The 144,179-nt window shown below is 31.9% G+C and overlaps 1 protein-coding gene and 1 long non-coding RNA gene across 4 annotated transcripts; one reads left to right on the forward strand and one right to left on the reverse strand.

Moving 5' to 3' along the window:
* Nucleotides 1-783: 783 nt before the first annotated feature.
* Nucleotides 784-68,071, forward strand: LOC127719472 (uncharacterized). 2 transcript variants are annotated; one of them, XM_052225621.1, is made up of 4 exons: nt 784-1,048; nt 9,375-9,502; nt 10,499-10,640; nt 66,636-68,071. In XM_052225621.1, the coding sequence occupies exons 1-4, from the start codon at nt 964-966 to the stop codon at nt 67,298-67,300; spliced, it is 1,020 nt and encodes a 339-aa protein (XP_052081581.1). In that variant the 5' UTR covers nt 784-963; the 3' UTR covers nt 67,301-68,071. The 2 variants fall into 2 exon arrangements, with proteins under 2 accessions (XP_052081581.1, XP_052081582.1); XM_052225622.1 differs by lacking the exon at nt 66,636-68,071 and adding an exon at nt 19,731-22,151.
* A 38,008-nt stretch (nt 68,072-106,079) lies between these two features.
* LOC127720945 (uncharacterized) lies at nt 106,080-110,125 on the reverse strand. Of its 2 annotated transcripts, XR_007990998.1 has the most exons (3): nt 109,752-110,125; nt 108,219-108,298; nt 106,080-106,602 (listed from the first exon to the last, which is right to left on the reverse strand). It is a non-coding gene; the product is annotated as an uncharacterized LOC127720945 (long non-coding RNA). The 2 variants fall into 2 exon arrangements; XR_007990997.1 differs by lacking the exon at nt 109,752-110,125 and having other exon boundaries at nt 108,219-108,527.
* Nucleotides 110,126-144,179: the final 34,054 nt, after the last annotated feature.

The raw sequence follows: 144,179 nt of genomic DNA on the forward strand, positions 1-144,179 counted from the left end.
TCTGATTTTAAAAATATGCTTTAAATTGTAAAAATATTTGAATTAGCTCTCGCCGCGATCAAGCCTTTTTGCAGTGGTGTAACAGTACAACATATGAAGAAACTATAAAAATCTGTTGAAAATATGGCTTAACTCATCAGATTGATACAAAACAGAAAAAAAAGTAACAAAAACTCAAACCGGACGTGGCAGGATATTTATACTTCCCTTCAACTAAAAAGACTAAAAATAACAGATATGAGAGTACTCGCAATTACTCACAGCCAGTTCAAAGCCAATAACAACTAATAAACAATCATGTATGTAAGACAAAAGAATTAATCGGTACACATCCAACATACAATGGATTTAGAATAAAGACATCATTAACACAGAGAAAAAACATGACTTTCTGCAATGCCAAAATACAGGTATCGACATATTGATTGTAGAACAGTGAATGAGCATATTTAAATGTATCTAACATTTATGTTAGTTTGGTGTTACAGACCTAATTACAGCATTGCATTGGTAACATTTTACACTTGAATCATTGTTGTATTATATTGTTTCAATAAAGATATGATTTCACTATAAATAGTTAAAGAGATTTAAGTATTGAACTCACTTTAATTATATCTGAGAGTGTCCTTTTATTCAGAATGGAATATTGCATTACATTAATATTGTAAACAAGGAAGCCATTGTTTTGTATTTATCTCGTTTTGCTATACGATATAAAAACTAAATTGACGAAAAATTGCACTATATTAATATTGCAAACAAGGAAGTCATTGTATTTATATCAAATTTAGCCTTAATCCCTTTTGGAACTATAATAAAAGCGATTAACTGTACCCTATCGATACAGCAGATATAGTTTGCCGTTTAACAAATCAAATATAGTATGTTTTGCTAACATGAACGGCATTATGTTATGGTGAAAAGCTTGTTTATTTATTAGACAAATTCGTTTTCTGAAACATGATAGATATGTTACTCTATGTAAGAATAACGTTGGAAGCTTTTATTTGGATTCTTTACAGGACACAATTAATATATTCGTTTGGTAAGTATGATTAGTAATGAATAAATTTTCAAAATTATTTTTTCCCCAAAATTTACCAGTTCTTATGTAATTTTCATTCTGTAAGATACAAGCAAAATCAGTATTGAGAGTTCCTTGCAGAAACAAATGAATTATATGATACAATTGCTCCTGTACGTCGATAATATAATCACTGCTTAAAATTCAATCAGGTATCTCAGTTGGTAGAGTTTATTTATCTCGTAGTACCGTATGATATTTTGTTTAATGTTACAGATTTATAGCAAAGTCGATATAGACAAGTTCGTGATATATCATCTATTTATCACATATCTAAAAAATACATAAAAAATTGAAAAATAATATTAAATTAGTTGCAAATTTCTTCTACTGAAATATTTACATTTTTAGCAAGCTATATCGAATTTTAACATTATAATTGCTATGTCAGTTCACTTTATAATGTCAGTGATTTGTTCAACTTTCGCTGCGTTATCGGTTGCTGCTGACTAAACCTATTCTCTGCATCCACCATTGTTGTTAAGCACGCTTATGCTATCATTGAAAAATAGTTAGTGCGTCGGTACTGGCATTAAAATACAGATATTGTTTTGATTGAAATTCGCTGTTAAAATGATGGAAATAATTATAAATTAAGAAATAAATCTCCCTCATGTAAAACTCTGATTCCATGTCTATATTTGGCTATATCTTTATTCCTTTTTGTTTCTGATCAGCTCATCAACGTTTGTATAAGTCCAGGATTTACAAATATTTGGACTGGAGCATCACGGTAGTGATGCTAGAGACATACATAGTCGAAATGCGCATCTGGTGCAGTAAGGTAAATTGGTACCGTTTATGTTATAAATACAAAGAGACATATGACTAGGTTAATTATGCTGTATGTACATATACAAAACCCAATTACTTCATATCAAATATGTGAAGTAACTGTTAATACATCTATATCCAGACATAATGAATCAAACCCGGTTAGCATCCAATTAATACTTATATGTTTGGCGCACTATTTTTCATAAATATTAAATGATTAGCTTATCTTAAATGCTTTATGTATATCTCTATACTATTATTGATAAGATACGTTATATACTAATACCAATTTGAAGTGATTGGTTTGACCCGGCCTTTGTTCGAACCCATGACCACACTCAAAAATGTCATGAGATCACCGAGGTTAACACTTGTATAAGTTTAAGATAAAAGCGATTTGATCTTTATCTTGTTAATCACATTCTGCTATAAAATGTATAATGTCATAAATATAATAATGGGTAACCAAAAAAACGACGATTGTAAAAGAAGGCCTATGTACGAGGTAATTTTACAAAGGGATCGAAGTTTTTCAGACAAAACAGACCAAAATTGACAATTTCGTAGGCTTTTCAGCTTTTTACGTCATTTTATCACGATTATATATTGAATCATTCATTTGTAAAACCCTTCCACCTAGACTTGGATTATCTGTGACCCCTTAAACATATGATTTATCGACCATAGACCGCTAATCTACTATCTAAAATACTTTGCTCAATAGGTGTGTTGTTCAATAATCAATTAAAAGAAACTATTTCTATCTCTTTTTTTATGTTTCGTACGTCTATTAATGTAAATTGAATTTTAGAACGGAACGAAATAGAAAATTTCTTAGGCTTTTTCGATTGGGTGTTCTTAATTCATCTTCAGTATAATAGATAAGATCAGTATTCAATTCAAAATTTGACTTATTCAATAAAGGGATATTGTAAATATAGCGGAAAGTGAAATATGTCTATAAGGCACACTTCTTTCATGTTTCTGTACAATCCCTCGTATGTGATATTCTTCATAAAATATATATTACCATGTCGACGAAAAGGGTACACAGAAATGTCACCTAGATTGACATCAATTGCAATAGCCAACAAACATAAAAAATGTTATTTTTAATAAACAAAAAAGGATTATGATTTAAATTTTTTGAGAAGTTTTTTACTTTGATGAATTTTTCTTCAAATTTTTGGAGATCATTGTTAAAGCTTAGAATAAGCTATTCTTGTGTCAAAACTCCTCATAGACACATGATGCTTACAATTTGGTTCGCCGATATGAAATTAAAATGTGATGCTAGAATCGAAGTAGGTGAAAGCACAAATCAAATGCGATGTTAAGAACACTGAAAACACAAATAAAATCAAAATGATATGCCAAATATTGGTAAGACTATCCGTGCCATGGTATACTTAGATTTTTGAATACCTTTGCAGATATTTGAATACTTTGTTCCTATCTTCGAAATTAAGTGCCGACTTTTGTCATAATTTTCCGCAAAATGAATTTTACCCCTATGTTCAATAACACAGTATTTTCTCACTTTCCAATTTGGTCAGATTCTTTTAATCATATGCATTTGCTTTGCAAATGAATGTTTTTCATTGGATAGCTTAACAGTTTTTCATATTTATTATATTTTATGATAAATTGGAGTTTAAACTTGTGTTTCGTTTCTTTTGTTGACTAGTATAGAATGTAATGTGCAAAAGTAGATAAGGCTAGCCTGGAGTGAAGTGAAGTGAGAGAAATAAATAAGGGTATCTAGTTTAAGGAATGTGTGCGATGATGTCGCCTGCCAAACAACATGGCCGACATGGTTTAACATGGAACATAAGGGTAAAATACAAATTTGTCTTGATAGAGAATTGTTTAGAATGACGAAATCTACCTACTGTCTATTTACATCAAAGTTTTTAGACTCCTTGTAGTAGTAATTTTCTTTTATTGACATTTTTTTTAATTTATGTTTTGTCTATTATCTTTAAAATTATAATAGATAGAGAAAAACTCTCAATGAATTATTATAGCGAATATGATCAGAAAACAAGTATGTTATTGGCTCTACATGGATAAAACTTGAGGATTCCGAATTTCTGACAAAGTGTCAAAAACAATAGTAGCGAACATCCTTTAGCCTTTGTCAGGTGAGCTAAAAATCTGTGATGCCTAATTTAATCCGAAATCACGAATTATAAAAAAAACTGTGATAACTAATTCAACAAATTCGTTATCACGAATGAAATCCGTTATAACCAATTATACAATTCGTTAAAACGATTTTAATATGTTATTACAAATTACAAAAAAATGTGATAACGAATTTAATTCGTAATTACAAATTACGAAAACTGTAATAACGAATTCCACAAATTAAATCTGTGATAACGAATTATACAATTCGTGATAACGGATTAAATTTGTGATATAGAATTCAAATTATATCTTTGGTATGTCCTAAATGGGCTTCCGTATGGCGTAGAAAACTTTAATGTTTCGAAAATATAAACAGTTCATAAAAAGTGCTGAACTAGATTCACATTAGCCAAAATGTGGCCTTGAATTTCATCTTCATCTTAAACATGTTAAATTATCAAAAAGATCGAAATGTGGTCCTGGATCTATTTCAAAAGCCTAAATGACGAGCAAATCAAATCTCTTCAGAAAATACATTATAGGCTCCAAAGTCAGCATATTTTGAACAGATTGTCAAATAACGAAGATTTTGTTCATTTTCATTTCTCGGACCTTATATATATGTTAAAGCTCCAGAAAAAGCTTGGCTGATCCAAAATATTCTGTAACCGAAAGGTGCGCATATTAAATCATTGGACACAACACTTTTCTTGATCGGAAGTTGCGGTTAAAGTTTACTCTAAAAAAGCACAGCGGAAAAAATTATGAAAAAAAATTGGACCAAAATTGACGTAACAGTACAAGTAATACATAATTAAGGGTTCATAACTGCGTATGTTAAAATGTATGTGATGTGGCAATATGAACTTGTATTAATTGTTATATCACAAGTTTATCTTTGTAAAATGTGCAATATTCTAGCCAGACTGAACAAAAAAAAAATAAAAAGTCGTGAACCTTCACTGAAAATAATGGTATCAATGACATATCATGTCAAAAGTGCCGATTACTGGGCTAACGATAAACTATTTAGAATTTCCGATTACATGAATAATGACCCACTCTAAATCTTCATAGGAGATTCCAAAAGAATGCAGGACTGACGTCTGATTGTAAGGTTTTCCGTTTGTGTTAAGAATTATTTACTCTGTATGTGTTGTGATATTTGATGGATAATGTCAATTGGAAATTTTTTAAAACATGTACTAAAATTTATTCAAAATATTATTCTCTACTTAACTTAGTCTACAGTTGAATTAAAGCTGTACTGACACACTTTACAAAAAATAGTTGTGTCAATAGCATTTTAACCTGTGGCCAAATCTCTACATGTCTTAACTGAACATGGTGCACACATTCGTTTACTGCGAAAAGTCGCTTGTTGGATACTTGATATTTTTTTAGCTCTCTCAATGACATTCACTCTACATACCCCTTTTAATTTCAATTTAACAAGTGTTATCAACCCTAAATTACATTCAAAAAGTAATATGCTTCTTAAACAATAAACTATTTAAGTAGATTACAACCAAAAAAACTAAAGACGATTTTGTAGAGACTTATGGTCAACATCACTACTGATGCGGTGCATTTTTGATGTATTACATTTCAAAACAAATACAGTCCTGTGATCGAAAATATACCACATGTACTCTTTACTAATCTTTATATTTTTATTTAACTCTGAATTGGATTGTTGGTGTAATAGAGGCATGACGTAGAAAACGTCCTCGATCTATTCAGATTTCATACTCATACGCTTTAAACATGACTAATATGGGTCAACAATAGGCAGTGCCATTCTGGCCTCCGCACAATCATTTACTGCTAACTTTGCTTACGACTTGGATTTTTAATCAATCGTTAGGGTTATTGGTTGTCTTAGTAAAACTCATCAAAGATTTAAGGCTTACCATTTGTTTCACCAGACGCGTGTTTAAGTAAAATCATTTAAAAATAATGTTTATGCTTGATAGTTTGTATCATATATTTTTTATCAGCATTGATTACCGATGTCAATAAATTGCTACAATGCTAAACAATCATGTGGGACATATTTGATCGTCATTTCAAATAATTAGTGATAGAAGGGCTAAAATGTATTAATTCATGGCATTTTCCCTAGACGAAATTCACAAAGCTTTAAGCAAAACAATCAAATGTTTTGTTGCGTACATATAAATATTATACTTTAACAACGGTTGTAAGCTTCCACGATTAAAACGAATCATTTAAATTAACTTTTTATACATAATGAGTCAATGCTTGGAAACGGACATAATGTAAATTGTAGAGACAAAGTTGCATTTGGCATCATGCTTATTATTCAATTTAAAAGTTTTAGAACTTTGTATTACTTTCTAAATTGGACATTTTTCATGATACAGATAGTTAATTCATTTGGTAAGTCATATAGTAAAAACGTAGCTTTTTATCATCTATTTTTGAGGGGATAAAGGTTGAGCGTGCATAGTTGATACTTATACATAGTTTGTATCTACGTTTCGGTTTCATGTAATAATAAACAATACACTCTCTTTGTAACCGTAACAGTAATTAAATAACAATAAACCGTCGAGATATTTTCTGACAAATATCAGTCTTTTGTATATTAATCCAAACTTAAATTGAGGCTCGGAAGTTCTTTCTGGATTTAACTATACTATGAATGTTAAAAAAAGTTAAAACTAATAATTTATAAGTATTTAGCTCCATAATGTACTATACGATAGCTAATGTGCAAGTTCTATGATGTAATATACGACCAAAAAGAAACTAAAAGTTTTAAGCTTTGTCAAAAGCATTCCTCTTCGTCTCTTTTAAATTGGCGCAACTTATTCACTGCCGGTTTATTAATAGTTTTCTATGTATTATTTTGTAGACTTTAGTTAGTTTTTTTGGTCGTTTTTTCTTTCTTTGTCATTGTATTAGGGTATATCTTCGTTTTATGATTTTTTAATGTCCGATGGCTATCTACTGACTTTTTTTTATCTAACGACACTATTACTAACGCTTCAACAAGAATATAATTACAAGCGTCCTGTAAACATGCCAACGGTGCAGTATTTACCATGCGTAGAAAAATGTAACGTTATATACAACTTTTGTTGTAGTTCAGTGTTTCTGTTGTTCCGTTGTTTTCCTCTTATAGTTGATGTGTTTCCCTCGGTGTTAGTTTGTTATCCGGCTTTGTTTTTGTTTAATCGAATTTTGACTTTTGAACAGCGGTATACTACTTTTGGCTTTTTTTAATATATGACTTTGCAACCTCCCATTTGAAGCAGGATCTACTCACCCTTCCGGGGCGCCTGCGATAACCCCCGGTGTTTGCTGGGGTTAGTACTGCTCAGTCTTTAGTTTTACATGTTTTGTTTTGAGTTCTCTTGCTTATCATTTGGTCGTTTTTTTCGGTTTTTTTTTGCCATGACGTTGTCAGTTTGCTAGCCCCTTAATTATCTTTTTCCACCCTTTTACTGTAAAAATGTCTTCCTCGCTGTAAGTATACTGTGAATGATCTCAAGACTTGACAAATTTAAGCTTGAACAACGGTACAGGCTTTCCGATTTGTGACTTTAATTACACTTTTTTTTATTTTGATGAAAGTTTTTCGTAAGCATACCATATTTTGACAGATCTCTTAAAAACTTTTGAATGCATCCAAGAACAACTTCGGTCATCAGAGAAAAACATTGATTAACATCATATCAAAAAGGTGTTTGATTGCCCGTTGACGTATTTGTCTAATATAATGTAGTTATTTGCGCTCTCGTTTACAAAAAAATTTACTTTAATTTACATATTTATATTGAATCTCCCCCAAAGATACTGGGCATATTATGAATTACCCCTGACACGCTCTTTATCTACAAAAAAAATCCCTACTGTGTGAAAAAAATTGAAACAGTTGACAGTCCACTATCAAGTATGAAATTTAAAACAAAAGCTGTTCCAAATCTGGGTAGAAAAGTCATAATGTTAAATGCGTTTAACGTTCTTATGAATAGTAAATTTTCAAGTAATGACCAAATCAATAATATTGTTTGTAACCTGAAGAGCATTTGACTTGAACAGGAAAGACCAAGGTCAGAAGTGATGAGACAATGCTATGAACAGACAGAATAAAATGAATGTTGAGAAACATTAAGTATATCCAAAGCCATCTAAAAATACACATGGAATGTCAGCCTATCTATAAAATAATAAAAACAGCTCGATTTTATTCCAAATGTATAAATTTGATCTTAGTACAATGTTATGAACCAACGAATGAAGCTTTAGAGAAAGTTAGAGAGGAGAATTTTGAAAAATGTAACAGCAGAAATTTCTAAACATGAACTTATGATAGTCATTATTGATATAAATACAAAGATAGAAACAGACAATGATGTATATGAAGATGCGATGGAGAATACTATGTATAAATTTAATCATGAGCATTATTTAGAACTGTTGTCAAAATATTAACCGTGTTATTGACTCAAACATATTGTCCAATACAAAGAAATTCTTACAATAACATAGCTTCATCAAACGGAAACATTACGAACCAGATTGACCACAACCAGACATAACAACTAGAATCAAGACGGCAAGAGCAGCATCTATGAGAAACGCAAAATATGGACATCTAACCAATTCAGTAGCTATATAGGAAACTAATTATATGAAAGGTTTATGATGCAGAATGTTAGATGATAATCAAGACAGATAGAGACAAATTAAACACCATACACACTAGAATTTTGCAAGAAATCGCCAGATATGTTGGCCAACCACCATTACAAACAAAGTGATGTTGAAAGGAGCCGGCATGTGCAGCATCATTAACATTATTAAAACCAGATCCAGTAAATGGCGTCAGATATTTAATGTCTGCATAGCAGCACTATCTATTCCAATGGTAATGCCCTCATGGACGAAGCGTCCTTAAACAAAGTTCACCACCGAGTCGCTATAGGATCAAAACTCACCAAAAATGTTAATTCGTAAATTTGATCACTAGAATTTTGACGGTCAAAAGACATAAAACTTGCCATAACAACCCGTCTTCATTTATGAATATATGACAATGTTTGTTATCATTATCCCCAATGTCTTATTGTGGTTGATTCTTATTTCTGAATTTTCTTTTAATCAAAAACTCACCAAAGATACCAGGTATAAGATGATAGTTTAAACATGTTTTTGTTGTCATAATTTCTTATTTAACATTTTATATGTGATATATTATAACACAGCTTGAAAAAAGATTAAATTGTAATATGATTATATTTTTATTCGACGGTAACAGTTGGGACTTCAACACGCTAAACTGTATACGGATATTGCATGTTAGCTTTATATAAATGGTATTTATGCGATACAGTTTTTTCTTCAGAAATTAAATACCTTGGTTGCTACTTAGATGACTCCAATAGAATGTTAGATGATGACCATCATGATGACAAAATGAGACTTGAAATGTGCAAACAATCATGTAATGGACACCGGTACCTGGGATTACAAGTAAGTTGTAACCAATGACATGCTATGGAAAATCTACGCAACTGATTTTACAGGAGTTGGGTCATGGACCCATAATTTTTTCTCTTCCTTTCTCCTTCTCTTTGTTTTTGCTTGTTTTCTATATTACGTATTTGTTTAATATTTTATTTTATTTCACTTGATTAATGTGTTCCTGCACACATCTACACGAGATTCCTCAAGCATTAGTTCATATATGCTACCTCTCCATTCTTATTTTTGACAAGGCAGGAAAGACAGAAAATTAGCTTTCGAACATCTTACATAATACAAATAAGACCATATATCAACGCCAAAAAGACTTAACTTTTGGTTTACGGTCTTGGTTTTTATGTACCCTTCATCTTTCCAGATATTTGAAAACTCCTTTGTACCTTCAAGTCTTTTATTGATGATTAAAGTAGATGTTGAACTGAACTGGCACTTGAAGAATCCAAATGCAATGCATGAAATCATGAAAACCGAAATGTTTGAAAGGTTCCTGTTGCTCTTATTCAAATATGGGTGTCTGTTAACAACTGGAAAAACGTTCCCGATTTGTCGGACTTCATGATTTCACACTTTGCATTTGTAGTCTGCTAGCACGTGCGTTTGACACTTTCCGTCATCATCAATGATCTGGACTTTACGAAATTTAAGCTTTCCAGTAGTGAAAATGTGAAATTTCTGGAAAGCTGAAATACAAAGCAAGAAAATAACGAAAAGGTAAGTCTTTTTGTGGTCTTATTTGTATGACTTAGTGGAAGTACTGTTCATAAAATGTACCAGATTGGAGTTGATGTGTCTGTCTGAAGTCAAGAGCCTATTTGTCAGTGGTTGGTGACAGTCTCATATCTACCATTATTAATTTACATTTCGTTTATTGTTGTTTTTAACATATATTCGGATACATCAACGATCTCTTGTCTATGGTCATTCATTTCTTATTGGCATTCATAGCACATTTCGTAACTTTCTAAGTTACTTATTATTTTACAGAATTCCAATCAGTGTTTTTGTGGTGATTCTTTGGGCGATCCAAATGTTTACAAAAAGAAAAATGTAAACGAATGTAATAAACCATGTCGAGGGAATTTGGCTCAAATATGTGGTGATTCCTGGCGGAATTCTGTTTATGAATGTAAGTAGGTTTTAATTCGCTTTGAATTGAACAATTACAGAAGAGAATTAAACGTTGAAGCTTATTTTCAAACAAAGTTTGCAACATGTGTTTCTTTTGTTTTTTGTTTTAGAAAACAAGACAATCATAGTTTAGATAAATCTATTCTAAACTATGTTATCGCACATAATGTAATGCAATAAATATTTAATTATTAGATATTCTCTTTCAAACGACACGCGCGTCTGGTGTACAAAATATGAATCCCAGTATCTATAATGAGTTTATCATCAAGTAAACTGGATGTAATAATATTTATCTAAAATTCCCCTTTTCAGCAATGAAGATGAGCTTGCAATTTAGTTTTCAGTTAAGTCTTTATACAACAACAACAACAACAATTTTTATTTGTCAATCAAGACGCCCCAAGGAGCCGAACAATTACAGTTTAAATTAATGTGTACAAATAATTGTGGTGATTTTTTTTATTGAACTATTTCAATACATGACAATAAAACTTTATCGGAAAAGGGAGACAACAAACACAGTGTATTCCCAAAGATAATGAGCGAGTGAACACAATCAGTACCGTTTTATTATTGAAGGAAGAGCTGGGGGCTACTCATGTTTTATTACTTAATTTTGCTCTACTAGTCTTTATTAAACTATCTATTAATTTTATCATTATGTTATTAATCATTGGATCTTCATTTGACATCAATCATATAAGTTTTGATTGGTCATTTAGAAATTTAAAATTAGTAAATTTAGAGGATAAATCTAAATTGAAACTGGACCTTTCAGATTTAAGTGATGGACATTGAAGAAGAAAATGAATTTCATCTTCAACAATGTCATTATTACATAATTTACAAAATCTTTTGTCTGGGGGTATTCCTTTGTGTCTTCCCTTTTCTTTTTCAAGTTCTTGGGCACTGATCTAAATTGGGATAACTCATTTATTTTTTTACAATTAATTAACACTAAATATTTTTTAAGGTCGTATTTAATTCTGAGTCTTTTATTGATAATTGACTTTATATTAGATTTGTGATTTAACAAATATTCTGGTGTTAAACTAAGATATTTAAATAATGAATAAATGCTACCCAACCAATTGTTGTTACATTTTTTAGATAAAATTTTAGACTCTTCACATGCTTCTTTAATGAGGGAGTTATTTTGTTCTGATAGTCTGACCCAAAATGTAGACATATTAAGAATAACCTCAAGAGATAGGCTGTATCGCCGCAACTCTCTCATCATTGCTAGGTTAGTTGATCTTCTAGGTACCTGTAGAGAATATTTACAAACATTTAACATGTAATTTTTCAATAACTAAATCTTTACACATTTGGAAAAAATAGTTATCCCCTTTTGATTTGGAGAGAATTGGTCCCAAATTTCTGAGCCATATAATAAAATTGGCTTCAGTATGTGGTCAAAAAGATGTAAAAGTGTTTTAATATTAGGTTTAAAATGTATAAAATATCTTTTTAATTTAAAAAAAAAAGGCTTTTAGTGCTTTATTATATAGATTGATCTTAGCATCTGTAAATCTGCCCGAGACAGTGAATATTATGCCAAGATAATTATATTTATTCTTATTATTAATAAGCTGGCCATTAAATGTGAATTTTGCCTTTGATATCCTTCCTGTGTTATTAACGATTAACACTTTGTTTTTTTTCATGTTAATTTCTAGTCCCCATTTATTACAATAATCCATTAAATTGTCCAAACAATTTTGTAATCCAGATGAAGTTTCAGAAATCATATTGAGGTCATCTGTATACATGAAACAGTTAAGGGTACTGTTGTTTAACAAAACTGGGCAACAGTTAGAATAAAAAATCTCTGGTAAATCATTTATAAAAAGTTTAAACAATGTAGGGCTCAGATTATTCCCTTGACGGACACGAACATCTGATGGGAAGTTTTCAGTTAGTGTGTTACTTTTAGTTTTTACACACAAATATGTTTTTTGATACATATCTTTAATTACATTATAAAATAAATCACTCAATCCGAGCGTCCTAAATTTAAAAAAATAAGGCTAAGTGCCAGACCTTGTCGAAGGCTTTTTAAAAATCAACAAAACAGGTATAGAGGCGTTTTTGTCCCTGCTTAGTATATTTATCAATCAACGTTTTAAGTACAAACATGTGGTCACTAGTTCTTTTTTCTTTACAAAATCTTATCTGCATTGGACCAACTATATTTTTTGGAGTTATAAACTTTTCTAATCTATTACTAAGTATTTTAAAAAGAGTTTTTCTATACAACTACCTATTGTGATGCCTCTAAAATTTGAGGGGTCATCTTTTGACCAACTTTTATGTATTGGGACAATACATCCGTTAGCCCATATTTCAGGAAATTTTCCTGTTGTTAACACTTTGTTAAAAATTCTTTACAAAACATTTAAGCACATATGATTGGCTGCACTTGAGCATATCATTTATTATGGAGTCAAAACTGCTTGATTTATTGTATTTTAGTAATTTGACCTCTTCATTTATCTGTTTTTTCTGTAATTTTATAATCCAATTCTGTGTAAATTTTATGCTTTTCTAGGTCATTAAGTGAATCAATTAGTTCTTTATTTACAGATAAAAAATTTGAATTAAGCTTTTCAAAATAGTGAAACCGATCTGAGTTTGGTATATTAGATGTATCTCCTTTCGGAGAGGATTCATTACTGCGAGACTGTAGTAAGGCCTAATATAGGGATGGATTGTTATCTCTCATATTGTCTAATTGTACAATAACATCTTTACCAAACTGTTTATATCTATTTTTTCTAGTTTTTCTATAAAGTTTTAAAAAAACTAAAGAAATTCCCTCTCATATAGGGTCATTATTATATTTTTTAAATGGTTTTTCCTTGTCCTCTAATTGTTTACGCATTTTCATTAAAGAAAAATCAAACCACTTTGGTTGTTTCTTTTTATTTTTAGTATTTGAATTAAAGGAGGTAATTAAAGGGAATATATATATATATATATATAGTACTTTAATTCCAACTTTAATATTAGCAACCAGTATATGACCAGGTTAGCAATTGTCCGATTCATACTTATTGTCCCCTTTTTATAAGAGGTTATTCATTGACTGACATACATTGCAATTCCCAGTGACAGTAAAAAGACTCCCTACAACAAAAATCGGTATGCAGAAAATGTATGCAGATATTCTTTTTCTACATATACAATTGATATTCATACGCCTCATCTCAAAATCTTACCAAACACAACGTTTATATCATGTTTTCATTTCATAATATTGTACTCCGGACACAAATTAGAGAAATGTACATCTGGTGCAGTAAATTTTGATCAGCTAATGTCATTTCTTTCATTGGGTTGATACCTCGATTGTAGTCTTTTAATTCCCGATGATATTACAAGCCCAGTAGCTAGTACTTCGGTACTTGTATGAAAATGCGGATATGGTTAGATCGAAATCATTTTAGATGAAGAAATGTTTTTTTCTCGTTCAAGGCTCTGATTCCATGTATGGATTTGGCTATACTTTTGGTTCTTTTTTGGTTTGAACAGCTCTTCAACGTTTTTATTAAATTGTGGTTTTTCTAACATTTTGGCATCTAGCATCACCGAAGAGACATTAATCGTCGAAATTCACATCTGATGCAATTAAATTGATACTGCAAATGTTATTATAGCCGTATAGATTTTAGAAACCTTGATTTAAAAGTTTCTATTGTAAATTTCAAACAATTATATATGTAAAACATTTATAAAGCAATGAAAGCTAGGAATTGTTCATAATTGCTTAATCGACTAATTGATAAAGATTGTAATAAGTCTATTGGTCATTCATCGCTAATGGTATTATATTTTTGTGAATGATAAAATTGAGAATGGAAATGGGGAATGTGTCAAAGAGACAACAACCCGACCAAAGCAGAAAACAGCCTAAGGCCACCAATGGGTCTTCACACAGCGAGAAAATCCCGCACACGGAGGCGGCCTTCAGCTGGCCCCTAAACAAAAATGTTTACTAGTTTAGTGAAAATAAACGTCATACTAAACTCAACAACATATAAATGAACTATCCCCATTTCCATTCTCAATTTTAAAATTGAAAAACATACAAGATTAACATTGGTCAGAGGCTCATGACTTGGGACAGGCGAAAAAATGCGGCGGGGTAAAACATGTTTTGTGAGATCTCAACCCTCCTCCTATACCTCTAGCTAATGTAGAATAAACAAACACACAGCAATACGCACATTAAAACTCAGTTTAAAAGAAGTCCCAGTCCGATGTCAGAATAAGTAACAGAAGAAACTAAGCAAAATGACAATGATACATAAATTAAAAAAGGACTGCTAGCAGTTACTGACATGCCAGCTCCAGACCTCAGTTTAACTGATTGAAAGATTATTTCTTCATCCTATGAAAATCCTATGAAAATCAAGCACAATCTCTCCCGTTAGAATATATGAGAAGAAAATAACCCGTATCATGCCAACAACTGGTTTTAGAATAAATGTGTTTATTTCCGATGAAAAGACCCTATGAGTGAATCAATATTTATACCAAAATATGCCATGTTTTCGATTATTTATAGTTTGAATTAAGACCGAAATGATTTTTTCCCCTTGTAATGCAATTCAGCTTAGTTTGATATAGACCTGGAATAATATCAGGTTTGTATGTACATTTATGATTTCGCTGTATAAAACCTACTCAGAATGGCAGGTACTGATATTGGATTTTAGCAAGACAGGATTTTATACATACAATAATAGTTTTAATTTTTCGCTTGCTTTCAGTAAATGTTGAAACCTTTGGCGTTTACATATAGATTCTTACTTTTTGCATGTACCAGTGGATTATCGGATTTATCAAAACGAGATAGATAAATTCGAAAATTCAACTATCGATATTTGATAAATCCGATAATCCACGAGTAATTATGTAAGAATCTGTTTCTCAAATGATTATTAGATGAATTTTCAATTTTAATAAACGCCTTCTAGTGCCTTCAATATTTCTGAATTCTGATTTCTATGTCGTTCACTAACGACATTGATGCGCAAAAAATTTATTTATGCATCTCAAGATCAAATGGAAGGATACATTAATAAAAGCCCACTTTTAATAAAAAAAACATTGCATTTTATTAAATACATGTTTATATGTAATACATGTAGCGAACAACTTGAACAAGAATTTCTGAAGGTCAGACTACAATGTTTCTCCGCATAGTAAACGTTTTTATAAAGTTGTCAATTTCTCTAACACCTGTTAGCACATTTTGATTCATCCAGTGAGCTGATTAAGGTAATGACCTTTTAACTTAGCCAACCATCTACGAGATAATCGACAACCACACGTTGATTACATTTTTTTAAACAATGTGTGCAGAAAGGGTTAAATTACCAAAGAATTAGAGGAAATTATCTATTCTTAACCTCTGTAATTGTCCTATAATACTTTTTTGGTATCATTGTCATTATTCCACATGAAATCATCATATACGTCAACCCTAGTATATCGCATCAACTGTAAGAGAGATACGCAATTTGCAGGCGATATTGAAATGTCAACTGAAAATTAAATATAAACTGCACAATGAAAACATTTTAATCATCTCTTGCCGTAAAATTAAGTTTTCAACCTCAAAATGTCAAGAATAGATATTTTCACACATCTTTAACATAAAGTTTCTGAGAATATAATTAACAAGGATGTTGTTATAACGTTGACAATACTCGACGTTTAAAACAATTTGCACACGTTTGAAAAGCTATGTTTTAAATGTCCATTTCAACTATATATGAACTATTACATTGCCTATTACAGACCCATCAGGCTGGTTGGTAAAGTGATATATGTAAAGATAAAATCCATATAAAATCCAACTGGCCCCGATTTAACTAATGACCTAAAGACAACAAAATAAAATGTTTTACTGTAGATCCAACAATCTTTAATCAGCATACTGAAAAAAACATATTTAAAATACTTATGCATGATGTTGTAGAGTTTGCAGACAATTGGCGGCAAAATGTGACAAAACAAGACGTAAATACTCTTTCTGATTTGGGACAAGTTGTTATGTCATTGAATCAAATCAAATGAAATTAAACTAATTGGTCTATGAACCCTCATATTAAATCTATCTTCATGCCCCTCATGCTTAATCTATGCTAGTCAGGATTATGACATTTTTTTCCCACTCGTTCTGTTGGTCGATAATGTTTGATTATGTCATTTTTTACAGACTTCTCCTCTGAATTTGAACTGGAGTTTTTATGTTTTTGTTATACTTGTTTTTCAAAGGTACTGATGTTTCTGTCTTTGGTTAGTTCAATGGTGTGTGACTATGTTTATCGAAACTATCACTTTACACTTGCAATAGAATATATCACGCATATCATGTATATTACAAGTAGATGATATCAAGTCTCAAATTTATAAATTAAGAAGAAGAGCTATTGAAAAAAAAAGGATTTAAGAAAACAAAATATCAATTAGGCTGTTGTGTACATTTTTATTTTTTTATCTAGTTACAGCAGCGCCTAAATATTTAAAAAAAATATCATAAATACCAGGATTAACATATTGTACGCCAGACGCGCTCGTCTACAAAAGACACACCAGTGACGCTCGAATCAAAAAAGGAAAAAAAAGGCCAATAAAGTACGAAGTTGAAAAGCATTGAGAAATATATATATCACAGTTGATACCGGCTTATACATCAAAGAAGATATGGTATGATTGACAACGATATTACACAATCAAAAGATTTCAGTGAAATGGATTGCTGTTGGGTTTTTTTCTGTTTTTTTACGGCAAAATATATTTTACATCAGGCTTTAAACCCGCACCGTTGGTATTGTATTATGCATTTGCAATTGTGTTGGTCTCATCGATTTCTAAATCATTCCCCATCAGTTGTTAGAGGTCTTCTTTGGGGGGTTGTCTTATTGGCAATCATACCACATTTTCTTATGTTTATATTGTTACGGCCAGACATCACCTTTAAATTGTAGCCAACAAAAGACACAAATCAATAATAAAATTTAACAAGATTTATTATACACAAGTTTACATGAAGTATTACACAAATAGAAATGTCAACTTAACTGTCGAAATATAGGTCCGATCCTTTGTCTTTTCTTTATCCGGAATCCTTCTCGTAACTGTACGGAAATCTAAACAGAATATTACGTCCAATAAGTCACAATCTAGTATGATGTTGTTCGTAAATAAAAGTGTCAATTCAACTGAGAGAACTTCTGAGAATATTAATGTCTAATGTCTCAAAGTTTAACTTTAGTGTCAGTATATATATAGTTGTCACGGAAATCTCTAGAACACTGTAGAAGGGAAACTCCTAGAAAACTTTAGAACGAAAACTTCTAGAATACGTTAGAAGTTTGAATTACACATCGTAGATTATGATCATTCCAGAATTATTATGTAAGTCAAATAGAGAGTTCTAATCATTCCATCAGTATCTATGATTGTTCCAGTGATTTCTAAACTACACAGTTACAATATTATTTTGTAAACCACTATAAATATGTAAACATATTGTAAGGCCACACAAAACAAATTAGGCCAACTAAATAAACATGATAGTTACAATATCACAACAAAATTCACGCAGCAACCATACTTCTTTCACCTGCTGAAACACATTATCGAATGTAAGATTTCAAATCAGATAAGACTGAACATAATGATATGGTTAATATATGTAGCACTGAAACGAAAGTAGCAAATACAATTCAATTTCTTTTCAAACATTTTCTTGATAGTAAATAAAAAGGATTATTAAAGAGGCAGAAAAAAATGGGGATAATTGCACTTAAATTTAAGTAGTTCAGCAAATAAAATAAAATTTTACTTTTAACATTGCCATTGAGGGTAAATAAAAATGAGTAGATAACAGGCAGTGCCTGTATCAATGACCCCCTATACCATCCGGAACTGTAGACAAGCATGCATTAGATGGCGTACGAATAATGAATTCAAGATTAAAGAAATTAACATAGGGACCATATTATTAGATTGATACTTGAAATACGACATTGGTATAATAAGTGACATTTGCAACAAAAGACTAGACACCTTCAATTTTCGCAAAACTGTCGGTTTGTACATGCCTGAGACGGAATGACATTGAAGGTTGCAAGCCATTAGATTTGGAGCAGGTGTAGAATGTGTAAGAGAGGCGAAAAATACTAAGGGCATTCAAATTCATTAGTCGAAAATAAACTGACAACGCCATGACTAACTGGTTTATTAAGAAACTTGCAAATGAAAATACTGCACATATCAGTAAAATGCACTTGTTTCAGGACTGTAAGCTTTTTATTGGGTATTTATTTGAGAACTGAAATTGACATTGCCATATCGTGTTTGGTATTTTTTGTATTATCTGTCAATATTTAATCGTTCAAATGTAAATAAACTCATCATAGATACCAGAATTAAATTTTTTACTTTTCGACTTACTTTTCTTTTGTATCCATTTGTCATTACCTTAAACTGAAATGCTAATATCATGGTTTTTAGAGGTGAGAAAACATTATTGTTTTGGTTTTTTTTCGGTTGTTCTTTCGCATGGATAAAACTATGAAATACATATAAATTCTTGGATAATCTATACACATCGTCGCGATACCTAAGCGTAAAAATAGAGGCATATGTTTCGATATATTTTTTATTGATTTAATACTAATTTTTATTAGCTTACATTCTTTTTCGCAATAACATTTTATTAAGGATACATTCTACACTTTGTCATATTATGTAATTTAGATCATCCGTGTTTCAATACTTATATATCCTTGGCTTTTAACTTTTTGGCAAAAGAAAAGCACTTCGGACGCATACAATTTATAAAGAGTTATGTTCATTTTTTGAAATAAAAGTAACATGTTGTGTTTCTGCCAAATCTTTGATTCTATATATAAAGTATCCACCATTATTTCAGTGTTATGATTTTAGTGATAAATGGACATAAATCAAAACCAACAACAAGAGTTTAACACCATAATAATCCATTTAAAAAATATATACAGAGTAATTTGAAATTTGTAATATTGGATTGTTTATATTTTCGTAGTCATAACAGCAACAGTGTCAACTACTAGAATCAAACCCAAACCCGTAAATTCTACTGTGAAAACTACAGAGAAGACAACCCCTAGACAATCTATAGTGACGACTGCAGAACAAACAACACTTGATCAATCAGAAGTGACAACTACAGACATGACAATACTTGGAAAGTCGCCAGTGACCACCTTACAAATAACAAAACCTGGAGTATCTAAAGTGACAACTATGAAAACGACAACAATTTTGGGAAAGTCTGAGGTCACTTCTGTTCAACCAATCAGTCAACTTGAATGCCTATGTCCCTGTTCTCAGGTTGGGAAAGGCAAATGGGATTTCTTACGTGGAATGAATCTTAATCTTGATCAATTAAGGGAAATACTAAAGCCAGAATTAGACTTGATAAAAAAAGAACTAAGCATCAACAAATCTAATACAACCCGGATGCTCCGTGCCAAGACATCAGCTCCAGATGATCGTGTATCGGCTACGTCCGTAGGATATGTTGGAGTCGTCTTCATTTGTCTAATTACAGTTATAATTGTTTTCATTGACATGCTCGGCTGCATTGTCGTTAAGTCTAAAAAACGTTCTTGATTACAGCTTTACTGAAATGGTTCCTGTTGTATTTCTTTTTTTTTCTTCTTTCTATCACACACATATATAACTTAATCAACTGTTATCTTTGTTTATGAATTTGCACGTAAAGCAAACAATGAAATACGTATGAAGATAATAGTTTATCTTGATACGAATGGGTTTCTTAGACTAAACGTTTTTTTTTTTTTTTTTGACATTTGTTACACAGGCTTATATTCCTCGAATCAGTAGTGAAGTCCATAATTCTACCATTTCCAGATCCGATCTGATACAAAAGGTGCATACCTATGTTGATCTACTCCTCACATCGCTGTCTGGTCAATTGAAAACATATGTTAGCTTTTTCTAACTTTGTTTACGATTCGCTAGCTTATCAAAGTATATTTCTCGCAAATACAATTTATAGCACGGTGACCATACTATTGCAGATGTACACCAGAGACATATAGAGGAACATAAACATTTGTCTTGACCATATTTATAGAGGAACATAAACATTTGTCTTGACCATATTTTAATAACATACAGTACTCTGCATTTTCATTTCATCACTGTTTTTATCACTGCATTTGTTGAATATACAATCTATCTTCTTTTGAAATTGTTTATACTTTTGTTAGGTCTTAGTATAACACTGCATTAAGGGCACACAAATCGGCAATACAGCATATACATCATTTGTTTGCTTTTTAGTGCAATTTGTGTTTGTTTGATAGACATAAAATTATAAAAGAAGGTCAAAGGAAAGGTGGTAAGATATTCGAATGTTGTGTATTTTTGGAGAATTTGTTCTGCAGTCATACTTATTGTTTGATGTTAATTAAAGAATTTGCTTCGTCGAATTTTCTTTGCATGGTAACTAAACATTATGTCTCTCTTGCAAGATTAGAGTAAATACCATTGACAAAATATCTTTCTAACAACATGGCTGTAGAAAAAGTACAATTTTAGTTACATGCACCATACACATGATATATATTTATTTGATTTTGTGAATACATTCTTGGTGTTATAAAAAGTTGTACAAATATTGATGTTTTATCTGAACTTGGAAGATTCTCTTTTTATATTCATACTCTTAACAACATGTGTATGTATTGGCACCGCTTTGTTAACTCACCTACACAGCTATTGACATTAGCTTTCAGTGAATATCAAACAAGAGAGGTAGTTACAACCAATACCTAATATAATACAAGTAAATTCTTTGGCGAGAAATTGAATTTTGATCTCTTTATTTGCAAAAATTATAACGAATACAAATTTAAGAGGTTGCTAAAAAAAATGCTTCAAAATAGATTTAATTAAACATCGGAAAAGCATGTCTCATGGGGAGCACAGCAAATTAAAAGCCGATTTTAATTGCATACTCAACTTTGAATTTGAAAATTTTGTTAATATCAAACCCCCCCCCCCCCCCCCCCCCCAAAAAAAAAGATTCACATTGTGTAAATTTAGACTAAGATACCATAGTCTTAAGTTTCATAACTTGATAAAATTACATAAAGATGATCTTTTAATCTGGATAATATCAAATGATGACATATAATTTATATCAGAATAGATTATCTTAATCCTTTATTTGAAACAAGACGGGCAAAAGATCTCAGAATAAACATTCTATCTTGACCAAAAAAACGTATATGCAATTAACAATTGTTTATGAATATTTGAAGTGGACCAGGAGTTATCCTCCTTTGTATACTGTATGAACTGCCTCTCCCCTTTTTATTATTGAACAATTATTGTTTGTTATTGTATTTATAATCATACTTATATTGTAATGTTTGTATTTGTTAAGAAAAATAAAGGTACCTTGTTCACAGCATGCACCGCGATGGAAAACATTTACTTGTCTAAGACCAGATATGACCTTGCTAGAGAACATTTATGACTTAAATCGTGCCATGCAATAAAAAAAAAAGAAAATTTCTACCTTTTTCAGACTATTCAAATAACAAATTTACTTTAACAAATAAAACATAATGCTCCAATAGTTTCGTTTAAAATGAAAACATATGTGTATGACTTAAATGTAATTATAACTTAAGACCATGGCATTGTAGACAATGAACAGCCTAGAGAGTTGTCTCCCAACGTCAGAAATATCGGTTTCCCAGCCCATCAACTAGATTAATAACTTCATGCTACTAATGGATTCAGTTGCTGAATTTGCCAAAACATGGATACATTGCGAGCAGATGAACCCAAACAGGACACTTTATCAGTTAGATCAAAGATGTTCGGTCATGCATTTAGAAGCGCATTTATAAACTTACGATGTACAATGATCACATGTGTTTCTTGTACTTTCTTGAAGACAGAGATTGTAAATGCTTTATCCTCTCTTTAATTTACTACACATATGTTGTTGTCCCAACAGAACAAGCGTCAAAAACCATATATGCAAAAATCATTATTTGGATCATCAAGCTAAAGGATTTTTATTCATAAGATTGTATCTTGATCGCTAATTAACTTTCAGTCTTTTTGTTTTTTTTTGTTTTTTGTTGTTGTATTATTGTCGTATACAAGACATTCAGCTGTTTTCAAATTCCACTAGACTTATGGCTGTTTTCTTAACAAAAAAAAAGGTAGAAATGTATTATTATGGTCTAATCAAGGGGTATTTTTCTAAAGAATCATTTTGCGTTAAAATGAGAATTGACGGAAACTTTGTTTATTTCAGCCATAGTATTTTCCGTTATTTTGTTTATTTATGGTGTTACGGCAAGAAATCACCTCTAAATTGTAGCCAACAAAAGACACAAATCAATAATAAGATTTAACAAGATTTATTATACACAAGTTTACAAGAAGTATTACACAAATAGAAACGTCAACTTTACTGTTAAAGTATATAGTCCGATCCTTTCGTCTTTTCTTTATCCATAATTCTTCTCTTCACTGTTGCGGCCATAAATCACCTTTTAATTGTAGCCAACAAAAGACACAAATCAATAACAAAATTTAACAAGATTTATTAAACACAAGTTTACAAGAAATATTATACAAGTTGAAATGTCAACTTAACTGTTAAAATAGATGTCCGATCCCATGTCTTTTCTTTATCCATAATTCTTCTCTTAACTGTACGGAATATGTCCAATAGGTTCACAATCTAGTATGATGTAGTTAACGTAAATAAAAATGTTAATTCAACAACTCGAGAGAACTTCTGAGAATACTAGTAAATTAATGTCTGATCGGTCTAATTTCGGTATCTGTATATATAGTTGTCATGGAAACTTCTAGAACACTGTAGCAGAAAACTCCTAGAAAACTGTAGAACGGAAACTTCTACAATACTGTAGAAGTTTAAAATACACATCGTAGATTATGATAATTCCGGAATTATTATGCAAGTCAAAAAGAAAGTTATAATCGTTCCATCAGTATCTATGATTATTCCAGTGATTTCTAAACTGCACAATTATAACATTATTTTGTAAACAACTATAACCCAATAAAATAAATATTATAAGGACACACAAAACAAATTAGGCCAAGATAAATAAACATGATAATTACAATATCATAACAATGGTTACATCCATGTAAATCATATAGATATAGTTCTGAATAAAAAGAATTCAACATAGTATATGGAAAACCTTTTTTCATATATTATTTAGAAATCTTCGACAAGTTTTTTCCCCCCACTTACCTTATTCAAATAGCATCGTAGCAGAATACAATTAGATCAACTGCTTAGCTATAATTACTGACAAAAGAGAATTATCTTTAAAGATGACAGAAAAGGAAATTCTAAATTGTAAACACTTTGAATTATGAATAAATGTGTTATAAAAATGAGGAAATATGGTATGATTGTCAATGAGACAATAATACACCAGAGTTAAAATGAAGTGGTAGTAGGCAAGTACATGCCACCGTATGGCCCTCAACAATGAGAAAAAAACCCATACCAATTAGTCGGCTAAAAAAGCCCCGACATGAAAAATGTGAAACAAGAAAACAAGAAAAGTAACTGTCTCATTTATAACTAAGCAATTTACAAAAAACAAATATAACAGATAAGAACCAACGCCAACCACTGTACTACAGGCTCCTGACTCGGGACAGACACACGAAGAATGGGAATAGATTATGATAATAAATCAAGGCAATGCTGAGTTATCGATTTTTTTTCAAATTTTATTGTCTGATAATATATGTTTGATAATGAATCATCAAAATTGTATTATTATAAATTGTGTGTTATGATCAATTAATATCCATGTACCTTGAATTTATACAAGCAAATAAAATGTAAGTCAATAATGTTGTCCAAAATATTTATTGAAATCAAATAACGACTTTTTTCTAATCAAATTTTAATTGTTCATCGTTTGAAAATAGTTTGTGTCGATATCCGTACTTTGAATTTTATTGTTCAGGTCAAATTGAACATTCATGTATATTATCTTTTCAAAAGATACTTTGGTGATTAGAAATATACAAACAAAACTGGCTGGGTCTATACTTTGGAATGGTCGATTTCAATAAACAAAATAAATTCAAATGTAATATACATGCATAATGTAACTTCCATTACTTATATGTGAAATATGGAAATAAGAAAAGTGGAGACGATGCCAAAAGGGAATAAAAACAAGAAATTCAAAGGAAAATACCACTGTGGCGTTACGAAAAACAGGTGACAGACAACCAACAGTTCAACAATAGAACACATAGAAAATTAAAGTTTTCATACCACAAACTCGACCCAAATTTCGAACTGAGTTATTCTGTACGAGCGATAAGATCTTGCTCCTCAATTAAAAACCGAAGTTTTGCTTATATAATTGTCACATAAATGACATAACCTAAAACGTCTTTATGATCACAACTAATTGTTTGTACAATTAATATATCGACGTCTATACTTACATAATATGACCACTTTGAAAATGTTGATATACTTTGGTAGTATCCTGGAGGTATCGATACGGACTTCAAAAACAAATTCTTGTTTCTTTCATTCAATACGATAAAACAATTACATGATTTTGAGGAATGACGGTATATGTATTCCAATAATCATTAATTGTACATCTTAATGTTAATAATTAAGATCTCTGACGAAATAAGATACACTTTTTATCAATTGGTAAATTAACAATAGCCAACAATGACAAATTTATATCAGAAGTGTCTTTTTTATCGTTCGTTTGGAAAACTACAAACAAATGTAAGACTTGATAAACACTGGAAGTCTAGTATTAAACATTTACCCCCCCCCCCCCCCCCCCCCCCCAGAAAATACTGGAATCAAAAAACTTTGCAATATGAGGACGTTCTCCACAAAGATTTAAAAGTTCACTGGAAAACGTTTGGTAAATAGTAAAATGAAAATAAACAACAAAATTAAAGAATCATTGAATAATGTTATTATCTCCCTCTTGATAAAACAATAGGTTGGTTGATCAGCAGATTAAACATGTTAAAGGAGTTTTGTGTTCAATTTGTTTCAATAGTTGCTACTGACTGTATAAGAGAGACGAAAGATACCAAGGGGACATTCAAACTCATAAGTCGAAAATAAAATGACAACGCTATGGCTGAGAAAGTAAACGATAAAAATACAAACAGTCAAACAAAACATAGAAAACTTAGACTGAGCAACGCGAATATTATGTACAGTCACTGGAAAACATAAATTCTCCGTTTAAAAAAGGGGCTTATCTATATCTATATATATATATTACAGTACAATTAGGAATTCAGTAGGATCCATAATCCCCCTAGTACCATTGCAATTCCAACATCTACAAGTAGAAATTAGAATTCTGATTTATACTGATTAAAATCCTCACAAATCAGAATTTCAATACCTACTGGTAGAATTTGTGATATCCAGATTTGCACTAAGAGGATTCTGGAGTATGCTACATTTCAAGAAGAATCTAGGACACCAATCAAAACAATAACTAGTATCTATGAATTGATCAAAGGTTCTGAAATACATGTACATTTAAGTGTTGTTAAAACCTCAAGTTAACTTATGAAACTGTAAATTTCAGTAAAGATTGAAAAGATTTTGAAAAAGGGATCTGCTGTGAAAGAAATTCATATAAATTTGAACTACCCCTTTTTTCTTTGATTCAAACAAGTTTTATAATATCTTTTTTTTTTTAATTTTAACATAGATAAACCATTTTATTCTTTGAATTGTCTTTATTGAAAAAGCATTCATCTAGTACATCTAGGATCCTGGACATTGGTTGTTTTCCACGAGTACATAATCAGGTACCACAATTGATGATAAATCAACAGACACCTTATTTAAAGGACAACGCCAGTAATCTAATTTTGCGACCATCAAATCACCAATTGATGCTGTCGGAGCTTAGAATACAATACAGATATCTTCTAAGTGACATACATCTTACTTATTATGACAGCTGAACAAGAGGACAACACCGCCTCTTCGAATAAAGATCTAACGATAAGGCATAGAGAGTCTCCTTGTTCTACAGTACAGTCTAGGATGGGAATGTCCTACCTATCAACACAGTTGCAGCAGTCACCATAGAGGACTTGAGGGATTACTTTAGAGTTTGCCTAACTAGATACTAGACAAGGACCAAAGTTTTTTTTAGGAACATATCAACTTGGAGACTATATCTAGTGTGTCTGGTATATATAGCCCAACAGAACTTAAAAAGTTAGGGAGGTGATTCCTGTTTTTCAACTGGAAGAATGGATTAGAGGCGAAAGATACCAAAGGGATTTTTAAACTCATAACTTGAAAATAAAGTGACAATGCCATGGAAAAAAGAGAAAAACGGTCAAAAGACAAACAAGAGTATCCAAAAAAAAAAAACCATAGAAAACTCTTGGTTTATTAGCTTCCTTGTAAGCAGAAACCCTCTATCAAGGACATCATGATAGGAAATGCAAACTCTGGAATACCGTATATACTGGGAGATATATACTTCGTATGCAGACGCTGTTGGAATGTTGCCACATGGAAATGGAAAATTCACATTTGGGAAGCTTAAATCATCTCTTTTGTCGTAAAGATTTGTTCTCAACCAACTCTCATTGTCATTTTAAAGATGCATTTTTAGATATTAAGCTGAACTACTGTTTCTTTTTTTTTTAATTCGATGGGATAGATGCGTTCAACATAGTCATCAAACCTTTATTATTTATTGAGATGACAGCATTTATATAGACAAATTTATAGAGTAGCAAGACATTAATGCTGATGTTCCTCGTGGATCAATCGTTGGTCCTTTCTTCTTTTGTATCTTCATAAATGATATTGTAACTAATATTCTGTATAAAACGATACTTTAAGCACATGATACAAGTTATGTAGCAAATTAAATAATGCAGCAGTAAAGTGCAATGAGGATTTTAGAAAATTCGATCATTGTTGTGTGAGAAATTTTTGGCTTATTATAATGCTAACAAAACTGAACGTATAATCAAATTCCGTAAAATTAAACTATGTCATCTACAGCTTACATAAATAATTTCACTTTAAACTCGATATAGTAAAAAAGAAAGAAGTTTGAAACACTTCTCTGAAATTTTTCGTTCCGATAAATTAGGAAATTATTAAGATGGAAAGATATCAACTCCCTCAGGCAAAGTTAACCGAGATGAATAGGATAGTTTTGTGTCTCTTTTAATCACATAGCTCCAAATGTGGTTTAGGTCTTATACAACCTTTGCCTTCGGATGTTTGGGTTTGATTGTTTCTGCTTAAGATAAATCCAGATATACTAATAACATCTAATTTTCAAATATGATTAAAAACATGAAAATTACTAATTTATTTGTGTAAAGTTCATGTCAAATTCACGTGAAATGCATATGAAAATTTTTACGTTTTTTTCACGTATAAACTCGTTGAGGTGAATTTCACGTGTGATTCATGTAAAATTCACGTGAGCAAACGTTGCCAGTGCAATCATTATGAGAGCACTCTCCTGTCTCCGTAAAATTTAAATTTTTTTAACCTGTGAAAAGCTACAAGTATGAAACTCACCAATGAAAATTATTCCTGAAAAAAAAATATATAATAATTCATGACACAAATCCCTAGACAGGCTTAAAGACCCATTAAATAAGAAACAGCCGTTTAATTGTATCAACTTCATATTTCACAATTATATTTTAATAATCATTTTTTCTATAAATGAATATACTATTTATAAAATATCAACTCTAGCATCTTTCAAGAATTAATTGATATATGCTGAAATACTTACATATTTCTTATTTTGGGAAAAACTGCAAACTGCACCATGGTTGCTTTTCGAGTTCTACATTTTTAAATTGTATTTAACTTTCTGCATTGGTACAGATAATGTATTCTATCATTAAGTCTAAGAAGTATTATTTTTTATTTCATTTTTTTCAATAAGCCTAACATTACTGTTTTAGCTTTATTTTTAATTGTCAGAAATTTTGTGCAAACACAAATTTACAAATTTGCAATAGCATATAAACGTCTTGATATTGAACAACTTAAAGGGGCACTAGCTACGAGATATATAAAAAATCAAATATATGATTTTTTTTGTTCAATCATTAATGAAAGTGAAATAGTGAAATAGTTATTCGCTTTGTATTTCCTGTTGTTTATGTTTTGGTCGTATTTCATTTTTCGCCATGGCGTTATCAGTTTGTTTTCGACCTATGAGTTTTTTATGTCACTTTGGTGTGTTTTGCCTTTTTTTATGCTGTTTAGTTTTGTGGAATACATAATTCATTTTTTTCAAGATTACGAAATTGCAACTTAGGTGGTGTGATATTATCTAAATAATACACGAATAATATGCATGTTATAAATTTGACGTGTCAAATACATTTAAAGTTTAATGGCTATGCTAACTTTTTGATAAATGTTTAAACTTTTTTAGCAATACTTTGTTAATCAAAATCACATGATTTAAATTTTTTAGTAATCAAAAGAAAAAGCATCATGTTTAAAATCTCACAGTTTCTGCACATTCCAAATTATTATATTGTTCTCAGACACAGATTTTGACCCAACCAGGGTTTAGTTTCGTGATTTTGTTAGATGCTTTAAAGAATAACATATATTTTTTTTCTAACTTGGATCTCAATATATAACTCGAGTCTGTCTTAACAAAGCCCCCACCTGAAATAAAATTCCGAGGAAGGTTGCATCAATCTTTTAAATCTGAGCACTAATTTTACATGCTTTGTTAGTAAATGGAGGTATAATTTGGTACCTGTATGAGGAAAAATGTTTAAAATCTTGCCAAATAAACTTACCGGTAATTTTTTTATCTGTTTTTGACGTAAACAATACATTTTATCCGAACATGCCACGATAAGTTACATGTAAGTTAAGCTAAAGAGCAATATAAGCGTAATTCCAACTTTGCAATTCATATATTTTATCTTTTATTTTATCGAACTTTTTTTATCTGAGCGTCACTGGTTAGTCTTGTGTGGCCGAAACGCGCGTCTTGCGTATTAAATTTTAAACCTGGTACCTTTTGTTAGCTATTATTCGTATGTTTCTCTGTCCTATATGTTCTCCCATTTATTTGTAATGTAGTCCTGTCATGTAATGTTGTCATTTTAATGTTATATTTAACATTGCCATAAAAGCGGGAGGTTTGGCTAGCCACAAAACCAGATTCAACCCACCATTTTTTTCTTAAAAAGTCCTGTACCAATTCAGGAAAATGTCCATTGTTATATCATAGTTCGTTTCTGTGTGTGATACATTTTAATGTTGTGTTTCTGTTGTGTCGTAGTTCTCCTCTTATATTTGATGTGTTTCCCTCAGTTTCAGTTTGTAACCCGGATTTGTTTTTTTCTCAATCGATTTATGAATTTAGAACAGCGATATACTACTGTTGCCTTTATTTATCCATCTAACTTTGTATTTTGAATTCCAACTTCGCATTTCTTATTTTGTAACATTGCAACTCGAACTATGTAACTGTGCGATTCAAAATTCTGAATTAGATTTCCGTAATTGCTACATGGTAACGTAACAGTACCCAAATTGCAGCGAGTACACATATTGCGCCTATTTATCAAAAATAGCAGCGGGAATCTTACAAGTTTTCTTTGAGACTAAACACTTTGCATTTTTATGATTTGACATTATACACATCTTTTAACATAGGTAGATATATTTAAAAATACACAAAACGTTCAAAGTATATATCAACAGATGGTGTAATCACTGGAAAAAGTAAAATCTACGGAACGTCGCCATGCGAAGTCCACAAAAAGTCGTCTGTTAAAAATGTAGAAATAAAATATGTTTCTTAAAAATTGAAGAGTAATTATGGACTTATGTCAAATTGTTCTAACTATTTGAAGAAATAAGACAAAACATCTGTTCTTCAATTTTTAAGGATGTGAATTTAAGCATGGGTGCAATTTGGGTTCTCCTCGTTACAGAATCACGGATCGTTCCCACCTTTTTTCTATGATTCAAAATGGATTCAATATCAAATTGGTGTAACTATAAAGTAAATAAGGATACATCTAAAAAATAAACACAGAATTGAAACTTTTGTCTTGATCATAAATGAAAGGTGAAAAACCGGCAAAATAGGTGCAATTTAGGAACCCTCACGTTACATCGTATTTTTTTATTTGTAAGATGTATATTTGTAATTCGAAGTTTGTTATATGTCAATTTGTCTATTGGAATTTCAATTTCATATTTGAAAAATGTATTCTTCATTTGCATACTTGTAAATCAACATTTAGTTACCATCAATAATCTGGCAACATTTGTTACAACGATGGTTGTAATATTACTTTTATATTTCATTCTTTATATTACAGCAAATGGTGCTATGTATGATGTACATAAAAACATACATTTATTACGCAATTGTAGAACGTTTCAAAGATCTTGCGTAAAAATGTGAATATATTTTGTTAAGAATCATGCCAGACACGTATAAACGTGTCTACTCTGTTCTGAATGGATAAAGATGTTTATCTTACCTCCTATACATTTCTAGTAATATGATTGGTTAAAAGCAACCGCGTGGAAACCGTGTATATTCCATATTGGGTTAGAAGGGTTCCATATTGGGTTAGAAGCAGGGCTTATTTCAATACACGGTTAGTAGTTGTTTTACATCCCTTTATAAAAACAACACGATGTTGAGGAAAAATCTTAAAGGTTTCAACAAACGAAGAAATTGATGATGAACGATTGAAATAAGTTGTTATTGTATAGACCAATGGAAGTAGGTTCTTAATACTAACGGTATCGAAGACATGATCACTTTGATAGACCATTAGTTTAAATACCACATGTTAAGATAGTCGCTAAGATAAATTCGTTACATAGTGTGCTAGCGACCTAATACGATATATATGGTGTCAGTAAATTCCAAATGGGGATTCGAGCTTCGTTCTCACTACATTGGAATTTACTGACCCCATTTATATCGTATTAGGTCACTAGCACACTTTGTAACTAATAATATCGATACTTAACCGTTACTTATTGTTTTTTCTTTTCTTAATTTCTTTTGGGGGTGGGGGTTAAAAAAATATCCTCTTTTCATATTCAATACGCATGTTGTCATCGATTAAAGTATTATTATTGCCAAATGAAAGAAACTGATGTAAAACTACTCTTTAGTCTAAATGTTCATTAAGTGTGACGTTTCATAAATTAACTATGGTCGGATAATACAGAACAATTGTTTTACCTTTTTGTTTGTCAAACATTTTATATATCCTTCAAGCTGTATTTGCCTTTGGAATCCAAGTATTACAACTCACTTTATTCTTAACTTATGACTTCAGATAATTTAGAGCTTGCATATTAATTAGAAACCCGTCTCCTTTTGCAAACAGTATTTTGACTTAATTCGAAATATATCTGGGTGTTTTGTTTTGTTTGGTTTTTGTCTCGTTTACACCCTAGTTCATTTTATTTCCTATCTAAGATATTGTGACAAAATAATTTGTTTTCATTTTTGATATTTCTGGGAGGGCAATGGATTTTCGTTGAAGTGCAAACCATTTAATATATATTTTTCAAATATAAGGTTAAAAAAATGAAGAGGAACGTATAAATAGCAGAACCATATATACCTCAGTGTTATTATAAAACACAGTTGGTTCGTAATTTTGCTTTTATCTTTGGTTGACGTGAAGATGAAGCTAACGAGACGGGTACATTTAGGTATAAAGAAATAAAACGTGACAGTTATTCAAACGACAAAAAAAGCCACAAAACATTAAGAGGGCTACCTTTAGGCTTCATAAACAGACGAGTTACTATTCAATATATCATTTTTCTTGAGTCTAAAACAGTTAACAGTGGAATTAATTAAACAGAAACTATCGAAGAGCATTTTCTTTACATTGGTTTTGTTATCTTCCAAGAAAATATACGAACAGGTGTGATTGTACTATTTGTTTGTTTAAGTGAATAAACATGTCGTAATAAAGTGTTAAACTTTTTTCTTATCTACAGGCGCATCGGATACACTTATCCTATCGCAGGAGCCGATCTAGATCTTTTTTTTCAGTTTCATGCAATTGCGCTTGATCTTTATATTCGAAATGGATCAACCATTCATGAATATTTGTAAAATAATGTTGCATCTCATTTGGTCAAGAAAAAAAATAAAATGTTAGTAACTCGCATTAAGGATTTACACCTCTTCTTTGCCTGATTTTTGGGTTTATATGATTGTAAAAAAATAATTGGTGAGAAAAAAGTCTTAGGGTGGTGCACTTCTTTTTTGCTACGGCCCTTTTGAAAGTACCCAATTTTGATGATTTTCCCATTTTTCATCAACTTTTACCTATTTTGGGGTTATTATCGTGAAAAAAATCACAGTTCCACAATTAAACTTTTTTTCATACTTTCAATAAAGATGAAGTGGACCAATCTGAATACATTTAACTAAACAAAACTATAGGTAGGTGTTAATTTAAGAAAGTTTTATCATATTTTAATGCTTTTTTGTGTCAAATTTACCATGCTGTCAATTTTGTAAATTTGTGATTTTTCTCAGTTTTAAGAAGAAAATGCATATTATTTCATTTTTTTTTTGTTATAAATGATTGTAAAAATACATATCTAAGAAATTTGAAAAGAAAAAAATTATATGGTATGTACAGGATTCTGGTACAATCATTTTTTGTACCCCTCACCCATTTTCTCAAAATTTTGGCTAAACAAACTGACTTGATTGGTCGTAAAATTTGAAAAATTGATTACTCAAAAACTACTCATTGTAAATACACAATTTTTTCACAGAGTTAAGTTTAAATATAACATTTTAAAATTCATTGATATTTTCCACTTGTATTACATATTTTGGAAATAATTCCAGAACGAGATTTCAACGAGACAGAAACGTTAGAAGAATACATCCTTAACACTAGGCAGTGACATTCTGGTCACAGCACAAGGTTCGATTGCTTACTTTAACTTCGACATTTGGATTATTGGTAGTCAAGTGAGACTCATCAAATATTCCAGCCTGATCATTTGTTTCGCCAGACACGCGTTTTAGTATAATTATTAAAAAAACCAATATTCATGCTTTACGGTTTGTATGCTATAGTTTTTATAAACAGTGAGTACCGATATCAATGGATTGCTACAGTGTTTAACAATCACTGGGGACATATTTGATCTTCACATCAAATCATTACTTATAGAAGAGCTTTATTTATCAATTCATGCACTTGTCCCTAGATGAAATTCACAGAGCTTAAAGTATTAAAAACAACAGTTTAGTATCTACCATTCGGTTTTCCATATGTATATATTATATTTTAACAATGATTTTACGCATCGACGATTCTACCTTTATAACAAATCATTCAAATTAAATTTTCATAAATACTGAGTCAATGCTTTAGGACGGACAAAATGTAAATGTAAAACACTGAAGCGATGGTGGGTATGCCGTATGTGTGGCTGTTCTATCTTACTCCCTGTTAGATAAAGCTAAAACATTCTAATAAATCTGTAGCTTGCATGAATTATTTCCTAAATAAGCGCTAGAAACAATTATTTAATTCTTTAAATTCTCAAACCCAACATTTGCAATTTTTAATTCACTTTTTTTTCTCGTAAGCTACCGTCAAATCCACAGTTGACATTTCGTAACTAAGGAGCCGCCATGTTGACTTGCTGAAATCAGTAAAAAATGCAAATATTGCAAAAGAATAGAAAAAATAACAACACCTACCTCAAACATCCATTTTAATGCAATATTATACGAATTTCGATGGTTCACGTAACGGGAAAACCTTCAGCTTTAGCGTTTTCATTTGTATAACGTCATGTTTTGAAATGACTTAAATGCGCCAAAAGCATTAATGGACTTTCGCGGAATTTTATTTTTATTTTTATTTTGTAGATTTCTCCGACCTCTTGTGCATTTATTCTTTTTGTTATTCATAAGAATAAGAATAAAAGTTCTGTAGTCTTTTTTCAATTGCAATTTTTAAAACAATAAAATCGGAATAGCGTTTGCAAACAGGTTACGTGGGAGGTAAACTGTAACATTCATTATTATGTATATTTCCGAGTCTGCGCTAAGTATAGATATATCGAGAATTTTATCAAGTTGATGTTTGCAAAGCGAAAGAAGCACGTCATATTAGAATCTAGTTTTTGGTTTCATGTAAAAATAAATGATACAATATCTTTGTTACCCTAAAAGTAATTGTAGGTCACAATATACCGTCGGGAAGTTTTCTCACTGATGATAGCCCTTAGTAAATGATATCACGAACTTAGAATTGAGGCTACGAAGTTTTTCTTGATTTAACTTCACCATGAATGCTTTGAAAAATAGTCAAGAATGTATAAGTACTCTACGATAGCTAATGTACAAGTACTTAGCTACATAAGGTAATATACGACCAAAAGGAAACTAAAAGTTTTGAGCTTTGTCAAAAGTATTCTTCATTGTCTCTTTTTGAAACTGTGGAAACTTATTTACTGCTAGTTTTTTAATCGTTTTCTATGGATTATTGTGTAGACCTTAGGTAGTGTTTTTTGTCGTTTTTTCGTTCTTTGTCATGATATCGTCGGCACATCTTCGACTTATGATTACTTATTGTCCGTTTGGTTTCTTTTGACCCTTTTTCTTTTTATCTAACGACACTATTTATCACGTTTCAACAAGAATAAAATTACTAGTATCCTATTAACAAGCCAATGTTGCAGTATTTACCTTGCGTAGGAAAATATAACGTAATATGACTTTTCGACTTCCCGTCCACTCTTCCTAGCATGTTACCTACCGAATTAGACTTTTCATCGGGTTTGTACTTAATATATCAACACGACGGGTGCCACATGTGAAGCCTTTCACCTTTCCGGAGTACCACACTTGTGGTGTTCATGTGCTCTGACTTTAGTTTACTACGTTGTGTTTTGTGTACTGTTGTTTGTCATGTGGTCGTTTTTTTCATTTTTTGCCATGGCGTTGTGAGTTTGTTTTCAACTTATGAGTTTGAATAAAATTGAGAATGTCCATTTGCTATTTTTAGCTTCTCTTATACTGTAGAAACGTGGTCTATGCTGTTCGTATAATGTGAATGAATTTCAGATTTGGTTGATTTATAGATAGCACAAAGGCCCTGGCAAAAGTTGAAACACTTAAAAGCGTGACTGTCACTACAATTATTTATTTTGATGAACGTTTTTGTAAGTATACCTTATTTTGAAAGATCACTTTAACAACTTCTAAGTGCATTCAAGGACAACTTTTATCATTTATAAAACAATGATTTATAACATGATATCAATTCAGGTGTGTTCGATTGTCCATTGAGGTGTTGTTTTCTATTTGCGTTCTAGTTAACAACAACCGATTTACATTACAGAAATATAAATAAAAGTCTTTCAACGATACTGGGCATATTATCAAATACCGCTAACACGCTTTTATTCTACATTAAACACTCAAATTGAAACATTTGAAAGACTGCAATAAAATAAGAAATTTAAAACAAAATTTCAAGAAGCTGTGCCAAATCTGGTGAAGGCAATCTGTAACTTAGGTAGAAAAGTCATAATATTAAATACGTATAACGTTTTATGAATATCAAATTTTTAAGAACAAACCAAATAATTGATATTGTTCGTGACCTTAAAAGTATTTGACTGGAACAGTAGGAAAGACCAACATCAGAGGTGTTGAGCCTATGGTATGGACACGAAGAAAGAAACGAATATTTAGTAGCTTTAAGTATAACAAAGAAAAAAAAAGCCAACAGAAAAATACCCATGAAATGGCAGATGATCAATGAAGAATAATAACAGTTCGATTTTATTTAAGTTATATAAATTTGACCATAATGAAATGTTATGCACAAACTAATGAAGCATTGGAGAAAGTTAAAGAGGAGTATTACCAAACTTTGAATCATGAAATGATGATAGTAATTACTGATATGAATGAAAAGATAGAATCAGAGAATACTGGATATGGAGATGTGATGGGGAAGAATGGGTATAACATTACCAATGTGAATTATTTGAACTATTTTCAGACTATCAACCTAGTTATTGACTCTAGCAAGTGGTCAAACACAAAAAGATATTCATAAAAACATATAGCTGCATCAAACGGAAACATTTAGAACCAGACATAACAACTAGAATCAATACGGCCAGAGCAGCATTCTATGAGAATCGAAACCTGACATATAACCAATACAGTGGGAACAGCAACAAAAAATATTTAAAAGTAACTTAATGCCAGTCCTGTATTATGAGGCAGCACGTAAAAAGATAATCAAGAAAGATGGGGATAGGTTGAACACCTTCAACACCAGAAACCTGCAAGGAATCGTCAGAATATGTAAGCAAGCCACCATTACGAACAAAGAGCTGCCGAAAAAGAGCCAGCATGTGCAGCATCACTATCAAAATTAAAACCAGAACCAGGGGATGGAGTCTGATAGGCCACATTCTATGGATGTTATAATGGTGCAAGTGTAGCATTACCTTGACGAGGACAATACCTGGTAAGAGAAATGTAGGACCAATGGAAACTTAGAGGTCAAATTCTGAAACGAAGTTTAAGTGAATAGAAATACCCAAATATCTAAAATGAGTCAAATCTGGCAACGTCAATATGTACACAGGAATAGTAAAACATAAATGTTTTAATCGTTTAGTTAACAATTGATCAACGAGAAACGATAGTATCAATGATATTTAATTTCAGCACAGCAGTACTATGTACCATCCATCGACCAAGTGGCTACAGGAAAGATCAAAACTCATAAAAAAGTTAATTCATGTACAGCTGTATTAGATTACTAGAGTTTTGATGGTTAAAGGACAAAAAACTTGACCTAACATTCCGTCTCCATTTATGAATAATGGGCATTGGGTGCTATAAACTAGACTAGGGGTATTTCCCTAGTGATATTTTCATGTTGAAGGAATTCCCTGCTGATGAAAAAATGTTATTGTTTTTTAAATTTATTGTGAAAAACATACGAGCCGCCTCGGATAAAAATCGACCTTATGCAACAAAAAGACTCGAATTGAGTTTTTTTCATATTTATTTTGCTAATATTCATAAAATTTAAATACAAAAAAAAACAGTTTTACTGTAGCTTTCTTCTTTAAAATGTTTTGGCATTTCGAAGTTTTGACGGGTAAATATATTTGACCCCAGAATCTGGTGCCTGCGTCGTGTAATTAATCTTAACGTTATTGTGTATAAATTTTATCGGTATCGGTCCTTTTCTCTGAATGAAGACAGTCATGAAACAATGCATTCGTATACAATATTAAATTCTATTTGTAAGATTGTAACAATGAAAAAATAAAAGTTTATCAAGTTTTAATCCCACATTTACCAGTAATGTACATGTAAAATGTTACTCTTTTGAAGCACGAGGACAAAACTCGTCACGGAAATTGAACTTAACAAACGGAAGAACTTCATTGTACAGATTCAGCCTTCTCTCCTCTGTCAGCCGCCCTGGCTGAATAACTGGTGAAAGTGTCGTGAGCAATTCCTGGAGGTTTGTGTTTTCCTTTAGAAGGACCAGTCTCTTCTCCGATTTATTAAGAGTTTCTTTTGCAAACACGACTCCTACTTCGGCACTGGTAAATCTGAAGTGATGGATTTTCCTATACCTCTAAGTGGTTTGAACTTTTTGGTGAAAAAAATTATCCCGTCTGTTCCACTTTAAGCTCTTTTCGTCATCTTCATTTTCCTGATAAACTTCTGACCTATTGCGTTTGGCAGAATTGTCTACAATTTTAACTAGTTGTGATAAAGTGTTTACGTCGGATTTTCTAAATTTTTTTTCAACATGCCAAAACATGCGTCACATGAACATTTTGTGTGCCCAGCAATCATGAAATTCGAATTAACTGTTTTGTGTCAACCTTTGCCCATCTCCATAACAGATAATGCAAAGTTGTTTTATTTTTGTTTTGTCCTACGGAATTATCAGCATGAAAATGACACGCCTTTTCATCGTAAATATTACCAAACAGATAATGATGTAGCCTGCTTAAAACAGCATTGGGACCATGTGTTCGACTTCAATTTTCCTGGATTGTTTGTTGCTCATCAATAAAATAATTCGTTTGCATTGGAAAGTTTTCATCGCAAAATGCAAATATTTGAGCCTTTCGAGGTGTTAGAAAGTAAAGAGCTCCAACCTGTTATGACGAATGTGGCAAATTTACATAATTATTGTGAAAAGTCAAAAGTGTAATGAACATTTTCAAAATTTGTTGAACAAGGATTGTTATACTTTTCTTTTGAAGATACAGCCAACTTTAATTTATCGCGTTCTTTTTGCGTACATAATTTATAGTATCCACGCTCTGTTCGCGCAGATGTATATGATCAATGCATTTTTGTGTTTCCTCTAATTTTGCGTCTTCCGAAATAGACTCAGATATTTCCGCCCTCAACTGGAAGCACGTTTTACAAAGAACAGTTTTTGTGGTTGTCGTTTGTTGATGTGATTCATAAGTGTTTCTCGTTTCTCGTTTTTTATATAGATTATACCGTTGGTTTTCCTGTTTGAATGGTTTAAACTAGTCATTTGTGGGCCCTTTATAGCTTGCTGTTCGGTGTGAGCCAAGGCTCCATGTTGAAGGCCGTACTTTGACCTATAATGATTTACTTTTACAAATTGTGACTTGGATGAAGAGTTGTCTCATTGGAACTCATACCACATCTTCGTATATCTATTTGGTTTCATGAATTGAATATGAGGGACACGTGCATTCCAAATTCCTTAAACACGGTTATCTGAAAATATCGTTGTCCTGAGTTAACGCATGAATCGACATTTTTAGGCTGTACGTATTTCTTGCTCTCGCTACTAGGTAGAAGAATGGGAGGGTTATTGTCTGTTGCCCGAGGCACAGCCGGAAGAGGGAGACCGAATTCATCAGCATATCCCTTGATAAATTTTACCGTACTTTCAATCACTACAAATGACTCTTCGATTCAATTATCTCCCACTAAGACCATGCGATCGAAGTGTTACGTCATTTTCATTTAAGTGCTGTTTTAAACTTTTAAATTTGCTCCTCCCAATATCATTAACATTTCCCCATGTAAACTCACATATCGCAACTCCTTGAAAGAATATCGGTATCGTTTTCGTTCTCTCTCACCGCCTCTGAATCCGAGTCTGTTTTTTCTAAGTTTTCTTATTTAGAAAGCAAGTATATGTCACGCTCTGTTTTTGTTAATTGACGGACAGATAAAGATACATTATAGGCATGTTCTCTGAATTTTGAAAGCTTTGTAAAACATTTTTGGCGCAACTTCAGCCGTTAGCAAATAACGCATTAATGTATTTTCAGATTGATCTTGAGTGATTGAATAAGAATATAATTCCCGGGTCCTAGCTTGAATTCTGTCACATTCATTATCGATATCAGATTCATGATTTTCAATATCGGAATCGCCGTCTTTAAAATTACTCAGTTCATTACTGCTTGACGCCAAAACTTTTGATATTGACCCTATATATAGTTTAAAATAGATAGCTGCTTCATTTTCTATTTCTTCAAATCCTATATTGCATGTTAAACCAGTTCATTTCAGGAGTTTATTTAAACATTTAAAGGGAATGGAATTAAAAACAATTGAATCAGTAGAATGTTTCGAAACCAGTTTGTCTCGCTTTGTGCCATAATAGTTCATCAGTGATTTGTGAAATGTAGATCAAAATCTTTTATATTTATTTAAATTTTCGAAGTTCAAATCTAAAAATAAATATCAAATTTTGTTTTAGTATTCATAACCTCAACATCACAGTTTACAACATTAAAAATTGTTACCGTGAGTCACGCAGACGGGCGGACGGACTAACAAAACTGAAAAACCCATCCAAGGATGCATAGATCGGGAATTTGTCGGGACATGAAAAAGTGAGTTCAAGGATGCATAGATCGGGAATTTGTCGCGACATGAAAAAGTCAAATGTTTTTATCTTGATGGTTATTTGTTTTCCAAATAAATGTGTATGTGTATTCTCCATATGTTTTCCTCTTCTTTTCAATTTTTAAATAGATGTGAAAAAAATTTGCACGAAGATAGTTTTACTTACACAATCAACGGACGCCACTTGAGCACACAGTTTTCGTCTCTCTTTGATATTGCTTTTTTGTGATGTTCGTTCTTTTTCTATTTTAAAAAATACAACGGTACATTATATGCATAAATTTTGTCTTAAAACATTTTTTTCGTGGTTGTGGCATATTGTTGCAATACATAGTCATATAGGACAAATTTCGTTATAAACCATCAGGAATATTTTTCTACCAATAACCTTGGTTCAATATAACTTTGGATTTCTATACAATTATTTTTTGACAGATGTAAAGCTATCAAACCAAATTAAAATACATTATACTATAATAGATTATACTTTCACTTCGTATAAAAATGTAAAAATAGCTCTTGAACACAAAAATATAACTATCACACTTTTCCTACACTTTGTCTGAAATATATCTACATATTAACAGTAGACAGTTGGATTTGTACCCATGAATCAGTAACTGTCTTTCAACATCACATGAACTGCGACCAGCGCTTTATCTAATCGACCAACTAGTTTCTGCCTAGGGAAGGACAAATACTTGTTACCTTACATTCGAAGATCTAACATTAAAATATCACTGAAATGTCATTTCATCAATATAATATCTATCCAGTCGGTTTAAACTGTCTGAAGATATTCGTAGTTCCATGCGTACGTTATAGTGGAGAATGGTGTACATTATAAACAGCAATGCCACATTACAATATGTTATAAACTTGTGAATATAGTATAGGCTAACACTATAGAAATATTCTGCATTTTTGAAAACAGTATTGCGTTAATAGTCGAAAAATCATTGATTAATTTAAGATAAATACATTACCTTCAATATCGGACCGGTATTATCTCGACACTCCCATATCAACAAAAGACGTTAGCTGAGGATTGATCTAGGATTGTCCGATTTAAAAAAGACCATGTTTTAACCTGTCTTTATTATATATGTACATAAAACAAACAATACAATTGTATTATCTCTTGAAACTCGAACAACTAATAACCCGGTTAACAAAAAATGAAAATGTTCTCGCTCTAGATTTGTTAAAAACCTCATCAGAAAAACAGAAACGTTTTCTATGTGTGCAAGCTATCACAATATTGATCAATGACGTTATATGCAGTGTATATGCTGCCGGATTTCCGTATTAACAGATTACATAAGACAAAAAAATCTCATTATGTATTCATGACAATGTAATGCAAGTCTTTAATCATTTAGCATATCAGATGACCGGAGGTAATTCACGAGAGGAGGAATGAAAGACTTAAGAGTCATCAGTCCTGGTCGCAAAATGAACACTTGATTATGGCTTACCAGCCCAGGGAGGTACTATTAATAGCAGGGGTCTACTATCCTCGGCTATGAAAGTTGTACTTAGTCTTAATTTTAACAGATGGTGTCCAGAATGTTTATGTGTATCTTTCGCAGTTTGTGCCCATTGAGGAAAACGTAAGACTGTTTTGCTTGCTGTGTATGCTGATGTAAACTGTTTGTTTCCGACGGAATTGCCTTGGCATATTTTCGTTTGGTATATAATAAAATCTGTTACTTTCGGAAAGTTATGAAGTTATATCATAGTTCAAAATACTAATGCAGTTTGTAATCTTTATTTCTCTTTTATAATTGTTTCCGTCAACAAAGCGATATTTTAGCTAGTTATAAAACCAGGTTTATTCCACCATTTTCTACATAAAGAAATGCATGTACCAAATCAGGAATATGACAGTTGTTTTCCATTTGTTTGAAGTATTTGAGCTTTTGATTTTGCCATTTGTTAAGTAACTTTGGGTATGGAATTTTCATTGGAGTTCGTTTTTTTTTGTTATTTTACTTTTTATGCATTAAAGCATTATTAGTGCCGGATAGTTTACATTAAGGATGTTCGCTACTCATGTTTTTGACTTTTTGTCAGATATTCGGAATCATCTAGTTTTATCCATGTATGTGCCAATAAAAATTTTGCCCGCTAACCCCTAATTTTCTTTTCATAATTTTATTACATATAGTTTAAATAGCCATATTTGAAAATACTATAAAATCCTTGCTATTTTTTCATAGAAAAAGGGTGAAAATGTTAAATGTATGAAAAGTCTAGAGAGAATTATTTCCCGCCAAAGTTTCAATGGCTTATATCTCGAAAACAAGCACACGGACCCATAATTTCTGTCTGCTTTTTTAGTTCCTTTATTTATATACTATCAATTTATACCCATGATTCAGTGACTTTTGTAGTTGACTTAACTTTTTTGTTGTTGTTGCGGTAACTATGTTTAACACTCATTTCAATTGGAAACTGCAAACTATAATATAGCTATTAAAGAAAATCTTATGTGCATCTACAATGTATCAATATTGATTTATAAGAATTTTTCTAAATGTTTGTGTAAAGTATTCGAGATTCGTGTACTTAAATTTTTTTTTACATTCTAACACAATTGGCTCTTTCTTTTATATTTCAATACTTATGTACAATTTGGGGGTATCGAGTGCTTTTGGTGTAGCTATTTTTTTTTATATATCATTGGTTTATATAACATGGAATACATGTATTCTGAAAAAATTCTTGAAGAAAATTAGCAGTAATATGTATTTTAAGTGTGGGGGTATATGCATATATAGTCTGATAAGCACCCAGAAACTTGGTAATCTTTGCATCCCTCGAGCTCTTATTTAACAATGTAAATTTGACGCGACATTATATCGCAATGTTAACCAGTAAAGGCAAACTTATTCATTGATCGGGTAGTGGATTGGATCTTAAATACCCGTACTGATATTTTTCCTTGTCTAATATCTACTCCTAACCGCAACACGTTTTCAATTCTATATCTCATTCTTGCCAATAGCATTTTTCCCAAATCAAAAGGCAAGCGATGAGAACCGATATCTGTTACTGTTTTAAGATGGCGTGAATGGCGTATGAAAATAAAAGCTACGCACCGTGATGCGAAGCGAAAATAACGTTTAAATAAAAAAAAATCATACATAAACAAGTGTGAAATCTATAGAATTGAGAATGGAAAATATAATATTCAAATACAATTTCTTGCCGAAACGTATTTTACCTTGTTTCTGATTTAGAAAGTGGTGGAAAAGGTAGACGAAATCAAAACTTCATACACTTATGTTTCCAGTTTTTATATTGTTTTTACTGTCCCGTCTAATCTTTGTTCTATACTAGTATGTTGCTGTTCCTGTAGTTCCTTCTTCGAACTACAATTGTTTATTACCTCCTTGAACATTCTTTGACTTATTGGTTTTGATTGTCATTTGGTTTCTTTTAAATTTTACATCGTTTTGTTTGGTCCAAGGGACGAATCTTACAAAAATTCTTTTGAATCTCCATTCAGATGTCAGGATATTTGAAATAAGTATTATTTTTGGTAAAAAATATTTCCGGGTAAAGAGTATTTTCAAAATGAGAAAATCAGTTTCAAAATTGAACAAATGCTTTCTCAATTGATGTTTGCACTTTTTTTTATAATCAGAACAAAGCATATGTTTGTGTGTAGTGTTCTTAATTGTTTTGAGTATATTTTAATCTATATTGATGTGATGTTAAATACTTTATACGTCGAAACTTCGGGCTTTCATTGAAGATTTTGAACCAACGGTTTTTAATCGTGAAGTTGATTTAATTGCTTCCAAGTGTAATGAACGATTACAGTGAAAGTTTACTCTTTAGGTTATTAAACATTCTTGGCTTTCAAATATACAACTTTGAGCGTTCCTAATGAAGGTTAATCTAGAAAAGCGCTTCGGACGCATGAAATTTATAATGTGTTGTTTTCATTTTTTATTTAGTTGATTTACATTTTCATAAATAATGATACATACTGCAGTTTACATGTAAAATGTCTTTTGAATTAGAAATTGTAGATAGAAATTTCTATCATATGATATTACAGGATTCTGTTAAATTATTTAGATACTGTTTATAACCATTTCTTATTACAGTTAAACGGGAACCTAACCGATCTATGAATATTTATTGACTGATCGATTTCTTCTAGAAAAAAAGTACTTCGTTTGGATGCACTGATAAAAGGGAAGTATTTAGATGCATTATTACCTTTCGATGGACAAACGTTTTAAAAAGAAGTTAAAACATTGGTTAATCTATAACAAGACAAAGAAGCGTATGTAAACTCCAATCTAAAAACAAACTGCATCTTCCATTAGATAACAGTCCACCAGCAGAGGTATCAATCCAGTGGTAATAATATCTTTACCGGTACAAATTGTACTGCACCCGATTTCGATAATAACTGTCTCTCCAGTGATGCTGAGGATAAAATATTTAGAAAAACCAAAATTTATACAAAAGAGGGGCGAAAGATACCAGAGGGACAATCAAACGGTGAAGAGATGAACAAAACAAAAAGGAACTCAATATAACCAAATCCGGAAAGGATCCAGAGTTTTGAATGAAGGAGATATATTCCTTAATTTATAAATGATTTCCAAAATCTAGCAAATGGCACTATTCATATTTTCATGCCAACACTAAAATACTGGCTACAGGGTTATGATACTCACGGGGATTAGTAAACAACACGCCGAGGTATCGACCCAGTTTGATAACATTTTTTCATAATTATTCATGTAAAGGCAACTGACATTTTTATCGGTTAAATCTTTTGTTGGATTGAGAATATCGTTAAGCGCGGTTATATATCAAATCTAGCCTCTCCTCAGAAATCACGTCCTGTTTTGTGCTGTGAATATCAATTTTCATAATTTTCTTTTGGGAAATACGCTGGGTTTTGTTCTCAAAATCCAATTCATACGGAAAAAACTTATATAATACTAATGTGGTGTAGAAATGTTTGTCTCTAGTGTACGTTTTGTTATTAATATATATAGACGAATTATATATATATATATATACACACAAAGTGGAAATCTAGGTTCGATTACTAAAAATGTTTTCCTGTCGAAAAATATGAAAAGAAGCTGGCATTAACATTTAATTCTCTTTCCGCTACATAAATGATATCATTTCAATGAACGATTTAACCTTTTGTGACTATATTGACCGCTGCGACCGAACCATATTATAAAGTGTAATTTTTATTTTCACAGGGTCGATACCGCACCTGGTGGTGTGTTAGTCTCCAAGGGTAGGATTTTCCCAGTAGTCAGCGCCTAGCCACGGACATAATAAATTGCAAGATCCATTTTTGACAAGATTCATAACATACATTTCTGAAAAGTTTCGCTGAAAATTACGAAAATATCCATAAGATAAAGTTCCAACTCGGAACCCAGGTAAGGTTGGCCTTGAATGGAATTGTCTTTTGTATGTCCCTTTAAGTCTTGTAAATCCTCAAGTATATTTTATATCGTTTGTTCTCTAAATCTTAGTTTTAAGCGTAACTTATGAATGAAAGTCCAGAAAAATTTTTAGGACGCACAAATTTTATAGTTTTATTTGTATTAACTAACATTGGGTCGATACTTCCGATGGTGACCTATAAGTCTTCGAGGGTTTTATTAAGCCAGAAGTTGGTGACATGATTTATAAAATCTAGTTTCGTTGATAAACTAAGAAAATATTATCACACTATATATGCATATACCCATACACATAAAGTTTCAACTCCTTCATGCAAATTCACCTTAGATAATTTTGTCTGTTATTATAAGGTACCATTGTGTCAAATATATCCAGAGGTATTTATACATCCTTGGGTTTCAAATTTTTATTGAGCGTTGCTGATTAACACAAGCCAAAGGAAATGATTATGACGTACATATTTTATGGTTCTATCTTTATTTACAGAACTTGGTAGATACCACCACTGGTATACTGATAATTTTCATGGGTATAATTTGCAATGAAGTTAGTGATTTATGTAAACTTTTTTTTAATTTTCTGTTAATCAATTCAGAATTCATCCAGGAAGTTGCAACTACCCCAAGTAAAGTTGATTCAAGATTGTTTATTGTTAAATTATAGGCTTTCTATTTTGGTTTGATCCGGGAACACGTATTAGACGCATCGAATTTAGTTTTATTTACTAGCATGGTTCGATTCTACGATGAGTACATACAATGACCTAACATATAGCATACGGTAAATAAAGTTCCATTTTAAGTATTCCTTAGATAAGTGACGACTTAAGTAGTGTATACATACGACTTAGGAGTTAACTTAACTTAGGACATTCTCAGTGAAATCTAAGTTTAAGGAACACTGAAGTTAAGATAATTTATGAATACGGTTTGATAACTGGCGACATGTTCCGATTGTCGTAATCGCAATCCCGTCCTCTTTAATCGAATTTGACCTACCGAATTAGACTCATCCCTCTCCGGGTTTAAACTTACTCGATCAACACGACGGTGCCACATGTGGGGAGGACCTGCTTACCCTTCAGGAGCACCTGAGATCACCACCGGTTTTTGGTGGAGTTCGTGTTGCTCAGTTGTTATTTTTCTATGACGTGTTTTAATATCATTTTTGTATCTTTCGCCTATTTTGATTTACTTTACCTTAGCATCTAAATGTTTCACCCAGAAACAATACTTTCCTCCGTTTATTGGACTGGAATACCAAACCAAAGTTTTTAATGCCCCCTTCATATACTCGGATTTTTCTAACAAGTCCTCACAGATCGCCAACTCGTAGATAATCTGAAGCATCTGTAAATAACTCGCTGGTATCCGTAAATAACTCGTCAGAACTCACAACAACTCGCAGACACTCTTATGGATCCGTAAAAGGAGAGGCAATTTTTTAACATATCAGAAATCTTCTTACGATTGTCAGCAGATTATTTTGTTCATGAATAACTCGTAACAGTCCGTAAGTATCGTTAACCACTCGCAATACCATGTAACCATCCGTAAACTGCTCGCAAGGATCCGTTAATGGCTCCCAATGATCCGTTAATGACTCGTAACGATGGTTTCATACGATTTATTACGGTTAGTTTACGATTTGTAAACGGATTTTTTTATTGATTATTACGAGTGATTACGTTTTGTTTCCGATTTCATTCAGGTCATTTAATGATTTCTTTACCGATTGTTACGAGTCATTTTACGTTTAATTTAAAACATATTTTATTGTTCAATAAGGACAAACGGATTAGACACAAGTTTTTCAACTTAGTAACGGCTTCTCCAACACAAACATAAATATAAACATATTAGCATGAAGATGTATTAATAAATTACATAGAAATTTGAAGAATCGAATCAATGGATTTGTTCCAGTAAGTATAACGATAACGAATCGAGTGCGTCTATTTTTAGAAAAATTAAATACAAACACACGGAGCTGTGTAATATAAAAATATGTTAGTGTACATGACGAGTCATGTGTGTGCATTGCTTTAAATACAAATTACACACTCATAGTTTATGATGGGATACATACTAATTCCTTTTTCCTGTGACGGATAAAGATGAAAAACGGAAAATATCTAAACACAATTGTAAGTATCAATATTTAATCTTTAATTAATTCCATTGAAAAGTTTCTGATAACAATAGTCAATTATAAATATCATTCGGTTATCGTATTCCTAAGATCATAAATTAAATCATGTTCAAGTACGATCTGTTACAGAAATAAGGTTGTCAAAGTTGAGAAAAATGCTCGGGACTTTTTATATACTTTTGTACAGATAGAAAAAAGAACTCAAAGACTCATAACAAGATAACAATAAATCAATTGTAATATTGCCAGCAAAAGCATTGATTTCATTTATCATCAAAAGCCTTTGTGCTGAAAAATTGTAACAATATAATAAATAATGTTTAGCATCTTCATTGATAAAGCCACATAAACAATTGGCATCTTGTACTAAGTATGCATTAAACAAATCAGATTGAAGAGTGCGACACCGGTTTCGCAGCCTTGCATTTGATAAAGATAGTAAGCGATCTCCAGAGTAAAAATAGCTCGGAGGTTTTTTTTTATTCTAATCATGTTTATAGTATTAAATATGCAATTTGCTTTTAAATAATGAAAATGTATGAATCTGTCTAATAATAATGTCTGAAGTGTTCCACAATGTTATGGATGATGGGAAGTAGGACTGTTGATAAACCGATAAACGATTCACTGGGACAGTGATATTGTGTCTGTTTCGCAAATTATAATTGCTAATATCATATACAAATTCTTGAACCAAGTCATGTAGATAATCTAGAACCTGATTGTTTTAAATAATTTTATAAAACATAGCCAATGTTTTTACCTCCCGCCTTACGCTTAGTTTTCCCCATCCTGTTTCCCTGTAAATAGCGTTGCGGCTAGCATAACTTGATAATCCAGTAATTATACGAGCATCTCGATATGAATATTTTTACCGACTACAATATATTTTCCCACAACTATCCCAAACTTCTGATGAATACTCAAGTATAAGACGAATACTTTACGTGTAGATACGAGTACTTTGCGAATAGAAACATATACTCTACGTATTATTACGTATTGTTTACAATTTTAGGAAAATTACAAAAATTGCAAAACCGTAGAGACTAGTAAATCATCTTAACTAACTCGTAACTATTCGTAAAAACACGTAAACAGGTCGATAATACAAGTAAAAGCTTCATAGAATATTAAAATTCAGTAATATACTTGTAACGATCCGTAAAAAGCTTTTAAAAAATATATTCAGTAATATACTCCTAACAATACGTAGAAAGCTCGTAAAATGTCCGAATATGCTCGTAGTTATCTGTGACAACTCGTAAAAAATCGTGGAATTGTGCCGTAAATACATCGCAATAACTTGATTCTTATAGAAATAGTAGATACTTAGCCAGATGTTAGCGGTTGAGCTAGGGAAAAATCTCAGGTTCGAGTTCCGGAGGAGACAAAGTAATTTTCTAATAAAAAATATACTCTCCGGATACATTTGTCGCCCAACTAGAAAATCCACAGTTGTTAAAGAGGATATCTAGCTAAAGTATATGTTGTAAGAGTCATAATGGTATGATAACTCTTGGAGTTTTGGAAGTGTGACGGAATTGCTTACCTTCAATAGTAGATACAAAACTTTACGACAAAAGAGATGATTTCAGCTTCCCAATTGTGAACTTTCCATTTCTATGTAGCAACATTCGAGCAGCGCCTGCATACGGAGTATATATCTCCCAATTGATTCGATATTCCCGGGCTTGTATTTCCTATCATGATTTCCTTGATAAAGGGTTGCTGCTCACAAGGAAGTTATTAAACCAAGAGTTCCAAATGGTGAAGTTGAAATCATCCCTTCGTAAATTTTACGGACGCCATCACGAATTGGTTGACCTTTATGAAATAACCGTTTCACAAATGATATCGGATATGTTCCTTATGTCGTAATTACAATCCACTTCCTTTTTCACCACCCGTGTGACCTACCGGATTAGACTATTTACCAGATTTGTTATAACATGAGCAACAAGACGGGTGCCACATGTGGAGCAGGATCTGCTTACCCTTCCGGAGCACCTGAGATCACCCCTAGTTTTTGGTGGGGTTCGTGTTGATTAGTCTTTAGTTTTCTATGTTGTATTATGTGTACTATTATTTGTCTGTTTGTCTTTTTATTTTTTAGCCATGGCGTTGTCAGTTTATTTTCGATCTATGAGTTTGACTGTCCCTCTGGTATCTTTCGCCCCTCTTTTAGTCAGTCGTACGAGGTTGAAATAGGGATATTCTGATTTATCTAGAGCGCTGACTTGAAACATAGAGTTTGGATTTAGTTATGAGTATATCTGATGAATTTCCTTACAAAATTGTTTGCAACACGGAAATCATATTATTATCAGGATTAAGGAATTTTTTAGACTTTAACACCGTTTATGGGTTGATCGGAAACAAGTTACAGAACAATAACGTCTAGAAAAATTGTGTTTATTCAATATTATTCTCGACCAAAAGATTTGTAATTTTTTCTTTCAATTTCACCTTTCTTGTTTCTCAAGGATCCCATTCGTGTGCATTGGGCATGAATATATCGAAGTTAAAAATTGACACACTGCTACAATAGTAGTTTCGGAAACATGGTCTATCAAAGTGAAAGCCGAGTCAAAATAACTCTAGAATTATAGATCTGCAAATCATATGAGAATTAGTTGTTTCTATATATATTAAGGTGTAAAAATGCTGAAGTGCGGTTTGTTCCATCAATAATCTTACACGATAAATCATCTTAATTTAGTAAGATAAAATTCCTTTTGTCATTCTTAATCCGTTTTTTGTTTTTGAATTATAATTGATGAAATATGTTGAATTTATTGATGTATTGTGTCATGGATGGATACCCAATATCATTTGTGTTTCTATTATATCGTTCATTACGTAGTCTGCTATCAATCTACTGTCAATTTTGAACCATATTTGGCAACATAAGTATCAAATTAGTCCTAAATATAGAAACTGTAGTTATAATTCTTTGAATTTATTTTGCTATAAACGCATATAATTATGTAGCGGCTGCCAGCTGCCTAAACGTGGCTCATTGTTTTCCCTGAACATTTATCTTTGTCTTTTGACCCAAATTTAAGAAAATCATGACCATTATAGACAACGACGACATCAATATTTCGATGAGGCTTGTTCTCCTCTTTCCAATGATATCAAATACAGCCGTGTGTTAATCCATTAACCCAAATCCATAAAATTTGTTGACTGGGCACCCTACTATCACGACTTATTCAACTTTTAGTACATAATATTCATTCGATTGTCTCCCTCTTAAGATAGTTTAGGTCTTGGTTCAAATTATTTGTAAGCTAATTTTTCTTTGAAAAGAGTTAACTGCATTGGCATTTTTTATAATCTGATAGTATAAAAAGTGTCTCCTTTTTAGATACGTTAACTTCACTTAAGATCAGTGTTAAAACTATTTACCCCTGTTGTACTCCATGACCGATATTTACGTTAATACTAATTTATAATTCAATAAAGTGAAATCAAATAGCACGTACATGTATTCTACTTTAATCAATATATAATTAAAAATAAATGGATTGTATTAGACAACGGCCCAAACCTACGCACGCTATGTAAGCTCGTCATTCAGAAACTAAATTTGAATAATTATATGACATAGAAGCATGCGGAATCGAAATTTTAATACGATATTGAAGTATTTTATTCGTATTTTTTTTTTAAATTAAGGGATCTAATTTAATATATTTTGCTATTTAGTTTTTTGTTGGAAAAAATGTCCATGTCGATTAATACATTACACTGGTTATCAAAACAAGCCCTAATCATAAACTATTCTCCCTGAGCAATGGAAATATTTCGTCGTAGTCGTTTATACCTATTACAACAAATTACTATACATACATTACTTTAAAAAAAGTTTTAATACATTAATTCGAGGTTTTTGCTAAATTCCTAAACCAAAGTCAGTTAAGTACAGATATTAAATAATTTGATAAATAATTTTAAACATTATTTATTTATACTGATTTTATTGCAGTCACATGTTGTAGAATTCTTCAGCACATGTCATATACAATGGTATTGTTGTGAGGTATGGAAATTGATATAATGTTAAGGATTGATGCTTTTTTCAATTTCGAGGACCAAATACCATCTGCTTCTTCAACAATTCTAACACAACTAAAACGATTTTACATATACCTAATTGAGGGACTGGACAATAGGTTTTCATTTATGCGATCTTTATGTATAGGCCAGTTTTCCCCAATGTTTTTCTTGTGGATTTTCTTTTTTCATTAATCTTTAGCATCCCACCATTTTCCATTCTTAATATATTCTTCTATATTGGTCAAATTTTCTCTATTCTTTATTTATTTACCCAATCTAGACTTTTATAGAAGAGGGACGAAAGATACCAGAGGGACAGTCAAACTCATAGATAGAAAACAAACTGACAACGCCATGGCCAAAAAAAAAGCCAAACAGACAAATAATAGTACAGATGACACAACATAGAAAACTAAAGATTAAGCAACACGAATCCCACCAAAACCTGGGGGTGATCTCAGGTGCTCCAGAAGGGTAAGCAGATCCTGCTCCAAATGTGGCACCCGTTGTGTTGCTTATGTTATTACAAATCTAGGTGACCAAGCTTACTTACCTAAACAACGTTATACCTCTATGATGACAATGCTAAGCGGTATAATAACAGGGTTCTCTTGTATTTACCGAGGCGAGATTGTTTGATCAGCTAACACAAATAAGGACTTGAGAAGACGAAACGATCGGTTGCAACAATATGTGGTAACTAATTATTTTATTGACGTGTTGACATTTACAAATTTTGAGTTTTACGTATTGAAATTTATAGGTTCTCAAATTCAACGCTATCAAAAATTAAACAATAAAATAATTTTATAATATAGTTTATGCCGTAAACCATAACGCTTATTTAGAGAAACTTAAGAACTCGTAACCTTGAGTATGCAAATATAGTAAATAAAGCATCTTTGTGGTTTTCAGTATATAAAAACGGTCTGCCACGTTGGTCTCTGGGTAGCGTGCTTTCCTTTAACACGGGAGGTTGTTGGTTCAAACCCGGCCGGGTCAAACCAAAGACGTGATAATTGGTATGTACTGCTTCTCCGCTAAGCTCACTGCATTTAGCTGTAAGAGTAAAGAGTTGTCGGACCGGAGTCAGAATAATGCGTACGAGTAAGGTGTCTAGCCTTCTTTCGGACTGTTACGTTGGGAACTAGCACAATAAAAATCTCAGTCTGTCGGTCTAGAACAAAGCAGCGTTCAACTCACGTCAACATGTTCTCGTGCTGAATATGAATTTCCCCGTGTCAGAAGTGACTTTTGGATTACAAAAAACGTAATCAATGTATTACTGGTAAATTATTTAGGCAGGGATATCTTTAATCACAAAGTTCTTAAAAACCTAAACTAAATTCTTCCATAGATACAAAGATTTTGTGTGGAAATTTGACTCTACCTATAACAAACTTATTTCAAACGGAGTTACACATCAAATTTTTAACGGTGATGTTAACGTTGTTTACCGAGCGCAGAATTTTAGAAACTGTTTTTTTATTGATAACAATATTGATTTTGTTATCAGGAATTTAAGACCAAACTAACTATTATTGTTTATTATATACATGCACATGTGTGGTTCAGCATCAGTTTTGACTTTAGACAAATTGAGGCGGTTTTTAAAGATGTTATCGGGCGCTCAACCCTTCCTAACCTTGTTCAGTAGTGTAACAGTACAACATATGAATAACCTATAAAAAACTGTTGAAAAAAAGGCTTAACTCATCAGATTGATGCAAGCAGAAAAACAAGTAACAAAAACTCAGACCGGACGTGGCAGGGTATTTATACATCCCTATAACTAAAAAGACACTAACAACAGATCTGTTAGAGTACTCTCAGTAACTAACAGCCATCTTAACGCCAATAACAACTAATAAAAATCATGTATATAAGACTACAGAATTAATCAGTACACATCCCACATCCAATGGAGCTAGTTTAAAGACGTCATTAACAATCTGAAAAATATGTGCAATGCCAAAATACATGAATCGACAGATCGATTGTAGAACATTGAATGTGCATATCTTAATGTATATAACAATTATGTGAGTTTGGTTTTAATTTCCCGATAACAAATTCGATATTTAAAACAAATAAAAGCAATGTTTAAAGACCTTATTACAGCCTTGAATTAGTAATCTTTTACACTTAAATCATTGTTTTATTATATTGTTTCTATAAAGTTATTATTTTATTATGAATAGTTAAAGAGATTGGAGTTTTGATTTCACTTTAATTATACCTGAGAGTATCCTTTAATAAAAATAATGAAATAGTGCATTGCATTTATATTGCAAACAAGAAAGTCTTATCTATATCAAATATAGCTTTAATATCTTTTGGAACTGTAATAACAACATTTAAAAGATCCAATTCCATACAACAGATATATTTTGCCGTTAAATCAATCAAATGGAGTATTCTTTGATAAAACGAATGTTATCATTTTATGATAACAAACTTGTAAGTTTATTAGACAAATTCGTTTTTTCAAACATGGTAAATATGCTACTCTGTGTTAGAATAACGTTGGCAGCTTTTATTTGGATTCTTTACTGGACAAAATTAATTAATTCGTTTGGTAAGTTGGATTAGTACTGTCAAGATTTTCAAAACTTTTTTTCCAAAAATGTAATTTTTTATGTTATTTTCAATCTCTAAGATACAAGCAAAATCAGTTTGAGAGTTTCTTACAGAAACAAACGAAATATAAGATACAATCGGTCCTGTACGTCGATAATATAATAACTGTTTAAAATTCACGCAGGTATCTCAGTTGGCAGAGTTTAGTTATCTCGTAGTGCCGCATAAAATTTTGTATACTATCACAGAATTATATCAGAGTCGATATAGACAGTTAGTTCGTGATATATCTTCTATTTATTACATAATTACCCATTGCATAAAAATTGACATAAAACAATAAACAATTTTCTTCCACTGAAATATTTTCATTTGTAATATTGTCTAGATACCAAAGGGACATTCAAACTCACATGTGAATCTTTGGACAGGACATTTTGCAAACCGGTATGAATGAAAACAATGCATCACTGTGTTCAAGTGAAATTTCTTATGAAAAATTAAAACAGTTATTTTTTTATATATATATTTACTTGGAAGTCATATATACTGATGTAATTTTCTTGATAATAATATATTTGTTGATAACATTCTACAAAAAACTCTGAAATATTATGCAAGACAAGCTTATTTCATGTAGTAAGACACATTCATATGTACGACTGTTTCAATTAAGACAAGAATATAGCTAGTATTATTGAATGCATGAAATTGATAAAGCGTTATTTTCATTAGTTTTACCACTGGGTCGATCCCACTGCAGGTTGTATCAATCCTCTTGGGCATTATCAGCTTAGGTGTCAGTGCCTTGGTAATGGCATGATTTGAAACATACATTTCTGAAAATTGCTTTTTTACATTCAATTTTTTAATTTTTAGAAAAATGAAGTTCAAACTCCCTTGTGCAAAGTTTGACCTTCGATGATTCATTTTGGCTATAATTTTTGAATCAGTCATTTTGTACTATAACCATTTTGTACAACCCATTTCGTACCATAATAAAAATCATTTCGATCCATGACCATGTCGTACTATATTGAAGATTATAATGATGACCATTTTTTACCACATGGAAGATTATAATGTTTAGCATTTCTTACCATATGGAAGATTATAATGTTTACCTTTTCGTACCATCGTATGCTGTTTTTATACGTATTCATTATCCAGCAAGGTAAGTTTTCCTATGTCTATATGGTAGACAGTAGTGTTTTTGAAATAAGAAATGAAAGTGTGATTTTTAGGCCAAATGATTCCTCCAAAAGGCATAAAATATTGATTAATACCAGTAACAGAAGTGATAATACTTCTGCGGATAAAGTACAAACGGACAAAAAGTAAAAAGAAGACTTAAACTGATTCAACAAATGTAAACACTGGTGACAATTAAATTTGTTAACAAATCGTCCAATAGATTAAACAGTGGTCATTTGCATGACAACTTGAACTGATTTGTTCCTATGAATCCGTCACAATTTTCTCAAGATACCCATCATATGAACTCTCAAAATCCTGGACCGATATATGAAATGCGAACCAGCAGATATGTTCAACACCGAATCTAAATATGATGCCATACCAACAAATACAACACATGTCGCCAATAAATCAACAATTATCAATGCAGCAGCGCCCAGTTTGGGTAGACGAATTATTTTGTAAAATGGACAACTTTGAAACTTACTCAATAAATTTGATAAAATTGACTCTCTTGTAACAAATTTAATATGCCCGGATTATAAAGATAGAAGATATTGGTGAAACGAATAATTTTCTGTATGATGATGATTTAGATAACTATGTTAATAGTGTAGAACACGATAAAATCCCAAATATTCCAAATAGAGTACCTATCTATACGGCTGAGATGCTAAGAATAGTAGACGCAAATTATTCTTAAAAATATGTAAAGTTAAAACACGTTAGTGCATCATTTGTCGATTTGGCTTGCTGAATCATAATGGTTATACAATTTGTGCATTACATTGTAAATATTTTTAGTGTTAAAGATGGTACGAAATGGTAAAAGTTTTCTTCGTTATGGTACGAAATGGTTTATGTTCATGGTACCAAATGGTAAATTCATGTTAAGAAATTGTAATTTTGGAACGAAATGGCAATGATACGAAATGTTTATGGTTCGAAATGACTGGATACCTCATTTATAAGGTTCATTTTTGTCGTATATCGTGTTTCAGTTAATATACATCCTAGGTATGACTTTCCTGGCTTTGCGTAAACCAAAACAGTTTTTGTATAAAATAATAACATTTTGTTTGGTCGTACAAGAAGAGAAAATATTCTTTTGGTGCATTCAATGTCAATCATTTTACAAATAAGTAAATTGACACCATTGTCACCTATTAGTGTGAACAATGTTTCTATTCTTTTATACAGTGTTTGACTTTCTCTCAAAACAATACCATTGTATATTGTTAATGCAACTTTCAATTGTAAGCAGTACTCCCCAAATTTTCAAGGCTAAATAGTCCTTTCATACACTCAAAAACACCGAATGACATATTGTGAATATGTAAATATAAGTGACGTATCAAATATTTCAAAATGAACATGTACACATGCTGGCAATTAATTGTAATTTCCCAAATATCATTCCAATCCAACATATTAGTTGAACGAACGGACAATCGAACATAGAAGGTAATTACTTATTTTATGTGATGAATACGTGTAATTCAAACAAGAGTAACATGACATTGAACCCAGTTCAAAGTCTATATGAAGATGTTTTCGGTTTGGTTATTCCATAGTTACTGTACATGTAAGACAATATTATTTTATTGTATCTATCGTTGTCTGTACAGATACACATCTCAATCTGACAATCGTCTTAAAAATACGATTTTGGTTTTGTTCAATCATAAATAAAGTGAAATAATGAATTGATAATTCGCTTTTAGCAGCAATTATGGTGCAATTTTGTCAAAATTAGCTAAGAAACATCGATGATGAATTATTCACCTGAATAATTCGACCTCATTAAGTCCGAATTCATGTGACCTGCAATTTAACCCCCTAGCTAGAGATAGATTACGCATGAATTATGCGTGATCAGTTATTAAAAGGAGAAGAGTGTCAACATTGAAAGCGAAACAAAGGTAAATCATTTTATTGACTGATTCAACCCAGAAAAATTCATTCTTATAAGGTCAACTCGATAGTTAATATGATGGCGTCTAGACTTAAATACACACGAAACGATGATACATATTATAGAATCCATGCCTTGTAAATTGTTTATTTTAGACTATTTATAATTTGTATATACGTTTTAGTATGTTATAAATCAAATATGAACATTTGAGTCAAATCGGTGAACATGAATTTAACAGCCAATGCCCCTTTAATAGGAAAGACCGAGGTCAGATATTGTGAGACCTATGAAAAATAGTGATGGAATGGCAGCCCATATTTGAAAGAATAACTCTATTTTACAAAAACATCAATTTGATTTTAATACAATGTTATACACCAATGAATGAAGCTTTGAGGAAAGTTAAAGAGGATAACTACAAAACTTTGAATCAAGAAATGATGATAGTGATAAAAGATATGAGTGAAAAGAAAGAATCAGAGCAGGATGGATATGAATGTGTGACGTGGAAAAATATTCTGATGGAACGATTTTTGAATTACATTGAAGAACACACTACATGTAAAATGAAAGATAGGGTCACAGGAGACTAAGAGGTCAAAAACTGAAACGATGTTTCAGTGGTTAACAAACCTTTTCCAAAATGAATCAAAGCTTGTAAAGTCAGTATGTGCATAGGAAAAGTAAAATATTGATGTGTTGAACGTCTACTTAACAGTTAATCAACGACAAACGACAGCATCACAAATTTAATGTAAACACAGCAACACTGTCAACTTTAACAAAGACCAAGTGGAATCGTGAATGACCAAAACTCATGAAAAATGTTAATTCATATATTTGCTTAGTCGAACATTTATGGTTAAAAAAGGACAAAAAACTAACTCTAAATATTCTTCATTCATGAAATAATTACTATTTGTGTTATTATCATCGTCAATATCTAATTGTGATTCTTAGTTCTAAATTTTCTTTTCATAAAAATTTCATCAAAGATACCAGACTTTAAAATGATAGATTTGAACCTGTGTTTGTAGTCAGTGTTTTGAAATATCACTTTATCTGTTTTATAAATCAACACAGCTTGATAAAAGAATAATGTGGAGAGGAGACGGATAAATTGATACTTTTTACTATATTTGTTCTTGGCGGTAAAATTTGGGACTCTCCCACACTTAGTACTTGTACTGCATTCCTGTCTCGTATTGGTGTCATTTTAATGGTATTTTTAATATGGCATATGAGCAAAAGGTTTGGTTAGCCATAACACCAGGTTCAACCTACCATAATGTTTCTAAAAAAAGTCATGTACCAAGTCAGGAATAAGGCAGATCTTATCAAGTAGTCCGTTTCTATGTATTTTGGCGTTAGTTTTTGTTGCAGTTCATTGTTTCTGTTGTTCCGTTGTTTTCCTCGTATAGTTGATGTGTTTTCTAAGGTTTTAGTTTCTGACCTGGATTTGTTTTCGCTTAATCGATTTTTGATTCTTGAACAGCGGTATACTACTGTTACCTTTATTCAGTTGTATTTGGGATATTACATGTTAGCTTCAAGCTTCTAGAAATTTTATTCATGCGATACGATTTTATTTAGATGTTCGATACCTTGGTTGTTACCATGATAACGGATATAGAGCGTTGGACGATTCTCATCGTGATGACCAAATGACACTTGAACTGTGCAAGAAATTATGTTATAAACACAGGTACCTGCAATTACAAGTAAGTTGTAACAAAACATAAGTTATGGGAGACATATTTAACTGATTTCACAGAATTTAGGACATTAACCCCTTTTTTCCCTTTTGTTTTGGTATATTTTTTAAAGGAATAATTCCTGAATATTTTACCTTATTTCACTCGATTTATGTGCTTCTGCAATTATCAATACTAGATTACTTTAGCAGTATTTTATATAATATGCTGCCCTTCTCTTTAATTTTCGACAAGGCAGGAAGGATAATAAAAAATTAGGTATCGCCTATCTTTGAGGACAATCAATTTCGTTAATCCTTTATTCATAATTAAAGTTCAAAAATCCAAATGCAATGCATGAAACTATGACAACCGATATGTTCGAATGGTTCCTACTGCTCTTATTACAATTGGGTGGCCTGTAAACAACTCGGCAGTTTTTCCAATAGGTTGGACTCCATGATTTTCTTGATAAGCATTTGTTGTATGTTAGGGCATGTGTTTCACATCTCTGTCTATAGCAATTAACACAACAAAATTTAAACTACCCGTAAGTGAAACTTTATTTTTAGTTTAAAGGTTATTTATACAAACCAAGAACATAAACGCAATGCAAGGTCTTTTTGAGTTCTTATTTGTATGATTTATTAGACATACAGTGCATAAAATGTACCAAATAGGCGTAGATTAGCTAAAGAAAAATGCTATTATTGTAGTTAGTTCATAAATAGAAAGAATTATGGTATGATTACTGAGACAAGGCTGTTAATAACTATAGGTGACCATACGGCCTTCAATAATATGAAAAATGAAAACAAATCCAAATACAATTCAAATATTTTATTATGTCATGTCTATATGATAGAACAAATTGTTATGTTTTCAAATGGTTTATAATTCATCTTATTATTAGAAAAAAGAAAAAACAATAGTACCGAACTCCAGGGTAAATCAATAAGGGGATGTCCATAAAAACCGACAAAATCAAATGTTATCAACAAACCGATCGGGTGAAAAACAACTGTCATATTATTCCTGACTTAGTACTAACATTTAAAACAAAATGGTTGATTACACCTGGTTTTATAGCAAGTTTAACCTCCGTGTATGACAGTTGTTTATATTTTCGTACTATTGACAAAATTGGATGAGAAACGCAAACAGGCGTAATAGATTAATGTGACAATAATTTATTTAGTAGCCAAAACTGTGCAAACATGCATTCCAGACATTCAACACAACTGACTTGAGATAACATTAACTGTTCCAACAGCAAACTTTAATAGCACAATATCCGTATTTTCATGCCAGGATGTAAGTACTGGCTACTAGGCTGCTGATACCCTCAGGGACTTACAGACTACCAGCAGAAGTATAGACCTCATGGAAGTAATAACATAACGGTACCAATTGTTCTCCATCAGATACGCATTTCGATAATAAATGTCTATTTAAAACGGAGCAAGAAATCGTATCTTTGCATGAGGAATATATATTTCTTCATTTGATAATACTTTCAAAATGTTCTAACAGCAAATTTTAATAACACCATATATGGTATTGTTTGTATCAGTACCGAGGCACTGGCTACTGGGCTGGTTAAAGCCGTATATAAACTCCATCAGCATGTTTCGGTGCGGTCATTGCAATTGAAGTAGCAGCAAGTTTTTTTTCAAAGTGAAATTCACAGTTTTTTGTGTTCAGGTGCCGTCAACATAGTTGTTTGTTTTTAACATGATTAAGATTAAAACACAATATTGGCATATTTAACTATTATGTTTGTCTGTTAAGCTCACACATTGTTGTCAATATGAATAAATTATATACGGCTGTCCCAGCCATTGACATGTTTAACCCCACCACATTTTTGATATGTCTGTCTAAAGTAAAGAGCCATTTTTGTTGGCCGGTGGCGGTTACTGTCTACCATATCTAATGTACATGTCGTCTGTTTTTCTAACATATAATCGCTTACATCCTCGAGTTTGTGTTTCCGATTGGTGATTTTCTCAGTGACATTCATACCACATTTCGTAACTTTTTAAATTATTTATTACTTTTCAGGCTTCCATTGAGTGTTTTTGTGACAATGCCTTGGGAAATGCAAATGTGTTCCGAAAGAAAAATGATAGTGAATGTCATCAACCATGTAAGGGGAATCGGTCGCAAATGTGTGGTGGATTCTTGACGAATTCTGTTTATGAACGTAAGAGATTTTTTTATTCGCTTACAGTTAAACAATTGCAGAAGAGAATTAACATTCAATCATATGGTCCGAGTACACAGTTATTTCGTAGTGCATTTCTTTTAGACAATAAATGAAAATTAAAAAAATCCCACCTGCGCTTTCTCAATAATATTTTTACAGTGTGTTGTACTACTTTTGGGACAAATTATATCAAAATAATAGAAAACTTCATCGGCTCTAACTTAAAATATGGACAATTTCATGTTAAGGGGGTCTTCAAATCTTTTGACAGCTTCCGAAGTGCTAATTGTTAACATTTTTCAGCTGGACCAAATCACTACTTTACTTTAAAATTCATGACCCAAATTTTTTTACAGTGTCATTTCACCCCCCTACTTACTATTTGAGTCATAAAACATGGAGAAATAAATTTGGAAGGGGTATAAAAAAAATCGACAAGTAACACACTGTCCACACTAGGGACTATATTCGTGGACAACGAAAATCAAAGGACGATAACTGTGTACCCGGACCTAATAGGGTAGAAAAAGTTGACCAATCCTAATAAAACTTGGTATGACCAAAGCTTATTAAATTATAAGACTGCTTACAAAGTTTCATGGCAATAGGATATATATTATAGACAATATGACTAATTTTATATTCAACTTTGCGTGTTAAATTTAGACGTTAAAATTGAAAATTTTCGACTATCAACATTTGGGGCTTAAAAAATTAAAATATTGCAAAAAAATACTTTTGAAATGCCTTAATATATAATATATTATGTATTTAAAGCAATAGAGTACTCTTTTGATTTATCAGACTTATCATAATTATCAAAAAGTCAAATTTGTATGAGCCTGTGGCTAAAAATGGAGGTTTTCCAATGAAAGGGGGCCTTACATGAAGATGTAATATTTTCCAGCAATTTTAAATTTGTAAAGTTTTTTGGTTATAAATAATCCTTACATATGTATTTAATGTACTTTAAATGGAAAGAAAACTTACAAATAACATATCACATTAGTTTAAAAGGGTCTTAGGCCAAGTAAGACTGAAAATAATTTAGGGTCAATTTAGGCCGTATCACATATTTACATTTAAAAATGCATATTGAAGCTATAGGAAATAAAATTTTGTGTCTTTTCTATCATTTTTATACTCAGGTGACATGATACAATAAATCTGAGCACAAAAAGACTCTTGCATTCAACTTTTTTTGCAGACAGTATGGTCTGATACAAAGATTTTTCACTTTTTAGTGAAAAACATGCATGCAATTTTAGTCTCAACAGGCTTATATTTGAACCACTTGCTATCCTACAGAAGAAAAGAAAGATATTATGTGACATAAAACAGGTACAAAAGACATTGTTAAGTGCTTTTTATACAAATTTAGCGAGGTCTTTATAATGGATTTCAACTTTTATGTTCCAAGCTTCTCACATTTAACTTGATCCAAACAGGGCGTTAGACGAGGATCATATATACAACACATTTTGCACATATTGTCCGAGATAATCTTTTTTTCTGTAGATTCAGAGTTCACAAATGAGTAATACAACTGGATTGAAGCATAGAAATACAAATATTGACACATAAAAACCTGTCAGATAGAAAGTCAGAATGCCACTTATGCATCAAAATTGAAAAAGCTATGAAATGCTTATTTTGACCATAAAATGCCAAAATTGGTCATTTTTGCAGAAATTCTATCAGATAAAAGTTTAAATCCTTTAGTTTTATGCTATTTGATAAATTGACACCATCAAATCATTCAGGGAAGTTGCCAAAGTACAGATTCTATATTTCCTGATTTCACCTCTTAGGTCCGAGTACATAGTTATTTCGTAGTGCATTTCTTTTAGACAATAAATGAAAATTAAAAAAATCCCACCTGCGCTTTCTCAATAATATTTTTACAGTGTGTTGTACTACTTTTGGGACAAATTATATCAAAATAAAAGAAAACTTCATCGGCTCTAACTCAAAATATGGACAATTTCATGTTAAGGGGGTCTTCAAATCTTTTGACAGCTTCCGAAGTGCTAATTGTTAACATTTTTCAGCTGGACCAAATCACTACTTTACTTTAAAATTCATGACCCAAATTTTTTTACAGTGTCATTTCACCCCCCTACTTACTATTTGAGTCATAAAACATGGAGAAATAAATTTGGAAGGGGTATAAAAAAAATCGACAAGTAACACACTGTCCACACTAGGGACTATATTCGTGGACAACGAAAATCAAAGGACGATAACTGTGTACCCGGACCATATCACAAAAAAATAGTTTGCGACATATATTTGCTTTGTTTATAGATATAGGAAGATGTGGTATGAGTGTTTGTTCAGTTTAAATTAATTATTGTTTTTGTTATAGATAATGCATATTCTAAGGTACCACCCCAAGGTGTGTTATACGTAAAGAAAAACCTTAAAATATGCATTTTCCCACTTGCATACCGTCAACAAATATTATTGTTGCAATGACTTGCTGGATTTGCATCTTAATTTACCGACCACACAAAAGTGGGATATTTTTTAATCATTAATTATTCTAGATATAAACATTAGAACTCACTTTTCAGACACTATAAAAGTATTTCTGCAACTGCATGAAGGAAGGCACAAATGAATTGTTACCGTCTGATAGCGGTGTATGAAAATACAGACGTTTATGAAAGTGGGTGCTATCTATTTTTGTTTTCCTTTTTCATTCCATTTTTATCGCGGAAAAGCAGATTATTTTTTCAACAATTTTTAACGAATTGGACTATTTAGAAACATTTTCTTTTGAACGGCAATACAATTTTGTTTAAACTAAGATTCAGGAATTAATTTTATTATACTCCTCATTATTAGACTTATCACCAGGTTTGTACTAAAATGAGCAAAACGACGCATTCAACATGTGGAGCAGGATCTGCTTATCCTTCTGGTTTTATAGCTAGATAAACTCTCATTTGTAAGACTGTCGCATAGTATTACAATATACTGTTAACAATGTGTGAGCAAAACAAACAGACATAAAAGTTTAAAACGTCAAGAATTGGGGTACAGCAATCAGCATTGTAATATATTGTTAATCACTATAAAAAACAAACATCTGTTTCAACAAAGAAACACAAAACGGCATATAGACAAATTACATAAGCAAAAATGAATGATAGCAACTCAAAATTGACCAAAGCACAATAACACAATAATGCAATGGCGGTATGTATAAGTACCGATTCACGTCATTAGTATATAATCAATTATGAAGTAAAGGTTATAAATATAAAATGACAATAAGGGATGACTTAAACACGTAATTAATATAATAAACAACGTCAGTACGTACCTAGAATCTTTACTTCAAGACCATAATGTAATATTTGTGAAATTGATACGGAATATTTGTCAACATGGTCTTGGTTTCTACCAATGATTTTTTTAGAAACAGGACGAGACGTTCTTTGACATAACCTTTGCTCATCAACTTTCTGCTCAGACACTGGTGACGTTTTATAAAGCCTGAGTTGCAGCTGCAAGCTCTAGAATACCGAATGAGTTGGGAAATGTATATCCCATATGCATGTAAAGTTAATATTGCTGCTAAGGTGGGGAAAATTTTAAATTTCAAAATTAAAATCGTCTTGCTTGTCACAGTTTCTGGTATTGAAATGACCACTTATGTCAATTTCGAAGTATAAGTCTAAAAATGAGGCAGAGGAAACATGTCTGTTGTTTCTTTAATTTCTAGTTCTGTAGGATATATTAATGTATAAACAAGGCCATTAGTTTTCTCAATTGAATTATTTCATATTTTTCATGTCGGGGCCTTTAACAACCGACTATACAGTATGTGTTTTTCTCATTTTTGAAGGCCGTACGGTTGCCTACAATTGTTTACATCCACGTCATTTTAACTTTGATGGATAGTTTTTTCATTGGGAATCATATCACATCTCCTTATTTTTATATACAAGCATGCGTAAGATAGGGTATGAATAATCAATTCAAGATTAAAGAAAAAATCATAGTAACACTATTATAAGGCAATATTTGAAAATATGACATAGGTATGATAAGTGACATTTGCTGCAAAAGACTCATCTATGCCACTTCGAAGGATAAGACCTTAAATTCTAGTATGCAAATTCTCTAAATCTAGATACTTCATACATATGCATTAAAAAAACTAAATAAACCTACAAGGACCTATAAACATTAATTCATCTACACATGACATTTCTAAAGGTTTATTTTCAGCTATACCAATAAAAGGAAAATGTTGTGTTAATAATTAATCTACAATTCAATCTGTGTAAAGTATCTACTATTATTTCATTATTATAATTTTTTGGTGATGAATTAACAAAGATCAAAAGTAGTAACAAGTTTTTAAACCCTTAAGATTTCATTTAAAAATATTTCCACCATAAATGCTTATGAGATTGGATACCCAATATAATCATGTTTGTCAATACCATATGGTAAAATCGCTAAAAGACCCCCTCGTTAATTATTGAAAACTATCATTGACAATACTACCTTGGTGTAAATAAGTTACACTCGTTTGGGCTAACGCCCTCAGAGTGTCATTAATACATAAAGATTAATTTGATATTTTTTTGTATTATTGAATTGTTTAATTTTCATATAGTCATAACAGCAACAGTGCAAAATACCAACATGGCAACACTTGGGATTTTTACAGTGACAACAACAGAAATTATAACCCTTGGTCAATCAGAAGTGACAACTACCGACATGAGAACGCCTGGAAAGTCGCCAGTGACCACCCTACGAATAACAAAACCTGGAGCATCTGAAGTGACAACAACAGAAATTACTGCAAGCGGTCAATTAGAGGTGACAACTACCGACATGAAAAAGCCTGGAAAGTCGCCAGTAACCACCTTACAAGTAAGAGAACCGAGAACGTCTGAAGTGACAACTATTAAAATGACACAAACTTTTGGAAAGTCCGAGGTCAATTCTGTACAGCCAATCATTCCACTTGAATGTCTTTGCCCCCGTTCTACAATTGGAAAAGGCAAATGGGATTTCTTACGTGGAATGACTCTTACTCTTGATCAATTAAGAGAAAAACTGAAGCCAGAATTAGAATTAATGAAAAAAGAACTCAGTGTCAACAAATCAAATACAACTCGGATGCGTCGTTCCAAGGTATCAGCTCCAGATGATCGTGTATCGGCGACATCAGTAGGGTATGTTGGAGTCATCATCATTTGTCTTATAACAATTTTAATTGTTTTCATTGACATACTCGGCTGCTTTGTAGCCAAATTCAAAAGATGTTCTTGATTACAGCTTTAAAGAAATGACTCTTGTTGCTTTTGTTTTGTTTTGTTTTTCGACCAAAGACATATATAATCTAATAAATTACTATCTTGATTTTTGAAATGTGCACGTAAAGTATACAATGACATATGTATGAACATAATAGTTTGTCTTGATACGAATGGGTCTTTTAAACTAAACTATTTTTTATTTTGGTATTTGTTACAAAGGGACATTTTCTCGAACCAGTAATGAAATCTATAATTCTACCTATTTACATATCCGATCTGTTACAACAGGTGCATACCTATGTGATATACTACAACAAATACTTACATTGCTGTCTGGTCTATAGTAAACAAATGTTGTCTGTTTCACGCAAATACAATTCATTAGCACGGTAACCTTACTATTGCATACGTACCCCAAAGTAAAAAAAAGAAAAAGAAATATTTCCTTTGACTGTATTTAAATAATAAACAGTGCTCTGCATTCTCATTTCATCACCTTTCTTAGCACTGTATATGTTACTTAGATTATGCCTTTTTCAACAATGCATTAAGGGGCGCACAAATTGGCAATACAGCATATACAACATTCTTTTGTTTGTTTTTGTATTTGTGTGTTTGATAGACATAAAACTCTAGATAGAGTTCAAAGAAAAGGTGAAAAGATATTCTAATATTGTGTTTGTTATATTTTGGTAAATTTGTTCTCTATTCATAATTATTGTTTGATGTAAAGCAAATAAAAATTTGCCTCGTTGAATTTTCTATGCATAGTAATTAAACAGTATGCCACGCTTGCAACAAACTAGTAAACGTCATCGACAAAATATATTTCTTACAAAATACCTGTAGCAAGGTACAGTTTTAATTTCATGCACCATATACATAATATATATATATTAAATTTTGTAAGTACATTCTTTGTGTTAAAAAAAGTTGTACAAATATTAATGTTTTATCCGAATTAGAAAGACTCTCTTTTTATATTCATATTCTTACCAAGATGTGTATGTATTGGCACCGTCTTGTTTACTAACCTACAAAGTTATTGACAATAGATTTCAGTGGATATTAAACAGGAGAGTTAGTTATAACCTATACTTAATATAGTACAATTAAATTCTTTGGCAGGAAATTAAATTTTGATCTCTTTATTTACAATAAATTTAATTAATTTTTTTTAAAGAGATTGATACAAAAAAAAAGCTTCAAATTAGATTTAGATAAGCATTGGAAAAGCATGTCTCATAAGCAAATTAGAAACTGATGTTAATTGCATCCTCAACTTTGAATTAAAAATTTTTATTAATATAAAAAAAAAAAAAAAAAAAAAAATTCCCATTGTGTAAATTTAGACCAAGAAACCACAGTCTCAAAGTTGAAAGAGTTCGTCATGAAATAATTCTTAAAAGTGTTTTTATTAACTCCTCATGATAGAATATGAAAGTTTTACTCACTCAAATCAGTTAAAGATGAAGCTCATGTTTTATTTACATGCTCTCCTTAATGTAATGATAGAGAACCATATCTTAATAACATTTTTTATACGTTTCATAACTTGATAAAATTACATGAAGATGATCTTTAAATCTGGATAATATCACATGATGACATACAATTATTATCAGAATCCATTGATAATCTTAATTCTTTATTTGATAAAAGATATCAGAATAAATATTCTATCTTCCGTTATTTTGTTTATGGTAAAATCCACGTAAATCATGTAGATCTAGTTATTTACAAAAAATATTACAACAGAATATATAGAAAAGCTTTTTCATAATATTATTAGAAATCTTTTCCCCAATAACCTTATTCAAATAGCATCGTAGCAAAATACAATTAGATCTACTGCTAAGTTATTATTACTGACAAAAGAGAATTATCTTTAACGATGACAAAAAAGGAAATTCTATTTTAAATTTTGAATAAAGGTGTTACAAAAAATAGGAGATGTGGTATGATTAGCCATGAGAAATTAATCAACCAGAGTTGAAATGAAGTCGTAGTAAGCAATTATAGGCCACCGTATGGCTTTCAACAATGATAAAAACCCATACCATATAGTCGGCTTAAAAAGGCCCCGAAATTAAAAATGTGAGACAATTCATACACGAAAGTTAACAGCCTCATTTATAACAAAGCAATTTGCAAAAAAACAAATATCAAGAACAAACGACAATCACTGTACTTCATGATTCTGACTTGTGAAGGGCATATAAAGAATGTAAACAGATGAAGGTTATAAATGAAGCCATCATTGCGTTGGCGTATATTTTCTATATGATCAAAGGGACCCAAAGTTTATGACCAGATCCGCATCAGATTAACTCTACTTAAGAGAGTTGAAAAAATAGTTTCTTGAAAATAAATAATCTTAATCAATAAAGGTAAAGTTTATGAGTAATGAGAGTTTTGTTATAGATCATCTACCTTATCACTGACTTACGAATTGAACAGATAATACCATCGGAGACGACCACTCCGTCAGCAGCGGTTCGATATAGAACAGATAATACCATCGGAGACGACCACTCTGTCAGCAGCGGTTCGATGTAAAACAGATAATACTATCGCAGACGACCATTCCGTCAGCAGCAGTTCGATATAGAACAGATAATATAATCGGAGACGACCACTCCGTCAGCCGCGGTTCGATATAGAACAGATAATGCCATCGGAGACGACCACTCCGTCAGCACCGATTCGATAAAGAAACAGATAATACCATCGGAGATGACCACTCCGTCAGCAGAGGTTGAATATAGAACAGATAATACCATCGGAGACTACCACTCCGTCAGCAGCGGTTCGATATAGAACATATAATACCATCGGAGACTACCACTCCGTCAGCAGCGGTTCGATATAGAACAGATAAAACCATCGGAGACTACCACTCCGTCAGCACCGGTTCGCTATAGAACATATAATACCATCGGAGACGACCACTCCGTCAGCAGAGGTTCGATATAGAACAGATAATACCATCGGAGACTACCAATTCGTCAGCAGCTGTTCGATGTAGAACAGATAATACTATCGGAGACTACCACTCAGTCAGCAGCGGTTCGATATCGAACAGATAATACCATCGGAGACTACCACTCCGTCAGCAGAGGTTAGATATAGAACAGATACTACCATCGGAGACTACCACTCCTTCAGCAGAGGTTCGATATAGAACAGATAATACTATTGGAGACTACCACTCCGTCGGCAGAGGTTCGATATAGAACAGATAATACCATCGGAGACGACCACTCCGTCAGCAGCGGTTCGATGTAGAACAGATGATACCATCGCAGACGACCACTCCGTCAGCACCGGTTCGATATAGAACAGATAATACCATCGGATACTACCACTCCGTCAGCAGCGGTTCGATGTAGTAGAACCGAAACATGTGAAGAGCTATATGACCAAGGGGACCTTAAATAATAGCCAAATCTATCAAAGGTCAACTTTGCCTGGGGGAGTTGAAACTGTAGTTTCTTAATAATTTATAAATTTATAAAAGGAAAATTTAAGACGGATATAAGATAAATCACGTTAGTGCCTAAATACTAAGTACTGCGCTGGTGATACCCTTAGCAACTAATAGTCCATGGGCAGCGATATCGACCAAATGAAAGATAAAAGAATATTCTTTACTTAACAAATTCTCATTCTTTTGCTTCGTAAAAAATCAATACTGTTTATCTGTGATGACTAATCATTTTGATTTTGTTTTAAATGTAAGGATTTGCAATGTAAATAATTTATGGAATGTCACAAATCCCTAGACTCAATTTAATAACAGACAGTGATGCAAAAAGACATCAATTGTGTTCCATACATTATATATGAAACATTTTCAAATGGAGACATTTTTTCTACTTTTATATATATATTTGTATTCACAACGGTTTTATGTATGCATACTTCTGTTGTATATAACAATTGTCTATATCAACGTTTCATAATTAGTTAACCAATGCTAAAGGACTGACGAACTGTTCATTTTAGAAAAAAGTTTGCATACATTAATTACCATGATTGTTTATCAAGTTCTAAATCTCAAAATCTTATTTAATTATTTACATTGGATATTTCACAGTATACAGATAATTTATTCGCTGGGGAAGTCTGGTAAGTTAGGAAATATGTTTAAGCTATTTGTTCTATTATTCATTCATAATATATTTCTTTATAATACATTGTTCAAGATTGATTGATTGCTTGATTGGTGTTTGCCGATATTTTCAGCACAATTGTGCTATTTCGAAGTGGTCAATCATTATTGGAGGAAGACGGAGTGACCGGAGGAAACCACCGACATTCGGTAAGAACACTGACAATCCTAGTCAATAAAGATTGGAGTCGAGCGCACCTGCCATGTGCGGGATTCGAACTAACAACCTCAGTGTTGACAGGCTAGTGATACAGTAGCTCGACGGCCACCGAGGCCATCTATATTGGACAAGATATTGGTTAACTGATTGTATATGAATATGTGTGGTCAGAAGGAATAATTGCCTTTTTTGTTGAACGAAAAACTGGTACATTGGCAGAAGTTTTAGGTCATTTGGTACCAGATACCATTTTTAATTATAATTGAAAAGTATTATTTATTCTTCGCTTACTTCATTTGGCCAGAAGAACTTGGACAATCGTCAGGGTGGTTACGTTTGATATCTAATACAGTACTGCTAATTAATAACGCAAAATAGTGGAAATGTAAAAAAAAAAGTGCATGTGTAGTTGGGATAATACTTATGTCTACAAAATAACTCATTTTAGGCAAATCAATTGTAATTTACGAGAAACGACCCCTTATTTATACATTTTTGTGTTTTTACGTCAGTTTTAGTGCAATTTTCCGAGTAACTTTAACAGTTTTGTATGCATTATTTACTTGGGTGCCAAGCCCTGATCTATAAAATGTTTATGTCTAGGGAACCAGTATAGTTATTGGCAACTTTTAGCTACAGAACATTTTGGATCGTACATGGCGGTCAAGTATTTCCTAAAGCTTTGAATCCGACAAATGCACAAAATCATCCTCATTTTACATCATTATTTAGAAAAAAATGTTTTAAATCAAATATGAATATTTGTGTCAAATCGGTGAACATGAATTTCACAGCTTATGCCCTGTAAACTTTTTAAAATTAATTACTAATACTTGTACATACCGCTGATGATGGACTGATGGTTCCTGGTGTTATCATTAGCCCTGCAGTCAGTACGTCGCCAATAACGTGATTTACAAAGCACATTTTGATTAATTTTGTATTTATAAAGTATAGAAATGTCTATGTATTGATAAAGTATGGAGACTTTAAATATATAAACATCTTAGTAACACCTGATTTAGAAAAAAAATGTCTCTTACGTGCGCGTCATTGATTTTGTAGCAAATCGCGCGTCTGGCGTACAAAAATCTACGATGAATTTATTCATATGATAGTCAATGGCTTGTGTTTTTTTATTATCATCTCATCTAAACATATATCTACAAGGGTTTATTGGTAAAGCTAATATAAAGTATCAGAGCAAATGAGTACCGTCTTGTTTGTAATTCATTGTTTTTCTTTTTTGCCATTGTATTGTCCGTTTTTTGTTTTTTGACCTATTATTTTTGATTCCACCTTTTTTGAGTGGCGCGCCAATAGTGAGTTGAATTGTCCCATTAGTATCTTAATTCTCCCTATTTTTTGTCTCCACTAGAACAATAGACAATTGACGATTTGGTTGTTATGGGTTTTATATGCTAAAAAATTGAATGAAAATTTGGTGTCTAATCTATACTTTATAAATATTAATCCGAAATGTTTATTAAAGTTATGAAAGATCTTATATCTAGTATCTTGATAATTAAATGATAATGCATGATAGTGTATTGATTGTGTATATTATGTTGTGGGATATTACATGTTTTGTAAATTTACATGTTTCACAGTTACTGCGATTGAGCGTTTCATTAAAATTATAAACTATGAAACGGTATGAGTTGTTCTGTGTATGCCCTTTTGAAGTCCTTGCTCTTAAAAGTTTTATATAAACTTACAAAATCTATTTGTGTTATTCTTGAAAAATATTGATGAAATTTGTTCATTTATTTATAATGACAAAACTTGAAATGTTTAAACGTTAAGTTATTCCAGAAACAGGTGTTATTATGCACAAAGACAGCATATAACTTTGTTTAAGACATTTTAAAAGCTGTGACAACGCTGAGGTACAGTGTGTTCAATTTGTAATGCGATATCGTTCTAAATAAAACGCTGGTGCTCCAGAAAAGTGAAAAGATCCTGGTCCACATGTGAACTCCCGTCGTGTTACTTTTAAAAAATACGTTGATAAGTTATATCATCAAGTAGTTAGGCATCACGTAATAGCAATTGGTAATGTATTGTTGTTTTGCCATAAAAAGTTAAATCACAAAAAAACTGAACTCCGAGGAAAATTCAAAACGGAAAGTCCTTAATCAAATGGCAAAATCAAAATCACAAACACATCAAACGAATGGACAACAACTGTCATATTCCTGACTTGGTACAGGCATTTTTTTATGTAGAAAATGGTGGATTGAACCTGGCTTTATAGCGCTAAACCTCTCACTTGTATGACAGTCGCATCAAATTCCATTATATTGACAACGATGCGTGAATAAAACAAACAGACATAATAGGTAAAAATGTCAAAATAGGGGTACAGCAGTCAACACCGTGTCACAATCTTAATCACAACAAAAACAAACAAATATTTAACAAAGAAGCACAAAAAAGCATATATCACATTTAACAACCTCGTTCATTGCTTACTTATTTTTGAATTTTATTTATGTATGCCAAATCAAAACCATAACACATCACTAAATTCGTAAAGCATCAGTAATGTAAATATGCGACCCTTAAATCTTTATCGAATGTAAAAGTTTGAAGTACGGCTTTTTCAGGGGAAATGATAAACAATACTGTAGAACCAAACAGACCATACAATACAAAATGTTTGATCAATCGATGATTTTTTTTTTTATTAAATTACGGACTTCCACACACTACACAGTGACATCTGTTTATATATCAACGTTTTAAAGAAAACAGTCATAAAACAAATATGTTATTGCAATGTGACATTTTCTTTAGATATTCAATACCTCGGATGCTATAATGATGATTGGAGCAGATTTTTAGATACAAATTTTACCGATGACAAGATGACAATAGAGATGTGTGCAGATTTATGTAGTGGATATAGGTACTTTGGCTTAGAGGTAAGATGCATGAAAGGACAGGCCCCGGCGCCATAAAACTTTCTGGGTAAATTTTTTTTGCTCAGCCTGAGAATTTTCTCAATTTTTTTATTCTCAGCAAAATACACCGCCATAAAAAAAATGTCAGATTTTTTCTTACTCAAGATTAAGAATATTCTTAAATTTTTGAGTATAGCCAAAACCATACTTAAGTATATAAAAAAAATCTTACATGTTGCTATTGAAGGTATTTTGATATAAAATTACAACTGTAAATAGTGTTTTTGTTAAAATTTGCATTGAAGAACGTCACTAATCAACACAAATTAAATTGTATCCGAAAGAACATACACATCTTTACTCAGTCCAACATATTTTTTTTGTTTTGGTTAACGTTGTCCTTCTCATACATTTTTTAGGATGAATACTCGACATCAATTTTGTCAAAAACTGTCAAAATTGAGGTTTCGGGCTTTTTCAGGCGTTCATAATTTGTTGATCTGTTTTGAAATAAGCAATAACGCACAGTGCTGCGATACTATGAATTTTAGAAAAGATTGAAAGACTTTTTAAACATAGTGTGAAATAGCTTTACTGCTCCATTTTGGTTGTTGTATGAAATCACCTACATTTTAGTGGGCAAAGGACATTTGAGCGAGAAAAAAAAAATGTACATAGGATAATTTGAGCGCCGGAATAATAACATTACCTGTATTTTCAAATAGGACGTTTGAGCGAATTTTCTGTGATAATTGTATATGAATTCAGAAAATATGTTTAAAAAATCGTAAGGGGTTTCGCGGAACCATGTGTCTCGCCTACGATTGCTGCTATCAGTGTAAAAGTGTAATGTTGACTTAAAAAGTGAGTCTATTTATCAGTAAAATACAGAATGTAAAAAAAAAAAAAAAAATCTTTAGATGCTATTTCTTGGTCTTGGAGATTAGCTTCTGTCCAAGTTTCATAACAATCCATGAAAATTTACAAACTTATGTCAAAAAAATTTAATCCCAGACTGTCTGTAAATGTTAACTGTAAAAAACTAATTAGTCCATCTGTCAGAAAAATACTGAAAATGAAAATATATTTTCAACACTTTGCATCAGACACTATCTCATAATCATAAAAAGCTTCAGTTAAAGTTTCTAGCATTTTTTTTAATCGATCTAATTTTTAAAATTTGAATCGATCTAAATAAAACCAGTTAGCGTTCACATTATCTTTAATCATAATCACGGTGGGTAAGGTTGTCCTGCGAGAGAACGTTCTGTGCTGGTGATTCGGTCCTAATCGGTGCTGGTGATCGTTCAAAACTGTAAACAAACACGAAAATGATGATTTTTGACGATTAATTGACTAATAGATGAAAATAAATAGATAAGATGTTTTAAATTTGTTTCTTATTAGTTCAAAAGATAGCAACCAAAACATTAGCCGTCTACACTGCTGTAGTATGATAAATACAAAAGTGCTCATTTTCAGAACATCTGGAATAGAAAAAAAACAAACAAAAGTTCTCCTTGAGTCCGTTTACTATACCCAGAACTGTTTGACATAATAATTTTGTAAAAAAACTGTAGCGCTCTCTTAAAATTGCACATTTTTATAGATTATTCATGTCCTGATTCTGTGCTGGTGGGTCCTGATACCATGCTAGTGATTTTTCACAAGATGTTAATAATATTATGATTCAAATGTTGCTAAATCAACTGTCTTCTGTACAGATTTGTGTTAAAACTTATTTATGACACCTATTTTAACCTTGGACATGTCTTTTGATTGTAGTATTAGTGTTTTAAAATAATCGAAACTACATATTACTTTTAAGGACAAAATCTTTAGTTCAATAAACATTGAAATGGTTCACAAATCAACAACATAACGTTAACTCTTCTGATCTTTTAACCGACATACAATTAAGGAATAACCATACAAACAAACATGCAATAAGTTAAAAAAGCATTGTGAGAGTATTGCATGGCAATACATAGTCCCCTACCGGTTAAAAATTCATTGTACTGGAACAAAATGACAAAAACATTATGGAAAACTGATTACTTGCATGTATTTTCTTAGTCAAAGGACCATAACTCTGCAAAGAAATCATCTGAACGGAATAAAATTCGAACTTAATCTATAACTTGTCATGGTTAAATTATATAACACATTTAAAATCAATATCTTCAAGTATGACGAAAAAAAATGTGAAAACTGATTACTTGCATGAATTTTCTTAAGTCCGAGGACCATAAATCTGCACAAAATCATCAGACCGGAACAACATTCAAAATTGATCTGTAACTGGTCATGATAAAACTATATACCAAATCAATATATCAAGCACGAAAAAAAAAGTGTGGAAAACTGATATGCCGGACTGACGGACGGACGGACAGACAGACAGACAGACAGATAGACAGACAGACAGACAGACGGACGGCAAACCTAAAGTCCCCTTCGGCTTTGCCGGTAGGGGACTAATAAACATGCATTAAGACGGGGGATATACTATCTATTTTTCTCGATTATATATAATTTTATCATTAGTAATAGATATAGAATCCCACGCTTCTAATTATAATGATAACACGGTATAGCCCCTTTCAACTGAGTTTTGCAGTTGTTCTTATGTTGTGCTTTTACTCCACTGTCCCACGTTAGCGAGAGGGTTGAGTGTTCCCAAACTTGTTTAAACCCGCTGTCTGTCCCAAGTCATGAGTCTGTACTTCCCTGGTGGTCGTTGGTTGTTGTCTATCATATTTGATCTTTGTTCATTGTTTTGTACATAAATCAGGCCGTTAGTTTTTTTTCGTTTGAATTGTATGTCGGGGCCTTTTAAAGCTAACTATACGGTATGCGTTTGGCTCATCTGTAGTTGTTACATCTACGACATTTGATCTCTGGTTGATAGGTGTCTCATTGGCAATCATACCACATCTTTCTTTTTATGCAAGGTATAGGATATATTGTAATATTCCCCAATTTATGCATATTTTCTTATTTCAGAAATAAAAATGAACAAAATAGACTTAACTTTACTCATCTCAAACACCACCAAAAATGCAATCGATCTGACCTAATTACCCGTAAAACTGTAAATATTGTGTATAAATAGAAATAATAAATCAAATTTATGTGTTGATACACTGAAACACACACTTGAAAAAAAATTGATAAGTTATTGTTTCTCTTGAAACACATGTTCAAATTTTCATACTGGTGTTCTGTTATAGATAATGCATATTTTAAGGTTTCCTTGTCGTAGAACACACCGAGGGGTGTCAGGATTGATCAAATGAAAGACGTAGGGAGGTCTTTCTTTGGGCAATCCTGACACCCCAAGGTGTGTTCTACGACAAGAAAAACCTTAAAATATGCATTATCTGACTTATATACCGTCAAAAAATATTGTTTTTTATAAAGATTTGCAAAATTTAGCATCCTATTTTACCGACCACACTAAAATGGGATACTCCTTTCTAATGCGTTCAGGTTTTAATACGCCCTACGGCTCATTTAGAATGTGAAATAAAACTCACTAATTAATCTAGATATAAACCTTAGAAATTATTATCCATACACAATAAAAATATAACTGTAACTGCATGAAGTAAGACACAAATGAATTGTTACCATCTGATAAAGGTGTATGAAAAATACAAGACACTTTGTAAGTAATTTATTGTACCAACTTAGTTTATGGAAAGGGGGAGGTGCTATGTTTTTCTTGTCTATTTGTAATGGCATTTTATCGCGGAAAAGTGATTATTTTTTCAACAATTTTAATTGAATCGAATGAAATATTCAGAATGATTTTCTTTTGAATAGCAATACATTTTTTAAACAGATAATCAGGATATAATTATAAACCCCCCCCCCCCCCCCCCCCCACCCAACCTCATTGTGAGGTACATGAATGTATATTCAATAGAATATAAGAATATTTTATTAGTTAATCATTTGATAGAGCAAAAGGTATACATAAATGTAAAAAAGTTAAGAACTGACACGAAGGGGGCACGAAATCGTGATACATGTACATGTTACACGAAAACGAATATCAATACATGTAGGTCACAGTATGATTTCCTATTCAGTGTGTATCGTCCTGAACATGCATGAAATATTTGCCACTGGACATTAAGTAACCATCAATCAATCAACCTATTCAGTGTGAATCAATAAGATTTTCAAGATCTTACACACGAATATGTTAAATCTGGCTTTATTTTAAAGTGTTATGAAAGTTTTACATTAAAATTCATCTCGCATATATGATAATGTCTCTGTATTGTAGCGATAAATTAGCAAAACTTCACATTATTTGTTTCTAAAATTAAAATTCGGGCAATGACGATTTTTTTTACACCCATCATAGATTGAACTTTAAAAAATAATTTCCCAAATCGGCAACAGAAACTATCAGACGAATATAATTTTGAAGTAAATTATAGTTTGCTTTTTTAATCATGGAAAATAATGACCTCACACAGGTCATTATTTTATGCCTTAGAGCATATTTCATTGAAACATGGTATCGTCCGGGTTGATTCTTCGAAAAAATGACCTATCGTTCTGAAAGAAAATAACTCCATATAGGTATATAATGCATATTTCATTAATTTTGAAACAAAAAACTGTAGCTAGGAAGTTACAACATATGAAGAAATGCTGCAGTTCCTGAAAAGAAACAAATCAACAAATTTTGCAAATTAATGCTCGGCGAAGACAGTTTTTTTCGGTGTGTTTTTTACTTGCATGTATACAAAGGTCTGTTTACAGAGAAATATGGATTAAAAAACGAACCACCGAAATATATTGGGATGTTATGTTATTACACGTGTAGTTTTGCCGCTATACATGCGCATAAATTATTTTCGATTCAGTCGTACTAACTTAAACCGATCTTTGCGTTCACATTTAAAGTTAGATCGGTTCACTTTAGATCGATTCAAACTAAACTACCTCTTTTTTTTTGTTTTAGTTTAGACCGATTAAAGATCGATTCAAAGCGTTCACATTGGCTCTTAAATCGATCTAAAGTGAACCGATCTAGTTTAAATCGATCTAAATGTCCTAGTGTGAACGGGGTCTAACAAACTTTAACCCCAGACTGTACATTCTTGTTAACTGTGAAATAAATTAAGTCTATTTATCAGTAAAATATGGAAAATGAAAATAAATATTTTCAAAATTTTGCTCTTAACTACTGTTGGTCTTAAACAAGCTTCTGTCCAAATTTCATAAAATTCCATGAAGGTTTGACAAAGCTATTGATGTCTTAAAAAAACTTTAACCACATACTGAACCTAAATGTTGACGCCGCCGACGCCGACAACGGTATCTAGGATCGCTTTGTATCGCTTTCGCATAATAAATTTCACAGGCTCGACAAAAAGTAAGAAAAAAAAGTTAAGTTTTTAAAATTAATATATTTTGATTACCCGAGTAATTCGACCGGTTCTGGCAAGTTCTACTTACCAATCAATTCTACTATAATTCATTGGCTATTAAATTTTTCACTTTAGATCTTAATACTAATACATGTACATGTTAAAATTGATAAAATTTTGACCGAGACTAATAAAGGAAAAAAAACCAGCCTTGTTTGTGACAGTTTCCCGTATAGAGTGGTACAAAACACTAAAAGGAGAAGTCAAAACGTACAAACAATAGACCAGAATCTCATGGACTTGCATTCCGGTACTGCCAGCAGGAAATAATGAGGGATTTTTATGTCAGGATGCTAGGATATAAATTTCTAGCCCGAACGGATTTATAAATAATGCCATTACCGTGTTTCATGTTTTATGACAGTGCTTTGATTTTTTTACACTTAAAAGATGTTTTAAACTTTGTGCGTTTTAAACCCCACATTTTATTAACTATATCTTGCTCGAAATCCTACTTCAGCTTTCCCGTGGTGAGCAGGGGTAACATATTATATCTCGCGGACGGAAGAGGTGTTCCTTCATCATTTTTAATTTGTTGTTGCTCAAATGTCCTATATACTTATTTCTATGTTCGCTCAATTGTTCAAAACTTTTAGCGCTCAAATATACTATACTTTGGCGCTCAAAAGTCCTTTTTTATCGTTCAAATGTCCTGCCATTTCGCTCAAATGTCAATTGCCGCATTTTAGTATACTCCAGTGGCGGATCCAGAGGGAGCGGGGTTCCGGGGGTTAAAACCCCCCCTTTTTTTTAGACGATAAATGCATTTGAATGGGGACATATAGTTGGACCCCCCCCCTTTATCCTGGGTAAGGAGCTCCTCCTTTAAAAAATGGCTGGATTCGCCCCTGTACTCATGTATATGTGAATAAAAGGATATGTGGGGTATATGTCTATGTGACAGCCCCAAACCTTTATTTTTGTCCATGTCCTACGTATTATAGTGATATTTCTTTAATAGAGGGTTGATGCTTACAAAATACTACTTGAGATTTTATCTATAATAGGTTCCTTTTACATTATTTTATTGCAAAAGAGGTAAAACCTGCATTTTTTTTAGTTTTCAAACATCCATTTTACCGCTTACATCGCTGAGAAAACAAAAATTCTCAGCTAAGAATATTCTCAATGTTGAGAATATTTTTTTATGGCAGAGAAAAAAGTTCTAATTCTTAGCTGAGTAATATAATTCATTCTGCCGGGGACAGGTTATGTACCTGAAATCGTCTACACTGATGGTTGACAAACCAACCCCAATTACACAGACAACATGGATAAATCGATAAATATTTATTACATTCTAATTATAATGAGTTCTTTTTAAATCGTTCATTTAAGGTAGATTCACTGTATACCGCCATCTTAGATTGTACAATAGCAGTACATAATCGGTATAGTTCTTTGCCTAAATCTGCAAATTTTGAGACAGATTTGCAATTTATGTGTAAGACTATTTAATCATGTAAAGAAAAATAAGTGATTTATTGCATTATTCAAAACGTTTAAATATATACCAAATCTTTGTGTTTTTAGAATCAATTTTTCAACTTAGCAATTTAAGGGGAGATAACTCTTATAGTAAAAGTTTTATACTAGAATGATAGTGTAATTTTCATTTTTTACTTGTAGAAAGTAAACAAGTTCGGTGACACCATTTTTTCTTTTTATGTTCTTAAAGCATATTATAAAACCTATCTTCTCATATTTATTTTAAAATTCTATCTCATAGATTTCTTTTTATTCACGAAAATGAGCTTTTTCATGAACAATCTATGCAAATTTGTGCAATTTTGCACGACTCGTAGCTTGAAAACGGTGACCCATATTTTTTATTGTATTTTTAAAAAAAGCAAAGTGAAATCCCTATTTTGGCAAAGAACAAGAAAATTCTATCTGAAGAAATATATACCGATTATAAACTTAATGAAACGGATAACACGGAAATTATAATATTTGTCGTACCTACAATATGATCCCTTGCCGTCTGTGCAACCTATGCAAGCCCCCTAGATTATACAGCAATCATCGACAACTAATGAATTACAGGCTGTTGATTTCGAACAGACACATACTCAATGTGGCCGCGTTAAACTTGTGTGCCAGTGATCTACCAAAATCTAGGAACAATATGTCAAACTCAGTGTATGAAGGCTTTAATCATGAAATCGAAACAAAGCACAAAAATAACTAACAAAAACAAAAATAAAAAGCAAATTACCACTCTTACTACTGGCAGTTACTGAAAGCTAGTTCAAAGCCAATTACAACTATCAAAACAAATATGCTTCCATGACCAAAATATCAATCAGTACACAGCCAATGGATTAAGTGTAAAGACATCATTACCAGTCTTTTAGTAATGACGTGCACCCTTTTTTAAGCGGACATTAGCTGCCTATCAAATGTCTACAAATTATTCAAATTCTCAAATTTGATTTAATGTATACTGCAACTTAGTTCAGAACTACAAAAGTTCCAAAGAATACAATACCAAATATCTAGAATCGTTATGAAATATCAACATTTTTTTTTCTCAAAAATGTGGTGGATATTGGCGAATTTCTGTTTACGTATGTAAGTGATTTTTAATACACATTTTATTGAATATATGCACTTACTAATAGAGAATTGTTTTTGTGTGAAGCACATCATTCAACAAAAAAGAATTCAAGCAGTCCTTCAGAATTGTCCCAGTAAGAGGAAAATAAAAACTGAAATAAATAGGTTGACAAGAGAGTATTGATAAGGGTAATTAATATCACTTCTTTGCATATGTTCCTACATTTATCAAAACCTAATTACTTAATTTCATGAACATGTTTAATTTGATAATGCATTATAAAGAGCTTAGATTGTAAAAAATCTTTCGATGATGAAGAACAATTACGTGCTTTTGATGGTTCTTTAAATTCGATTGACAGTTGTGACTTTTCAAATCTTTACCCTGCGCTACCACACAACTTTATCAAACAAAAGTTTTCCTAATTTGATTAAAAATCTGATTGCTAATTTATTCGCTGCAACTGATATAGTTCCTCCCACTCCTATGAGACTGGTAAATATGTTAGATATACTTACTTGCGGTTTGGTAAGATGATATAAACTGTAAATGTTTTCCATGAAAACATTTATGAACTTTCCGGCAATGAAGTTTATCGACATGTTGTAGGTATTACTATGGGCACCAATTGCAACCCTTTAAATACTGACTTGTTCCTGTATTGGTATGAATGCCAGTTAATGGCAAAACTCAGTATGGACCCGTCTAAATTCCTTTTTAATTGATAAATTCAACAACACTTACCATTATTTTCATTGAATTGTTTTCGATAAATAATCAAGAATTTTCTTCATATACTGCCGAAGTTTACACAAAGGAACTTACTTTTAATAAATCAATTTTAAAAAGCAATAACTGTCCTATTCTATCTTTAGATATTTCAGTTTTACATGGGAAACTTTACACAAAAATTTACGACATAAGGGACGATTTTTCGTTCCCTATTGTTAATTTACCTTTTTGAACGGGGATGTTTCTTTTGCACCGTCTTACGATACTTACATATCCCAATTCTTTATGTCTGTGTCTGTAGTGAAGTTATGGATTTCAATGAACGTATATCTATGTATTACTTTGTAATCATCTCTTTCCAACAGTTCTTAACTGATATCCCTGAAACTTCATCCGAAAAATACACATGTTAAAGTTGTCAACCAGCTATTATAGCCTTTTGTAATGGAATGTCATATTTTTTTCTGAACTTGGGAACTTGATTTCTTCAGCAAAATATACATAAGACGGTACTTATTTTGCGTATCAACTCATCCTTAAAGTGCGTAATGAAGAGCCTGTAAACTTTACAAGATAAATGCATATATATTGCAGATGTACACCTGCTCGTAGGGAATTATGTCCCATTGTTCCAGATGTGAGACCATTTTCTATTGAGTTATTTGTGAAACACTATGTCCAACCCGGCAATTCAAGTCTTTGAACCATTTTGATCTAATGTTGTGTTTTGTTCTATAATGTCTTCATACATTCGGAGGCAATTATTTGTAACAAACAGTTGAAATGGACAGTACATTTTGTAAGTATATGCAACTCTTCTGTATTCATGTCTTTACTCATATGAGGAAAATTGTTACATATTCTAAAAGGAATATGTGTTAGATTAGTTCCTTAATTACAGTTTACATAATATAGATTGTTACCTTCTTTAAATGATTGTATATATTACAGTAGTAATCCTCACTTTGAAATTCTTGTTGTCAAATTAGATTTATTCTATTTATAAGTAGCACCGTACTGAAGGTAGTTATATGTGAGATTTGGTGATATTGGTATTTCAGTTAAGTATTTAAAACACTCACCTAATATCATGAATATTGCACAAATGAACGGTACCTATCTTCGTTCTTAACCGATTCAAAGCTCACAAGCTATCTCAGTAGTGAATACTTCTGTGCTGACGTGAAATATTATTGATACTGCCTTTTCCTAAGTATTTATTGTTAATAATAAATTAATGATAAATGATATAATAAATGATTTTAGCGCCACTGGTGAGTCTGTAGGCAGACGGAACGCGAGTTTAGATTATCAAATTATAAGCCTGGAATGTTTTATTATTGACTGTCTTTATTTTTGTAAATTAAAAATTTGGGTAAGTGGGCGTATCCATCCATCGATAATTTGCCATCGTAGTCAATGAAGTCTGTTCTTTGGTTTTCATTTTTATAAAAAAATCTTTCTGCTTTAATTTCTCCTTGTTAATATCAATCTGGTACGTGTGATATTACTGTGTTTTCACACAACTCAAAAGCTTACAAATGTGTGCGGTAATTTGAACATTTACCGCACGAATAGTATATTATTTAGAATGTTGCATGAGGTTGTTATTCAATATTCTGTTGTCTAAATGGTGTTTTGTTTACTATACCGTCTACCTATCTAGTCGTCCTTTTTCGACGTAAAATTTTATAACTTCCATTGTGTCTTTTTATTTGTCTTTCCTAGATATTCAATACCTTGGTTGTTATGTGGATGACACATCTAGAATGTTAGATCAGCACAATTCGAATCCAAAGATGACACTTCAGATGTGTATTGATTCATGTAGTGGATATGAGTATTTGGGGTTACAGGTGAGTCGACTTATTTCGTCTCTTTCCTCTTATCGTCTCTTAACATTATATAATAACCCTTTTATAGAATTTTCATGTATTTCAATCTAAAAAAAATACAGAAATGTAAGCCATATTGACATCTGAATTAACTGAATTCCTCTAAACAGGATTATCTTGGGAGGGAAAAAGAAACCAAATTTCGTTTAAACTAAGTTTTACTGTCAGTTTTGCTTTGTGTTTGTTTATTTAACATTGGTTAGAGGTATAGGGAAACGGGTTAGATCTCACAAAACATTATTAAAACCGCCGCATTTTTGCGTCTGTCCGAGATCATTAATCTCTAGCCTTTGATAGACATGTGTTTTTTTTTTAATTTTGGTTCATTTGTATGTTTCGGAGTTAAGTGTGGCGTTCATTTCGCTGAACTAGTATACATTAGTGTTTGGGGCAAGCTGAAGCCCGATTCCGGATGTGGGATTTTCTCGCTGCATTGAAGAGCTATAGGTGGCCTATGGCTTTTTTTTTTGCTTTTTGGTCGGGTTGTTGTCTCTTTGACACTTTTTCTGTTTCCATTCTCTATTCTCCATTTGATTTAAAGAAGAAGGAAATAATTTTTTTTCTGTCTTTGATACATGAATCCATTTTTTAGTAGGTATTGGCTTTTAACTAGCTTTCCGTAATTTTGAGTACCCTCAAACCGGTACTTTGTGCTTTTAGTGCTTTTGTTACTGATAATCGATTTTTTTATTTGCTATGTATCAATCTGATGAGTCATGACCTTTTCAATTGATGTTTACAGTTTGTTCTTATGTAATGGTGTTATACTACTGTCCCAGGGTTGGTGTGTGTGTGGGAGGGGGTGGGGTATGTTGCCTGCAAACATGTTGAACCCCAATACATTATGTACGTGCCTGTCCCAAGTCAGGACCCTGTAATTCAGTAGTTGTCGTTAGAGGCTGTATATCATTTTTTTTTCGTTTGTAGTTTTGTACATTAATCAGGCCGTTGATTTCTCTTTGAACTTGTTTTACATTTGTAATGTGGGTTGATACAATGTTAAAAGGCTATTTATTTGGTATATTTGAATAACTTATTTTAAATTTCCTGCCGCAAAGACAGTTGCCATATTTCCAAAACTATTCTCATTCCGTTTCCATTCGGCATCAGTTTGAATATAACCTGCATATTTAACAATCGATCATAAAACCCTTCGTCGACTTTTCATGGAGAGAATCAGATACATAAAGATCTAATTTCAAACAAGAATATTAGGCGGAGGAAAATTAATTTTCAATTCCGTAGACGAATCAGTATCACAGTCATCATATCAGTCACATGATCGAGTCCTAACTTGAAAAAACATGTTGCAATTGTGTAAAAAGAAGCCGACCAAAGAATGATTTTGTTACATACATAAAAATTCGTCCCCGAAATTAGACGGTCATCAATGAATTAAACAAATCTAGGTAACAAAAATCTTATTCTTAGCACGATGTTGAAGAAAAATGAAAATCGGAAAAGAAACTGTGCTGTAGAAAAGTAAAATTTGTGCTTTTTATTTTAAAAGAGTTCCACTTTATGTCGCATTCAACAGAATGCGGTCAGTTTAAACTTGAAAATTGAATTTCGTGAGTACAACTATCTCATGTGATATATTAAAAAAAGAAGAAAAGCTTACCATATTTTATACCGTTGTTTGTATCTAACACACATTTTATTTTGGAATTCGTTCTCCTTTAAAAATAACTTGATCTTTGAAAAATGAAAAATCGTACTGAAGAATCACAATTTTTCCAACAACAAATACCGTGACCGAAACTGAAATTAAAAAAAACACTGCAAATATTAGTAATTTTAGCATCTTTACATCAAAATTCTATGTAATGCAATGATTCAGTTGTCCTGAAGGGATAACATATCCTGCATATATACATATATGTATGTAACTCATCGAATTACTCATTACAAGCTAAAAATTGGCTAATGAATCCCATTATATGGTCATCTGTGACAGATACGTCATGATAGTCAACCAATTTATGATTGTGTTTTTAAATTCTGTAAAATTTGAATGATACAAAAATATATGAAGTCTTTTATATTAATACATAATTAACATTTATTTGCCAATAAATCTCCAACACCTCCTTTTTAATTCATTTTGGATTTACTTTTGTAACTATATTTGTTATTCACCAATCTGCAGTTTGAATAAAAGCAGAATAAATATAAAAAATTACCATAGCACAATAACCCAACAGCAATTATATTTTCCAAATATCCATCTCGAAATCGTCTTAAGCTGTATGTTAATTTACCAAAAACTAGAAAAGAGACCTTCCATCATAACCAAATCATGTTTTTTTTCAGTCATGTTTTGAACAATTATCACGATTACAGAGGAAAACTCCTCAATTTCTTTTGAAATATAAGTTATGTTGTTATGATGAAAACTAGGGAAACTTCACCTTCTTTCAAGTTTGGCCTGAGGACATGGTGAATGTCGGATGTGGGGGCGTTAAAAAAGACACTTTTATGACGTAATCAATTCCACCTAGATTTGTTGATGTAGTTCCTTCTAATTATTTGTGAAGATGTTAAGGACCATTTTAAATTTTACCAGCATTCTCCGTGGAGTCTTTTTGTGTCTACCAAACTATCCCTACAGTTTTCAGACAAGAGTCATTGACCTATCTCAAATGCTTGCTTGAATTCAAGATGTAACACCAGACCTTGTGAAGACTTTAAGTTTTTATCAAAGATTTTATTTAAGGATAATTTATATTTCCAGATCTCGCAAACATTTTCATCAGATAGTAACTGTCCTACGCGGCCTTCTAGTATAACACCCGAAATTTCTGATACATTTCACTGTTCTTAGCCCACAACTTGAAAACTATTCTAAAATGAAGGAAACAAAAAAAAACAACACCAATATGACATGGCAAACTCATTTACAATAACTTCAAGACATTCTACTATGACCGAAATTACCTCTGAAATACCTTTTGAAGATGTATTTTTATTTTTTATTTTCGTGTTTTTAACATGTTTTGTCTGGGAAGAATAATCATTTCCTCCAAGCGATTTAGTCCTTGAGATATTCTATAGCCAAATGTCTTTGGTTGAATACCGTTTGTGTCGTAAAGTTGATATCTCATTCATATATTTTTTGGCTCATATTCACCAGTTTAAGTGTGTTGCGTAGATATTGCCTTCCTTACTGATATCCGTAAAGCAGATTTAATACTAGTGCCGTTACTATTTAGATTTCATTTCATTTTAGTTTTTGAACCATTCAATTTGTTTACTGTATTGTAGGTGTGATGTGTAATTGAAAACAATCCGAAATCTTATTTTGTGATTTCATGTTTATTCATATATGCAGTCAACTTACATTTTATATTGTATGCTAAAAAGAAGCGAAAATCTATACTTTAAATTAATTCTGTTAAAGCATGCAAATCATTGTTTTTGTGGCAACTCGCTTGGTGACCCAGCTGCATATCATAAAGTTGCCGAAACTGGTTGTCAATATCGATGTTTAGGGGATACCTCTCAAATGTGTGGTGGATTTTGGAGAAATTCAGTTTATAAACGTGAGTAATTACATTTCAGATACAATTTTCTGTGCTGAATTTTGTAATAATTAATTTTTAATACCTGTGGTGTTTCATATACCGCGGTCTTAGTTAGCATTTGTCTTGACAATTGTGAATATATTAATGTTTCACATCCGGTCATACATAAGGATTAACAAATTACATTTACCGATGGTATATAAATTTGGTAGTCGCTTATGGATATCCAACAGAGATTAACCCATGCGTAACCTGGTTATGACTCATTAATAGATTTTATCAATAGTAACACAACGAGTGTCATTAGAAGAGCAAACATTGCTGACCTTTCCGGAATACTTTTCCAAGGTGATAGTGGGTTCATTGTTGCTCATTAATTTACAATGTAAGCTTTTCCTAAGAAGTAATTTCGTTTCCTATTTTATAAAAACATATGATGAATAAACCTATGAAAATCATTTAATTATTAATTATGTTAACAAAAAGACGATTTGCATAATGATTAGATAGTTTGTGAATTTTTATATCTCTTGTAATACTTAGAAATCTGCATAGAACGGAAAAGAAAAACTTAAATATATCTCGGATCTATATAGATCGAGTTTGGATTGCCAATCGTTTACAGTGTACAAATTCGGAAATTGTAGAGACAAGTTTCTTGTTACGAAAAATATAACATACTGAAGAACCACATTGATTATACAACAACTACACCGAAGAAAATAAAATCAAATACTAGACAAAATATATGTTGAGTTTGGTGGATAAACATTTTACCAAACAGTCAGTATTGTCATGGGTTCTTATTGTGTCCCCGTAGTGAACGACTATAAATTCAGCAGAATTCATACAAAATATTCTTATACAAAAATGAAAAAAAAAGAAAATTTTGCCGTGTTCTTTAATTTCACTTTCAGAAAAAAAAAATAAGGTCCTTTCACTCAATAACTAACTTGTTTCAGCAAATACTTACATGTCATATTTCCTAGTAAACTTGACATAAAGATACAACCAAAACTAGCAGGACTGCTTTGTATCTTGGTTTTTTCTTTCTTGATATCGTCATATCTGGGCGACTTTTTATCAAAATCTATGACAAACATTTCAGTTTTTCTATTGTCAACTTCTCAATTCTCAGCAATTATATAACTTCTATTCCATCGTTTAATATTTCATTTGATACTCTTCCCGTGTGCACTGCAATAGGGTTATGGGAAATGGACTGAAATCTGCACTACTTAATTTTTTTTCTGTCACCATAATGATACCATAAATGACGTTCGATTTGTAAAGTATGTACATTAAGGGCAAATTTTGTCCCTGAGATTTTAATATCTTAATTAGGCCAAAATACAACAAATTTATAGAGAAATAGTTGGGATATTAGTATTGATACGATAAAACTTCTTTTCTTATAAATAAGAAGTAATGACCCTTTAATCATTTTTCAAACTTTGTAACGTCGGCTTGGGACATTTTTTTTATCATAATTTATAACAGTTTATAGCATTATTTACTTCGGCCGCCATCCCTGGTCCATAAAATGTTGGTGTCTTGGGATTCTAGATTAACCTTGGTACTTTATGGTTACAGAATATTTTTTATCATAGGTTGCGGCCAATTTCTGCCTAAAGCTTTCATGTTCGCAAAATGATAAACATCATCGTATTGAGTCAAAATCTCCAAAATGTGCTGACTTTGAAGCCAATAACGTACTATTATGAAGATATATAAATGTTTTGGAAATAGACTCATTTTAGAACAACCTTTTTATCTATATCTTATGAAAAAATTAAAATTTTAAGAAGATATTTTGCCGTTAGTTACCGATTGAGTCCTAAAGCGTATTGTGACAAATTGAATGAGCGTGGATTCGCATAGCATGTTATCAACAAAAGCAAGAGATTTTTACCCTTTCGATGCACTCGGTTGCACTCCGTTTGAAGTTCCTGAGATTCCCTTTGTTTTCTTAACTTTTTTGTGTATTTACTGATTTACGAGATTTGAACTTGTGAGAATACTTTTCGATAAGAAGATAAACAAATTAAAGGGAATCATATCAACATTTTTTATGTTTTACAAAAATATCATGAAAAATATGAATATGGATATGTAAATTGCTTTCATATGAAAATACTGACAGAAAAAGTTTTAGAGTTTGGACAGTTATAATAGTATGATCCTCATATAGATTTTTCAAAATCAATGGGGACTTTGTCCTCTTTAATATTTTCAGACAAAAATGAAATTATTAAGAGTAAGCTTGATTGTTCTGTATTTTTGTAAAGTGTTTTATAATTTACTGAAATAAAGCGAGTACAGGGTTGTTTAAATATTAGGAAAAATAAACTGTGCAAACAGAGCCATAGTCAAAGAAGGAAAGACAAAATCATATCCAAAACGCACGAGATAAACAAGAGACATCAAACCGGAGTATCTTACATCTAAAGCAAATAAGGGTCAAGAGTTATCAAAACCCATCTTACCCGCCATTCATGTCATGAACTCTTAATCAGTTACATGAAAATTTTGAAAAGCATTGGTTAGATAGTTTTTGTTTTGTTGCATGGAAGCGACATAAAGTGCAATTTCAAATCAATCAAAAACCACAACTCCAGAACAACATAAGTGAAAAACAAACTGACATTACCATGGCAAAAAAACGAAAAACGATCAAATAAAGGCAACAGTAGTATACCGCTGTTCAAAACTCATAAATCGATAGAGATAAAAACAAATCCGGGTTACAAACTAAAACTGAGGGAAACGCATCAAATATAAGAGGAGAACAACGACACAACAAAAACACAACGTTAAAATGTAACACACACAGAAACGAACTATAATATAACAATGGCCATTTTCCTGACTTGGTACAGGACATTTTAAGAAAAAAATGGTGGGTTGAACATGGTTTTGTGGCATGCCAAACCTCCCGCTTTTATGGCAACGTCAAACACAACACCAAAACGACAACATCACATGACAGGACCACAATACAAATAAATGGGAGAACATATAGGACAAAGAAACACACGAATAATAGCTAGCAGAAGGTACTAGGCTTAAAATTCAATACGCCAGACGTGCGTCTCGTCCACACAAGACCAACCAGTGATGCTCAGATAAAAAAAGTTTGAAAGCCAAAACAAGTACAAAGCTAAAGAGCACCGAGGACCAAAACTTCCAAAAAGTTGCGCCTAACACGGCCAGGTTTTTCTGCCTGGGACAAGAACATCCTTATTATTTAGAATAATTTATAATTTTGCAAACAGTAAATTTTATAAAATGACTATATAATAGATAACAAAACAATATAAAACACAACATTGAAAACTAAAGACTTAGCAACATGAATTCCACAAAAAATCTGGGCTAATCTCAGGATAAACATATTCTGCTCCACATGTGGTACCCGTCGTGTTGCTCCGGTAAGAACAAACCCGGCCCAAACCCGGTGACAAGTCTATTTAGGAAGGTCTCATTCTAGTAGAAGCAGACGGGATTGTGGTAAAGACAGTTGGAACATATCTGTCGTCATCTGTGAAACAGCCATTCAATTACGGTCATACAACAACAAAATTTTTGAAGGGTGATTTCAACTTCACTACTTGGAACTATTGGTTTAATAGTTTTCTTGTAAGCAGCAAAAGAAATGGAACGTTAACAATTTGGAAATTGAAATCATATCTTTTGCCGTAAAGTTTTTTCCCAACCGACCCTCATCGACAGTGTCTAGATGTAAGAAACATTAACAGTTGCATTTGTATTGCAAAACTAGCCAACTCAAGCTCACTAAACTATTTTAAACAAGAAAATTCAAATTTCTAATTGACATAAATACTGTATTTTTTCCTGACAAAGATTTCAAACAAATTTTATAAATTTCTATATACACATTCATTTATTCAAAAGTTCTTTTAAATTTCATTGACATATACTAGTTAAGCAATATCCTGGAATTCTTCTGCATTTCTCATATTTTGCCGATATAATTTCAATAAGGAAACCATTCTATCGAATTATTAATAAGATGATGTACATCTCCAATGAAAATCGTTTTAATCAGAAATGAAGAGTGCTAACAGTCCTAATATAGAGAGTATAGTAAATAAACATATTAAATGTAAAATGTTTTGATTGATAAATTGTTTTATCTTTAAGACATTATTATCTAACAGGCAAAAATGTTTCAATGTATGGGAAAGTATTGGGAGGGGGTGTGGTAAATGTTGTATAAGTGGGAATTCCACTTCCCGCCGCATTTCGTGTCGTGCTAGAATTTGATGAATACATGAACATTGATATTGCAAGGACTCACCGTTGTCAAATCCATTTTCATACAGCACTTAATGGTATTGCTGTGTTAAAGCGTCGGAACAAATGAATTCCATATCCGTGATAGAGACTTCATACCCAAATAAATACAATTTGACAGTCAAAAATCAGAATTAAAATAGTATTTTATTGTTAAAGATGTGTTTCATATGCGTTCAAGTTTAAACCTTACAAATCTTGCATAACAAATGTTGCATACAATTTCATATAAAAAGAAACTGTTCGATTATCGTGAATACGACAGCGACCAAAGATAAAGAGAATCAACAAAATATATCATATTATAATAGATTTCAGTTAAAAAGATAAAAATAGTTAAGTTTGTTATAATTCAGAATTTTTCTATTTTGATAGTAACACCAACATCAACTGCAGAAATCATGGCATCAGTGGTGACATCTATCGTTACATCTACAGAATTGACAACACCTGAAGCTTCTACAGCGACAACTACAGACCTATCAACACTTGAAACATCTACAGTGAAAACTTCAGAGTTTTCCACCGATTGGACAGTAACTACAATATTGAATAGGTCAGAGGTTACTACTGTTCAATCAATCAGTCCACTTGGATGTCGTTGTCCCTGTTCTAAGGTTGGAAAGGGCAAATGGGATTTCTTACGTGGAATGAAGCTTACTCTTGATCAATTAAGAGAAATACTGAAACCAAAATTAGACCTGATGAAGAAAGAACTAAGTGTCAACAAATCCAGTACAACCCGGATGCGTAGTACCAAGATATCAGCTTCAGATGATCGTGTATCGGCGACATCCGTAGGATATGTTGGAGTCGTCTTCATTTGTCTTATTACAGCTGTAATTGTTTTCCTTGACATGCTCGGCTGCCTCGTCACTAAGTTTAAAAAATGTTATTTTTACACCTTTTCTTAATTGGTTCCTGTTGATTTTTTTTCTTTCTATCACAAGCATATATTATCTATAATCAATTATTATCGTGATTTGTGAAATGTGCACGTAAAGCATACAATGACATAAGTATGAACAGAATTTTTCGTTTTATACCTAAATTTGTTACAGGCATTTGTTATACAGGTACATATATTTCATTGAACTAGTCCATATTTCGGCTAACTTTTCATGTCTTATCTTTACAAAAGGTGCATAGTTATGTTGATACACTGAAACATTCCTCCATTGCTGTGTGGTCTTTTTTTTTCTAACTTGGTACACCACCTACTACAATGAAGCTTATCAGAGTTTGTTTCACAGAAACACAATTTATTAAAACGGTAACCATGATATTACATGTATACACCAGGAACTAATAAAGAAATATAAACGTTTGTTGTGACCATATGTAAATAATATACAGAGCTCCGCATTTCCCATTTTATCACAGTACTTTTCACTGCATTTATTGACTTCAGTGTTGTTGGTGTTTTTCATCTTCTTTTTATCCTTGTTTATACTACTGTTTGGCCTAAGTATATCACTGTCTCTAGGGGTGCACAAATTGGCAATACAGAATTCGTTTGTTTTGTTTTATTTTTTTGTATTATTATTATTTTAAGACATGAAAACTCTAGTAGGGTTTCAAGGTAAGCGTTGAACGTTATTTTTAATTCGTGCAATTTCGGTTAATTTGTTCTGTAGTGAAAAAAATATTGTAAATCAAATAAAGAATTTGCTTCGCCTTGCTTTTTTTTTTGCAGGCTGAATAAAAATTACGCCTCGCTTACAAAATACCAGAATATGGCAATGATAAAATGTCTATGTAAAAATGTACAATTTAATTATATGCACCATATTGAGAACATTAAACTTTATCTAGAACATGCATCACGATGAAACACATTTCCTTTTTTAAGACCAAGAATGGCCTTGCTGAAGAGCATTTATGATATAGAGGGGATTTGGTGCCATGCTACTGATTTCTAAGACACAGACAATTTCTTCCTTCCTTAGCTTAAACGATCAAAATTAGCAAATTTACTTAAAAAGATCATAATGCTCCAATGTTTTCGTTTTGAATGAAAATCTATTTGTATTCCTTAAATCAAATAAATGGAGACCTTGATATTATAGAAAATGAACACCCTAGAGAGTTGTAAACCAAAGGCCCGAAATATCATATTCCAAGCCCATTTACTAGAAGAAGTACTTCTGGTTACTTAAAGATGCAGTTGAGGAATTTGCCAGAAAATCGATAAAAAAAATTCATCATAATTACCAGGATTAAGCGCGAGCACTATGAACCAAACCTAGACACTTTATATAATGGATCAAAGATGTTCCGTCATGAATTCAGAAGCGCATTCAAAATCTGCGTTGCTCAATTAGCACACGGGTGTCGGACCCTTTCAAGAAGACAGAGGTTGTAAATGCTTTGTCCTCTCTGTATTACACGTATCTTGTTTTTTTAGCATTATTCTTAAACAAATAGTGTTCGATATGCAAAAATCATTATGTGCAATGTCTAGCTGAAGAGTTTGGAATTCAGGGCAAAATTCGGAATCCAACATTTACCCCTAATTATTTATGAAATAGAGGTTTAAGAAAATCTCAAGAATCCTTCTCTCCTCTCGGTCTTTAAAATGGATACCTCAACTTCACAAAAATCATATTTTAAGAAGGATGCATAGCCGGGTCGTCAACTGAAGATATTCGACTTAACATTTTATTTTTGTGCTCCCTACACAACAACTGCTTTAAATAAAATTGAGAATGGAAATGGGGAATGTGCCAAAGAGACAACAACCCGACCACAGAACAGACAACAGCAGAAGGTCACCAACAGGTTTTTTTTTTAGTATATCATTTTATTCTGGTATCACCTAAGTTGAACAAAGGTATACAGAAAAACATATTAATTTACATTACATTGCATGCAGCGAGAAATTCCCGCACCCGGAGGCGTCCTATAGCTGGCCCCTAAACAAATACATATACTAGTTCAGTGATAATGAACGCCATACTAAACTCCAAATTGTACACAAGAAACTAAAATTAAGAATAAAACAAGACTAACAAAGGCTAGAGGCTCCTGACTTGGGACAGGCGCAAAAATGCGGCGGGGTTAAACATGTTTATTAGATCTCAACCCTCCCCCTATACCTCTAGCCAATGTAGAAAAGTAAACGCATAACAATACGCACATTAAAATTCAGTTCAAGAGAAGTCCGAGTCTGATGTAAGATGTAACCAAAGAAAATAAACAAAATGACAATAATACATAAATAACAACAGACTACTAGCAGTTAACTGACATGCCAGCTCCAGACTTCAATTAAACTGATTGAAAGATTATGTCTTCATCATATGAATATCAGGCACAATCCTTCCCGTTAGGAAAGCAGTTATGAGGAAAAACGACTGAGATCGACACAGCATAGGCTTTACGGTCACCATCACAATTAGGGTTGACCGATACGATGCATCGTTGCCTCAACTCACTATCGTCATTTTTGCTCGATCATAGATCTTTGATTTGTTAGTTTACTAATTGTATCCTATTCCCGATTGTGACATTTTGACTGTATATGGATTTGCATGGCGGTTGATACATCTATAGCAGGAGAAGTTAATGCGATCCCCTCAGTTTTTTATTAGTTACCTTGATCTTCTTAATCGATGATTTATGGTATTTAAACATCATTATACTACTGTTGCCTAATTAAGTTGAAAGCTGGAGTATACATAATTGGGATAGATATTTTATGAACAATTTTTTTTGTCTTGTATGTTTTAGAAATATTAAAACTTTACACTATTGACAGCTTTCTTAGTACTGTGAGTTAGGCAATTCATGCATTTACCCTCACACCAGAACAAAATTAGTTAAACATATTATTATATTTTCTATAATCAGCAATACAACTCACGATTATTCGCTTTACTTCTGTATCATAGCAGACAACTAACTATATTTAATTTTATTAAAACCTCCTGTGAATTGCAATTTTTCTATTGTTATGCAGTATTCCTATTTAACAAATTTTCGTATTATCGTTATCCCAATTATTGTACAAACATTAAGTCTGTTTGGATATAACAAATTACTTCATGTCTTGCTCGGTAACAATGACAGGTAGTGCAATTAATCAAACAATGCATGCTATTAAAGGACAACATAAAGTAACAATACACATGTTTGGCCTTTCTATCAAAAATAAAAATCCTGCCAACGCAATTGCATATTTGTAATGAAAGTTCCGAAGGGTCATTCTAAATATAATCTGTCAACAATGGGCGACAGTGACCCTATTCAGATTGTTTTGTATAGCGAAAACAGACAGACATAACAATTTATACGATTTGCTGCAAAACCGTCATACGAATAAACATACGAAAATAAGAAAGTTCTTATACACCTGTTTTACAGTAGTTTAGATTTGCGTATGGCTGCGGAGATGCAAATTTGATTACCGTATGGCAGAGCTTTATGATAATTCTGTAAAGCCCTGTCCTTCTCATCATTGATTTCATAGCACACACATAAAACTATTAAAAAGTTGGATATTGATAGTCTGCTAATAAAGTATCCCTCTCAACAAGATAAATACAGATCGCGTCAAGCTTGTGCTTTCCTACTGGTATCATTAAGACAATGAAAGCATAGATATTTCAGCCTATGCCACAACAACAGGGTGTATAATCATACTTTCATGTTTCACTTCTTAATGTGATTCTTTATTTCTGTTTTCGTATAAGTACATTTGCCTAGTAAAATCTTTTCGGGTGTATATCTACAAAGTACATTGTCTACGAGCTCTAAAGTTGTAGCGATCTTCCCAGTCACGTAGTAAAATGAAGCATACAACAACAAGCCTGACACAATCTCTGTCTTGACTGCGTCTTTTAAATGTTCAGAATATCGTCTGAAGTTTGTCTTCGTACTCAGTGTGGAAACTGACGGTAATAACTGGACTATGTGTTAATTGACATTATCATGAATAAATAAAGGCAACAGTAGTATACCGCTGTTCGAAATTCATAAATCGATAGAGATAAAAACAAATCCGGGTTACAAACTAAAACTGAGGCAAACGCATCAAATATAAGGGGAGAACAACGACACAACAAAAACAACATTAAAATGTAACACACACAGCAACGAACTATAATATAACAATGGCCATTTTCCTGACTTGGTACATAAATAGTTTCAACAAACTTAATATAAGTGAAGAGGATTCATTCTTACGTAAAGATGCAACCTATGCCATTGCCCGAAAACAATCATCTATCTTTTTTCTCTGTGGCAAAATAACAAGTTCTATAAAATTAAAAAAAATGTTTGACCTCTGATTCATTGAGTAATTCCTGTAATAGAAGACACTGGCGTTTAAGTACTGAGTAAAGTATAGTATTTTCCATACATTTTATACAATAAATATAGCAATTCGAGATCCATGACTTAGTTTATCAGGGCAAATAAAATAACAGTGAAATGTATTAGAAATACGAAAGGTTTCTATAATATATCTTTTGTATCATTGTTAAGTTTGATAATGAACATAATGGATAATTTAAGCAAACCATAACACAAAAGGTGAGTGTAATTAAATGAATGGACTAGATGTTTCTCTGCTATAGAAAAAGATAATCTCCAGATAAGGTTATTAGTTCTCAAATATTTTGGTCCGATTGGCACCATAAGACAACCAGAATTAACAATATTCCAAATTACACTATTTAGTTGGCCATTCTTGCCTATTTCTATATATCCAGTTACTTTTTTTGGGAATTTTAGGAACAAAATGACAACACAAAAATAATAAATATATTAAGATTGACGAAGAAATCAGTGAAGAGAATCTCTTTTTTTTCTCAAGTGATATTCGTTTTATAAGGCAATTTTTATCCAACATTGAAAAATACTTCAATGAATAATTTTTCTGGATGTTTTGATTCAATTGCACAAAAGACATGTAAAGATAAATAAGAGAACATAAGAAGTTTACGTCAACGAGACGTCAAACCATCACCCCAATGAAGCCAACATTGACATCTTAATGATCAAAATACTTCAGCATTAGTCTTTTTTAGAAGTTAGTTTGTTGACCGTTAATTACCTTTTGGCTTTTAACATGATTTTTGTTATTGTTACTGTCTAATTGGTGTATTCAATCAATTAAATTCCAAAGTAAAATCACAATGAAAAGGCAAATGCATGAGCAATAAAATGAAATTCAGTTCTGCTCCAGAAGCCGTGTAAAATGATCAAATATAAATAAAATAAAAACAGGTTATGACCGTCTATAAACTACAATTCATTTTTTTAAGCTTAGAAAACAACAATTATTTCCGGACCCTAATTATAGAATCCAGAACAGTAGATGAAAATTAAATTGAAAGCAAAATAAAGCCGAACATGTTTCGACTATTTTCAAAAACACTATTGAGAGTCATATAACAATATTTCTCACCACATACTAAATTTAGGGATATTAACATCGTACCACATATTAATTATTAAATAAACGGTACCAATTTTGATGGATTAGATGTGCATTTCGGCATTTATTGTCTTTTCAGTATTGCTTAAAATCGTTTAGAAATCTAAAACTTAACGCAAATTTTGGAGATTAGATATTACATTTAAGGACCAAAAACTATAGCTAAAACCTTGCAGGAAATCATAGCTATGAATGAAGGAGATACATTCTTGATTTTTAAATGATTTTCTAAGATTTATAACACCTACTTTCTATAAAACAATATCCGTACTATTATGGTACTACGGAAGTATCGAACAACTGCCCTGTTGATACTTTAGGGGACAACCTTCAACCAGTAAAGGCATCAACTGTGTGGAAGTAGTAGCATCAACAGTACACATTTCACTTTGCCAGCTGCGCAATTTGACAATTAATGTATCGTCAGTGGTGCTGGAGACCAAAACATTTGAAAATTAAAAACCTTATAGGTTACAATACACCATTAGATTTTATGGGCGCAGCCATTTTATGAGCATAACATGGTATTCAGAATTAAGAGTATAGCTAATCCTGATTGGTTGATATGTGCGCCCGTTATTTTTTGTTATTAGAGACTTCGTGCATTCTGCATTATACCAAAGGCCAAATAAAATCTTTTCCTTAGCCCTAACGGAACTGAGATGTCTTTTAAACGCTAGGATGAGACACGTATTTTTATGTGCAAAATTGATAGGCATGGGAGATAAGTACAAATTACGCTAAGAAAAGCAACGCGAACCTATATTTTTTGGACCAAAAAATACTGTCCTAATAACTTTTCTTTAATTCTAGCAAGGTTTCGTTTAAAAAATCAACTTTCTAAAGTCTGTATCTCGAAAAAGGCTATCATTGTCGCCTATGGAGAAATTAATTGTTTATTTCAATCTATACAGCGTCGACATTTCTTTATCATAGTGCTCAAAAAGTGTCAAAAACAGTAATTTTACTTGATATTTGATGTGAAATCGTATTTTTTGGTGACAAATGAATTATTGATTAACTAGTTTTTTAGCTATAGTCTGTTTCATATTTGTATTGCGTTTTACCTTAGAAACAAGGGTGGGTTCGACTTTTGACTTACTGTGGAGAGAATATGTCGCTTTCTGAACTTCTGCTGATTTGTTTGAAAAAAGCACGTACACGTCTAGAGTTTGGATATACAAATCGATTTTTAAACATGACAATCTCGATCCAAATGCTGTTATCGAAATTACCAAATTCAGTGAAAATGTACAGAAATGACCCCCATTGAACATTGAAATGTTCACTCGAATGGCAGACTATAAAAATTAGAATAGGTATGACATTTTGTAGTTAACGAATAGTTTTCGATGTTTAAACACAAATATTTACACATTTTTCATATTTTGAAATGCTATAGTCTGTTTCAAAAATGTACTTTTATACGAAAATGGTTTCATTTAAAACTGTTGTTCAAAATTCACCGTAGTAGTTACATATTGGATCGGTTTTGGTATCAATATAATCAGTACTTGATGACATATAAAGAATCATTGGAGAAAGTGGACATTATCTTCAGGCCCTTTTTAGCAGTACCGCATTTACTCAAAAAATCAGAAATTTTTTTTTCACATTTTTTGACTGGGGTCACCTGTGATATAAAATTGTGAAAATTCAGAGAGTAATGCCAGAACGTTTTGATGATGATTTTTGTGTGGCATATATATTTGTGCATCTAACGAACTATGAATTGCATGATTCTAGAAAGTATTAAATACCGTATAGGTTACAATACACCATTAGATTTTATGGGCGCAGCCATTTTATGAGCATAACATGGTATTCAGAATTAAGAGTATAGCTAATCCTGATTGGTTGATATGTGCGCCCGTTATTTTTTGTTATTAGAGACTTCGTGCATTCTGCATTATACCAAAGGCCAAATAAATTATTTTCCTTAGCCCTAACGGAACTGAGATGTCTTTTAAACGCTAGGATGAGACACGTATTTTTATGTGCAAAATAGATAGGCATGGGAGATAAGTACAAATTACGCTAAGAAAAGCAACGCGAACCTATATTTTTTGGACCAAAAAATACTGTCCTAATAACTTTTCTTTAATTCTAGCAAGGTTTCGTTTAAAAAATCAACTTTCTAAAGTCTGTATCTCGAAAAAGGCTATCATTGTCGCCTATGGGGAAATTAATTGTTTATTTCAATCTTTAAAATAGTTGAAAATGTGATATAAACGAAAAAGACCAAAATGTATGACCAATTCCTAACAACCTACCAAAATATTCTAATGTAATTGGATTGGTCATGCTGTATTTAAAGGAACCTAACAACCTACCAAAATATTCTAATGTAATTGGATTGGTCATGCTGTATTAAAAGGAAAAACACTTTGGAATTACAACAGTATATTCATAAAAATGAACAATAACACTAACATACTTGACAATACAATATATACAGACCAAACCAATTCCTTATTTTGAACTAAAACATGTCAAAAGATGGTCAAGCTAAAAACAACCACCTTTGTTAAGCTTATAAAAACTTCTCAAAACTTCAAAATAGAAAGTGGACGATATAATGATTTATAGTGCAGGAAAATATATATTTTTTGGACAACATCATCTTTGACGTTGTTTTCTTTTCAAAAACAACTTTGACGTTGTTTTCTTTTCAAAAACATGTAGAAGATGAATCAATTTTTTTAAAAACTTCACTAGAAAATATCAGAAATCAATTCATTAAAGTGATGTACTTAAAATAGTTTTTATAAATGCACCGATAAGTAATAAGTTTGACTGGATTATGGCTTCTACATACACACATATTACCGTGTCCCTTTATGGAATGTTTAACAAACTATATTGTCAACACACACCAATACTAAACACCAGACTTTTAATTCAGTGAGGATGGAGTTGTGTGTCTTTCAGTATTTCAGGTTTTCCTGAAGGAGGATAATAAACATATATAAATTTCTCTACAGTGATGTTCGAGGCCATAATATTAGAAAATCGAAAACTTATTAAAAAAATTAAGAGTTTGTAAACCAAAAAGTACAAAAAGTATAGCCATACCGGCCAAGGAATCAGAGCTTTGCAAGAGGGAGATATATTCCAATTTTTTTTTTAAATTCCAAAACTTTTTAACAGCAAATGTTAATAACACAATATCCGTATTTTTCATGCCAGTACCGAAGTACTAACTATTGGGCTGGTGATAACCTCGGTGATTAACAGTTTATATGTTTATGCATCCAACGAACCTCTTAGTTAAAGTATTTTTGGTATGAAAAGCTGTTTTCTCACACTGAATCGTAATAGTAATGGATGAAATGCATACTATTCATTACTATTCATCACAAGGATGCAATCACCCCGTTAAAACAGTATTTTTGAGGATATAGCACGTCATATCGAATGCTATTCATTATCAATCGTAATATAATTTTTTTTACCGAGAAATGCTCTACTTGGAGAATATTGAAGTCAGAAAGTTGACATACATTTATGTCTTACAAATCATAGCAAGCTGGGGAATACCGAACAAGCTATAAACCAGATACTCATTTATCTTTAAACAGGTAAAGATGGTATATCATTTTTGCTACCGGGAAAAATATTTATTTTCAAATGAAAGTCTTCACGTGTGTCAAAGAGTTCGGTGTAAAAAAACGATCAATTTTGTAGACATCTAAATGTATGGTTAATATGAAACTGCAGATTTGTTTTGGGGTCTCTTCAGTTATCATTTCGCACGGATAAAACTATGATATACATATAAAGTCTTGGATAATCTTTAAACATCGTCGTTTTACCTAGAGGTAAAGATAAAGGCATATTTTTCAAATTTTTATCCTTATTTGATCATTAAACAAATGGTAGTTTGTTAAGCTTACATTCTTTTTCACTATATCATTTTTATAAGAAAAACATTCTACACTTTGTTATATCATGTTATTTAGACATATCACCGGATTTGTTCTTACATGAGCAACACAACGGTTGCCACATGTGGAGCAGGATCTGCTTACTCTTCAGGAGCACCCGAGATCGTCTCCGTGGTTGGTGGGTTTCATGTTGCTTAGTCCTTAGTTTTCTATGTTGTGTTTTGTGTACTGTTGGTTTTCCATATGTCTTTTTCTTTTTTAGCCATGGCGTTGTCAGTTTATTTTTGACTTGAATGTCCCTCTGGTATTTTTCGCATCTCCTTTAGATCATACGTGTTTTAATACTTATACATCCTTGGATTAGGTAAGATAAAAGCACTTCGGACGCATAAAACTTACAAAGTGTTATTTTCATATTTAACTACAAAAACAAGTTGTGTAACTAGCGATTGTTTTATTTTATCTGTTCAATATATGTCCAACTTGGATTGACTGAAGACGATTAAAAATACAACCTGTAACGCATGAGTGAAAAATAAACAGTGAAAGCGTTTTCAAACAATTTTAAAGGTTTACTCCATAAGTTCATGTATTACCCTCTATCAATCAAACATATTTATGATCTTTTAAACACTTTATTTATATGGACTGGACAATATTTTCATTTAGATAGTTATACCTGCTGCCATCCTGATTGTATAGAGTATCTATTATTCTTTCATTATTATATCTTAGAGATGAAGAGATATAAATCAAAGTCAGCAACAAGAGTTAGAAACCATACGGCACCATTTAAAAGAATATATAAAGATTAACATGACAACTCCTGGAAAGTCGTCAGTGACTAGTTAACAAATAACAAAACCTGGAATATCTGAAGTGATTACTTTGAAAACGACAACAATTTTGGTAAAGACCGAGGTCACATCTGTTCAACCAATCATTCCACTTAAATGCCTATGTCCATATTCTAAGGTTGGAAAGGGCGAATGGGATTTCTTACGTCGAATGAATCTTACTCTTGATCAATTATGAGAAATACTGAAGCCAGAATTAGGCTTAATGAAAAAATAACTAAGCATCAACAAATCCAATACAACCAGTATGCGTCGTTCAAAAATGTCAGCTCCAGGTGATCGTGTATCGGCTACATTCGTAGGATATGTTGGAGTCGTCTTCATTTGTTTTATTACAGTTATAATTGTTTTCATTGACATGCTCGGCTGCATTGTGGCCAAATTTAAAAGACGGTCTTGATTACAGCTTTAAAGAAATGGTTCCTGTTTTGTTTGTTTTTTTTTTTCTGTAACAGACATGTATACTCTAATCAATTGTTATCTTGATTTGTGAAATGTCCACGTAAAGCATACAATGACATACATATGAACATAATAGTTTGTCTTAAGAGCCAGTCTGTGGTAAAATCATGCAAAATGGTCCGAATCCAAAATTATCCAATCAGACTGATATTTTGTATTTTTGATACCTTATATGTAATAACTATTTGTGCAAAATATTTTGAAAAAATATTCAGCCATTATTTGTGTATGTAGAACATTCGATAATTGTCCATTTCTGTACTGACAAAAGGCCATTTTAAGCCTATTTTAGGGTATTTTGACCTGGTTTTTGTATTATTATAGAAAAATTGCAGCTTAATGATAACTAATACCTTAACAAACAACTTAAAAAAAATTAGGATAGTTTTCAAAGTTTGGACATTTCACAATAACCCTTCTGACAGGTTGATATTGCATGGTTTTGAAAAAGTGCCGATTCAGCAAAATTTGTCTTTTTTAAAGACCTGAATCTTGTAAGATCATGTTTTGTTTTTAATAGAATGTAAAACAGCATGAATCTTATATATTTATCTACAAAATACAAGAAAATGGTGCTCGGCAAATGATACCTTCTTACGATAAAATAACAATTTAAGATGGACAAGATGGCAATTTTGCCGTATTTATGATTTTTTTATTGGTTACAAGAGAAACTTTACAAATGTATGTGATAGTAAAAATATAAGAAAATAATGACAGATATAATGTTTATTGCTTATCTTGTTTGATTAAACTCAGTTTAACTTAGTTTTAATTGAAAATATACTACGGATTTGGCCTGGTAAGACCCCTTTTAAGCCCCAAAATTTAGCATTTTTTCAATTACATGTATTAACTTATCGCTACTTATTGAAGTCACTTTTCAAAAGTAGAATACTTCAGTTACTTTAAAATCATTTTTTAATGGGCTGTTTTTTTTTTACAATACAATGAACATTCAACAGGTACTGTCATCATTAATTTATGTAAAATTTCTGAAATCCTCACAATTTTAACATTTGTGCTAGTTTTAGACATTTGTTGTCCTAAAATAGATATGGCCACTTTTGTTCAGTCTTGATATTTAAATACATGTTGTATTTGATGATATTACATACACATATAAAAATTGAGACTGGGTGCTTCTTACCTAGAAAAGGGGGTCCATTTTTTTTTTATTATATTGGAATTAATCTTTATAAGCTTTTTGTCAAATATCAAGCAGATGCTGAGAAAAGTTTTACTTAAATTGTGACGCTGACATGAATGACAGATAGTGATCCCTATGTAGCTTCTAGGATAACAGTCGACATAACAACAATGTTAAGTTTCCTCATAGTATGTAATCTCCAATAACTTGAGGCATGTGAATAAGACATGAAAGATGTAGTTAGCCTATTACTACCACAGACAAACAAAAATATTTCAAATGGAAATAAAATTTATTTTATACCTACATGAATAAAAACAAATATACAGATAAATGGTTCAACTGTGATGCAGACATTTTCATTAAAATGGTTATATAATTATTCAGGCTGTTTGCTTATAATTTTACTGTCATATAATATAAGGGAAGTCTGCCATAAAGAGAAACAGGCAAAACGGTCTGAATACATGCAAACAGTGATAAGATCTGAAGCCAGATCAGATGACTATTCAGGTCGAAGTTAGTAAGTATGCATCAATAAGAGCTTCAGTCAAAACATAATTTTGTAGAAAAAGCCATTGTACTGTTTGATACATCATCCCATGCCAGATTCAATTGGTTCCTAAATGGTGGATACTTTCCATTTCAAAGGAAATGCAAGCCTCTGTTGAGTTTCTCCCGGTCAGAAATGTTATCTGTTTCCCAATCTGATGCTAAATATTATGAAAAATTAGTTGATGCTCTGAATATACTCCTATGAGAACCTGAGTATCTTTAATTTGGCTTTCATCTCCATCTAAAAAAATACAAAATAAATCTACAAATGTACTTTAAAAAATAATATATCCCTTATTAAATTAAAGATAAATGAATTCTCAAATATACAATGTCCATGATATATGAGATAACTATAAAATCTAGTTGGTTGGGACCCAATGAAAAAAAAAATATAAGATATCTCAACTGGTGGAGTAAAATCATTGCTTTACCACATCTAGTATATCTGATAAAACCTCAATGTCTTAATGCAAAAACTTCATGAACTTAACCAATTCATCCAGAAATTGTAGGCCAAAGTTACCTTATCAATAGTAACCATGTTGTACTACCCAAGATATCTATCCACTAGCTATAGTCAAGTATCAATGTAATACCATGTCTATTATCATACAGAGAGACCTAAACACACAAAATTAATAAAGTTGCTCCAGTGGAAAATGTAGGTCAACATTACCTTTATAAAAGTGAATCATGTTGGACTATTCAAAATCAATACACTGGTTAAGTATCAAAGCTATACAATTTTGTACCCGAGATATTGACCTTAATGCAAAAAACTTAACCATGTCACTCATGTGGAAAATGTAGGTCAAGGTGATCTAATTTTTATCATTTACCCTATTGCTCTACCAAAACCTATCCACTGGTCAAATATCATAGCTATACTACATGTTTCATGACTATATCTAGTGTCAAAGTGAAAATGTAGGTCATAATAACCTAATAATAAATCTTTATAAGAAATTCTAATATGTCATTATATGAGGTCCTTGATTGAATCCAAGTCCATGATAAAACTAATACAAAGCTATTCCCAGTACTGTAAATTCCGAAATTATTGCGTGCATAAGTAACTGCGATTTTGTAATGTAATTTTAGACTGAAATGCGAATTTAATTTTTGCAATATTTAGAAAAATCCTGTTTGATTCATATAGTAAATTTCAAAATGCGAGTTTAAATTAGTGCGATTATAACCCTGTCGCATTTTTCGCGATAATAAAAACATCGCAATAATTTCAGAATTTACAGTAATATTTTTGACATTATCACTTTGTTGGTAATGATTAAAAATTTTACCACTGGTCCTCTCATGATTCCCTAACCTCCACCCCTTCCCACTTCCCACAATCAGTTTAAAATTTTAAAATGCCTTTCAATTGCCCCTGTAAATAAAATATGTGAGGATGCCACATCCGATCTCTGATTTTGTTAGATGCATTTATGCTTTGTGTCAATCTGATGAGTTAAGCCTCAACTGACACATGATTGATTTCTTATGTTGTACTGTTACACTACTGTCCCAGGTTAGATGATGGTTGGCGCCTTCAAACGAATTTAACCTCAAAGTGGTTGTTGTTTGTTGCTGTATACCATATCTGTTTTTCGTTCATTGTTTTGTACATATATTTACTCATTCTAAATAGTTTTACATTTGTGATTTCTGGGCCTTTGATAGCTGACTATGCGGTATGGGCTTTGTTCATTGTTGAAGGCCATACAGTGACCTATAGTTGCTAATTTTTATGTCATCTAGTCTCTTGTGGAGCATTGTCACATTTGCAATCAATTCAAATCACTTCTTTTTTTATATCAAAACATTCTCATACATTGTACATGTATGTTTTCCTACCATAATCTTTTTTGTATCAACTATGATTCCTCCATCAGCTACTGTTTGTCTAATCTTGGTAAAACACTGCTTGCAGAGACCTACAATGTATGCCTTTGTGAAAAAATGGAATAATGCAGCCAGTCAATGGTACCATACACACTAAAAACATCAATAAAACACGATCATGTCAATGTCCAGATGAACAATGTTTCAGGTGTGAACAATCAATCAATTTATAAACCTGTTGTTCTACGGCATGATGCCAGTGAATAAATTATAATAGACAAATCTGTTTTATCAAATTAAAGGTTAAAACTAATTTATTTACAAAAACAGTCAGAGATCTGACATAAACAAGTCAGAATTGTCAAGACTTGTGCAAGTCAGATTATGCATTTTTACACAGGAGTAACAGTATTTTTAAACTTCATAAAGTCAGAATGTGCCCGACTTATTCAGGTCAGATTATGTTTAGTGGATTGTGATGTTTCAATATTTTAAGATTTGTAGCTAACCTTTTCAGTAAGTTACCATGAATATTTGTATGATGCATAACAATACCAAAATCTATCTTTTATTGCTGGTTTTCAAGTAAATCCATTGTTTATACAGAATCTTTTTTACAATTTATCACAAATACATTCTTACATAAAATGGTTAATTTCATATGATTCCGTTTTTTTAGGGTCTTATTCATATTTTTTGTTGATAAAAAAGTGTTTGTGGAAGGCATTTTTAACATTGTCATGTGGATTCTTAACTTTTAAATATGGGTGCATGACCCAAAAAGATTAACATTTTAGGTATATTTCTGACTTGTACATGTTGTAGAAGTCAAAAACATTTTATTTTTGTTTTGAGGAAAAAATTGCATAATATTTCATCTGACTTGTAGAAGTCAGCTTTTGTTTAAAAATGATGGGAGGTAATTACTCATGACATCAAATATATGTACATGTACATGTAGTGCAGGTTATTTTTTTCTATATTTAATGACTCATTTCTGGTAATTTACCATGTTCGCAGTTTGCAATTAGATGGTGGTTGTGTGTGTTGCATATATCACATATCTACATGTATTAGAAATAAATGCCTTTTTCCAAATACATGTATATATGTTCATTGTATCACATAATTATATACCTCGCCACTACATTGTGTATGTCATGCATATGTGGCAGTTTTAAAAATGATTTTTTTCATAATACAGTGGTGGATCCATCCAGGGAGGGACCGGTGGTCAAAATAAATATGACGTCTTGAAAGGCCATTTTATTTACTGGCTATGCCCATGGCGCCTGCGTTGCATTAAGGCGTCAAACTTGTCAAAGCAAAAAAAATAAAATAGCCTTTCAAGACGTCATATATATTTGGACTGGGGACCAGTTGGTTAAAACCTTCCCTTTTTTTTGCTGATTAATGCTTTTGAATAGGGACACATGGATGGACCTCCCTTTTTATCTGCTAAGAACCCCCCCCCCCCCCCCCTTTTTTTTTAAATTGGCTAGATCCATCCCTGTCATAATTAACTAATTTATTTTTGTAGTTTACCTGACCCTTTTGGAATTAGTTGTCATTACAAAAGTCAGTATTCCAATGATAGGGTTAGTGTGGTTCCTCCATCACTATCAGCTTTTCCCCTTTTGGAGTTTTGCCTTAATGTCAGCAGGACGATCTTTGAATCCACACTTTGTTGAATAGTCCCGCCAATATATCCCAAAAAAGTCTCTGTGCCATCTGCATGGACATATTGACAATTTTATAGCAGCACGATCAACAGAAAACAATGTCACTTATGTGTATAAAATAGTCCTCCTGGAACATGTGGAAAGTTTGATAAACAGGCCTCACTGCCCTCAGTGATGTGAATAAATTCAAGGTGGTGGTTGTGTCCTTTGTACAAAGATAAACCTTGTCTAACAGATGAGTTGAATAGTGCTTTGATTGTCCACAACAACCTCCAAGATTAGAAAAATCGAACCGAACAGAGACGTCAACTTTTCATCACTGGAATCTGCCATATTGCCAGTGAAAGATTTCCACTAAGGGAGACAATTTAACCACAAAAATAACATTGAGGCTACCTTTGGGTAATTTAATGTTAAATTTTGCAAATTACAAGAAAAAAAAACATACATTTAGCCAGAAATATTTTTCATCATAAAATAAATCAATTTTAGCCCAATTACCACCTACTTAATCAATTTTAGTTAAATAACAAGAAACAAAAACTATTACAATTATTGCATTTTATGGTTATTTTAAGAGTATTTTTTATGATCTTGAGAGAAAACTGCTTTTGAGTACATGTAGTATATACAAGTTGTTTATTACATCTGTTGCGCGAACTTTCTGGCAACCTGCCAAAAGGACCGAAATTTTCAAAAAGCTATTTTTTTTGGTTATTAACTAATATTCCTTCAAAATATGATAAAAATAATATTTCATTTAAGAGCTACATGTATATCAATTATCTAGACCCTTAAAAAGTGCCTAAATAATGTTTTAATTTTTAGCCATTTTTTAAAATAATTCACTAATATGCAAATTAGGCGGTTTAATGGAAAATAGCGCAAATTAATAAAAAAAAATTTTTTTTATCTTAACTCCTGAATACCTAAAGATTTTGGAAATATATATAATTTTGGCAAGTTGTAACTACCAATTTGGACGAAATTTGGGATTTTGCATGGTTTTATGGCAGACTGACTCTTAATACGAATGGGTCTGTTAGACTAAACTATTTTGGGGTTTTTTGCCATTTGTTACACAGGAACATATATTTCGTCGAACCAGTAATGAAGTCCATAATTCTACCTTTTCCAAATTCGATCTGTTACAAAAAGGTGCATACCTATGTTGATCTACTAAAAAAAATTCCTCACATTGCTGTCTGGTCTATTGTTAAATAATGTTGGCTTTTTCTAACTTTGTTTACCATTCGCTAGCTTATCGAAGTATGTTTCTCGCAAATACAATTTATTAGCACGGTAACCCCACTATTGCATATGTACACCAGACACGTATAGAGAAAAACATAAACATTTGCCTTGGCTATATTTAAATAATATACAGAGCTCTGCATTTTCATTTCATCACTGTACTTATCACCGGATTTGTTGAATATAAGATCTATCTTTTTTTTTTAACTTGTTTATACTTGTGTTAGGTCTTTGTATAACAATGCATTAACGGGCGCACAAATCGACAATACAGCATGTACAACATTTGTTTGTATGTTGTTATTTTTTGATAGACATAAAACTTTAGAAGGAGTTCAAAGAAAAGGTGGAATCTTAAATCAACTCTTTGTCGTAAAATGTTGTTCTAAACCGACACTCAGATGCAAGTTGAGATATAAAGCTTAACTGTATCTGTTGTTACTTTTATTTCAAGTTCGAAGAGATCGATGCGTTCAACATAATTACCAAGCTTTTATTATTAAGTAAGATGACAACATCTATATAACACCAACGAGTGGTTGCTAACAGTAAAACGGCAGAGTGGCAAGTTATTAATGCTGGTGTTCCTCATTGGTCAATCCTTGGTACTGTCTTCTTTTTAATCTTTATAAATGATGTTGTAACTATATTATGTAAACAATGAAATTTTTAGGAAATGATACAAGTTATGTATTTTATTAAATATTGCAGCAGCAAAGTACAATTAAGATTTTTAGAAAATTCACTGTTAGTGTGAGAAATTGTTGGCTAATTATGATGCTAAAAAACTGAACGTATGATTAACTTCCGGAAAATTAAACTATTTCATCCACAGCGTACATAAATAATTTCCCTTTAGACACTGTAAATGAACACGCACACACATTTTGGATACATACTGTCAATCATTTGCTTTTAGCAAAAACATATCGATATGATTAAAAAGAAGATTCGATAAATTAAGAAATTATTCAGACAGAAAAATTTGATCTCCCTCAGGCAAAGTTGACCTATATGAATAGGATAGCTTTAGGTCCCTTTTAGTCATATAGCTCTTCGCGTGATTTAGGTCTTATACATCCTTGGTTTTTTGTTTGGATTTGAGTGTTTTTGTTAAAGATTAATCCAGAATGGCGCTTCGGAAGCTCGAAATTGAAAGTGTCATTTTTATTTGTTTTCGATTAAACATACACATGAAATTTGAGTTTATTTCAAACCAAAAACTTTACCATTCATTTTTTTTTTTAAATAAGACCAACAATCAAATATGCGGATATAGTCTTGGATACATCTGCATTTATTTAAAAAAAAAATAAAAGTGTCAAAATAGAGCCAGCACGGATTTTGAGTGGAGGATCACGGTTAACATCAATTAAATCACTTTATGAGGAAGCAAGATTTGAAATATAAAGGATAGAAGAGAGGTATATAGACTTACATATTTGAACATGATTGCAAACAATATTACTCCTTATTATCTCAATAACATATAACTGAAAGGTTCCGTAAAATACACAAATGACATAATCGTAATGCTTATGCTTTTCAATTTGCTGCTATAAAGACAAAAGTACACTTTTCTCAAACAACAGTGAAAAACTCTCAAACTCTTTCATTGAAGTCTAGTCCATCCCTTATCGCTTCAAACTATATTATAAAAGTAAACGTACAATAAAGCCTGTAAAGTCTTTTTTATTCAAATGGAAGAGATAAAAGACATCACGGTTCATTAGGATTGTAGAACAAATAAAAATGTAATCAATTTAATAGATAAGGTTGTAATCCTACAATGTATTTGTGATCTCAATTTCCTGATCTGTTAATCAAACAAGACTCAAATTTCAACTCTTATTGTATCAGTAGTCAGTTCTCCGGTAATGACGTGATTCAACCTACTAAAATTCCCCGTTGACTAATTAACAAAAAAAGGAACACACTGAAAGTTCCCAACTCCCTCAGGCAAAGTTAAATTAAGATGCGTTTGGGTATACATTTAAGAACACCCTTTACTTCCTTCCTATTGATATATTCCTGGTTTTCAATTGTATTGGGTTTGCGCATTCTTCATAAAGACTAATCAAGAAAAGCGCGTCGGACACTCGAAATTTATATTTTCTGAGTTATTTTTTAAATTTACTGCATAGGTTGAGAATCAGTATAACAGTCAATATTTACATGTAAAGCAAAATGATCGATTCAAAACGTGGTAAGATAATTTATTATCATTATTTATAAGAAAACATTATATTATTTCCTCCGAGTGGTAAGGCGTAAGACATTTGAATATTCGTTTATTGTTTTCAATAGCATATCGTGGTCTCTGTCCCAATAGAGATCATTCGAATTACTCAGGATTTTAAGATGAAACGTTTTTATTGGTTTTGTTATTTTTGTTGCGATATAAGCTTGAAAACAACAAAACACAATAGAGTTAATTAAGAATGTTTTTAAAACCATACACACGGGAATTTCTCTCAAGTGAATTTCACACCAAAAGAATTTATACGTGAAACTCCCGTGAACCTTATGTGAGACTCACGTGAATTTCAAGTGAAAATCTCACGATTTTTTTTCATGTAAAATTCACGTTAATTTTCAAAAAAAAAATATTCAAATAACATCAAAATTTTCAAATTTGAATAAAAACATGAAAAATACCCATTGTTTTGTTTGTGAAGTTCATGTGAAATCACGTGTATTTTTTTTTTAACATGAGATTCGTGTGAATCTGAATTCACGTGCAATTCATGTGAACATTTTCATGATGAGTTTCACGTATAGGCTCGTTTGTGGTAAATTTCCCGTGGAATGTTGACGTGGATTTCACGTGAGATTCGTGTTAAATTCACGTGAGCAAAATTTTCCTGTGTAGTCATCGTGAAAGCACTCCCCTGTCTCCGTAAATAATTTTTTTAACCTGTGAAAAGCTACATTTATGGAAGCTCACTAATGAAAATGATTTATCAAAAATAAATATTTTAGAACGATGATTTATGACACAAACCCCTAGACGTTAAATAAGAAACATCAGTGTTATTGCATCAATTTCATATTCTACAATTATATTTTAACAATCATTTTTTTTTCTATAAATGATTATACTATATATAAAATATCAATTTTATCAACTATCCAGAATTAATTGATATATGCTGAAAGACTGACATAATGTTTTTTTTTTTTAGAAAATATTGCATACTATACCATTGTTGCCTTTCAAGTTATACACTTTAAAATTGTATTTAACTTTCTTCATTGGATATTTTACACAGTACAGATAATTTGTTCTAGCGTTAAGTCTAATAAGTAATAAGTTGTTTTTCCCCATTTTTCTATAATCCTATCATTTCTTAATTTAGTTTAATATTAAACATGTGCTGTTTATTTTGGTTTGTCTTTGTTTGTATGTCAGTTTTATTTGATAGGTTTGGTGTTTGTGGTTGATGTGATCTGTTGTACTGTGTTGTATAATGTTGCAATTTCTGTTATCATTTCTTTATATATTATTTAACAACAAAACATTTTTAAGTAAAATCCGATTTTTGTAAACGATGTATGAAATGTGGAACATGATTCGATATTTTTAGTTTCTATGATCTTCTATGCGTTCGTGGTAAGAATTAAACAGTTCCAGGCATTAGGGTATCCAAGGTATGACTTTACCCAAAGTAAGAGAATATATGAGAATATGGCAAAATTAATGTATTTTTGTCTCGAATATGACGTGTCTATTAGCATGCATTGGCTAGAGGTATAGGTGGAGGGATGAGATCTCACAAAACATGTTTAACCCCGCCGTACTTTTGCGCCTGTCTCAAGTCAGGAGCATCTGGCCTTTGTTAGTCTTGTATGTTTTTTTTAATTTAAGTTCATTTATATGTTTCAGAGTTTAGTGTGACGTCCATTTTCACTGAACCAGTACACATTTTTGTTTAGGGGCCAGTGAAGCCAGCCTCAGGGTGCGGTATTTTCTCGCTGTGTTGAAGACCCATTGGTGGCCTAGGGCTGTTTTCTGCACTTTGGTCGGGTTGTTGTCTCTTTGACACATTCCCCATTTCCATCCACAATTTTATGTCCAATACCAGGTATTTAAAGTCCGGTATCTTCTCTCTCTTTTGCTCTTTTGTCTTCCTTTTCCTTATGTGTTTATGGTTCAAAATTGCAGAAAACTATTCATAAGTACAAAGTTCTGATAATTAAATTCTGTTTGTTCATTTTACACGGGATGACTAGAGAACAGAGTGTACTCAATTTAATATGTCAATGAAAAGAATCTAGTACTTTTAAACCAGTGAATATGTAAAAAAGGTCTTATTTAACTTATATTTTAAGGTAAAATTAGGGTTTTTATAACTCATTACATAACAGTACTTTTACAAACTTCTGAAATTTCAGGGATTTTGTACCATCGCAGTTTTTGTTACAAATTCACAATAGCATATAAAGGTCTTCATATCAAACAACTTTACGGGGTTACATACGGCAAACATTACAATTTACCTCCACTTTGTCTGAAATGTTATTTCTGCATATCAAATGTAGACAGTTGGATTAGAACCCATGATTCAGTAACATCCTTGCAGCATCACATGCACTGTGTCCAGTGCTTTATCCAGTCGACCAACATAGTTTCTGCCGAACGAAAGACAAAAATTGCCACCGAAAATTAAAAAATCTAACATTGTTGAGATATGTATTATCGTAGACAATGCCTAACTATCTTGGATTCGTTGTTTTGAATTTCTACCTAAAACTACATCATAATTTTATCAGTTCTATAGCGCTTCAAAACTTTGAAAAACAGATTGTTTTGATGCTTCAAACATGTTTCGTTTTCTTTTTTCCTTTGAAGGGCGATTACATCTAAAACAGTAATTGAAAATGACAAAATCACTTTCAGACCTATATTGCATCCGAAATACTTTTGAAATTTTCTATTTTCTTTTTTGTTTTAATTTATATCGTTTGGGACAATTACATCTTCTCTGGTTGATTTAGTAATCGAGACATTCTATAACCACATGTTTATTGTTGAATACCGTTTTAGTCTTAATATTGATATCTCAATGACGTATACCACACACCTTCATTTGCTCAAATTATCATCCAGGAGACTGGTTACTAGATTGACGATGATTACAAGATGCAACACAACTGGTTGCCGAGGTTGGCGATGCCAACGATAGACAATGTCGTAGACCTAGTCACTTGCCCGAAAACACTCGCTATAGCTCCACTGGTAGAATTATATACAATTTCAATGCAGTAGTTAACAATTTAATGATTTGAGGATGGAGGATGGAATACATGTAGTCTTACAAATAAGGCGAATGTTGTCAGTACGATTGTCTTGCTCTCACAGAAGTAAGAGCATCAGAAAACATACTTAGATTAAGAATGTTGCTAGGTTTCAATTTCATAAAAGAAACGAGATTATCGAATGACAAAGAAAATACATACTATTAGAACCTAAAGGATTAACAATGAAGATAATGGTTTACGGATTAAAGACATGTTTTGCTAAGTAATATTTATATAACAAATAGAAAAAATATTACATTAAGACAGCTTATGAATCTATGTTACAAAAAGTTTGATTTTTACCCAATTTGAAAGTACAAATAATTCCATTGACGGTCATATATTACAAATTAAATGATTTTGATAAAAAAAAAATAATTAATCAAAAACAATATATTATAAAATTGTTTTGAATAGACATTGAATGACAAACTTTTTTCTTATGTGACGTTTACATTTTCTGACGTCAGACACGCGAAGCAATGAATGTGGGTCTTAATTTGATAGATGCTTTTGTGCTTTTTTTGTAAATAATTGTTTGTTTTGATATTGTAACACAGTGATGACTGCTGTACCCATATTTTGACTATTTTATTTATAATGTCTGTTTTGTTCACGCATCGTTGTAAATATAACGAAATTTGATAAGACTGTCGTACAAGTGAGAGGTTTAGCGCTATAAAACCAGGTTCAATCCACCATTTTCTACATTTGAAAATGCCTGTACCAAGTCAGGAATATGACAGTTGTTGTCCATTCGTTTGATGTGTTTTGTCATTTGATTTTGCCATGTGATTAGGGACTTTCCGATTGAATTTTCCTCGGAGTTCAGTATTTTTGTGATTTTACTTTTTAATGACAACTTATGACAGAGCAATTCATCAGTGAAAGTCTAAAAATGTCCGAATTAAAATCAAAACTCTTTTTAAATCGTTCAAAATAAAGATGTACAATTTACACAATTTCAGCGCTATCACAAATTTACTAGATGTTGTGTGTTACGTAGATATTAACCGATACTAACATTCGTAAACCAGATCAAATACTAATGAGTTTATTATGTATTTTCCATTTCAAATAACAAATCAAAAGTATCACGACCTGGTCATTTTAGTGTATTGACAATTCAATTTGTTTACTGTATTGTAGGTGTACTGTGTAATTGCCATCAACCCAACATGTTTTTCAAATTATATGTTACATACAATGGGTCAAAACAATCAGCGATTGATAAAACGTCGAATTTATAAGTTGAAAAACTGTGTGAATGATAGAACAAAGTCAGTTTTCAGAGACAAAGAAGCTGTGACTTGTCCATCATCTCTTCACGATAAATATGTTGTTTGTTCCTGGCGATAAAGCTTCAAATACTATTGTCTTTGTATGTAAATCGTACTACAAGAGTGTCTTGTAAAAGAATAAGGAATAAATGAGCACTTAGGTTATCCGTCATACAAAAACATATAATTTGACGAGGATGAGATTTTGGCGAATCATAAGTCCTTCATGGCTTCAATGAACATTACATTGAACAGCAAATCTTAGGATTTACCTTGTTTGTATTGGATACCTAAGCTTCACAAAATTTCGTACAAATAACGGTACATTGCCGGCTCATCTGCATGTTCTACACAGGAATTGTTCATTAGATTGACAACAATTCTGTCCGCAGTGAAAGAGGGTCTTCAGAAATACTACGAAACTGCTTACTCGCGTAGTGGTATTAACCATATGTGGATTCTGAAAAACTGTAAAGGAGTTCTTGATAATATTAAATCTCGATCTTTCTCTGAAATTAATTCTATCAAAATTTTGAATTTTCAACCTTGTATACCTGTTAATAGTGAACAAAAAGGTAAAACATGCTACACAGAAAAACAAGTGATTAGTATGCTGGAGTTTCTTTTTGACAACATATTTGTTGAATTTGGAGATAGACTTTTTCAACAAATTGTCGGCATTTCTATGGAAATGAGGTGTGCGACTCTCCTTGTCGACCTCTTCTTATTTTCATATGAGTCGGAGTTCCTTCAGACACTTGTCAAAAACAAGAAGATCAAAGAAGCCAGGTCATTTAATTTCACATTCAGATATGTTGATGATGTTCTTTCCATTAACAATCGAAACTTTTCTGATTTGGTTCCATTAATATATCCTTCAGAACTAGAAATTAGACTTATACCTCGAATTCGACATAAGCGGTCATCTCAGTACCAGAATCTATTACTAAGGAGACGATTTTAATATTGAAATTATCAACTTCTCCAACCTTAGTAGCAATATACCAACTTCATCTGCATATGGGATATACATTATCCAAGTCATTCGGTATTCAAGAGCTTGCAGCTGCTACCCAGACTTTATAAAACGTCACCAGTGTCTGAACAGAAATATGATGAACCAGGGTTATGTCATAGAACGTCTCGTCCTTTTTCTAAAAACAATTCATCGAAAGATACCAAGACCTTGTTGATAAATATTCCGTATCCACTTCACAAATAATACATGATGGTCTTGAAGTAAAGATTCTAGACACTGAAGTTGTTTATTATCTCAATTACGTGTTATGGTGTTCTTTTAATTGTATTTGTAAATTATTAACCTTTACTGTTTAGTCCATTTTTGGTAATATCCTTTTTGCGTGGCTCGGTACTTATGCATCCCGGCATTGTGTTGTTGTGCTATGGTCATTTTTTTTATTTTTGTCTTTCATTTTCGCTTTTGTGTTGTGTCTATATGCCATTTTGTTTTTCTTTGTTGACATATTTGTTTGTTTTTATAATGATTAAGAATATAACACAATGATGACTGCTGTACCCCTATTTTTGACATTTTGTTCACACATTGTTGTCAATGTAATGGAATTTTATGCGACTGTCATTCAAGTGAGATGTTATGGTAGCTATAAAACCAGGTTTAATCCACCATTTCTACATAAGGAAATACCTGTACCAAGTCAGGAATATGACAGTTGTTTTCCATTCGTTTGATGTGTTTGAGCTTTTGATTTTGCCATTTGATAAGGGACTTTCCTTGGAGTTCGGTGTATTTGTTATTTTATTTTTTAAATAGATGCGCAAATGTTTACTTTTAATTGATTCTATTAAAGTGGGTATCCCATTGTTTTTGTGGCAACTCTCTTGGTGACCAAACTACGTGCTACAAAGTCGACGAAACTAGTTGTGATAGTCGATGTTCGGGGAATACCTCTTATAAATTTTGTAATCTCTCAAAGTGTACCAGAGATATTTACACATACGTTATTTTATGTATTGTTGTTTGTTTAACGTCCAGTGGCAAATTTTACATACATCTTCATGACTGAAACAAATCTCCATTAATTAAAATAGGCAGGACCTGCAATAGGGGGTCGACCAGTCGATAGTTGGGAATGACACTTGAAAGTAATCCATTATCGGTAGATAGAGAAATTTAGACATCATTCGTAAATACAATTCAACATGCAGACATCTTATACGTTCAGGTATTTCACATCCAATTTTGTATAGTAATATTCTTTACAAAGCACAAAAAATTTCGGCGTTCACCTCAAAAGCTAACAAAACCTTGAAACAGACTTTTAAAGAAGGGATATAGTTACGATACTGTTGTCAGGTTATTAAAGATTGCATATTTTGGCTTTAATATTGATTCACTTATAGGGTCTTTGCATCGGAATTAAACATATTTATTCTAAAACCAGTTGTTGGCATGACACGGGTTATGTTCTTCTCATATATTTTATGATGGTATAATACTAAACCCCTAACAGGAGGGATTGTGCCTGATATTCATATGATGAAGACATAATCTTTCAATCATTTTAATTGAGGTCTGGAGCTGGCATGTCAGTAACTGCTAGCAGTCTGTTGTTATTTATGTATTATTGTCATTTTGTTTATTTTCTTTTGTTTCCTATTCTGACATCGGACTCGGACTTCTCTTAAACTGAGTTTTACTGTGCGTACTGTTGTACGTTTGTTTTTTCTACATTGGCTAGAGGTATAGAGGAGGGTTGAGATCTCAAAAAACATGTTTAACCCCGCCGCATTTTTGCGCCTGTCCCAAGTCAGGAGCCTCTGTCTTTTGTTAGTCTTGTATCATTTTTAATTTTAGTTTCTTGTGTATAATTTGGAGTTTAGTGTGACGTCCATTATCACTGAACTAGAATACATATTTGTTTAGGGGCTAGCTGAATGACGCCTCCTGGTGCGGGAATTTCTCGCTGCATTGAAGACCCATTGGTGGCCTTCGGCTGTTGTCTTCTCTATGGTCGGGTTGTTGTCTCTTTGACACATTCCCCATTTCCATTCTCAATTTTATTTTATATTTTAATAAATGAAGGAAATTGTTCCATATAAAGTTATTTTGTTCTGCAGTCATAGCCATCATCAATTGCAGATGACTAACTGATTGATTGTTACCTATTTAACGGCAAGTCGCATTAGCTCATGCATATTCAGGACAAAAACTATTAACAGCTGATACACGATATAGGTAGGTATTGCAGGTGGGACGTCTGGGTGAAGAGCTGAACAGTTCGACTGACACTGGAAAACAATGGTATGGCGGATAGGGGCATAAGATATGCTCTTGTAACATGCCACCTTCAGATCTATCAAAGAGTTGTTGCACGGCCCTCAAACGTGCAGAGAGCGTAACCCTCTCTCTTTAGAGTACATTGGATGTAAAGTTCCCGTTCTGACCAGACGTGTCATCGATTTTATACATACTTTGGCAAGGGTTTTTTCTAGTGGTTGAAGGAAGATCGATGTGACAAGTTTTAATACCCCAGTCACCCTTTGGTTTCCATTACGTATCTATTTGATCTTTTCATGCATTGTAATGTACAAATAAGAATTCAGCCTTACTACATACTAAAAAACATAGAACCAGCATGGCATAAACTATTCTACCATGAAAGAAGGAAGAAATATGGTATATATATGTAACAGACTTAATCCGTTGGAGGTGTACTTGTTGATTTTTTGTTTAGTGCTGGAGAATGTCATAGATACATTTTGATCATGTAATTGTCGCTTTGAACATCCATACCTTTTTGATCCATACTTTATGCCTTTTGTCATGCAAGCAGGTTCTTTTGTGTTTTTGAAGGTTTTTTTTTATGATTGGTCCGATTGATCAAGACGTTATTACCGATTTTGATTCTTCGTTTCCATGCACTAGCATCAACCTTACACTAATTGTATGTTTCGATAATAATGTTTGGTCAGCGAATCTCAATATCAATGTACATATACTAATGGATGCCAAACATATAATACATATAAAACGAACTGGATCACTCTAAAGTAATGAATGCAGCCAAACATTTGCAAAAGGATCAGATTTATACACGAGGGAGGCATTCAATAAAAACGTGCAATGTTATTGGCTACATTCTTTCTTTGTTATTCCGTTATATAATGAAATTTACTAAGATTTAATTTATGAACCTTGACAGTGTAACAATAGTATTTGTTGAATGAAACAAAACCTTTTGGTTTGAATCAAACATTGTTGCTGTCAGTTTGGTATTTTTGTTATACTTTTTTTCATAAACAAAGTTTAAACATATTAATAGTTTATATCTATATTATATACATGCATTAGATTTGTAGCACGGTTTCGTATGTTTAGTTTCGTTTTCTCTTCTAACGATGTGATATGACTATAAAAACCATTCTAAACATGATGCTTTCTTTATCCTTGTCGCTTACGTAAGTTTTGTTTTGGTACTGTAGATCAACTTACATTGTTATTTTCCCTTATTATTCCTGCCCAATAATTGATTCCAAAAATAAAATGGATAAACAGTCTACGAGAAGATATAGACAGAAAGTATTATTTGTTACATATGCCTGTACATCATTTATTAGTGAATCAAAACCCGTACTGTACTCTTCTGGTATTAAAATTTAAAAGGACTATGAAGATATTAAATCTTTACACTGGATACCTAAACATCACAAAAACCCTTATAAAGAACGATAACTAGTTTTTTCTACAGTAACATGGCCTTCAGAAGTATTGTGATGACGTATATTCAACCAGCGGTTTCAATCAGATGTGGATTCTTAAACATTCTAAAATTCTACTCCAAAATCTCCAATCGCAATCTTTACAATTTTGCAGTAATATCAAAATCTTTGATTTGTCTACGCCTCACACTACTATTCCCCTATTCCCCATGCTCAATTGAAATATCAAATACATAATCTCATTTAACAGAGCTTTTTCTACAACAAATTGAAAAAAGTAAGATTCAAATTCCTTGTTTTAGGTCATAAAAAATTTCACTTTGTGAAGAATTACACTGATTCCCATAACAAAAAACTCTAAAAATGATATCATCAAAATGTTTGACTTTTTGATCGACGACAAGTTTGTTGAGTTTGGTGGATTGATATTTCATCAAGCAGTAGGTATTCCCATGGGTACTGATTTGGGCTTCACTACAAGCCGACTTGCTTTTGTACTCGCATGAAGAGCAGAACCTTCACAAGGACAAAAAGAAATAACATCTTGCAAAGTTGTTTAATCTCCCTTTAAGATTTATTGATGATGTTTTGTCACTCAATAACCCATATGTCAATGAGTGCTTACGTCTCATATATCATAGCCAACTCTAGAAGATAATGGATATTAATGAAAGTAGAAGGTCTGTATCAGATCTAAATCTTTTCCTTCACTATCTGACAAACATAATGAATTCAATTTTCATTGTCATCTCCCAATTTATAGGCAGTAACTGCTTCATCGTTTTGTGTTTACATATCTCAGTTAAAACGTTATGCTTATGCATGTGTACACTTTAGTGACTTTATTTACAGAGGTGTGCTCCGACCAAATTATGAGAAATAACGACTGAAATCACCATCAAGAATTGGTTGAACGATACCATGTGTCAATATCTAAACACACTAGTGACATGTTTTCATAGTCTTAGATCTGTATATATCAGTTGAGTCCTCTGATATGTAATGTTACCTATTGTGTCTTAGATCTGTATATACAAGTTGAGTCCTCTGATGTGTAATGTTACCTATTGTGTCTTAGATCTGTATATACCAGTTGAGTCCTCTGATCTGTAATGTTACCTATTGTGTCTTAGATCTGTATATACCAGTTGAGTTCTCTGATGTGTAATGTTACCTATTGTGTGTTAGATCTGTATATATCAATTGAGTCCTCTGATCTGTAATGTTACCTATTGTGTCTTAGATCTGTATATGCCAGTTGAGTCGTCTGATCTGTAATGTTACCTATTGTGTCTTAGATCTGTATATACTAGTTGAGTCGTCTGATCTGTAATGTCACCTTTTGTGTCTTAGATCCGTATATATCAGTTGAGTCCTCTGATGTGTAATCTTACCTATTGTGTCTTAGATCTGTATATACCAGTTGAGTCGTCTGATCTGTTATGTTACCTATTGTGTCTTAGATCTGTATATACCAGTTGAGTCCTCTGATGTGTAATGTTACCTATTGTGTCTTAGATCTGTATATACCAGTTGAGTCCTCTGATCTGTAATGTTACTTATTGTGTCTTAGATCTGTATATATCAGTTGAGTAATCTGATGTGTAATGTTACCTATTGTGTCTTTGATCTGTATATACCAGTTGAGTCCTCTGATCTGTAATGTTACCTATTGTGTCTTAGATCTGTATATACCAGTTGAGTCGTCTGATCTGTAATGTTACCTATTGTGTCTTAGATCTGTATATATCAGTTGAGTCCTCTGATGTGTAATGTTACCTATTGTGTCTTAGATCTGTATATACCAGTTGAGTCCTCTGATCTGTAATGTTACCTATTGTGTCTTAGATCTGTATATATCAGTTGAGTCCTCTGTTCTGTAATGTTACCTATTGTGTCTTAGATCTGTATATATCAGTTGAGTCCTCTGATGTGTAATGTTACCTATTGTGTCTTAGATTTGTATATACCAGTTGAGTCGTCTGATCTGTAATGTTACCTATTGTGTCTTAGATCTGTATATACCAGTTGATTCCTCTGATCTGTAATGTTACCTATTGTGTCTTAGATATGTACATACTATGTTACATTTTGTGTCTTAGATCTGTATATACCAGTAGAGTCCTCTGATGTGTAATGTTACCTATTGTGTCTTAGATCTGTATATATCAGTTGAGTCCTCTGATGTGTAAAGTTACCTATTGTGTCTTAGATCTGTATATACCAGTTGAGTCCTCTGATCTGTAATGTTACCTATTATGTCTTAGATCTGTATATACCAGTTGAGTCGTCTGATCTGTAATGTTACCTATTGTGTCTTAGATCTGTATATATCAGTTGAGTCCTCTGATCTGTAATGTTACCTATTGTGTCTTAGATCTGTATATACCAGTTGAGTCGTCTGATCTGTAATGTTGCCTATTGTGTCTTAGATCTGTATATACCAGTTGAGTCGTCTGATCTGTAATGTTACCTATTGTGTCTTAGATCTGTTTATATCAGTTGAGTCCTCTGATGTGTAATGTTACTATTGTGTCTTAGATCTGTATATACCAGTTGAGTCGACTGATCTGTAATGTTACCTATTGTGTTTTAGATCTGTATATACCAGTTGAGTCCTCTGATCTGTAATGTTACCTATTGTGTCTTAGATATGTACATACTATGTTACATTTTGTGTCTTAGATCTGTATATACCAGTTGAGTCCTCTGATGTGTAATGTTACCTATTGTGTCTTAGATCTGTATACATCAGTCGAGTCCTCTGATCTGTAATGTTACCTATTGTGTCTTAGATCTGTATATACCAGTTGAGTCCTCTGATCTGTTATGTTAATTGTGTCTTTGATCTGTATATACCAGTTGAGTCCTCTGATCTGTAATGTTACCTATTGTGTCTTAGATCTGTATATATCAGTTGAGTCCTCTGATGTGTAAAGTTACCTATTGTGTCTTAGATCTGTATATACCAGTTGAGTCCTCTGATCTGTAATGTTACCTATTGTGTCTTAGATCTGTATACATCAGTCGAGTCCTCTGATCTGTAATGTTACCTATTGTGTCTTAGATCTGTATATACCAATTGAGTCCTCTGATCTGTTATGTTACCTATTGTGTCTTTGATCTGTATATACCAGTTGAGTCCTCTGATCTGCAATGTTACCTATTGTGTCTTAGATCTGTATATACCAGTTGAATCCTCTGATGTGTTATGTTACCTATTGTGTCTTAGATCTGTATATACCAGGTGAGTCCTCTGATGTGTAATGTTACCTATTGTGTCTTAGATCTGTATATACCAGTTGAGTCCTCTGATGTGTAATGTTACCTATTGTGTCTTAGATCTGTTTATACCAGTTGTGTCCTCTGATGTGTAATGTTACCTATTGTGTCTTAGATCTGTATATAGCAGTTGAGTCCTCTGATCTGTAATGTTACCTATTGTGTCTTAGATCTGTATATACCAGTTGAGTCGTCTAATCTGTAATGTTACCTATTGTGTCTTAGATCTGTATATACCAGTTGAGTCATCTGATCAGTAATGTTACCTATTGTGTCTTAGATCTGTATATATCAGTTGAGTCCTCTGATGTGTAATGTTACCTATTGTGTCTTAGATCTGTATATACCAGTTGAGTCGACTGATCTGTAATGTTACCTATTGTGTCTTAGATCTGTATATACCAGTTGAGTCCTCTGATGTGTAATGTTACCTATTGTGTCTTAGATCTGTATATGCCAGTTGAGTCCTCTGATTTGTAATGTTACCTATTGTGTCTTAGATCTGTATGTATCAGTTGAGTCGTCTGATGTGTAATGTTACCTATTGTGTCTTAGATCTGTATATACCAGTTGAGTCCTCTGATGTGTAATGTTACCTATTGTGTCTTAGATCTGTATATACCAGTTGAGCCCTCTGATGTGTAATGTTACCTATTGTATCTTAGATCTGTATATATCAGTTGAGTCCTCTGATCTGTAATGTTACCTATTGTGTCTTAGATCTGTATATACCAGTTGAGTCGTCTGATCTGTAATGTTACCTATTGTGTCTTAGATCTGTATATACCAGTTGAGTCGTCTGATCTGTAATGTTACGTATTGTGTCTTAGATCTGTATATATCAGTTGAGTCCTCTGATGTGTAATGTTACCTATTGTGTTTTAGATCTGTATATACCAGTTGAGTCGTCTGATCTGTAATGTTACCTATTGTGTCTTAGATCTGTATATACCAGTTGAGTCCTCTGATCTGTAATGTTAACTATTGTGTCTTAGATCTGTATATACCAGTTGAGTCATCTGATCTGTAATGTTGCCTATTGTGTCTTAGATCTGTATATATCAGTTGAGTCCTCTGATCTGTTATGTTACCTATTGTGTCTTAGATCTGTATATACCAGTTGAGTCCTCTGATGTGTTATGTTACCTATTGTGTCTTAGATCTGTATATACCAGTTGAGTCCTCTGATCTCTAATGTTACCTATTGTGTCGTAGATCTGTATATATCAGTTGAGTCCTCTGATGTGTAATGTTACCTATTGTGTCTTAGATCTGTATATACCAGTTGAGTCGTCTGATGTGTAATGTTACCTATTGTGTCTTAGATCTGTATATACCAGTTGAATCGTCTGATCTGTAATGTTACCTGTTGTGTTTTAGATCTGTATATACCAGTTGAGTCGTCTGATGTGTAATGTTACCTATTGTGTCTTAGATCTGTATGTATCAGTTGAGTCGTCTGATGTGTAATGTTACCTATTGTGTCTTAGATCTGTATATACCAGTTGAGTCCTCTGATCTGTAATGTTACCTATTGCGTCCTATTTCCGATAGTCAACTCTTGTAAATTCGCATGGCGTATGGTGCATGCACAACAGGAGACGCTTATCCTTCGACGCACACAGTCTAGCTCCTTCGGAGGTCATGTGATTCACTCAATATTTGTTTGTTACCTTGAGATGTCTCGTCCTAATCTATTTACGAGATTTGAACATTAATACAGTGCTGTTGCCTTAATTTATGATCTGACTATGTCATCGTAGACTACCACACAGCAGCGGTATCAAGCCAATGCTAGATGATGAAAACCCGACTTTATCAATTGCTTAATCTACCTTCATTAGAAAAGTTAAAATAGAAACAAAAAATGAAAACATAAAATATATGAGTACCTGATTATTTAAGGAGCTAAATGAGCAAAGGGACCAACAAATGAATGGCCAAAATCCGTCTTACGTCAACTTTGAATGATAGAGCTTGATAATTTCTAATCTAAATTTTATCAGTGGAGGATTTTAAAAAGTTATGTTATATATCGTGCCATCTTAACATACAGTCAAAACATATGAATAGGTGTCTACAGTCTATATAGTTTGGAAATCCTAAAATCGTCGGAGTCTAAAGAAAATAGTGAATACATTTATCAATGACTATTACAGACAGTGCAAAATTTGACAAATTTTGGTTTTGAGCTTGATGAAGGGTTAAATATCGGTAAAAATATGACCAACTGCGTATAGATATAGATAAATTGATACCTTTTGTGAATGTCAAAAAATAATTCTATAAAAGTAGTAAGAGTTTTACCTGTGATATATATGATATTTAACTTTCTGATATTCGGGCGGAGTAAATCAGATGTGGATACATTAATTTTCATACGTGTAACATCGATAATTTGATAAATCGGTTAGGAACTAAACTTTACGACAAAAGTGAAACGAGCTGAATTAAATGTTCTCATATGGAATCTCCCATTGTCACTTATCAGCACCGAAGCATCACCTGCATACTGTGTATCATTTGATCGAAATTGAATCGAAATAACAGAGATAAATAATTGTTGTGGTCAAGATCTGATCCTCATCATATGAGACTTATTACCAGATGGGTACCGCATGAGCAACAAGACGGGTGCAAAATGTGGTGCAAGAACTGCTTACCCTTTCAGAGCACAACCTGAGTTAACCCCCGATTTCTGTTGAGTTTCGTGTTTATCAATTTAAGTTTTCTATGCATTGTTTTGTGGATTTATTCGTCTTTTCGTAGTTTCTCTTTTTTTGCCATGACATTGTCATTTTCAGTTTTTAATGTCCCCTTGGTATCTTTTTCCTCCTTATTATAACTTGTTTTGGATATTTTGGATTGCAACTTGTCATCGTATTTTGAATATTCATAAGTAAAACGGTTAATGCCACTAGTTTAACGGGTTCCTAAAAGAGCGCTTAAGCTCACCATCGGTTTTGGTTTTTGTCTTGTTGCTCAATTTTTACTTTGCTGTGACGGGTTTCATAAATATTGATGCAGAATGCTGTTACATATATGAATGTCTTTTGAATTTGCTATAATAAAAAGAATTTTAATGATATCATTTAATATTAGAGCATTTGGTTTATTAATACAGATAAAGTACTTAAACCGTTAAACAATAATGCTGAACGGTTCAGGAACATGACAGCCCAAGAAATGATTGCTGAACAATTGCTGATGAAAACTATTGATTGATCGGTGGTCGACGATGACGATAGGTTATCTAACGATTCAATAAAACATTAATATAGCAATTAATTTATACTTTCATTAATTATTTGCACTGATTGGACTTGTAGATTTCAAATTATGAAGAGAAACAATTTGCCAGGGAGATTCATTTGCGAGTTGGTGGCACAAGAAACAAGCTATTTACTTGCTGCTTCTTTGACTGATGACTTAGATGTTATATCCACCTAGGCTAAATCATGGGCTGTTCAAATAAACCCAAAGAAAAAAAAATGTATTTACTAGAAGGGAAAGGGAGCATCCACCTGTATTTTTTTAGAATTAATAATGAAGAAAATGAGAATGCTCGAAATTGAATATAAATAGCAGAGATAAAATGATTGTTGTGGTCAAGATCTGATTCTCATCTTATGAAACTTATTACCAGATGGGTACCGCATGAGCAACAAGACGGATGCCAAATGTGGTGCAAGAACTGCTTACAAAAGAGGAACGAAAGATACCAGAGGGACAGTCAAACTCATAGATCCAAAACAAACTGACAACGCCATGGGCAAAAAAGCACAACTTTCAAAGCACAACCTGAGTAAACCCCCGATTTCCGGTGAGTGTCGTGTTTCTCAATATAAAGTTTTCTATGTTTTGTTTTGTGGCTTTATTCGTCTTTTCGTAGTTTCTTTTTTTGCCATGACATTGTCATTTTCTCTTCAACTTTTGAGTTTTGAATGACCCCTATTTATCTTTTTCCTCCTTATCATAACTTGTTTTGGATATTTCTGACTGCAACTTGTCATCGGATTTTAAATATTCATAAGTAAAACGATTAATGCCACTAGTTGAAAACAGAGCGCTTAAGTTCACCCTCGGTTTTGGTTTGTGCCTTGTTGCTCAATTTTTACTTTGCTGTGACGGGTTTTGTGAGCTATTTTCGTTTGGTCAGGGTGTTTTGGGTATTTCCTAGACTTATTTTTGTTGATTGAAAATTTCGTATCGACTCTTAGTAATGGAAATCTAATAGCCATAATAATCATTCTAATGTTGAAATTTAAAATAATCCCGTGAATTACAAAAACAAAAATGAAACAGTGCAAGCAATTACACCAAAACCGATGGTGGAAAGGGACATCTAAACAAATACAAACAACAACTACAAACAGCGCATGTCGGAAAAAATAAAGTATAAATACAAATATTTTAATTGTACCAGTTTTTCAAAGCAGACCTTTAAATTATTCAAAATATAGCGAAGCATTTATATTCCAATTTCACATGTGATGGGTTTAATGATAGTAAAACCAATTTCAGATTCCCACTGGAGAAATATTAATATTGCTGGCGTTTAGAGTTTCATAAATATTGATGCACAATGCTGTTACATATATAAATGTCTTTTGAAAAAGAATTTTAATGATATCATTAAATATCAGACCATTCGGGTTATTTATACAGATAAAGTACTTAAACCGTTAAAAAGTAATGCTGAACGGTTCAGGAACCTGACAGCTCTCGAAATGATTGCTGAACGATTGCTGATCAACACTATTGATTGATCGGTGATCAACGACGACGATAGGTTTTCTAAAGATTCAATAAAACATTAATACAGCAATTAATTTATACTTTCATTAATCATTTGCACTAGTTGGACATGTAGATTTCAAATTATGAAGAGAAACATGCTGCCATGGAGATTCATGTTTGCGAGTTAGTGGCACGAGAAACAAGCTATTTACAAACTGCTTCTTTGACTGATGACTAAGATGTTATCTCAAACTGGGCTAAATCATGGGCTGTTCAATTTAACCCAAAGAACAAAAATATTGTATTTACTAGAGGGAAAGGGAGCATCCACCTGTATGTTTTTGGAATAATGGTTAATAATAAAAATAAATAATCACTGTAATCTTGGGATAACATTTCAGTCATCAGCTTCATGGTACACACATATTGATAATATTTATAAAAAAAAAAGCATGCTCTCGTTTATCTGTACCTTGTCAAATTAAACATTCATTAGACAGGAATTCACTAATACGTATTTGCTATGCTTTTATTAGACCTATATTAGAGTATGGTGATGTTGTTTGGGGCAACTGCTCTCAGCACGACTCCGAACTTCTTTAAAATATTCAAATAGAGCATGCTAGAATTAAAAATGAACTAGGGCGTAATTCCCCAAGACATAAACTTTATATTGAATAAGGATTAGAAACTCTGTAGAATAGACGAAATAAACATAAGCTTATACTGTTTTATAAAATATTAAATGGGATGACACCTGCATACTTATATGAGATAGTCCAGCCATAATTTCCCAGACAAACCCCTTATACTTTGAGCAATGAAAATAATACTTTTCACCCCCACTTGCTAGAACTAGCTCCTACTTTAATAGTTTCATTCCTTTCACTATAAGACTTTGGAATAGTCTTCTTCTAAGTATACAAAAATCCCCAAGTTTGTGTATATTTAGAGGTAAACTAGACAAATTTTATAGGACTGATGACATATTTAAACCTTTTAATTATAGGATAAGGAAACATAATATTAGTCATTGTCAACTTAGAAATAATGCTAGCAACCTAAAATCTCATTTGTTTAATCAATTTTTATCAGAGAACACTATTTGTTCAGACTGTAATCACCCTGTTGATGATAACCAGCATTTCTTTTTCATTTGCGCTAAGTACAATGATGTAAGACAGATCTTACTTGATTCCATTTTCTAGTACTCAATTGTTGATGATAATGTTGACATAAATATTGACCTATTACTTTTAAAAAACAGATAATTTTCTTATTATATAAACATTGCTATCTTAAAATCTGTCCAGACAGTGACACTCACCGTTTTGTTTGAAATTTTTCATTTTTTGTTTTATTTAGTGTTTATTGTTTTTATTTCTTTCCTTCTTTTTTTTCAACATTATTTCATTTATTCTACTAAGTAGGCTTAGTGTCTCTTCCAAAACTCATATATATATTTCTAATGACTTATAAAAGATATTTACATGTCAAGGTACTTGAATAAATGATAATTAATTGCCTACATACTTAGATATGCTATGCATTTAGTAATTAACACTGTAACTATATATTAGTTTGTGTGTGCTCATAAGTAGCATTCATTTTCCACTATATTATATTATTTTAAAGACCGTTGTTAATATTTGATTTATACCTTGTACACGTAGTATGGAGAGAGCTTTTATAGGCTGTTCCTGTTGCTCAATCCCTTTCATATCTTAATGAATATAAATATGTTTAAAATCAAAAAGCTATTTCAGAAACAGGTGTCATACGCACTAAAAACAATAATATGAAATGTTTTAGATTCCAACCAGTAGTTTATAAAGGAAAATATTTGAAAAAAACGATAAAATAATCATCTTCACTAATTAAAAATTTATTTGTAGCAATAAATGTAAAATAAAAACGTATGTCTCCAATGGAACTGTCAGATATTTATGTCAGACGATAGTCGCTATGAAAACTTCAGAGGCAATTTGTTGCGTTGTGTTATTTCATAATAGGCCCTTCTCTGTCACAGAGGAAAGCTATTTAACAAATCTTATCGTATAAAAAAAAACGACCTATCATTGAAGAAAGCTATTTACAAAATATATTATAAAAGGCCCTATCCAATCACAGAAGAATGGTATTTCCACAATATCTTATGAAAGACCCTGACCATTCACAGAAGAACGCTACTTACAAATATTTTATAAAAGGCCCCATCCATCACAAAAAAACTCTATGTACACAATATCTTATAAAAGTTCACACCCTGTCACAGAAGAACGCTATTAATTTACAAAATATCTTGTAATAAGTCCTACCACGTCACAAAATAACGCTATACACACAACATAGTATAAAAGGACTCCACCTGTGACAGAAGAACGCTATTTACAAATTATCTTATAAAGGACCCCATCCCATCCGGAAGAATGTTATTTCCACAATATTCTGTAAAAGGTTCAGATCTGTCACAGAAGAACGCTATTCACAAAATATCTTATACCCACCCTGTCATCGAAGAACGCTTTTAACAAAATGTCTTATAAAAGGTCTCATCCTGTCACAGAAGAACGCTATTTCCACCATATATTATAAAAGGCCACGCCCCATCACAGAAGAGCGCTATTTACACAATATCTTATAAAAGGCCCCACGCCGTCACAGAAGAACGATTTTTTGCACAATATCTTATAAAAGATCAAACATCGTCACAGGAAAACGATTTTTACACAATATCTTATAAAAGGTCCTGCCTGACACAGAAGAATGTTATTTACACAATATCTTCTAAAAGGTCCCACCCTGTCACAGAAGAACACTTTGGAATTTGATGCGACTGTCATACAAGTGAGAGGTTTAGCTTGGTTCAATCCACCATTTTCTACATAATAAAATGCCTATACCAAGTCAGGAATATGACAGTTGTTATCCATTCGTTTGATGTGTTTGAGCTTTTGATTTTGTCATTTGATTAGGGACTTTCCTTTTTGAATTTTCCTCGGAGTTCAGTATTTTTGTGATTTTACTTTTTCACACAATATCTTATAAAAGGCCAAATTTTGTCACAGAAGAACGCTATTTACACAATAACTTATAAAAGGTCTCACCCTGTCACAGAAGAACGCTATTTAAACAACATCTTATAAAAGGCCCCGCACAGTCACAGATGAACGATATTTACACAATATATCATAAAATGCCCAATCCCGTCATAGAAGAACACCTTTTACATCCGGTCTCTTTCCTTATAGACATCATTCGATTCATTCAGCTTTTCTTTCTCTCTAAGAATATTCTATATTGATTTACTAGTTTAGAACATCGGTAAACTGGAGCTAGTTCTTTTTTAAAATGAGACATAAGCTTAGAAAACCTACATTTATGAGAGCTCAACAATGAAAACGATTTTTGAAAAAGAAATACTTTAGTGTAACAATTCATGAAAAAATTCTACACAAGACCTTATATTCCACTTTCGACATTTATATTTTAACAATGATTTTATTTTGTATTATAGAATACACTGTATATAAATTATCACTTCTATCCAATTTTCCAGAATTAATTAATATATGCTGAAAGACTGACACATTGTTTATTTTATAAACATTGCATTCTGTACCATGGTCATGATGGTTGCTTTTCAAGTTATAGATTTAAAAATTGTTTTTTTAACTTTCTTCATTAGATATTTTACGCGATACAAATAAGTTACTCGTTCGGTAAGTATGATAAGTAATAAGTATATTTTAATGTATCAAAACCTATCATCACTTATAACAATGTTCAAATTAAGGGCAGCAATCTTTTGTCCTTCCGTCAGTTGAATTTGTGCCCATGCTTTTGTGACATCCATGCAACATTACCGTCACTGTGTTCACCTCCCTAGACCAGTTGGCACAAACTCCATACAGCGTTATCGTTGGGGGTCATACTTCCCTTTCTGGCACCACTGTTTCGGAGTTTGCAGTTGGCCAACAAGTTTCCGCTGATGGAAGGACACAACTTGTGTTACAGGGTTCTTGGACGGAATAAAAGGATTCGTCAAGTTTAAAGATGTTTATTTATACGACATGATTAAATAACCCTGAAAGTACACAAATAACAAAAACATAAATACATAGACAATACGTTGTACAAAGGGATATAGCTCTAGTTCATATAACGGAAAGTACATGTATAAGATACGATAAACTGGCTCTTTTCTATAAGAATACAACCTATACTATTAAAGTGTATATGCGATACATGTATAAATTCAATCAGACTCAATTATACACCAAGTCATGATTAAGTGCTACATTCTGTTCAATAATATTACGCTAATCATTCATTGATTTATCAATGAACTATGTGTTACTATAATGTTTACATGTAATTATTGACATATAGGTAACTACTATTCACAAGACATAAACAATGCATACACTGAACTAAAATTAAATAGACAAACACAGACAATACAGTAAACTAAAAATACTTTAAAAACACTAATCTTACCATGTATATGGTACAAAGGTCTATCTCCTATTTAGAAATATCACCAGATCATAATAACATCAAGATATTCTGATCCTGTTCAAAATATAATTATAACCTACATAAGTCTAATGAACTAAATTATATCTCCATAGCATTTATAAACAAAAAGTTTAATGTTCACAAGACATTGATTTAGACCTTTAACACGGCTAACAACAATTAATTACCTTAATAAGGAAGCGAGATTTGAAATATAAAGGATAGAAAAGAGGCCTATAGACTAACATACTGGTACATGATGACTAAAAATATTACTCCTAATTATCTTAATAACATATAAAGAAAAGGTTCCGTAAAATACACGAATAACATACTCGTAATGCGTATGCTTTTCAACTTGTTGCTACAAGGACAAAAGTATACTCCAACTATTTTACCACATAAACTGTGATAAACTCTCAGACTGTTGCACTGAAGTCTAGTCATTCCCTTATCGCTTCAAACTTTTTTTTAAAAGTAAACGTACAATTTAGCATGTAAAGTCATTTTTATGCAAACTTGAAGAGGTTAAAGACCTCATGGTTCATAGCTGATTAATTAACAATTATTAATGTAATCAATTAAATAGATAATGTTGTAATTCTACAGTGTATTTTGTTAACCTCAATTTCCTGATCTGTTTATCAAACAAGACACAAATTTGAGCTTTCAAACTAATTTTCGCCGTAGTCAGTCCTCCGGTAGTGACGTGATTTAACCTACAAGTTGAATTTTGTAAATACAGCTGTTTCACAAGCCACGCCTCTTTTGGGGAGATATATAATATTCATAGATATTTTGTTTTGTTTACGTAATGGTTCCCGTAATATGATCTCTTTGTTTCATCTCATAGAGAAATAACTTGGGAATGTTACCAGTATAAAAACCCATGGTAGCGGTGAAAAATGAATTCTGATGAATACCACAAGTGAAGGTAGGTGTAGTACAGAATTTTAGTATAAGTTTAAACTCTTACAAGTTCGGGGCATATAAATGTTGAAAATACGCCGCACAGCCCTATGTTTTGACCTTTGAAAAAAAAAGTAGTGCATATCAACTTTCAGTTCTAGGATATAATTTTTTACGAAACTTCATAGTAAAAATGGCACACCTTTAGCCGCAAAGGGAGTTCCTATGGGAAATTGCATTGTCTATATTTACAGAAGTGCAACCTACAAAAATTCCCCGTTAACGAATTAAGAAATAAAATAAGGAATTAACTGAAAATTGCCAGCTCCTTTATACAAAGCTGAAATTATACGCGTTTGGCTATACATTAAAAAACCTTTCATGTCTGGTTTCAATATGTATAAGGTTTGCGCATTCATGAATGTTAATCAAGAAAAGAGCGTCGGACACTCGAATTTTTTTTTTTTTAGTTATTTTTTAATTTTACTACGTATGTTGAGTATCAGTATCAAAATTAATCTTAATATGTGAAGCAAAATGATCAATTCAACACGTTGTAAGATGATTTATTATTATTATTTTGTAGAAAACATTAAATCATTTCCTCCGAGTGGTATGGGGTATGAAAATGGATGTTCGCTTATTGCGTTAAACAACCTATCGTGGTATACACATCTGGTCTCTGCGTTCGTAGAGATCATTCGATTCATTCAGGTTTTTATGATGATACATTTTTATTGATTGTTTTTGTTGCGAGATGAGCTTAAATACAAAGAAAACACAATTATGTTAATAAAGAGTAATTTTAAAACCGTTCACAGAGAAATTTCTTGTACGTGAATTTCACCTTAAACGAGCTAATACGCGAAACTCACGTGAGCTTATTTCAGTTTCACGTAAATTTAATGTGAATTTCAAAATAAATTTAGTTAAATAACATCTAAATTTTCAAATTTGATTAAAAAAACATGAAAAATACTAATTTTTTGTTGTTGTAAAGTTCATGTAAAATTGACGTGAAAATGTTCACATGAGATTGATGTAAATCTCAATTCACGTAAAATTCATGTGAAAAATGTCACGTGAATTTAACGTATAAGGTCGTTTAGGTTAATTTCCGGTGAATGTTTAACGTGAATTTGCCTGTGTAATCATTATAAGAGCACTCTCCTGTCTCCGTTAAATTGTTATTTTTTAAACCTTTGAAAAGCTACATAAATGAAAGTTCACCAAAGAAATTAATTTATAAAAAAGAATTAATTTAGTATAATAACTTCATGACTCAAATCCCTAGACGGGCTTAACGAGACATTATAAAAGAAACAGCCGTTTTATTGCATCAATTTAGTATTTCACAATCATATTGTAACAATCATTTTTTCTATTAATGAATATACTATATATAAAATATTTATTCTTTCAACTTTCTAGAACTAATTAATATATGCGGAAGGACTGTCATATTGCTTATTTTAGAAAAAATTGCATACTACACCATGGTTGCTTTTCGAGTTATACATTTTCAAACTGTATTTAACTTTCTTCATTGGATATTTTACACAGTACAGATAATTTATTCTATCGGTAAGTCTAATAAATAATCAGTTTTTTTTCATTTACTATAATCCTATCTTCACTTATTTATATTAGACATGTGCTGTTCATCTTAGTTTGTCTTTGTCTGTATGTCAGTTTTATTTGATAGGTTTGATGTTGGTGGTTGATGTGGTACTGTGTTGTATATTGTTGCAATTCCTGTTGTCCTTTCTTTATATACTATTTAACAATAAAACCTTTTAACTTACATTCGATTTTTGTATAGGATGTATGACATATAGAACATAATTTGAAATTTTCACAGTTTCTGTATGCTTTTGTGTTTAGAATTATATAGTTTTAGGCATAAGAGTATCCAAGATATGACCTTACCCATTGTAATTGAATAAAGAAGAACATGGCCAACTTGATGTTTTTTTTGTCTTGATGGTGACGTTTCTATAAAAATGCATGTCCAGAACCAGGTATTTTAATTCAGTTATCTTCTCGATCTCTTATTCTTTTGTCTTTATTTTCATTATGTGTTTATGGTAAGAAACTGCAGAATACTACAACGTTCTGATAATTTAATTTTGTTGATCAATTTTACAAGGTTTTTCATTCCCATAGAGTTAGAGTTGAATTAACTCGCCATTTGGGTAACTAGAGACCAGAGTGTACTCAATTAAATACGTTAAGAAACAGAATTTAGTATTTTAGAACCAGTGAATATATATAAAAAAAAAAACGTCTTATCTAACTTATATAGTTTTTTTCAAAATAAAGGATTTATAAATCATTTCAGTACTGTTACAAGACTTCTGAAATTTCAGGGATTTTGCACAATCACAAATTTACCAATTCACAATAGCATATGGACGTCTTAATATCAAACAACTGTACGCGACTGTCATACAAATAAAGGCAACAATAGTATACCGGTGTTCAAAAGTCATAAATCGATTGAGGGAAAACAAATCCCGGTTACAAACTAAAACCGAAGGAAACCCATCAACTATAAGAGGAAAACAAAGGAACAACAGGAACACTGAAGTGCAACAAAAACAAACACCAACATACATAGAAACGAGCTATTTGATAACAACTGCCATATTTCTCACTTGGAACAGGATATTTTAAGAAAAAATGATGGGTTGAACCTGGTTTGATGTCTAGCCATATCTTCCGCTTTATGACAATGATAAAAATATCGCTAAAATGACAACACTCCGTGACAGAAATACAGCACAAACACTAGCAAGAACATTCATCACAATGAAACGCACAAACAAGTGAGACGTTAAGCTAGCTATAAACCACCATGTTCTACATAAGGAAATGCCTGTACCAAGTCAGGAATATGACAGTTGTTTTCCATTCGTTTGATGTGTTTGAGGTTTTGATTTTGCCATTTGATTGAGGACTTTCCGTTTTGAATTTTCCTTGGAGTTCGGTATTTTTGTTATTTAACCTTTATCTGCAGTAACTGTGAAACAGGTTAATTTACAAAATATATAATAGCACACATGTAATAGCACACAAAATCTAATGTACGCAATAAACTACATTACATTGTCATATAATTATCAAGATATTAAAACCACAACCGTTCATAACATAAGTAAACGGATAGGTACTTATGTTGTATTGATTTAATGTATCTATGAAATTTGAACATCGTTTTAACATCGTTTGATGTGTTTAAGCTTTCGATTTTGCCAATTGTTAAGGGACTTTCCGTTTTGAACGCAATATATATATATATTCATCTTAAATTAAGCAATAATTTTTCGAATATTAACTAAATACTGTTTTCAAAAATGCAGACAATTTCTTTAATATTGGCCTATACCATATTCACATATTTATTACATATTGTAATGTGGTATTGCCGTTTATAATGTACACCAGTATACACTATTACGTTCGCGTGGAACTGCGAATATCTTGAAACAGTTGAAACCGAGTGGAGATATTATATATTGATGAAATGACATTTCAGTGATATTTTTGGATGATTGTTTATTTCATTTTATACGTTTTAGTGCATTTCTATCGTTAATTTTGTTTTTGGATATATATATATATATATATATATTATTACGTACGCGTGGAACTACGAATATCTTGAAACAGTTGAAACCTACTGGAGATATATTATATTGATGAAATGACATTTCAGTGATAATTTTGGATGATTGTTTATTTTATTTTATACGTTTTAGTGCATTTCTATCGTTAATTTTATTATTGGATATAAATATATTATTACGTACGCGTGGTACTACGAATATCTTGAAACAGTTGAAACCGACTGGAGATATATTATATTGATGAAATGACATTTCAGTGATATTTTTGGATGATTGTTTATTTTATTGTATACGTTTTAGTGCATTTCTATCGTTAATTTTGTTTTTGGATATATATATATATATATTATTACGTACGCGTGGAACTTCGAATAGCTTGAAACAGTTGAAACCGACTGGAGATATATTATATTGATGAAATGACATTTCAGTGATATTTTTGGATGATTGTTTATTTCATTTTATACGTTTTAGTGCATTTCTATCGTTAATTTTGTTTTTGGATATCCAAAAACAAAATTAACGATAGTGTAGTCGTGTTTCCCTTGTATTCAAATAAAAACACAAACACGTTGTATGGGTCTATGGTTCTTTTATTTCATCAGAATTGATGTAAATATTCTAAGTGAAAAATGACCCTGAAATAATAACAAATATAATTCTTATACAATTCAATCGGTAATAATCAATTACTATAAAATCAATATATCTATATGCATACAAGAAAACTGTGTAGATTTCCTTTGCTCTTTAAAATAATAGTTTTACAAGCTACACAAAACGATATTACACCATTTCGAATTCTGTATTAAATGATTACATAATATATTTCTCTGTATTTCGTGCATGGTGAAATATGCAACGACAGACTAAGTTTACAGCTAAATACATAGCTACGCTTGTAGTATCATACCAAAAATAGTTAGTTAAACATAATAATACAATGCAATTGTAAGTGCAAACAAGACATTACGTATTGGCAACAGTTACACAAAGCAGACAATACATTTAAGCAAATCAACATAAAAGTAACATGAACATTACAAACTGTATACATATAAACATACCTCACATGTAGTGCAAAGGTCTTTGCTTCACCAACTGATTGGTTTGAATCAGTTTACATTCTTTACAATATATGTAATACCTGAAGACAAAATATTAAAATTATAAAAACCTTATGCAATACTGCTAGATTAGAATAAACAGAATTATCTCCCCTTAAATGTGGTTAATCAAATATTTACTTGTATTAACTTTATAGAGGTATAAAATCTTTTAACGCTCACTCATACAAACTGTTAAAATAGATTATATATTACTGTTACTAGAAATTTAAGTATTAATCATACTTTTATCAGTTTTATGTAGATTTTATATATTTTACTAAATCTTACAAATAAAACTATATTATCAAGTTTATCTTTATTACTTTATGTGTTATCATGAATAGTTTACACATATATTAAATATTTAATCATTTATAATCATACACCTTTCATAATACTGTCACTTACTTATTCAACTATACACTTATATATCACACACTCTTGGATATAAAAACTGGAATGTTAATGTAATAAATATATTAGTAATAAACTGACCTTATATAAGAATATGATAGTCCTAGACTATTTAAAAAGTAAAGATATATAACAACTTCCAAATGAGCTGAAGAAAATGGCTACCACTTCATATAAAGACTTTAGCCAACTGTCCAAAACAAAGAAAAGTTAAACAAAAGATTCCCGCCTAAATCATACTGACCAATAGAAAAGAAATTAATCAATAGGTAATGTTCTACTTGAATAAACTAGCAGACTACAAATTATAATAAATGTAAATAAAATATATCAAGTATATATTCTAATAACATAAAACCTTTATTAATGTAAAACATAAAAATATAGCTCTACCACAGTAGAAATGCACTAAAACGTATAATATGAAATAAACAATCATCGAAAAAATTACTGAAATGTCATTTCATCAATATGATATATCTCCAGTCGGTTTCAACTGTTTCAAGATATTCGTAGTTCCACGCGTACGTAATAGTGTATAATGGTGTACATTATGAACGGCAATGCCACATTACAATAGGTAATAAATATGTGAATATGGTATAGGCCAATATTATAGAAATTTTCTGCATTTTTGAAAACAGTATTTAGTTAATATTCGAAAAATCATTGCTAAATTTAAGATAAATACATTACCTTCAATATCGGACCGGTATTATCTCGAAATACCCTTATCAACAAAAGACGTTAGCTGAGGATTGATCTGGGATGGTCTGATTTTAAAAAAAGTCATGTATTAACCTGTTTTTATCAAATATGTACATAAAAAATCAATACGAAATTGTACTATCTTTTGAAACTCGAACAACTAATAACATGTATAGTATTCAGAATAAGATGAACAGTCATGTATAAAACTGCTAAACTGCTAAAACGCAAAATAGCAGTAAATTGATCTGATCTCATGTAATATCACTCGAAAAAACCTGATCTACACTCCAAAAAAGTGGACCGATTCACTCGAAAAAAACAAGATCTCAGCCGTACAATATACCTACCGCGACATCGACAATTTAAAAACTCGTTTAAGATCTAAACTTTACGACAAAAGTGAAACGAACTGATTTAAATTTTCGCATATGGAACCTGCCATTTCTACATATCAGCATCGAAGCAGCACCTGCATACTGTGTATCATTTGCTCGACATTGAATCGAAATGACAATGATAAATAATTATTGTGGTCAATATCTGATCCTTATCTAATGACATTCCTCTCCAGATGGGTACCGAATGAGCAACAAGACGGGTGCCACATGTAGTGCAAGAACTGCTTACAATTCCGGAGCATAACCTGAGTTAATCCCCGATTTCTGGTGAGGTTCGTGTTTCTCAATCTTAAGTTTTCTATGTAATGTTTTGTAGATCTATTCGTCTTTTCTTCGTTTTACGTTCTTTGTCATGGCATTGTCTGTTTCTCTTCGACTTATGAATTTTGAATGTCTATTAGATATCTTTTTCTTCCTTGTTATAACTTACTTCGGATATTTCCGACTGCAACTTGTCATCGGATTTTGAATTTTCATAAGTAAAACGAGTAATGCCACTAGTTGAAAATGTCTTCTTGAAGAGCGGTTTTGATTTGATTCTTGTCGCTTAATTTTTACCCTGTTCTGACGTGTTTTGTGAGCTGTTTTCGTTTGGCCTTGATGTTTTCCATATTTCCTAGACTTATAAATGATGATTGTCCATTTCGTATCGACCTGTATTTTTGTTAATGCAATCCTAATACCCATACTAATCATTTAAATGTTAAAACATAAAAACCATCGCGGGAATTACAAAAAAATATGAAACAGTACAAGCAATTACATCAACAACCGAATCTTGTGTGGATATGAACATCTTAACAAATACAAACAGCGCATGTCGACAAAATAAAGAATAAATACAAATATTTTTCAATGTACCAGTTTTTCCAAGCAGACCATTAAATTAATCAAAATGTAGCGAAGCATTTATATTCCAATTTCACTTATTATGTTTTCATTGATAGTATTAAAACAAATTTCAAATTCCCTCTGAAGAAATGGTAAAAGTGGTTGTTTTAACAGTTTAATAGATATTGATGCACACTGCCGTTACATATATAAATGTCGTTTGAATTTGTAAAACTAAAGAGAAATTTTTAATGATATCATTTACTATAAGAGCGTTCTGTTTATTTAAACAGCTAGATAAAGTGCTAAAACTGTTCAAAGTTTACAAATTCCCTGAAACGATTTCAGGGAATATCAATAAAACAAAGATTCTTCGTTTGATAAAAAAATAAATCAAATATAGACAAATAAATCATGGGTAATACCCCTTTGTGGTTTAAGTGGACAGTTTTCGTTCCTTGTCCATTTATCACATCTTAATGAACAGTGTTTCCAGTTATATTTAATTTAACTGTGTTGAACGACATTATCTTTGTTGTTCCATATTGACTCAGAAACAAATAAAGTATTTAAATTGAATTTAATAATACCAACATATATGCACAGGTCATGTAATTTGCTGTAAATCGTCTTTAACTTGCAGTGATGTGAGGGTTTTTTTTTTGCTCCGTGTTGAAACGATTTCATTTATATGATTTTTAGTTTAAAGCAACAGGATTTATTTTTTTGATTATACACAGTTTTGATTTAGAAGAAAAAGCAAATAATAACACCATTAAAATACAATTTCATGTTAATTTTCTTATAGAAAATGGTCAGAAAATACATAAACTAACACCATTACAAACTCAATCAATTTTATTTCTTGTACGTGTCTACAATAAAACAAATCTGTTCTATTTTAAGAAATTTAACTGTGATAATATAAACGTCACAAAAAATACATCACATTTTGTGGCGTTGATACATTCGTGTGACTCACAGTTTATAATTCGTTGGTGGTGTCCTGGTGTACTGTCGTAAATTCATGGGAGGTGTCCGTTGTTATTCTGTCGTTTACATGTTGTAATGTAGTATTTTATTATTTATTAATGTATTTCTTTGTCCTGAGTGTTCTTTCGTTTGTTTGTATTGTATTCTTGTCACGTAATGTTGTAATTTTAGCGGTGTTTTTAACATTGCCATATAAGCGGGAGGTTTGGCTAGCCATA

Source organism: Mytilus californianus, unplaced genomic scaffold, assembly GCF_021869535.1.
Source record: "Mytilus californianus isolate M0D057914Y unplaced genomic scaffold, xbMytCali1.0.p SCAF_11, whole genome shotgun sequence".
Classification (NCBI taxonomy): Eukaryota; Metazoa; Mollusca; class Bivalvia; order Mytilida; family Mytilidae; genus Mytilus; species Mytilus californianus.

Excerpts from the sequence above, each read along its gene's own strand:
- LOC127719472 (XM_052225621.1), top strand. The coding sequence starts at position 964 with ATGATAGATATGTTACTCTATGTAAGAATAACGTTGGAAGCTTTTATT. Across the intron at positions 9,503-10,498 it reads ACCGGTACCTGGGATTACAA|AATTCCAATCAGTGTTTTTG; the intron begins GTAAGTTGTAAC and ends ATTATTTTACAG. Across the intron at positions 10,641-66,635 it reads GCGGAATTCTGTTTATGAAT|TCATAACAGCAACAGTGCAA; the intron begins GTAAGTAGGTTT and ends ATTTTCATATAG.